The sequence below is a fragment of the Taudactylus pleione genome, unplaced genomic scaffold (genome assembly GCF_031769625.1).
Source record: "Taudactylus pleione unplaced genomic scaffold, aTauple2 ptg001314l, whole genome shotgun sequence".
NCBI classification, from domain to species: Eukaryota; Metazoa; Chordata; class Amphibia; order Anura; family Myobatrachidae; genus Taudactylus; species Taudactylus pleione.
The window spans coordinates 1,067,993-1,212,171 of record NW_028285714.1 but is presented as its reverse complement, the minus strand read 5'-3'; the positions used below and the strand labels follow the sequence as shown (position 1 = coordinate 1,212,171).

General features: G+C 43.2%; 1 protein-coding gene, 2 long non-coding RNA genes and 1 pseudogene across 3 annotated transcripts in view; 2 read left to right on the top strand and 2 right to left on the bottom strand.

Moving 5' to 3' along the window:
• The window catches only part of LOC148443193 (uncharacterized), a 4,102-nt gene extending 1,866 nt beyond the window's left edge, over nucleotides 1–2,236 (top strand). The window contains exons 2-3 of the long non-coding RNA XR_015875722.1: nucleotides 753–818; nucleotides 2,050–2,236. This is a non-coding gene — a long non-coding RNA (uncharacterized LOC148443193). The remainder of the gene's footprint in view (nucleotides 1–752; nucleotides 819–2,049) is intronic.
• A 68,676-nt stretch (nucleotides 2,237–70,912) lies between these two features.
• Nucleotides 70,913–75,318, top strand: LOC148443192 (uncharacterized). The gene is made up of 3 exons (XR_015875720.1): nucleotides 70,913–71,047; nucleotides 73,866–73,931; nucleotides 75,156–75,318. It is a non-coding gene; the product is annotated as an uncharacterized LOC148443192 (long non-coding RNA).
• A 10,294-nt stretch (nucleotides 75,319–85,612) lies between these two features.
• LOC148443191 (uncharacterized) lies at nucleotides 85,613–92,646 on the bottom strand (annotated as a pseudogene).
• Nucleotides 92,647–101,531: 8,885 nt separating this feature from the next.
• Nucleotides 101,532–123,368, bottom strand: SNCG (synuclein gamma). Its single transcript, XM_088463044.1, has 5 exons — nucleotides 123,087–123,368; nucleotides 117,026–117,067; nucleotides 115,887–116,014; nucleotides 109,813–109,884; nucleotides 101,532–102,177 (listed from the first exon to the last, which is right to left on the bottom strand). Exons 1-5 carry the CDS (start codon nucleotides 123,205–123,207, stop codon nucleotides 102,157–102,159), a joined length of 384 nt encoding a protein of 127 aa, XP_088319170.1. The 5' UTR covers nucleotides 123,208–123,368; the 3' UTR covers nucleotides 101,532–102,156.
• Nucleotides 123,369–144,179: the final 20,811 nt, after the last annotated feature.

Genomic DNA, 144,179 nt, shown 5'->3' with positions numbered 1-144,179 from the left:
CAACTATAGACTGTCTGCCATGCTCATTGGACACAGATCTGTGATGTCACTACATGATGCATTTGCCTCACCAGAAATGCTGTTCACTATATTGGACACTATATTGGACATCAATAAAAGTTAGAAAAGAGATGAGTAACTAAAGTCTGAAAGGTTTCCTAGTATACTATCCTCCGAGTGGGATGTAGTTATCAGACCAGCAGACACTGGAAGTCCGACATGGGACTTAAGATAGGTGTCGAAATACCGACGCCTATCTTAATACCGATGTAGCAACACAGACAGACGCCAGCCCGAACAAAGTATGTCCGGGGCATCTAAGCCGCTAGCCACAGGGGGGGGGGGGGTAGATTTAAGTAGCATAATGGGTTAGCGTTAGGTTTTGAGGAGGGAGGTTAAGGATAGGCATCCCTAGGGGGAGGGTTAGGGTTAGGCACCACTGGGGGGGTTAGGGATAGGCACCAAGGGGGGAGGGTTAGGTTTAGGCCCAAAGGGGGGAGACTTAGGGGATAGTTAGGGTAAGGCTACAAGAAGGGAGGGTTAGGGGGAGAAGGGGGAGGGTTAGTATACTTACCCAACCCCTACCGGGATACCAACCATCGGGATGCCGCTGTCTATATTTTGACAAGAGGCATCCCGACAGTCGGCATTACATACCGATTCCCTCCGAGTAAGAGCAGCCTGGATTTCTCTTTGATTACAAGCATAATCCATTCCAGAGCATGAAATGATATTTGCTGTTTTTGTTTCAGCTTGCAAGCCAGAGCCAGTGTGTCCTCAACCAAAATGTCCTCCTCAGAAATGTCTTCCTCCACAAGGTAAAACAGGATCTAACATTTTCAAAATACTATTTATATTTTATTTTAAAAATATATATATATTTTTTTATAGAAATTAATTTCACCCCAGTTAAGTGTATGTTTATTATGCAATACAGCATTTTCCTTTTTATGCTCCTATGCTTTTTAAAACTTGTTGGTTTAATTTGCACATTACTAGAAATAGTTAAGATATAATTACAGCACCTATTGGGGAACATTTTATAAAGCTGGTGTATATAAAATGTAATATTTGTGCTTTAACCCATATGTAGAACTTAGCATATGATGGTTGCTTCAGATACAATACCTATTTATATAGTTTCCTGTGCACCATCTTTACAGTCGGACACATACATATATATAAATACATATACACAAGATAGATAGACATCCACACTGGCACACATGCTATTGTATTTTAGTTTGTAATTGCACACAGTTATAAGACTTTAATTCCGGTTAAGTTAATTTTTATTCTGCATTTTGTTTAGGACAACATTTAGTACATAGGGATTTCCCACCAGTGGTAACCATCAAGTTGCATGTGCAGTGCGTATTGGACACATGCTCAGGTTGAAAACATTGGGTGTTTGCAACTGATGTTTTAATTCTGCCCACCTCTAAATCATGCCCAGTAACATGTATCATTGTAATGGTGGCCATGTTTACTACATAAATAAGTAGTATGGTTGATTAAAAAAAAAATTGCAATGAGGAAAGCAAATAAAAATATTACCAGTGTGTGATTTGTAGTTTTACAATTATAGTTATTATTTCTTGTACGGAAGCCATCCAATATATTTTTATAATCTGTTGGTGAATTTGAAATTACCAACTCTTGGGGTAAGGAATTTCACAGCTTTACCGTCCTTGTTCCATTAGCAAATGATGACCCCTTGTCTTTTGCATGGGCCTTCTTACAAGACTTTAGTTAGACAAATCTGTGTATTGACCTGGAATTTATTTATACATTATTAATAAGGTTGCCTCTGAGGTACTCATTTTCTAATGTAGACAAACCTATGTTTTCTAACCTCTTATGGTCAAATTAATGACGTATACAACTCTAATACTACTTATGCATTGTTGCATAACAACCATTGATGGCCACACTGACCTGGCTTACAATTTTCTGCTGCAACTTCAGTAGACTGGCACATTATATATCTGCCAATGCCACAAATGTTCTGGCTTGTCCCTTACAATGTGTTTCTTTTATTTCCTGTAGAGCCGTGTAAGCCAGCTCCACAATGTCAGCAGAAGCATCACCAAAAATGAGTGAAGATAATAATAATGGAAAGCCTCAAGCCAACTTTACAAGGATCATTATGGAAGTTGTTATACTATTTACCAATTGTACTTAGTGAATGAATTATTGGTTAAACAAGGTGATGGAGTAAATGTAAAAAAATAAAATTGAGAAAAAAAAACATAATTTTCTGGTTTATTGTTTTAAAGCCAATGACCATATCTACACCATGATACACAATAAACATTTTTTTTTCTGAATACAGCAAAACTACATGTAACAAACATTAGGTAACATCAGGCAGCTATAATCTCATTAGGTTACATAGGAAAAGTATCTAATCAATGCAGGGAAGAAAATCTTAATTGAAATCACTGGATAAAATGACTTCCATGGTGTGAATGGGCCATGATTGGCTTCTAATAAGAATAAATAAGCCTTCACATTGCTCAGGGAACAGTAATGACTAGGACAACCTCCATCTGAAATGGTGTGAGAAGACACATTTCTAATTACGGAATGTAGTTACCATCTCAGCGACCGGGTTGCTGGAGCTCAGAACACAGGTGCTGGAATCCCGACAGCAGTCGGAATCCTGGGTTCAGTATTCAGACCGCTGGCATCCCGATGGTAAGTATAGGGTTAGGGGGTGGGTTAGGTTTAGGGTTAGGGTTTAGGGATAGATATGAAGGGGAGAGTTAGGGTTAGGTTGTGGGAAAAGTGGGTTAGGGTACTTATGTTCAGGCACCGGGATTCTGACTGTCGGGATGCAGTTTGTCGATATTCTGACTGCCGACTGCCGGGATCCCGTACCCAACCCCTAATTCCTACTGCTGTCCTAAATACAGGGAGAAACCATAAACTCAAATCCTAAATTGATGATCATTATCAGGGGCTTCACAAGTGGGCCATGACCCTGTAGATGACTTTTGCCAAGAATCCTTTTTATTATATTATGAGATGTGAATACAACAGTTGTTCAAGCAATGCAAACAGCAAGTCATTCTATGATAAAGGGAAAATATGTATGACACTAAGGGGTCTATGTACTAATCCCTGGAAAGAGATAAGATAGATGGAGATAAAGTAATAATCAGTAATAATAACTAATCAGCTCCTAACTGTCAAGTTATAGGCTTTGTTTGAAAAATTAAAGTTAGGAGCTGAGAAGTTGGTACTGGTTCTCTCTCCACCTTATATCTCTCCAAGTCTTAATACATAGACCACTCTGGGGTCTATTCACTAAGCCTGGGAGAGAGATGAAATGGAGAAAGATAAGTCCCAGCCAATCAGCTCCTGTCAGTTTACAGGCTGTGTTTGAAAAATGACAGTTGGGAGCTGATTGGCTGGGGTTTATCTTTCTCCTTTTTATCTTTCTCCAAGGCTTACTGAATAGACCCCTAAGTGCTGTTATCTACTCTTATTTAAAAGGAATATTAGTTAAAATTCAGTTGTATGGAGTAGTCTTTGTGGAGTAGTGTTCAGAAAAAATATACATAAAAAATGTATTATAATATAGTAGGGAACATGCAGTAACACTATTATCTTTCACCAAACACCAGCAGAGTATTAGGGGTATATTTACTAAGGTGCAGGTTTTTAGAAGTGGAGTTGTTGCCCATAGCAACCAATCAGATTCTATCTATTATCTTCTAGAATAGAGGTGGGCAATAAGCGCCCCCCCCACCCCCCAGATGTTGTAAAACTACACATCCCAGCATGCCTTGCCACAGTTTTGCTATATGGCCATGCTAAAAATGTTGCAATGCATACAGGAATTTGCAGTTCAACAACAGCTGGAGGCTGCTTATTGCCCACTCCTGTTCTAGAAGGTGCTAGATAAATGTTAAGTAGAATCTGATTGGTTGCTATGGGCAACATCTCCATTTTTAAAAACAGGGGTTATGCTACAGGGGCATAACTATGGGGGCACTGCTACAGGGGCATAACTATGGGGGCACTGCTACAGGGGCATAACTATGGGGGCACTGCTACAGGGGCATAACTATGGAGGCACTACTACAGGGGCGTAACTATGAGGGCACTACTACAGGGGCATAACTATGGGGGCATTGCTACAGGGGCATAACTATGGGGGCACTACTACAGGGGCATAACTATGGGGGCACTGCTACAGGGGCATAACTTAGGGGGCACTACTACAGGGGCATAACTATGAGGGCACTACTACAGGAGCATAACTATGAGGGCACTACAGGGGCATAACTATGGCCCTGCTACAGGGGCATAACTATGGGAGCACTGCTACAGGGACATAACTATGAGGGCACTACTACAGGGGCATAACTATGGGGGCACTACAGGGGCATAACTATGGCCCTGCTACAGGGACATAACTATGGGGGCACTACTTCAGGGACATAACTATGGGGGTACTACTTCAGGGGCATAACTATGATGGCACTGCTACAGGAGCATAGCTATGGGGGCACTGCTACAGGGGCATAACTATGGCGCTGCTACAGGGGCATAACTATGAGGGCACTGCTACAGGGGCATAACTTAGGGGGGCACTGCTACAGGGACATAACTATGGGGGCACTGCTACAGGGGCATAACTATGAGGGCACTACTACAGGGGCATAACTATGGGGGCACTGCTACAGGGGTATAACTATGGGGGCACTGCTGCAGGGGCATAACTATGTGGGCACTACTACAGGGGCATTATATGGGGGCACTACTATAGGATTTCCTTCCTTGCAAATCAAGGGGGTAACGTCGACATATGTAAATATATTTTTGGGTAAAAGGTAAAAAAGTTTCCTGACCCCTGAACTAGATGGAACAACTCACATGTGTTAAAATATTCTATTCCTCATATAAGTGAAGCATAAGGTTGACTTGCATTCCTGAGATTACTTTCAACTACCCCCGGCCTATAAGAAATAAGTGATTGACACTTGTAGGTGGTCATGTTCCTTTTTCATAGTGATAAGGGAGCCTATGGTGTGTGAGAGGCGGAGTTTTGTAAGTGTTTTTATGGATTAACAAATTGCATCAATCTTCTGGTCTTCTGCAAATTCTCTCCCTCACTATAATGTAATGTAATGATTTTCATTATGTTGTAATGTTGTTTATGGTGGTAGAAAGAACTTATTTTTATTTGTGACTATGGTATTTTATATTAGCTAGGTGCGCTCACCCTACAAATTATGATGCATTAGGCCTTTATTGCTCCGACTGAAAAATTGGACTCTGGCCCTGATTCAGAGCCGGACGCTCTGACAGAGCACTCGCTCTGAATCAGGGCCGTCCCTGCTCCTTTTTGGAGCGGCCTCCTGGCCGCTCGCATAGCTGTGGGTGACCACCCACAGCTATAACGAGCGGGCAAAATGATGGTCGCTATGGTCAAGACCATCGCGACCATCGGGCTTGCGACGAGACCCTGCGGTAGAGTCTCGCTGCCGCAAGCCCAGGAGCGCTTTTGGCTCTATCAGAGCCAAAAGCACTCCCACTGACATCACTAGTGATGTCAGTGGGGCCGGACCCAGACGGTAGGCGTTCCCATGGGAATGCCTCCGTCTGGGCAGCCACGCCCCAGGGACGCCCACCAAAGGGGGCGTGCTGTCAATCCCCATCGACAGCACGCCCCCTTTGGCCGTCGTTATTCGGGCCTCACGCATGCGCATGACGGAGGTGCCTCTTGGGCACCATCGACCCGCTTGCGAGCGCTCAGCGCTCGCGAGCGGGTCTGAATCAGGCCCTCTGTCAGTCCGAGTGCACTTTGTGGATTCTGGAAGAGTTGAACACCAATGATTGAGTCGTTGTATGCAAGTAATGGTCTTGTTTGTTTTTCTTTTTTTTTGCCCATCATCATACTGTACTAACATTTTAATATTAAATTCAATAAAAAAATTAATTTTATACATTTTAAATGCCAATTCAAGTTGTTTTGAGTTGTTATTTATTAAATTAATATTTTTTATTTGTTAGATATTTATTAAAGAGGGCCGAACGCGTTGGTTGCTGGAGCTCAGAACACATGTGCTGGAATCCCGACAGCAGTCGGAATCCTGGGTTCAGTATTCAGACCGCTGGCATCCCAATGGTAAGTATAGGGTTAGGGGGTGGGTTAGGTTTAGGGTTTAGGGATAGATATGAAGGGGAGGGTTAGGGTTAGGTTGTGGGAAAAGTGGGTTAGGGTACTTATGTTCAGGCACCGGGATTCTGACTGTCGGGATGCAGTTTGTCGATATTCTGACTGCCGACTGCCGGGATCCCGTACCCAACCCCTAATTACTACTGCTGTCCTAAATACAGGGAGAAACCATAAACTCAAATCCTAAATTGATGATCATTATCAGGGGCTTCACAAGTGGGCAATGACCCCGTAGATGACTTTTGCCAAGAATCCTTTTATTATATTATGAGATGTGAATACAACAGTTGTTCAAGCAATGCAAACAGCAAGTCATTCTATGATAAAGGGAAAATATGTATGACACTAAGGGGTGAATGTACTAATCGCTGGAAAAAGATAAGATAGATGGAGATAAAGTAATAATCAGTAATAATAACTAATCAGCTCCTAACTGTCAAGTTATAGGCTTTGTTTGAAAAATTAAAGTTAGGAGCTGAGAAGTTGGTACTGGTTCTCTCTCCACCTTATATCTCTCCAAGTCTTAATACATAGACCACTCTGGGGTCTATTCACTAAGCCTGGGAGAGAGATGAAATGGAGAAAGATAAGTCCCAGCCAATCAGCTCCTGTCAGTTTACAGGCTGTGTTTGAAAAATGACAGTTGGGAGCTGATTGGCTGGGGTTTATCTTTCTCCTTTTTATCTTTCTCCAAGGCTTACTGAATAGACCCCTAAGTGCTGTTATCTACTCTTATTTAAAAGGAATATTAGTTAAAATTCAGTTGTATGGAGTAGTCTTAGTGGAGTAGTGTTCAGAAAAAATATACATAAAAAATGTATTATAATATAGTAGGGAACATGCAGTAACACTATTATCTTTCACCAAACACCTGCAGAGTATTAGGGGTATATTTACTAAGGTGCAGGTTTTTAGAAGTGGAGTTGTTGCCCATAGCAACCAATCAGATTCTATCTATTATCTTCTAGAATAGAGGTGGGCAATAAGCGCCCCCCCCCACCCCCCCAGATGTTGTAAAACTACACATCCCAGCATGCCTTGCCACAGTTTTGCTATATGGCCATGCTAAAAATGTTGCAATGCATACAGGAATTTGCAGTTCAACAACAGCTGGAGTCTGCTTATTGCCCACTCCTGTTCTAGAAGGTGCTAGATAAATGTTAAGTAGAATCTGATTGGTTGCTATGGGCAACATCTCCACTTTTAAAAACAGGGGTTATGCTACAGGGGCATAACTATGGGGGCACTGCTACAGGGGCATAACTATGGGGGCACTGCTACAGGGGCATAACTATGGAGGCACTACTACAGGGGCGTAACTATGAGGGCACTACTACAGGGGCATAACTATGGGGGCATTGCTACAGGGGCATAACTATGGGGGCACTACTACAGGGGCATAACTATGGGGGCACTGCTACAGGGGCATAACTATGGGGGCACTACTACAGGGGCATAACTATGAAGGCACTACTACAGGAGCATAACTATGAGGGCACTACAGGGGCATAACTATGGCCCTGCTACAGGGGCGTAACTATGGGAGCACTGCTACAGGGACATAACTATGAGGGCACTACTACAGGGGCATAACTATGGGGGCACTACAGGGGCATAACTATGGCCCTGCTACAGGGACATAACTATGGGAGCACTACTTCAGGGACAAAACTATGGGGGTACTACTACAGGGGCATAACTATGATGGCACTGCTACAGGAGCATAGCTATGGGGGCACGGCTACAGGGGCATAACTATGGCGCTGCTACAGGGGCATAACTATGAGGGCACTACCACAGGGGCATAACTTAGGGGGGCACTGCTACAGGGACATAACTATGGGGGCACTGCTACAGGGGCATAACTATAAGGGCACTACTACAGGTGCATAACTATGGGGGCACTGCTACAGGGGCATAACTATGGGGGCACTGCTACAGGGGCATAACTATGAGGGCACTGCTACAGGGGTATAACTATGGGGGCACTGCTGCAGCGGCATAACTATGTGGGCACTACTACAGGGGCATTATATGGGGGCACTACTATAGGATTTCCTTCCTTGCAAATCAAGGGGGTAACGTCGACGTATGTAAATATATTTTTGGGTAAAAGGTAAAAAAGTTTCCTGACCCCTGACCTTGATGGAACAACTCACATGTGTTAAAATGTTCTTTTCCTCATATAAGTGAAGCATAAGTTGACTTGCATTCCTGAGATTACTTTCAACTACCCCCGGCCTATAAGAAATAAGTGATTGACACTTGTAGGTGGTCATGTTCCTTTTTCATAGTGATAAGGGAGCCTATGGTGTGTGAGAGGCGGAGTTTTGTAAGTGTTTTTATGGATTAACAAATTGCATCAATCTTCTGGTCTTCTGCAAATTCTCTCCCTCACTATAATGTAATGTAATGATTTTCATTATGTTGTTTATGGTGGTGGAAAGAACTTATTTTTATTTGTGACTATGGTATTTTATATTAGCTAGGTGTGCTCACCCCACAAATTATGATGCATTAGGCCTTTATTGCTCCGACTGAAAAATTGGACTCTGGCCCTGTTTCAGAGCCGGACGCTCTGACAGAGCACTCGCTCTGAATCAGGGCCGTCCCTGCTCCTGCTCCTCCTCCTGGCCGCTCGCATAGCTGTGGGTGACCACCCACAGCTATAGCGAGCGGGCAAAATGATGGTCGCTATGGTCAAGACCATCGCGACCATCAGGCTTGCGACGAGACCCTGCGGTAGGGTCTCGCTGCCGCAAGCCCAGGGGCGCTTTTGGCTCTATCAGAGCCAAAAGCACTCCCACTGACATCACTAGTGATGTCAGTGGGACCGGACCCAGACGGTAGGCGTTCCCATGGGAATGCGTCCGTCTGGGCAGCCACGCCCCCGGGACGCCCACCAAAGAGGGCGTGCTGTCAATCACCATCGACAGCACGCCCCCTTTGGCCGTCGTTATTCGGGCCTCGCGCATGCGCATGACGGAGGCGCCTCTTGGGCACCATCGACCCGCTTGCGAGCGCTCAGCGCTCGCGAGCGGGGTTGAATCAGGCCCTCTGTCCGTCCGAGTGTACTTTGTGGATTCTGGAAGAGTTGAACACCAATGATTGAGTTGTTGTATGCAAGTAATGGTCTTGTTTGTTTTTCTTTTTTTTTGCCCATCATCATACTGTACTAACATTTTAATATTCAATTCAATAAAAAAATAAATTTTATATATTTTAAATGCCAATTCAAGTTGTTTTGAGTTGTTATTTATTAAATTAATATTTTTTATTTGTTAGATATTTATTAAAGAGGGCCGAACGCGTTGGTTGTTCAGGATATGAATGCTCCTGTTATCAAATCTCTACGCATACACTAGGAGCCTTTGTAATATGAGTGGATCACAGCACTTAGGGCCTGATTCAGAGCCGGACGCTCTGAAAGAGCGCTCGCTCTAAATCAGTCGTTTGTTTTTTTTGGAGCGGCCTCCTGGCCGCTCGCATAGCTGTAAGTAACCACCCACAGCTATAGCGAGCGGCCATGATGATGGTCGCAATGGTCAAGACCATTGCGACCATCGGGCTTGCGACGAGACCCTTGTGTTAGGGTGTCATTCATCGCAAGCCCCAGAGAGCTTTCGGCTCTAACAGAGCCGGAAGCTCTCCACTGATATCACTCGTGATGTCAGTGGGGCCTCCCCCAAATGGCAAGCGTTCCCTCGGGAACGCCTCCGTTTGGGTAGTCACCCCCCCGGCCTGCCCACCAAACGGGGCGAGCTGTCACTCAACATCGACAGCTCGCCCCCTTTGGTGCGAGACCCGGAGCGATGGATTGACTGCCGCTAGCCGGGTCTTGCGCATGCACACGACGACCCGGTTGCGAGCGCTCAGCGCTTGCGACCGGGTCTGAATCAGGCCCTTAGTGTCTTGTATATTTTTTCTTTATCATTGTATAGTGAAGGGTGACCTGTTACATAGATTGTGTGAATTCACTGTGCACGTGATGTGACTCAGAAACACCAAAAAGGGGAAAGGCGACAAGATCACTGCAAGCCCTGCCCTGGACTTCTCATTGCACATTACTGCATCATTTTTAATGAGTACTAAGCCAATGGGACTGACGTAGACATAAGCCAGTTGTAGAAAATGGTGTTGCAAGCTACACTCTAACATTGTAGATTGATAGAAATCTAGACAAATAATTACTTTTTTATATTTTGACAGCTTATTACTATTTTATATTTTGTCAGCACTGTCAGAACAGTCTTTGCATGTGAATGCATTGCCAGGAGACATACATTTTTTTCTGCTGTGCGATTAATATCACTATAATTATAACTATGTGTTTATATAGCACAGTGTACTCTGCAAAGTTTTAGAACTAGGACCCTGCTCGCAGGATTGCAATCTATGGGAAAATAGGAGTGTGCTGCATGAGATTTAGGGGAGAATTTACGAATCCACTGCTTCCTGGTGGGTTGCAAGTACATATTTAAAACGGCATCCAGAGTCAGAGTAAAGCCTGGCATGCTTTACACTGACTCTGGGTGCCGTTTTAAATATGTACCTGCAACCCACCGGGAAGCAGCGACTGCTTTGTAAATTTTCCCCTTAGTGTCACAGATGCATTGTAGTGCAACTAAATTGCATTAGGAAAATATGCTTAGTGGGTCTGTTTGAGCTAATCACAAAACATTTTTGACTAAACAAGGATTGTTGCAGTGGCGCTTAGAGCATCATATAATACACATGGAAATTGATAATTTTTATCTGAATTTTTTAAAAAATATATAAAAATAAATATAAGCCTCAACTATAAGCTCCCGGGACCAAAGTATAAATGATCACATTTCAAACAGTATCAGTTATCAGTTCAGAGCAAATAGTGCACTTCAATTTAAAGTATAAGGAAATACAATCTTAATACTTGACACAGTGTCTCTGTCAGGATGTGGTCTGGGATCGGCCGCTACTCACCTCCGCACTGGCGTCCTTGGGCTTAGGTGTTCAGTCGCTGGGAGTGGAGGTGAGTGGTGGCTGAGTATTCCCCAAGGGGTCTGCTAGGACTTCAGTGCATGCGTCCTGGTTCCCGGGGTGCCGAGCATATACGCAGACATTTTGGCCCATATCACCTGACTAATCTCTCTCAATGGTAGTCCTGCGGTCACTCAGCTGATCCTCTGATCCAATGATCAGATACCAAGGGGTATTTAGTCTGACTCCAGGAACAGGATATTGCTGTTTTATTATTATTTATTTATTTATTACCATTTATTTATATAGTGCACACATATTCCGCAGCGCTTAACAGAGAATAGTTGGCCATTCACATCAGTCCCTGCCCCAGTGGAGCTTACAATCTATGTTCCCTATCACATGCTCACACACATACACACTAGGGTTAATTTTTTATGCTTGGAGCCAATTAACCTACCAGTATATTTTTGGAGTGTGGGAGGAAACCGGAGTACCCGGAGGAAACCCACGCAAGCACAGAGAGAATATACAAACTCCGCACAGTTAGGGCCGAGGTGGGAATCGAACCCACGACCTCAGTGCTGTGAGGCAGTAACGCTAACCATTACACCATCTGTGCTGTTCAACATCACTGTTCTAGTGACTGTGATACTCACCAGTATTTCTCCATGTAAAATCCTCAGTGTGTTGCTTCAGCCTTTTCGCTATCCTCCAGTGTTATTTGTATCAGCTTCCATACTGTCTCCCAGTGTGTCACTTCAGTTCCCTCACTGAACTACAGTTCTTCATGTAATAGCTCTTGTGTTGTGCTGTTCGGTTCCCCAGCTGCCTCCCTGTGTTACAGGTGTCAGCTTTCATGCTGATTACTAGATAGCTCTCAATTGAATTCCTGTGTTAAACTTTCCTGTGTTCTTCAGAACAAATCTGCGACTGGATCCATAACAATTCTCAGTTCATTCCTGTGTAAGCCTTTCCTGTATTCTTCAAAGCAAACCTGCGACTAGAGCCTTAACAAATTCTCAGTGCATTCCTGTGTCTACCTTTACATGTGTTTCTTAGAGCAAGCCTGTGACTGGATCTCTTACAATCCTCAGTATGCCCCTGTGTCTACATTCATTGTGTTTCTCTATGCAAGTCTGTGACTGGATCTTTACAATCCTCCATACACCCCTGTGTCTACATCCCCAGTGCTCCTTGGAGCAAGGCTGCAGCTGGATTATCTCCAGTAACCATCTGATTTCCTAGTGTTAATACATTTCAGTGGTAACTCTCTTACATAAAGTTTCCGGTCTTCCTGTTACTCCCAGGTACCTGTCCAGGGGGCTGCGACCTGCTCACTTGGTGCAGCAAAACCCATATCCCAACTGGAGGGGTCACTGGTGAAGACTACCAGTGAGTTAGACGCCTCTGGGCAGGTCTAGCCAAACCTGGGTTTGGCCACAATAGGGAGACCTAGTCACTGTCACTCACCTAGGGTTCCCTGGCCACCCTAACCCCCTGGCTTTTGTCCCCACCTGAGGAACCTCCTGTATGGATCATGACAGTCTCTATGTCTCTAAGTATAGTCGAGAGAATAACCAATAATGAGCACAACATATAGCCACAATCTAAAGTGGAAATCTAAAGCTCAGGCCTCCTATTGAACCAGAAATAAAAGATAAATAGTCACCAGCAATTGTGAACGTGTAAGGTAACAATTCAGCTGAACAGCCGAACAAATGTCCATAAAATAGCTCAATTTATAGGCACGAAATACTTGCAGGAGAATTCCTTTATAAATACTAACTAACGATGTCCTCCTTAATTAGCCCCGGATTGGTGGTCAGCAAGAGCTCCAATGCTCTAATGATTTCGGTGATGAACACCGGGCTATGTGCAGCTGGAGGACAAGGGGGGCAAATCTGAAGCAGTCACTCCAGTATAAGGCGGCTGTTATCCCAAGTGGGTGCAGCCACACTGGTCCCTCGTTAAAGAACCCACCATGCGATAATAAAAGCTCCTGCAGGCTTGCACTGAAGGACCACTCAGGAAAAGGTCTTCGCGCAGCTATGTTGGTATAGCTATGGCGTGACTTGAATTGCTGGGCCGCTCAGAACAGGAGGCAGCTTCAATAATATACAATGCTCCGAATGAAGAAACACCTGTGAACTTCAACGTGTTTCTCCGTATTTAACGTCTTTCTCAAGAAGCATACACCTGCAGATAAAAATGTCTCAATTTCCATTTGTATGATATGATGCTCTAAGCACCACTGCAACAATCCTTGTTTAGTTGTTTTTTTGCGTGGAGACTGACAATCCCCACTTTTTTTCTTAAAGAGTGGCGGCTGGAACATCATCATTTTAATTAACACAGATTCAAAGTAGGCGCCAGGGTATTTTTCTGAGCAAAACATTTTTTGTTTGGGGGTTATAAGGTTGTTATAAGCTAATAATAATGGATGAGGAAGAGTAGCACAGATCTTGAGCACATAGTAGAGATAAAGATTTGGGGAATATTTTGACACAAATAAAGAGATTTATGTTGGAGCAATTTTGTTAATCGCTTTGCATGCAGGGCCATAACTAGGGGTGTGCAAGCGGTGGCATCACCCAGAGAGCAGGCAGGGTCGGCAACAGAAATCATGGGGCCTGGTACATCCATTTTTTAGGGACCCCTGAAGAAATGTTTCCTCCCTAGACAGATGGTGACTTCAGTCAGTATTCACACTATTAATGTAAGAGATCCTAGGCAAAATTTTGCAGGGCAAAATGTGAACTGATCAAACAACTTTTATATTATTAAACTGTATTTGATAACTTGGTACCATTTCAATCGGTAATATTTCTTTAGAATGAAGATTACTGTCCGTGAGTCTTTTCCTCTTAATCCTGCAGGTTGTAGGTAATCTCCAACCATTCCCCCCGCCTAGTTCTCTTCAGCCTTATCCCACCTTGTGTCTCTCCAGTCCCACTGTGTCTCTCCAGCCTCATTCCCCTGTGTCTCTCTAGCTCACTTCTATCTTTCCAGCCCTAGCCCCCTTCTGTCTCTCCGAGACACTCTCCTGTTCCTCCAGCCTCAGAGTGTCCCTGAAGCCATCACATTTACCTTCTTCCATATCTTCTGGTGCCCACTGTGGCTCCTCTGCACGGTCTTTCAGAGGTGTGGTGCACGTGACGTCATGATGTCACTTGCGCTGTGCCGCAATACACAAAAATTTCTATTACAAACTACAGTGGCTCCCTGGATAAACCCTGAGCTGTTGCTTGTGCTGCTGCTGCAGTGATCAGCAGGGCACAGGCATGTACTGGGTTTGTACATGCCTGCACCCTGCTGATCACTGCAGTAGCAGCGCAGGCAGCGGTTACAGCTAGGTTTGTCTGTGGGACCTTCTGGGACCCCATAGAACCTCGGAACCTGGTACAGATGTGTCCCTAGTCTTCCCCTGTTGTTGTGCCTGGGCGCAGGGTCCTGTGGGCAGTACCATTGCATCCCTGTGGCACCTTAATTTGGCTTGCAGAGCCGACCATAGCCTCCCTTGGAGGGGCTCCGGACATGCTCCCTGCAGTCTGTAGTGCTTTCCAGGAGCATGCTTAGGCAGTGCTCTACTTTCTAGTGCCAGTGGTCCCTTCCCCTCATGATGTCACAGGTTAGGGAGTAGGTCAGCACATTTCGGCATAAAGCCCTGCTACCGCCCTGTTTGTATATTAGTAGAAGTATTTGATTTTGGATTCTGTAAAGTAAGGCAACCAATCTAAGGACTGGCAGAGCTGAGTAGCAGTAGGCTATTTGGTTAAAAAATTTATCTACACTCTGGAAGTAATTGAATTAGCCGTGGGACTTATTGAAGGGTTTTAGCTCCTGAGTCAAGTGCCCAGAGCTACTGTGTTCATTTCTATCCTGCGGCTAACATGTGGTGATGCATAGATTCTGATTTAAGTGTCCTGATCTATGCAACTACAGTGCACAGTAAGCCCAGAGTTCTTACGAGGGTTAACATACCCCACTGTACTAGCCATGCATGGGGATACCCTTTCCCTCCCCAATCCTGATCTCTGTGTAAGATTCAAGCAAGTCTACATAAATACAAATGCATGCAGTTTATTTTCTGGGTATATGTTCAACCAATTTCGATATTTTACCTAACACAACTTAGTGTAAATTTAACTAAAGATCAATTCCTATGTCACTGCAATATCAGTCTCCAGGCAAAACGTACAGTGTAGCGCCATACTTCTTATCTTAAAAATGTGGTTAAGGGATCTTTAAAAAGCAGAGCAATATGTAATCTTGGTAGCAGATGTGACAATTTAATCAACTTTCCATCATTTAGACCAAACAATTGTGTTAATGCAGACAAAGCAATGCTTATTAATCCATAATCAATTTCCTCCAACAGGTCTAAAAATCTGGTTGGTGAATGATTTACATGGGGTCATTTGCCGAGTGGACTACATGCGGCTCCTTTTATTTGGTCCAAGTATCTGGTTGTGCCAAATATTTCTAACTATGTGTATAGTAAATTGGTCATAGATCTGGTCAATGGCTAATCTGAAAAATAATGCTTGTTGGTAACTTAAAAAAGATTGTGCACAAAGTAAACTAGAAACATAAATGAATCAATCTAAATATTCCACTCATCTCTGTAGCAGAATGATAGTTTAACGTTGCCCTATAATTCCCACAACAAAATGACTGTGGGCAATACCCTTTTTTCCTCTTTGTGTTCCCCAGTCTCCCCATGTTCAATGTGTCATGGGCTTATTCATATAAAGCTAAAAATGCCGTAAGGTCCAAAGTTGATACCCTATCATTGGCTATAAGGTGACCAGTATTGTATTGTATTGTATTGTGTTCCCTGTGTGTTATGTTACAACTGTTACAGTTTGATTGTTTTAACCCCTTTAAATAAAAGCACTACAACTATGTGGGTTGTATTTTAGAAACTTTAATTGATTCACTTAAATACAATCAATAAACTGATATTTGAACAATCACATAATCAAGGATCTCTCTCTGTGGACGTGGGTTCTCGATCTCTCTATTTCTTCACACATTTCTGGTCTTGGTGTTGTTGACATGTCTCTAAAGAAAATAAAAGACACACATTGTAATTTGTCGGCCTGAATCCTCAGACTGTGCTGGTATAACAAGGTGTTTGGTTGTTCAATTTGACCATCATTAATAATGATTATACTATATGTGGCCATCAAACAATGATTATACCTTATCAAAACCAGATCCTGTTTGTCCCTTATGTAACAAGACAATCATAATTTGACTACATACTGGTGTAACTGCTCACTGATTGTGCTGGTCACTTGCTGTACCACACTGAGGGGGTCATTCAGACCCGGTCATTAGCGCCAATGCGCTCGGACCGGGTCCATGGCCCCCCACAGAGCATGCGCACGATGGCACCGGCGCCGTCGTGCGCATGCGTGAGACCCGCTACGACCGACAGCGCCGGTCGTAGCGGGTCTCGATCCAAAGGGGGCGAGCTGTCAATGTTGATTGACAGCTCGCCCCGTTTGGAAGGCGGGCCGGGGGGGTGGCAGCCCAAACGGAGGCGTTCCCATGGGAACGCCTACCGTTTGGTGGCGGCCCCACTGACATCACTAGTGATGTCGGGGCTCTCGGGGCTTACGACAAGGAAGACCCTACCCTGGGGTCTCGTCGTAAGCCCCGATGGATCATCACCGGAGCGGTCGTTAGAGCTGTGGGTGTTAACCCACAGCCTAACGACCGCAACAGAGGCGGACGGTCAGGATGCAAGTGGCCGCCCAGTTTCTGAGCGACCGCTTGCATCCTCCGACCGCCTCTGAATGAGGCCCTGAGTGCAGAGAGGTGAGCACATACCAATATTATGCATCTCTTATGTCTGTATTTTTTTGTGTATTGTTGACTTACTCCTGGTCAGGTGGAATGGGGACAGAGAGGGAGGGGGCGAGCATAGGCCAAGTACATTAAGGGCAAGTTTACTAAGTGCTTCTTAATTAGACATGGATGCATCCGCAGGTATAACTATTAGGAAGCATATCTGTTGTGAGCACTATAGGGCTGGTGAAATAATATACCAGGGTGATACCGACAATCAGTAGCACTATCTAGCCGCACGGCACTCCCAGCCAGTGCCAGATTAAGGTTCACATGGGCCTGGAGCTGAAATCTATGAAGGGCCTATTGCGTGATGTGCAGGGGGTGTGACTAGTGATGTGAGGAGATATAGGTTGAAAAAGCACAAATCTTAAATTCTAAATATATACATTGTTGATTATGGTGTAAAATGAATAAATCCATGTTTTCACCATAATTGACATTGTATATATTTAGAATTTATATATTTAGAATTATTTTATTTACATTGTTGTGAGGGTATTTTGTGACCTAGCAAATTTACGCTATGTGCGCTCTGCGAACCTTGTTTCATGAAAATAATTAAACTAATAATCATACGACCAAAATATGGCATATTAATAATAACAAGGGTCTCATTATGTCATCTTTCATACTATGGGCCTGATTCAGATGTGGACGCTATTGCTCAGCTGCAAGGAAGCGCCTGTGCAATATGTCCAACTAGAATGCAAATACAGCAGGAGGTGTCTGTAGGATATAGACACCTCCTGCCTGCATCTGAGATCCCACTGCAGCATCCATAGATACTGCCTCAGATCACCATTGCGACCATCTGCCCCCAAACAGCAGACTGCGGCTCAGGGAGTACTGCGACTGTGATCAGAGGGCCCATTGTGCACATGCACGCCACCATCAGATATGTACGTATACCATTGGGTTTATCTACATATCTTATTCAGGCCCTGTGGTCATATACTATGTGTTTGTATTAGGGGTGAGCGGGTTCGGATTTCTGAAATCCGAACCCCCCCGAGCCCCCCCGATCCGAGTCCGATCCGAGTCAGGCTCGACTTTTACCGCCTGACTCGGATCTGAAATCGAGGCAAAACGTCATCATCCCGCCATCCGAGTCTCGCGGGTTTTGGATCCTATATAAGGTACCCGCGTCGGCGCCATTTTCTCACTCGGCTGTGGACAGTGAAGAGGGAGGGTGGGAGTTAGGGCTGGCTGGGCTGTGTAGTGTAGTGTAGTGTAGTGCTGCTGTTGTCCACTACTTCAAAGTCCATAGGGGCTGGCTGTGTTGTGCTGTGCTGCTGTTGTTAATAGGGGCTGTGTCCACTACTTCAAAGTCCATAGGGGCTGGCTGGACTGTGTTGTGCAGTCAGTTCTCCATAGGGGCTGTGTCCACTCCAAAGTCCTGTGCAGTGTCCCAGTCCTAAAGTGGTGCTGTAGTGTTGTCCAGGGGGTGCTCTGTCCATCAGAGGTGCTCCCCCCAAGTACTAAAAAAATAATATATTTTCTGTGTTTGTGAATTGTGTGCGCAGTAGCCGCACGTGAATCAACAAAGTAGTGCCAAGCGTGCGCCTGTGTCATAAGTAAAGGGCCGGCTGGCTTGACCGTTAAAGGGTGCTGTAACCCCCAAAGTACACTCCTGTCCAAACCAAAAAAAAAAATATTTTCTGTGTTTGTGAATTGTGTGCGCAGTAGCCGCACGTGCATCAACAAAGTAGTGCCAAGCGTGCGCCTGTGTCATAAGTAAAGGGCCGGCTGGCTTGACCGTTAAAGGGTGCTGTAACCCCCAAAGTACACTCCAGTCCAAACCAAAAAAATATATATTTTCTGTGTTTGTGAATTGTGTGCGCAGTAGCCGCACGTGCATCAACAAAGTAGTGCCAAGCGTGCGCCTGTGTCATAAGTAAAGGGCCGGCTGGCTTGACCGTTAAAGGGTGCTGTAACCCCCAAAGTACACTCCAGTCCAAACCAAAAAAAAATTAGTTTCTGTGTTTGTGAATTGTGTGCGCAGTAGCCGCACGTGCATAAACAAAGTAGTGCCAAGCGTGCGCCTGTGTCATAAGTAAAGGGCCGGCTGGCTTGACCGTTAAAGGGTGCTGTAACCCCCAAAGTACACTCCAGTCCAAACCAAAAAAAATATAATTTTCTGTGTTTGTGAATTGTGTGCGCAGTAGCCGCACGTGCATCAACAAAGTAGTGCCAAGCGTGCGCCTGTGTCATAAGTAAAGGGCCTGCTGGCTTGACCGTTAAAGGGTGCTGTAACCCCCAAAGTACACTCCAGTCCAAACCAAAAAAATATATATTTTCTGTGTTTGTGAATTGTGTGCGCAGTAGCCGCACGTGCATCAACAAAGTAGTGCCAAGCGTGCGCCTGTGTCATAAGTAAAGGGCCGGCTGGCTTGACCGTTAAATGGTGCTGTAACCCCCAAAGTACACTCCAAACCAAAAAAATATATATTTTCTGTGTTTGTGACTTGTGTGCACTGTGGCTGCACGTGCATCAACAAAGGAGCAGCGCGAAGCGTGCGCCTGTGTCCCATAAGTAAAGAGCCGGCTGGCTCATTTCTTAAAGGGTGGTGTAACCCACAAAGTGCACTACTCTCCAGCAAAAATAAAAAAATATTTTCTGTGTTTGTGTGCGCTTTAGCCGCACGTATATATCAATATAACATAAATGGAGGACCAAACTTTCTCCGATAAAAATAAAATAGGGAAAGATCAAGAACCACTTCCTCCTAATGCTGTTGCTGCTGCTGGGAGTTGTTCATCATCCCAGAGAGGAAGTAGGAACATCACTACTTTTACTAAACAATTGACCTTCCAACAGTCCCTAGCGATGAGGATGAAGTACGACAGCAGTCATCCTGAAGCAAAATGTATAACTGAGGCCTTGACTGCTATGTTGGTGTTAGACGTGCATCCGGTAATCGCCATTAGTGCAGTTGGATTTAGACAATTGATGGAAGTAGTGTGTCCCTGGTTCCAAATCCCGTCTAGATTCCACCTGCATCCTCAAAGCAGCAGCGACAAGCGTGCGTCTGTCTGTTAAAGGGTGGTGTAACCCTCAAAGTGCGCTCCACAAACAATAAAAATATTGTTCTTTTTTTTTCTGTCTTTGTGAAATGTGTGGGCTGTAGCCGCACCTGCATCCTTAAAGCAGCAGCGACAAGCATGCGTCTGTCTGTTAAAGGGTGGTGACACCCTCAAAGTGTGCTACACAAACAATAAAAATATTGTTCTTTTTTTTTCTGTCTTTGTGAAATGTGTGGGCTGTAGCCGCACCTGCATCCTTAAAGCAGCAGCGACAAGCGTGTGTCTGTCTGTTAATGGGTGGTGACACCCTCAAAGTGTGCTACACAAACAATAAAAATATTGTTCTTTTTTTTCTGTCTTTGTGAAATGTGTGGGCTGTAGCCGCACCTGCATCCTTAAAGCAGCAGCGTCAAGCGTGCGTCTGTCTGTTAAAGGGTGGTGACACCCTCAAAGTGTGCTACACAAACAATAAAAATATTGTTCTTTTTTTTTCTGTCTTTGTGAATTGTGTGGGCTGTAGCCGCACTTGCATCCTCAAAGCAGCAGCGACAAGCGTGCGTCTGTCTGTTAAAGGATGGTGACACCCTCAAAGTGTGCTACACAAACAATAAAAATATTGTTCTTTTTTTTTTCTGTCTTTGTGAATTGTGTGGGCTGTAGCCGCACTTGCATCCTCAAAGCAGCAGCGACAAGCGTGCGTCTGTCTGTTAAAGGGTGGTGACACCCTCAAAGTGTGCTACACAAACAATAAAAATATTCTTCTTTTTTCTGTCTTTGTGAATTGTGTGGGCTGTAGCCGCACTTGCATCCTCAAAGCAGCAGCGACAAGCGTGCGTCTTTCTGTTAAAGGTTGGTGTAACCCTCAAAGTGCTCCAAAAAATAAAAAACTATTTTTTTAATGTGTTTGTGACTTGTGTGCGATGTAGCCGCACGTGCATCAACATAGTAGCAGCGCCAAGCGTGTGCCTGTGTCATAATTCAAGGGCTGGTTTGGTCATCTGGTCCAGACTGAAGGACGTGCCAACAATTTCTGACAAGTCTACTGTCACTGCATATGATACTGTCCTCAAAGCAGCAGCGACAAGCGTGCGTCTGTCTGTTAAAGGGTGGTGACACCCTCAAAGTGTGCTACACAAACAATAAAAATATTGTTCTTTTTTTTCTGTATTTGTGAATTGTGTGGGCTGTAGCCGCACTTGCATCCTCAAAGCAGCAGCGACAAGCGTGCGTCTGTCTGTTAAAGGGTGGTGTAACTCTCAAAGTGCTCCAAAAAATAAAAAACTATTTTTTTAATGTGTTTGTGACTTGTGTGCGATGTAGCCGCACATGCATCAACATAGTAGCAGCGCCAAGCGTGCGCCTGTGTCATAAGTCAAGGGCTGGTTTAGACATCTGGTCCGGACTGAAGGACGTGCCAACAATTTCTGACAAGTCTACTGTCACTGCATATGATACTGTCCTCAAAGCAGCAGTGACAAGAGTGCGTCTGTCTGTTAAAGGGTGGTGACACCCTCAAAGTGTGCTACACAAACAATAAAAATATTGTTCTTTTTTTTCTGTCTTTGTGAATTGTGTGGGCTGTAGCCGCACTTGCATCCTCAAAGCAGCAGCGACAAGCGTGTGTCTGTTTGTTAAAGGGTGGTGTAACTCTCGAAGTGCTCCAAAAAATAAAAAACTATTTTTTTAAATGTGTTTGTGACTTGTGTGCGATGTAGCCGCACTTGCATCTTCAAAGCAGCAGCGACAAGCGTGCGTCTGTCTGTTAAAGGGTGGTGACACCCTCAAAGTGTGCTACACAAACAATAAAAATATTGTTCTTTTTTTTCTGTCTTTGTGAATTGTGTGGGCTGTAGCCGCACTTGCATCCTCAAAGCAGCAGAGACAAGCGTGCGTCTGTCTGTTAAAGGGTGGTGTAACTCTCAAAGTGCTCCAAAAAAAAACAAACTATTTTTTTAATGTGTTTGTGACTTGTGTGCGATGTAGCCGCGCTTGCATCTTCAAAGCAGCAGCGACAAGCGTGCGTCTGTCTGTTAAAGGGTGGTGACACCCTCAAAGTGTGCTACACAAACAATAAAAATATTCTTCTTCTTTTTTCTGTCTTTGTGAATTGTGTGGGCTGTAGCCACACTTGCATCCTCAAAGCAGCAGCGACAAGCATGCGTCTGTCTGTTAAAGGGTGGTGTAACCCTCAAAGTGTGCTCCACAAACAATAAATATATTCTTCTTTTTTTTTCTGTCTTTGTGAATTGTGTGGGCTGTAGCCGCACTTGCATCCTCAAAGCAGCAGCGACAAGCGTGCGTCTGTCTGTTATAGGATTACATCAGTGACAGCATCCAAGTAGGCATGTCAGACAGTCCGTACCTGTACTGGCAGGAAAAAGAAGCAATTTGGAGGTCCCTGTACAAACTGGCTCTATTTTACCTGAGTTGCCCCCCCTCCAGTGTGTACTCCGAAAGAGTGTTTAGTGCAGCCGGGAACCTTGTCAGCAAAAGGCGTAGGAGGTTGCTTCCACAAAATGTGGAGAAGATGATGTTCATAAAATGAATTATCAACTCTTCCAGGGAGACCAGCCTCCAGAACGTACAGAGGGACCTGTGGTTGTGGATTCCAGCGGGGACTAATTAATACTCTGTGAGGATGAGGATGTACACACTGAAGAGGGTGAGGAATCGGTGGATGAGGAGGATGAGGATGACATCTTGCCTCCGTAGAGCCAGTTTGTGCAGGGACAGATTAATTGTCAGCTTGTTTTGTGGGGGCCCAAACGAACCAATCATTTCAGCCACAGTTGTGTGGCAGACCCTGGCGCTGAAATGATTGGTTTGCTAAAGTGTGCATGTCCTGTTTATACAACATAAGGGTGGGTGGGAGGGCCCAAGGACAATTCCATCTTGCACCTCTTTTTTTTCTTTGCATTATGTACAGTTTGGGGCCTAGTTTTTCAAACTGCCATCCTGTCTGCCACTGCAGTTTCACGCCTAGATGGGTCACGTGTTTGTGCCGCCCACTCGTGTTGCTTAGCATAGTCATCCAGCTACCTCGGTGCAACCTTTTGGACATAAAAACACTATTGTGAGGTGTGAGGTGTTCAGAATAGACTGGAAATGAGTGGAAATTAAGGTTATTGAGGTTAATAATAGCATAGGAGCAGAAAAACCTACAAATTCTGTGATTTTAGCTGTTTTTATGCTTTTTTTAAAAAAAATACAGATCCAAAACACAAAACCCAGAACCCAAAACACGGAAGGGTGGTTTTGGCAAAACCAATCCAGATCCAAAACACGAAGAAAGATCCAGATCCAAAACCAAAACACAAAACACGAAAAGTGGCCGGTGCACACCCCTAGTTTGTATATACATACACAAATGTATAGAATACATATATACACAGATTCTGTCATTGCACACAAGCATACCTTGCAGTACAGCGCTACAGCAGGCTTTTGGAACTACTGGGTCAGCAGGACTGGGTCACGAAGAGGAGGAGAAGGCAGGGGCCGTCTTTATGGAGCTAAACTGCTCTATCTATTCAGCCACGGTAGTGGGGTGGCATGACATCACACATCTGAGGAGGTTCTGAGATAATAGGTGGGACCTGTGAAGCCTTCCCCTGTGCCGCCTTTTGTATTATGGTGGCCAAGTGTACAGCATGATTCCTTGGGGGAAACACTCTCTGCCCATTGGGGAGGCTGCTGTACACTTAACCCTGAGCACCCACCAGGCAAAATAGGGGGGTGGGGGACACATTTGGGGAAATGTTACATTAATTGTCTTAGTGTGATGCAGCTGCTGGGGTACTTAGTGGTGCATGAGTGCAAGCTCATTAACCCAGCTAGTGACAGAGAGCTTGCAGTAGAGACTGCTGAGCGACCCTGGGGTCATCTCAATAGTTACCTGGAAGAAAGCATTAGCTCTCCATTAGAGGCAGCAGGATCTCTAGGTGCCATGCATCTTCCCCTTGTCATGGATCTAGCTCCAGTCCCCGACAGCCGCCTATGTGCTGGCTGTATGACTATAGATTCGGGCAGCTGGACATCCCGGCTATCACTGCCATACTCGTCCCCTATACCTCTCCATTCAACTTCAAGCCACACATATTACACACATACTGTACATTCAGGTTACTTACATTCAAGGATGTTCTGCGCAGGCATCGTAGCAACGCCCACTGCTGCTCTATGGGAAGTGTAGTTCTCATGGCCATAGATGTCCATTAGTTACTGCACTCATTGCCGTGCAGGAACACTACAGCTCCCATCGGGCATTGCACGGGTTGGAAGTGACTGATGGAGCTTGAGCTCTAGATGCTGAAAGTTAAATGCAGTGGCAGGAACTGTCCGAGACTTGATGCCCTGAACTCAACTCAATCTCCAGGCAGGCAGAGCGGCCAGGGAGGTGTGTGGTGTCAGATCTCAGTTAGCCGCTGACAGCTTTTAGCAGGATTTTTTTTTCCTATTTACAGGGGATCTGCAATGCTGTGGGCCTATTTTCACTGGGGGCCTGGAGCTGTAGCTCCATCCGCCCCATTGTTAATCCGGCCCTGCTCCCAGCCAAAAGCTGTTAATTCTGCTTATAGCAATTGACATTGACTAGGTATACACCCTTTATAAGGTGATACTATACTCCTACTAGGAATTTATATCTCAGTAAGGGGCCTATTCATTATCACTTCTTTTCTACAAAAGCAGGTGAAAAGAAACATTTTCAGCTGCAATTGTGGAAATGAAGTTATCGGGCCATTCATCAAGAAGGTAAAGCAGGAAATATCACAGATATCTCCTACTTACCTTTCTCTTGCGGAATGACCCGCTGTCCCTATACACTAGATCCCTTCTCCCCTGTCCAGCTCATTCCGACCGGATGTCGGGGCTCTTGTGAGCCTGCGTGACCTGTAGGAGGAGTCCGAAAGGACCAGTGAAGCCGCTCGTAGAGAGAATGATGAATTGCTCCAGCGCTCACAGCGAGTTAGTATGATAATTATCGGATTCCGTTCAGTCCCCGATAATTAACATAATGATTAGACCCCTTACTAACATTGTGAAGAAGACATGAAAATTACATTTTGCTTTTCATGACAGTAGCATTACAAAACTAGAGAACACCATGATTTGCTGAGAATCACGTCATAACGTCCCTGTACTGCCCATTTCGCTAGGGTGTGATGCTGGAGCATGACCCTCTCTCCCTGGAGTCCGGGGAACTTCCCAAAAATCTGTAGTCTCCGGACACTCCAGGAGAGTGGACAAGTATGGAGAAAACTGCCAGTAATTTAACACCCACCCCCAGTTCTGTGAACACAATTATCAGCTCATGGTGACAGTTTATGTAAAAAATTAAATTCCCACAAATCTGCCCAATGTTTTAAAGTGGCAATCATTTAAAAGGCAAAACCAGGCTGGATGTGCCTTTTAAATGATTGCCACTTTAAAGCAATGGGCAGACTCATCGGGCTCTCGACGATGCCCAAAACTTGGAAGCTACAGTGTTACATTTACATCTATGTCTAAATTCTGCACAGAGAGTATTAACAACAGTACCAAATGCAGGTAATAAGAACTTACACAGAGCAGAACATAATAACAGGACAACTACAGAGAACTATCATAGGGGCATTGGATGCAGCTGCTGTTGGGTGCCTGCCACTCCTGTACCAGCTCCATGTATATAATACAGTATATATGGTGTTCACCACTGGGTAGTAGTACATAGGGATCCATACAAAATTTTGCTATGGTACACTCCTGGGAATAGCTCATTAAAAATATCTAACAGCAGAAAGTATTTATTTTTTATTCAATTAACTACATTTTAAAATATATACTTGAATAACAGGTCAAATAGTACAAAATTAGCAGCACTGTGCAGACATACTCAACCTGTAATCAAAATATTGAACAACATACACGTATGGAAATAAAAGACTACAATGAAAAGCTAATGAACCCTGAGGTGAAGTATCTTCATATACAGACACAATGCCACATGCCAGATAAAATGCAAACAGTACAATATAGAGGATTCCATGTTGGATTTTACCTTGTGGCGGAGGACATTTTGGTTCAGGGCACACACGCTCTGGTTTGCAAGCTGACACAAAGTAAACATAAAAACATTATTACAGGAATATAGGCTGGTACCACTTTAGCAATAAAACAAATGAGAGAGTACTGTAAAGCTTTCAATGATTTACATCATACTTCCACTCGCTATCACTTATGTTGTACTGTCGCAACTATGGGATGTAGTTAGGAGACCGGACAGTATGTTGCCGGTCGAAATCCTGACATTAGAGTGTCCTTTGGGTGTCCGGGCAGCTCCAGGTCTGTAGAGAGCTGGCCACACCTCCGTTAGAAAAAAGTCCAGGGGGGGGGATCAGTGTGATCACAGGCAGAGGAAACAGCAGCCTCCCTGGCTCCACTGCAGCTCAGCACACGGCAGCATGTGCTGAGCTGAGGAGAGAGCCTGCTGCTGCTGATAGGTAAGAGGTGGGGGGTTGGCAGTAGACCTGGGACCCCGCCGGGCCCCAACAACAAGCCAGGTACCATGTAATTAGTGCCCGCCTACCACTCCTCTCAGCGACCCTGGGCAGCTCCACACTTCCTACTGCTGACAGTCCTGCCCTTCATGTGATGTTATGTGATTGGTGGGCAGGGCCAGCACAGGGTGCTAGGGAACCCTGCTTTGGTGTATATAGTGCTTTTCTGATGCATGTAATACACAACTATAGACTGTCTGCCATGCTCATTGGACACAGATCTGTGATGTCACTACATGATATATTTGCCTCACCAGAAATGCTGTTCACTATATTGGACACTATATTGGACATCAATAAAAGTTAGAAAAGAGATGAGTAACTAAAGCCTGAAAGTTTTCCTAGTATACTATCCTCCGAGTGGGATGTAGTTATCAGACCAGCAGACACTGGAAGTCCGAGACGGGACTAAAGATAGGCGTCGAAATACAGACACCTATCTTAATCACGACGCCGGAATCTAGACAGACGTCATCCCGAACGAAGGCAACCTGGGCGTCTTAGCTGTTAGCCGCGAGGGGGATTGTTAGGTTTAGGCAGCATAGCGAGGTTAGGGTTAGGTTTTGGGGGGGGGTTAGGGTTAGGCACTAAGGGGAGACAGTTAGGTTTAGGCACGAACGGGGAAGACTTAGGTTTAGGCACTAACGGGGAGAGCTAGGGTTAGGGTACGGGGTGGGGAGGGTTAGGGTTAGGCTACAAGAAGGGAGAATTAGGGGGAGAAAGGGGGAAGGTTAGTATACTTACCCAACCCCTGTCAGAATACTGACCATCGGGATGCTGCTGTCGGTATTTTGACAGAAGGCATCCCAACTGCCGGTATTAAAAGTCCTATTAAAAGTCCTACAGTATGTCAATATCTGGCAAAACGTTTAATAATTGAGTGACATGGCTCAGAAGCTCTATAACGCATTTGGTATAACTGCACATAGTGGCAACAATGGATGAGATACGTCAACTCTTATTTGACTTCTTGGAACAGCACATATTGGTGCAGGATATTATAGGGGGTTTATGCAATCAGAATAAGGTCTATAGTGCTACAAGGTATAATATATTATATGGCTTTTATTAATAATAGTCTGTGCCAAATAAGCTAAATGGCCACCGTTTTGTTTCCATAAAGTGTACTTTTAATACAATCATTATAGGATTGGCAGCATATCTACCTTCACATTTTCATCTGTGAACAAGAAGATTAAGCAAACATTTACAATCCTGGCACTGTTGTTGGGGTGGTGGTGGGCAAGTCTCTGGGCAAGGCTCTGGGCATTTCTTCTGTTGTCCCTTCACTCCAGACATTGTTCTCAGGAAGAGTTTAGTAGCTGGAATGTGACAATAATTGGATACAAGAGATCTCTATACTGTGCTTGGTTTCTATTAGTGCTGTGGGCTTTTATACACTTGAACTACAACCAGAGGCAGTTATGAAGCAAGATGACTGCATATTCCATCAACTTACTCAGAGACCCTGTGTTGGGAAATATTATATTTGCATATAATGATTTGTTGTTTTCCCAAATGCAAGGGTGGTGCCTGTTATATGACAGTCTTACATGCCTGTGGTATTGAAATTTCATATTATTTCTTATGAGTTATCATATAAGGCAATTTATTACACAAGGAACATAATTTTAATGACAATTACAATAATAAGTCATCTTCGTTTATGTGTTATGCGTTTCTGGGTTTCATTGTGTTATAAATCTGTAATACAGACAAAACAAACTTCTGACTTACAGTAAGCATGAATGATAATGTTACAATAAGAAAACATAATGCATTGTGCCACTGTAAGACATGGGCATGATCTTTACAGGTTATATTAACGATGATTCTGTTCTTCAATAATATAACGCATTGCAGACTCTTTCTCTTTCTACTATGTAAAGTAGATTCCCCATTCTGATGGTTGAACTCATTTTTGGTATTCAGGACACAAATTAGACCCCATGCCTGTAGGTCAATTTTTAAAGCAGCTCCTGGTGACTAGTACACAAGTATTACCCCAATACCTGGTGATTAGAGTACACAGCAGATCTTATTACTTATCACAGTTTTAAAACAACTTTAACTTCAGAATACCCCAAACCTTATTAACCATTTTATTAAAATTTAATTTAAATTAAACTTTTGTTGTTGTTCAGACTGACTGTGAAGTACAAACTTGTTTTCTTCTCTATTGATCTGTCATATAAAGAACAGAGCCTCCGAAGCCACATCAGCTGTCTTTTTTGTTGTTGTCTCCTCTGCTTATTAATGGACACCTCCAAAATTGAACTCACCATCACTGCCCTTTGCTACTTATTGCAGGGATGTGAGTTTAGTTAGACACCCCCCTGAGCGATTGCAGCCATGCCTTAAAATTTACATGGCAATCTTACATTGTTCATGGAGCCACCACAGCTGGGCAGTTTTCAGTAGCTAAAACTAAAAAGCATGAAAACCAATTAATGTGGTGCCTGTCTAATAAACTGAATATTAATGCATGTCTGAGTGTTATGATTCTTTGGCTCTGTCACCTATATCATCAGTGTCGGATGCTTTTGGCAGTTACTACATGTGATATCCTCCCTTGAGCTATACATATATAGCAGCAGTCGGAATCCCGACTCCAGTATTCTGACCGCCGGCATCCCAATGATAAGTATAGGGTTAGGGGGTGGGTTAGGTTTAGGGTTAGGGTTTAGGGATAGATATGAAGGGGAGGGTTAGGGTTAGGTTGTGGGAAAAGTGGGTTAGGGTTAGGGTACTTATGTTCAGGCACCGGGATTCTGACTGTCGGGATGCAGCTTGTCGATATTCTGACTGCCGACTGCCGGGATCCCGTACCCAACCCCTAATTACTACTGATGTCCTAAATACAGGGAGAAATCATAAACTCAAATACTAAATTGATGATCATTTTCAGGGGCTTCACAAGTGGGCCATGTCCCAGTAGATGACTTTTGCCAAGAATCCTTTTATTATATTATGAGATGTGAATACAACAGTTGATCAAGCAATGCAAACAGCAAGTAATTCTATGATAAAGCGAAAATATATAGGACACTAAGGGGTCTATGTATTAATCCTTGGAAGGAGATAAAGAAGTACCAACTAATCAGCTCCTGTCACATTACAGGATGTGTTTGAAAAATTAAAGTTAGGAGCTGATTGGTTGGTACTTTATCTCTCTGCACTTTATATCTCTCCTAGGCTTAGAACATAGACCACTCTGGGGTCTATTCACTAAGCCTGGCAGAGAGATGAAATGGAGGAAGATAAGTCCCAGCCAATCAGCTCCTGTCAGTTTACAGGCTGTGTTTGAAAAATGACAGTTAGGAGCTGATTGGCTGGGGCTTATCTTACTCCATTTTATCTTTCTCCAAGGCTTAGTGAATAGACCCCTAAGTGCTGTTATCCACTCTTATTTAAAAGGAATAGGAGTTCCAATTCAGTTGTATGGAGTAGTCCTCAACATTGTGGAGTACTGTTCAGAAAACAATATACTTAAAAAATGTATTATAATATAGCAGGGAACTTTCACCAAACACCTGTAGAGTATTAAGGGTATATTTACTAAGGTGCAGGTTTTTAGAAGTGGAGTTGTTGCCCATAGCAACCAATCAGATTTTATATATTATCTTCTAGAATAGAGGTGGGCAATAAGCGCACCCCCCAGATGTTGTAAAACTACACATCCCAGCATGCCCTGCCACAGTTTTGCTATATGGCCATGCTAAAAATGTTGCAATGCATACTGGGATTTGTAGTTCAACAACAGCTGGAGGCCGCTTATTGCCAACTTCTGTTCTAGAAGGTGCTAGATAAATGTTAAGTAGAATCTGATTGGTTGCTATGGGCAACATCTCCACTTTTACAAACCCTCACTTTAGTAAATATACCCCTTATAATAAATAAAACCACATGCTTATTGATGAGAACCCACCACCTAGATGGAACAACTCACATGTGTTAAAATGTTCTATTCCTCATATAAGTGAAGCATAAGTTTGACTTGTATGCCTGAGATTACTTTCATACCACCCCCACCCCCCCCCCCCGGCCTGTAAGAAATAAGTGATTGACACTTGTAAATGGTCATGTTTCTGTTTCCTAGTGATAAGGGAGCCTTGTAAGTGTTTTTATGGATTGACAAAGTGCATCAATCTTCAGGTCTTCTGCAAATTCTCTCCCTCACTATAATGTAATGATTTTCATTATGTTGTAATGTTGTTTGTTGGTGGTGGAAAGAACATATTTTTAGTTGGGACTAGGGTATTTTATATTAGCTAGGTGCGTTCACCCCACAAATTATGATGCATGAGGCCTTTATTGCTCCGACTGAAAAATTGGACTCTGTCCGTCCGAGTGTACTTTGTGGATTGGAGAAGAGTTGAACACCAATGATTGAGTCGTTGTATGCAAGTAATGGTCTTGTTTGTTTTTCTTTCTTTTTGCCCATCATCATACTGTACTAACATTTTAATATTCAATTCGATTAAAAAATAAATTTGATACATTTTAAATGCCAACTCAAGTTGTTTTGAGTTGTTATTGATTAAATTACTGTTTTTTATTTGTTAGATATTTATTAAAGGGGGCCGAACGGCAGACTTCAACCGTTAGGGAGTTTAATAGAGAGTGCACGTACAAACACCTTGATAAAGAAGTCTGATCTTCAAAACGCGTTGGTGGTTCAGGATAAGAACCCTCCTGTTATCACATCTCTACGCATACACTAGCAGCCTTTGTAATATGAGTGGATTACAGCACTTAGTGTCTTGTATATTTTTCCTTTATCATTGTATAGTGAGGGGTGAGGTGACCTCTTTATATAGGTTCTAGCTGCAGTCATCTCCTGAGTACATGTCATAGATTTGTTTTTATTAGCAAGTTATTCCATACCAGTTAGTAAGGTTAGACTAACCTGTTACATAAATTGTGTGAATTCTCTGTGCACGTGATGTGACTCAGATCCACCAAAAAGGGGAAAGGGGACAGGATGGCTGCAAGCCCTGCCCTGGACTTCTCATTGCACATTACTGCATCATTATTAATGAGTACTAAGCCAATGGGGCTGATGTAGACATTAGCCAGTTGTAGAAAAGGGTGTTGCAAGCTACACTCTAATATTGTAGATGGACAGAAATCTAGACAAATTATTACTTTTTTATATTTTGTCAGCACTGTCAGAACAGTCTTTGAATGTGAATGCATTGCCAGGGGTCATAAATGTTTCCTGCTGTACAATTATTATCACTATAAATATAAGTATACAGCACAGTGTACTCTGCAAAGCTTTAGAACTCGGACCTTGCTCGCAGGATTGCAATCTATGGGAAAATAGGAGTGTGATGTACATATGTAAAACAGCACCCGGAGTCAGAGTAAAGCCTGGCGTGCCTTACACTGACTCTGGGTGCCGTTTTAAATATGTACCTGCAACCCACTGGGAAGCAGCGGCTGCTTCGTAAAATTTCCCCTTAGTGTCACAGATGCATTGTAGTGCAACTAAATTCCATTAGGAAAATATGCTTAGTGGGTCTGTTTGAGCTAATCACAAAACATTTTTGACTAAACAAGGATTGTTGCAGTGGTGCTTAGAGCATCATATAATACACATGGAAATTGATACATTTTTATCTGAATTTATTACAAAATATATAAAAATAAATATAAGCATAAACTATAAGCTCCCGGGAACAAAGTATAAACGATCACATTTCAAACAATATCAGTTCAGAGCAAATAGTGCACTTCAATTCAAAGTATAAGGTAATACAATCTTAATACTTGACACAGTGTCTCTGTCATGATGTGGTCTGTGATCGGCCGCTGCTCACCTCCGCACCAGCATCCTTGGGCTTAGGTGTTCAGTCACTGGGAGTGGAGGTGAGTGGTGGCTGAGTATTCTCCCAGGGGTCTGCTAGGACTTCCGTGCATGCGTCCTGGTTCCCGGGGTGCCGGGCATGGGCGCAGCCATTTTGGACCATATCACCTGACTAGTCTCTCCCAATGGTAGTCCTGCGGTCACTCAGCTGAACCTCTGGTCCAATGACCAGCTACCCAGGGGTATTTAGTCTGACTACAGGAACATGAAATTGATGTTCAACTTCGCTGTTCCAGTGACTGTGATACTCACCAGCATTTCTCCACATAATATCCTCAGTGTGTTGCTTCAGCCTTCTCGCTGTCCTCCAGTGTTATTTATTTCAGCTTCCATGCTGTCTCCCAGTGTGTAACTTCAGTTGTCTCACTGAACTCCAGTTCTCCATGTAATAGCTCTTGTGTTGTTTATTATTATGCTGTTCAGTTCCCCAGCTTCCTCCCTGTGTTACATGTGTCAGCTTTCATGCTGATTACTAGTTAGCTCTCATTTGAATTCCTGTGTTAAACTTTCCTGTGTTCTTCAGAGCAAATATGTGACTGGATCCATAACAATTCTCAGTGCATTCCTATGTAACACTTTCCTGTGTTTCTTAGAGCAAGCCTGTGACTGGATCTCTTACAATCCTCAGTACACCCCTGTGTCTACATTCCTTGTGTTTCTCTGTGCAAGTCTGTGACTGGATATTTACAATCCTCAGTACACCCCTGTGTCTACATTCCTAGTGCTCCTTGGAGCAAGTACTGCAGCTGAATTATACAGTAACCATCTAATTTCCTAGTGTTAATACATTTCAGTGGTAACTCTCTTAAATATAGTTTCCGGTCTTCCTGTTACTCCCAGGTACCTGTCCAGGGGTGCTACGAAACCCATATCCCAACTGGAGGGGTCACTTGTGAAGACCACCAAGTGAGTTAGGTTCACTTGGGCAGGTCTAGCCAAACCTGGGTTTGGCCGCAATATAGAGACCTAGTCACTGTCACTCACCTAGGGTTCCCTGGCCATCCTAACCCCCTGGCTTTTGTTCTCACCTGAGGAACCTCCTGTATAGATTGTGACAGTCTCTATGTCTCTAAATATAATAGAGAGATTAACCAATAATCAGCACAAAATATAGCCACGATCTAAAGTGGCAAGCTAAAGCTCAGGCCTCCTATTGAACCAGAAATAAAAGGTAAATAGTCACTAGCAATTATGAACGTGTAAGGTAACAATTCAGCCTAACAAATGTTCATAAAATAGCTCAATTTAAAGGCAGTAAATACTTGCAGGAGAATTCCTTTATAAAAACTCACTAACAATGTCCTTCTTAATTATCCCGGATTGGTGGTCAGCGGGAGCTCCAAAGCTCTAATGCTTTCGGTGATGAACAAACAACGGCCTATGTGCAGCTGGAGGACACGGGGATCAAATCTCAAGTGGTCACTTCGGTATAAGGCGGCTGTTATCCCCAGTGGGTGCGGCCACTGGTCCCTTGTTAAAGAGCCCTCCTCCTTGTGGCTATGATAATAAAAGCTCCGGCAGGCTTGGAGTGATGGACCGCTCAGGAAAAGGTCTCCATGCAGCTATGTTGGTATAGCTATGGTGTGACTTGAATTGCCGGGCCACTCAGAACAGGAGGCAACTTCAATAATACACAATTCTCCGAATAAGGAAACATCTGTGAACTTCAACGTGTTTCTTCGTATTGAATGGCTTTCTCAAGAAGCATACACCTGCAGATACAGTAGAAATGTCTCAATATCCATGTGTATTATATGATGCTCTAAGCACCACTGCAAACCCCACTTTTTTACTTAAAGAGTGGCAGCTGGAACATCATCATTTTAATTAAAACAGATTCAAAGCATTTTTGGTTTGGGGGTTATAAGGTTGTTATAAGCTAATAATAATGGATGAGGAACAGTAGCACAAATCTTGAGCACATAGTAACGATTTGGGGAATATTTATGTTGGAGCAATTTTGTTAATTGCTTTGCATGCAAGGATATAACTAGGGGTGTGCAAGCAGTGGCATCGCCCAGAGAGCAGGCAGGGTCAGCAACAGAAATCATGGGGCCTGGTACACCCATTTTTTAGGGACCCCTGATCTCCAGATCCGTGGCAGGTACAGGCCAGTCACTTGAGAGTTTGCCTTTCATATATCTGGTTTCTCTGCAATGGGGAAACTCTAAAGAAATGTTTCCTCCCTAGACAGATGGTGACTTAAGTCAGTATTCACTATTCATGTAAGAGATCACATAGTTTGGAAGAAGCCTATCAGCCTGTTTCCGCAGGTATATAACCAATGTCATCATCATTCAACCAGGTGAGACATAGTACCAGAGGTTTTGGTGCAGGGCAAAATGTGAACTGATCAAACAACTTTTATATTATTAAACTGTATTTGATAACTTGGTACCATTTCAATCGGTAATTTTTCTTTAGAATGAAGATTACTGTCCGTGAGTCTTTTCCTAATAATCCTGCAGGTTGCAGATAATCTCCAACCATTCCCTCCATCCATTTCTCTTCAGCCTCATCCCACCTTGTGTCTCTCCAGTCCCACTGTGTCTCTCCAGCCTCATTCTCCTGTGTCTCTGCAGCTCGCTTCTGTCTCTCCAGCCCTAGCCCCCTTCTATCTCTCCATCCCGAGACACTTACCTTTTCCTCCAGCCCCAGAGTGCCCCTCCAGCCATCACACTTACCTTCTTCTATGTCTTCTGGTGCCCACTGTGGCTCCTCTGCTCGGTCTTTCAGAGGCGCGGTGCATGTGACGTCATGATATTACTTGCGCTGTTCCACGATACACAAAAAAACTTTATTACAAGCTACAGTGGCTCCCCGGATAAACCCTGAGCTGTTGCTTGTGCTGCCGCTGCAGTGATCAGCAGGGCACAGGCATGTACGGGGTTTGTACATGCCTGCACCCTGCTGATCACTGTAGTAGCAGCACAGGCAGCGGTTACATCTAGGTTTGTCTGTGGGACCTTCTGGGGCCCCCTAGAACCTCAGGACCTGGTACAGATGTGCCCCTAGACCCCCCCTGTTGTTGGACCTGGGCGCATAGTTCTGTGGGCAGTACCACTGCATCCCTGTGGCACATGCATTTGGCTTGCAGAGCCGACCATAGCGTCCCCTGGAGGGGCTCCGGACATGCACCCTGCAGTCTGTAGTGCTTTCCAGGAGCATACTTAGGCAGTGCTCTACTCTCTAGTCCCAGTGGTCCCTTCCCCTCATGATGTCACTGGTTAGGGAGTAGGTCAGCACATTTCGGCATAAAGCCCTGCTCCCGCCCTGTTTGTATATTAGTAGAAGTATTTGATTTTGGATTCTGTAAAGTAAGGCAACCAATCTAAGGACTGGCAGAGCTGAGTAGCAGTAGGCTATTTGGTTAAAAAAAAATTATCTACACTCTGGAAGTAATTGAATTAGCCGTGGGACTTATTGAAGGGTTTTACCTCCTGAGTCAAGTGCCCGGCGTTACTGTGTTCAATTCTATCCTGCGGCTAACATGTGGTGATGCATAGATTCTGATTTAAGTGTCCTGATCTATGCAACTACAGCGCACAGTAAGCCCAGAGTAATTACGAGGGTGAACATACCCCACTGTACTAGCCATGCATGGGGATACCCTTTCCCTCCCCAATCCTGCGCTCTGATCGCAAGTGTCAGATTCAAGCAAATCTACATAAATACAAATGCATGCAGCTTATTTTCTGGACATATGTACAACCAATTTGGATATTTTACCTAACACAACTTTTAGTGTAAATTTAACTAAAGATCAATTCCTATGTCACTGCAATATCAGTCTCCAGGCAAAACGTACAGTGTAGCGCCATACTTCTTATCTTAAAAATGTGCTTAAGGGATCTTTAAAAAGCAGAGCAATATGTTATCTTGGTAGCAGATGTGACAATTTAATCAACTTTCCATCATTTAGACCAAACAATTGTGTTAATGCAGACAAAGCAATGCTTATTAATCCATAATCAATTTCCTCCAACAGGTCTAAAAATCTGGTTGGTGAATGATTTACATGGGGTCATTTGCCGAGTGGACTACATGCGGCTCCTTTTATTTGGTCCAAGTATCTGGTTGTGCCAAATATTTCTACATATGAGTATAGTAAATTGGTCATATATCTGGTCAATGGCTAATCTGAAAAATCATGCTTGTTGGTAACTTAAAAAAGATTGTGCACAAAGTAGGAGTGAGCGGGTTCAGATTTCTGAAATCCGAACCCCCCGAGCCCCCCCGATCCGAGTCCGATCCGAGTCAGGCTCGACTTTTCCCGCCTGACTCGGATCTGAAATCGAGGCAAAACGTCATCATCCCGCCTTCTGAGTCTCGCGGGTTTTGGATCCTATATAAGGTACCCGCGTCGGCGCCATTTTCTCACTCGGCTGTGGACAGTGAAGAGTGAGGGTGGGAGTTAGGGCTGGCTGGGCTGTGTAGTGTAGTGTAGTGCTGCTGTTGTCCACTACTTCAAAGTCCATAGGGGCTGGCTGTGTTGTGCTGTGCTGCTGTTGTTAATAGGGGCTGTGTCCACTACTTCAAAGTCCATAGGGCCTGTCTGGACTGTGTTGTGCAGTCAGTTCTCCGTAGGGGCTGTGTCCACTCCAAAGTCCTGTGCAGTGTCCCAGTCCTAAAGGGGTGCTGTAGTGTTGTCCAGGGGGTGCTCTGTCCATCAGGGGTGCTCCCCCCAAGTGCTAAAAAAATAATATATTTTCTGTGTTTGTGAATTGTGTGCGCAGTAGCCGCACGTGCATCAACAAAGTAGTGCCAAGCGTGCGCCTGTGTCATAAGTAAAGGGCTGGCTGGCTTGACCGTTAAAGGGTGCTGTAACCCCCAAAGTACACTCCAGTCCAAACCAAAAAAAAAATTATTTTCTGTGTTTGTGAATTGTGTGCGCAGTAGCCGCACGTGCATCAACAAAGTAGTGCCAAACGTGCGCCTGTGTCATAAGTAAAGGGCCGGCTGGCTTGACCGTTAAAGGGTGCTGTAACCCCCAAAGTACACTCCAGTCCAAACCAAAAAAAAAATTATTTTCTGTGTTTGTGAATTGTGTGCGCAGTAGCCGCACGTGCATCAACAAAGTAGTGCCAAGCTTGCGCCTGTGTCATAAGTAAAGGGCCGGCTGGCTTGACCGTTAAAGGGTGCTGTAACCCCCAAAGTACACTCCAGTCCAAACCAAAAAAAAAATTGTTTTCTGTGTTTGTGAATTGTGTGCGCAGTAGCCGCACGTGCATCAACAAAGTAGTGCCAAGTGTGCGCCTGTGTCATAAGTAAAGGGCCGGCTGGCTTGACCGTTAAAGGGTGCTGTAACCCCCAAAGTACACTCCAGTCCAAACCAAAAAAAAAATTATTTTCTGTGTTTGTGAATTGTGTGCGCAGTAGCCGCACGTGCATCAACAAAGTAGTGGCAAGCGTGCGCCTGTGTCATAAGTAAAGGGCCGGCTGGCTTGCCCGTTAAAGGGTGCTGTAACCCCCAAAGTACACTCCAGTCCAAACCAAAAAAAAAATTATTTTCTGTGTTTGTGAATTGTGTGCGCAGTAGCCGCACGTGCATCAACAAAGTAGTGCCAAGCTTGCGCCTGTGTCATAAGTAAAGGGCCGGCTGGCTTGACCGTTAAAGGGTGCTGTAACCCCCAAAGTACACTCCAGTCCAAACCAAAAAAAAAATTGTTTTCTGTGTTTGTGAATTGTGTGCGCAGTAGCCGCACGTGCATCAACAAAGTAGTGCCAAGTGTGCGCCTGTGTCATAAGTAAAGGGCCGGCTGGCTTGACCGTTAAAGGGTGCTGTAACCCCCAAAGTACACTCCAGTCCAAACCAAAAAAAAAATTATTTTCTGTGTTTGTGAATTGTGTGCGCAGTAGCCGCACGTGCATCAACAAAGTAGTGCCAAGCGTGCGCCTGTGTCATAAGTAAAGGGCCGGCTGGCTTGACCGTTAAAGGGTGCTGTAACCCCCAAAGTACACTCCAAACCAAAAAAATATATATTTTCTGTGTTTGTGAATTGTGTGCGCAGTAGCCGCACGTGCATCAACAAAGGAGCAGCGCCAAGCGTGCGCCTGTGTCCCATAAGTAAAGAGCCGGCTGGCTCATTTCTTAAAGGCTGGTGTAACCCACAAAGTGCACTACACTCCAGCAAAAATAAAAAAATATTTTCTGTGTTTAGCTGCACGTATATATCAAATCGATATAACATAAATGGAGGACCAAACTTTCTCCGATAAAAATAAAATAGAGAAAGATCAAGAACCACTTCCTCCTAGTGCTGAAGCTGCTGCCACTAGTCATGACACAGACGATAACATGCCATCAACGTGGTCTGCCAAGGGCGATGTCCAATGTCATAATAGAGGGCACATAGAATCCCAAATGACAAAGTTCAGGAAAATGACCTTGAAAAAAACATTTAAATCAGCTGAAGAGAAACGTAAACTTGCCAATATGCCATTTACGACACGGAGTGGCAAGGAACGGCTAAGGTCGATCCCTAGTATGTTCATGACTAGTGGTTCAGCTTCACATGACGATGGAAGCCCTCCTCCCACTAAAAAAATCAAAAGAGTTAAGCTGGCAAAAGCACAGCGAAGAACTGTGCTTTCTAAGAAGATATCACAAATCCCCAAGGAGAGTCCAAGTGTGGTGGTGGTTGCAATGCCTGACCTTCCCAGCACTGGACGGGAAGAGGTGGCTCTTTCCACCATTTGCACGCCCTCTGCAAGTGCTGAAAGGAGCACCCACAGTCCACTTGCTGATATGCAAATTGAAGATGTCACTGTTGAAGTACAACAGGATGAGGATACTGGTGTAGCTGGTGCTGAGGAGGAAGTTGGCGAGGAGGATTCTGATGGTGATGTGGTTTGTTTAAATCAGGCTCCGGGGGAGACAGTTGTTGTCCGTGGGATGAAAAAGCCCATCACGGTCATGCCTGGGCAGAAGACCAAACATTCCACCTCTTTGGTCTGGCAATATTTCTATCCAAATCCGGACAACTGTCTTGCCATATGTACCTTATGTAAAGGTGGAATAAGTAGGGGTAGGGACGTTAACCACCTAGGAACATCCTCCCTTATACGGTACCTGCAGTGCGTTCATAATAAGTTACTGTCAAGTTCAGAAACTTTGGCTAAGACCGTAAGCAGTCCAGGGACACCTAAATCCCGTTGTCCTGTTGTATCCAAGCGCCTGCAAACCACACCGTCAACTCCCTCCTCGTCAATTTCCTCCTTAGTCAGGATCGGAAGTAGTCCTGCAGGCCATGTCACTGGCATGACTGACTCTCCTATCCCGGATTCCTCCGGAGGATCCTGCATTGCTACGCCTACTGCTGCCGCTGCTGCTGTTGCTGCTGCTGGGAATCGTTCATCATCCCAGAGAGGAAGTAGGAACACCACTACTTTTACTAAACAATTGACCCTCCAACAGTCCTTAGCGAGGAGGATGAAGTACGACAGTAGTCATCCTGAAGCAAAACGTATAACTGAGGCCTTGACTGCTATGTTGGTGTTAGACGTGCGTCCGGTATCCGCCATTAGTGCAGTGGGATTTAGACAATTGCTGGAGGTAGTGTGTCCCCGGTTCCAAATCCCGTCTAGATTCCACTTCACTAGGCAGGCGATACCGAGACTGTACAGAAACGTCAGAAAAAGTGTCCTCAGTGTCCTGAAAAATGCCGTTGTACCCAATGTCCACTTAACCACGGACATGTGGACAAGTGGAACAGGGCAGACTAAGGACTATATGACTGTGACAGCCCACTGGGTAGATGTATCACCTTACGCAGCAACAGCAGCAGCGTCACCAGTCACAGCATCTCAGAAACGCCAGCTCGTTCCAAGGCAGGCTACGCTGTGTATCACCGGTTTCAGTAAGAGGCACACCGCCGACAACCTCTTAAAGAAACTGAGGGAAATCATCGCCCAGTGGCTTACCCCACTTAGACTCTCCTGGGGATTTGTGATATCTGACAACGCCACCAATATTGTGCGGGCATTACATCTGGGCAAATTCCAGCACGTTCCATGTTTTGCTCACACAATAAACTTGGTGGTGCAGAATTTTCTGAAAAGCGACAGGGGCGTGCAGGAGACGCTTTGGGTGGCCCGAAAAATTTCTGCCCACTTTCGCCATTCAGCGACTGCATGCCGAAGACTGGAGCACCAGCAAACACTCTTGAACCTGCCCCGCCATCACCTGAAGCAAGAGGTTGTGACGAGGTGGAACTCAACCCTCTATATGCTTCAGAGGATGGAGGAGCAGCAAAAGGCCATTCAAGCCTATACATCCACCTATGACATAGGCAAAGGAGGGGGTATGCACCTGACTCAAGCGCAGTGGAGAATGATTTCCATGTTGTGCAAGGTTCTCCAGCCCTTCGAACTTGCCACACGTGAAGTCAGTTAAGACACTGCCAGCTTGAGTCAGGTCATTCCCCTTATCAGGCTTTTGCAGAAGCAGCTGGAGAAAGTGAAGGAGGAGCTAAAACGGAGCGATTCCGCTCGGCATGTGGGACTTGTGGATGAAGCCCTTCATTCGCTTTGCCAGGATTCCAGGGTGGTCAATCTGTTGAAATCAGACCTCTACATTTTGGCCACCGTGCTCGTTCCTAGGTTTAAAGCCTATGTGGTGTCTCTCTTTCCGGCCGACACCAGCCTGCAGAGGTGCAAAGACCTGCTGGTGAATACACTGTCAGCTGAGGCGGAACGTGACACGTCAATAGCTCCTTCTTCATTTTCTCCTGCAACTGGGGCTGCCAGGAAAAAACGTAGGTATCCAAAGCAACCCGCTGGCGGTGATGCAGGGCAGGCAGGACCAAGTTTGGACATCTGGTCCGGACTGAAGGACCTGGCAACAATTTCTGACATGTCTACTGTCACTGCATATGATACTGTCACCATTGACAGAATGGTGGAGGATTCCATCGGTGACAGCATCCAAGTAGGCACGTCAGACAGTCCATACCTGTACTGGCAGGAAAAAGAGGCAATTTGGAGGCCCCTGTACAAACTGGCTCTATTTTACCTGAGTTGCCCCCCCTCCAGTGTGTACTCCGAAAGAGTGTTTAGTGCAGCCGGGAACCTTGTCAGCGAAAGGCGTAGGAGGTTGCTTCCACAGAATGTGGAGAAGATGATGTTCATCAAAATGAATTATCAGCTCTTCCAGGGAGACCAGCCTCCAGAACGTACAGAGGGACCTGTGGTGGTGGATTCAAGTGGGGACGAGTTAATACTTTGTGAGGATGAGGATGTACACACTGAAGAGGGTGAGGAATCGGTGGATGAGGAGGATGAGGATGACATCTTGCCTCCGTAGAGCCAGTTTGTGCAGGGACACATTAATTGCCAGCTTGTTTTGTGGGGGCCCAAACGAACCAATCATTTCAGCCACAGTTGTGTGGCAGACCCTGGCGCTGAAATGATTGGTTTGCTAAAGTGTGCATGTCCTGTTTATACAACATAAGGGTGGGTGGGAGGGCCCAAGGACAATTCCATCTTGCACCACTTTATTTTCTTTGCATTATGTACAGTTTGGGGCCTAGTTTTTCAAACTGCCATCCTGTCTGCCACTGCAGTATCACGCCTAGATGGGTCACGTGTTTGTGCTGCCCACTCGTGTCGCTTAGCATAGTCATCCAGCTACCTCGGTGCAACCTTTTGGACATAAAAACACTATTGTGAGGTGTGAGGTGTTCAGAATAGACTGGAAATGAGTGGAAATTAAGGTTATTGAGGTTAATAATAGCATAGGAGCAGAAAAACCTACAAATTCTGTGATTTTAGCTGTTTTTATGCTTTTTTTAAAAAAAATACAGATCCAAAACACAAAACCCAGAACCCAAAACACGGAAGGGTGGTTTTGGCAAAACCAATCCAGATCCAAAACACGAAGAAAGATCCAGATCCAAAACCAAAACACAAAACACGAAAAGTGGCCGGTGCACACCCCTAGCACAAAGTAATATAAACATAAATGAATCCATCGAAATATTCCACTTCTCTCTGTACCGCACTGTTAGTTTAACGTTGCCCTATCATTCCCACAGCAAAATGACTGTGAGCAATACACTTTTTACCTCTTTGCGTTCCCCGGTCTTGCCATGTTCAATGTGTCATGAGCTTAATCATATAAAGCTAAAAATGCTGTAAGGTCCAAAATTGATACCCCAGGATTGGCTATAAGGTGACCAGTATTGTATTTTATTGTGTTCCCTGTGTGTTATGTTACAACTGTTACAGTTTGATTGTTTTAACCCCTTTAAATAAAAGCACTAAAACTATGGGCGTTGTATTTTAGAAACTTTAATTGATTCACTTAAATACAATCAATAAACAGATATTTTGAGCAATCACATAATCATGGACCTCTCCGTAAAGTGGACGTGGGTTCTCGATCTCTCTATTTCTTCACACATTTCTGGTCTTGGTGTTGTTGACATGTCTCTAAAGAAAATAATAGACACACATTGTAATTTGCCGGCCTGAATCCTCAGACTGTGCTGGTATAACAAGGTGCTTGTCACACGTTGCAGTTTTGGTTGTTCAATTTGACCATCATTAATAATGATTATACTATATGTGGCCACCAAACAATGATTATACCTTATCAAAATCAGATCCTGTTTGTCCCCATGTAACAAGGCAATCATCATTTGACTACATACAGGTGTAACTGCTCACTGATTGTGCTGGTCACTTGCTGTACCACACTGAGTGCAGTGAGGTGAGCACATACCAATATTATGCATCTCTTATGTCTGTATTTTTTGTGTATTGTTGACTTACTCCTGGTCAGGAGGAATGGGGATAGACAGGGAGGGGGCGAGCATAGGCCAAGTACATTAGGGGCAAGTTTACTAAGTGTTGCTTAATTAGACATGGATGCATCTGCAGGTATACCTATTAGGAAGCATATCTATTGCGAGTGCTATAGGGCTGGTGAAATAATATGCCATGATGATGCCGACTATCAGTAGCACTAAGTTGTTAATTCTGCTTACAGCAATTGACATTAACTAGGTATACATACTCTATACGATGACACAATACTCTTACTGGGAATTTATATCTCAGTAAGGGGCCTATTCATTATCACTTCATTTCTACAAAAGCAGGTGAAAATGAACATTTTCAGCTGCAATTGTGGAAATTAAGTTATCTGGCCATTCATCAAGAAGGTAAAGCAGGAAATATCACAGATATCTCCTACTTACAGTACCTTCCTTGCAGAATGGCCCGCTGTCCTCATACACTAGTATCACAGATATCTCCTGCTTACCTTTTTCTTGCGGAATGGCCCGCTGTCCCTATACACTAGTATCACAGATATCTCCTGCTTACCTTTTTCTTGCGGAATGGCCCACTGTCCCCATACACTAGTGTGGGGACAGACTCCATCAAGCTCCGAAAATACAATTTTTTCGGAGCTTGATTGAGGGAGCAGTCACCATTTTCAGATGGCGAGTGCTCCCACTACCAGTTCCTTCCCTATGGGAGGAGTCCCGGGTCGCGAAAAGGGATCCTTTCACATCCCTATCCCCTGTCCAGCTCCTTCCAACTGGATGTTGGGGCTCGTGTGAGCATGCGTGACCTGTAGGAGGAGTCCGAAAGGACCAGTGAAGCTGCTCGAAGAGAGAATGATGAATTGCTCCAGTGCTCACGGTGAGTTAGTATGTTAGTTATCGGTGTCCGTTCAGACCCCGATAATTAACATAATGATTAGACCCCTTACTTACAATGTGAAGAAGACATGGAAATTACATTTTGCTTTTCATGACAGTAACATTACAAAACTAGAGAACACCATGATTTGCTGAGAATCACGTCATAACGTCCCTGTACTGCCCATTTCAATAGGGTGTGATGCTGGAGCATGACCCTCTCTCCCTGGTCTCCGGACACTCCAGGAGAGTGGACAAGTATGGAGAACACTGCCAGTAATTTAACCCCCACCCCCAGTTCTGTGAACACAATTATCAGCTCATGGTGACAGTGTATGTAAAAAATGAAATTCCCACAAATCTGCCCAATGATTTAAAGTGGCAATAATTTAAAAGGCAAAACCAGTTGGATGTGCCTTTTAAATGATTGCCACTTTAAAGCAATGGGCAGACTCATCGGGCTCTCGACGATGCCCAAAACTTGGAAGCTACAGTGTTACATTTACCTCTATGTCTAAATTCTGCACAGAGAGTATTAACAACAGTACCAAATGCAGGTAATAAGAACTTACACAGAGCAGAACATAATAACAGGACAACTACAGAGAACTATCATAGGGGCATTGGATGCAGCTGCTGTTGGGTGCCTGCCACTCCTGTACCAGCTCCATGTATATAATACAGTATATATGGTGTTCACCACTGGGTAGTAGTACATAGGGATCCATACAAAAGTTTGCTATGGTACACTCCTGGGAATAGCTCAATTAAAAATATCTAACAGCAAAAAGTATTTATTTTTCATTAAATTAACTACATTTTAAAATATATACTTGAATAACAGGTCAAATAGTACAAAATTAGCAGCACTGTGCAGACATACCCAACCTGTAATCAAAATATTGAACAACATACACATATAGAAATAAAAGACTACAATGAAAAGCTAATGAACACTGAGGTGAACTATCTTCATATACAGACACAATGCTACATGCCAGATAAAATGCAAACAGTACAATATAGAGGATTCCATGTTAGATTTTACCTTGTGGCGGAGAACATTTTGGTTCAGGACACACCCGCTCTGGTTTGCAAGCTGACACAAAGTTAACATAAAAACATTATTACAGGAATATAGGCTGGTACCACTTTAGCAATAAAACAAATGAGAGAGTACTGTAAAGCTTTCAATGATTTATATCATACTTACACTTGCTATCACTTATGTTGTACTGTCGCCACTATGGGATGTAGTTAGGAGACCGGCGGACAGGATGCCGCCAGTCGAAATTTTGACGGCGTAAGCCCGACACGGGACTAAAGATAGGCGTCGAAATACCGACGCCTATCTTAATCCCAACGCCTGAATCTAGACAGACGCCATCCCGAACGAAGGTAAGCCGGGACGTTTTAGCTGTTAGTCACAAGGGGGAGTGTTAGGTTTAGGTAGCATAGCGGGGTTAGGGTTAGGATTTCGGGGGGAGTGGTTAGGGTAGGGTTAGGCACCCCTGGGGGGTTAGGATTAGACACTAAAAGGGCAATTCAATTTGGAGCGAAAAGTCAGTTTTTGCGATAATTTTGCACTGATGACGTCATTTTCGTTGGTTTTGGTTTTACACCGTATTCAATTTCAAAGACTTTTCAAAGGTTCGAAAAGTCTTTGAAAAAAAACAGGGGTAACTTTTCACCACTGAATAGGTAGCGAAAAAAAGTGCAGAATTGGGGTTTAAGGGTGCAGGCTTAAAAAAAATAGCCTGCATCCTTGGGAATGTCATTTTAAAATAAACTGTGTCAAAATAAGTTTAAAAAAAAAATAGGGACACCCCAAAAAAATTATTTAAAATTTGGGGTGACAAAAAAAAAAATGGGAACATTTTTAAAAAAAAATAGGGAAATAGTTTGAGGGCTATTCTGCAAATATGCGGCAGGTGTATTCTAGAATAGTTTATTAGCGCTCATGTGCATATTTGCAGAATTTTTAAATAAAGACTTTAGGGACTTAAAAATATGCTAGTATCCATTTTCATGTACCCCAAATTTGATGGGACCACTTAAAAAACGAAAAAAAAAAACCTAAGTGCTCTTCTGCATCACTTCTTCAATGTCGGGAAAAAAACACTTGCAGCCGCTATTTGAAACCCCGACTTGCCCATAGTGATCCCCCATGTTTTTACAGTTTTAGGGAGGTCCTACAATTTATTTCAGGTAAATTTCATTTTTTTTCGCCGCTCCTGCTTTGCCGGGTCCCGTTTTCGTAGCTTTCAAATTGAATACGGGGTTAAAGCGGGCGCGCGCCCGATACTTTATCCCAGTAAAATCTCCGATGTGGAGCGCAAAAGTACAGCACGGACTTTTCACTCCCATATTGAATACCCCAGTAAGAGTGGACAGTTAGGTTTAGGCACGAAGTGGGGAGACTTAGGTTTAGGCACTATCGGGGAGGGCTAGGGTTAGGGTGCAGGGTGGGAAGGGTTAGGGTTAGGCTACAAGAAGTGTGTGTTAGGGGGAGAAGGGGAGATGGTTAGTATAATTACTCAGCCCCTGTCGGTATACTGACCATCGGGATGGTGCTGTCGGCAGGGGCTGGCTGGCAACTTTTAGCCTGGGGGGCAAATGCATGCTGGCGGCCCTGGCAGAGGAGTAGCGTGTAGCCACGGTGCCCGAAGAACGTGCGTGCTACGGCGCCGCCCCCCCTCAAGTGTTTCAGGGAGGAGGCGGGTCCATATGGGATTAATGTAAGGTAAAAATAAAGATTAAGGGCAGCCCCCTGTCGTAGTGCCCATATGCAGTGCCCCCGTGTGCCACAGGAGATAACACCCTTATGCAGGCCTCCAGTAGTGCCCCCAGTAGTGATCCCCCCCTATGCAGTGCCCCTTGTGCCCCCAGTAGTGGTCCCCCCTGTTCAGTGCCCCTTGTGCCCCCAGTAGTAGGCCCCTTATATAGTGCCCCCAATAGTGGTACCCCCTATGCAGTGCCCCCAGTAGCAGTCCACCCCCCCATGCAGTGCCCCCAATAGTGGTAACCCTTATGCAATGTCCCTTAAATAGTGGCCCCAGGTGTAGTCTCCCCCCTATGCAGTACCCCCAGTATTGCCCTTTATATAGAGCCCCCAGCAGTGGTCCCTCGCAGTGCCCCCAGTGGTAGTCCCCTCCCCCTATGTAGTGCCCCTAGTAGTAGTCCCCGCCCCCTATGCAGTGCCCCTAGTAGTAGTCCCCTCCCCTTGTAGTGCCCCCAGTAGTAGTCCCCCCTTGTAGTTCCCCCAGTAGTAGTAGTCCCCCCCCTTGTAGTGCCCCCATAGTAATCCACCCCCCTGGTAGTACCCCCCAGTAGTAATCCCCCCCTGGTAGTGCCACCATAGAAATCCCCCCCTGGTAGTGCCCCCATAGTAATCCCCCCCCTGGTAGTGCCCCCATAGTAATCCCCCCCTTGGTAGTGCCCCCATAGTAATCCCCCCCTTGGTAGTGCCCCCATAGTAATCCCCCCCCTTGGTAGTGCCCCCATAGTAAACCCCCCTTGGTTGTGCCCCCATAGTAATCCCCCCCTTGGTAGTTCCCCCATAGTAATCCCCCCCTTGGTAGTGCCCCCATAGTAACCCCCCCCTTGGTAGTGCCCCCATAGTAATCCCCCCCTTGGTAGTGCCCCCATAGTAATCCCCCCCTTGGTAGTGCCCCCATAGCAATCCCCCCCATTGGTAGTGCCCCCATAGTAATCCCCCCCCTTGGTAGTGCCCCCATAGTAATCCCCCCCCTGGTAGAGAGAGACTTAATAAAAAAATAAAAAGAAAACACTTACCTGAAACTCCCGCTCCTGGTCCCGACGCTTCCACCGGCTCCTCTGGCCGCTTTGCATTATGGGAGAGACGTCGTCATGACGACGGCTCTCCCATTACCCACTGCGGGAGCCGGAAGATGGCTCCCGCAGCGGGAGCAGCGGCAGCCGCTGAGAGTCTGACAGACTCTCAGCGACTGCTGATTACAGCAAACACAAAGCTGCCGGCTTTGGCGGCTATGTGTTTGTGCTGTGTAGCGCTGACCGGACTCTGTGTCACAGTGACACAGACTGCAACGGCCCGCGGCCCGCCTGACGCTGCGGCACCCTGCCCCCCGGCCCAGCCCGCCACTGGCTGTCGGTATTTTGACAGGAGGCACCCTGACTGCCGGTATTAAAAGTCCTACAGTATGTCAATATCTGGCAAAATGTTTAATAACTGAGTGACATTGCTCTGAAGTTCTATAGCGCATCTGGTATAACTGCACAAAGTGGCAACAATGGACGAGATACGTCAACTCCTATTTTACTTCTTGGAACAGCATTGGTGCAGGATATTATAGGGGGATTTATGCAATCAAAAAAGGTCTATAGTAGGGGTGTGCACCGGCCACTTTTCGTGTTTTGTGTTTTGGTTTTGGATCTGGATCTTTCTTCGTGTTTTGGATCTGGATTGGTTTTGCCAAAACCACCCTTCCGTGTTTTGGATCTGTATTTTTTTTAAAAAAGCATAAAAACAGCTAAAATCACAGAATTTGTGGGTTTTTCTGCTCCTATGCTATTATTAGCCTCAATAACCTTAATTTCCACTCATTTCCAGTCTATTCTGAACACCTCACACCTCACAATAGTGTTTTTATGTCCAAAAGGTTGCACCAAGGTAGCTGGATGACTATGCTAAGCGACACGAGTGGGCAGCACAAACACGTGGCCCATCTAGGAGTGACACTGCAGTGGCAGACAGGATGGCAGTTTGAAAAACTAGGCCCCAAACAGTACATAATGCAAAGAAAAAAAGAGGTGCAAGATGGAATTGTCCTTGAGAATATGTTGTATAAACAGGACATGCACACTTTAGCAAACCAATCATTTCAGCGTCAGGGTCTGCCACACGACTGCGGCTGAAATGATTGGTTCATTTTGGGCCCCCACAAAACAAGCTGGCAATTAATCTGTCCCTGCATAAACTGGCTCTACGGAGAAAAGATGTCGTCCTCATCCTCCTCATCCACCGATTCCTCACCCTCTTCAGTGTTGTGTACATCCTCATCCTCGCAGAGTATTAATTCGTCCCCGCTGGAATCCACCACCACAGGTCCCTCTGTACGTTCTGAGCCTGGTCTCCCTGGAAGAGTTGATAATTCATGTTTATGAACATCATTTTCTCAACATTTTGTGGAAGCAACCTCCTACGCCTTTCGCTGACAAGGTTCCCGGCTGCACTAAACACTCTTTCGGAGTACACACTGGAGGGGGGGCAACTCAGGTAAAATAGAGCCAGTTTGTACAGGGGCCTCCAAATTGCCTCTTTTTCCTGCCAGTACAGGTACGGACTGTCTGACATACCTACTTGGATGCTGTCACCGATGTAATCCTCCACCATTCTGTCAATGGTGACAGTATCATATGCAGTGACAGTAGACATGTCAGAAATTGTTGCCAGGTCCTTCAGTCTGGACCAGATGTCCAAACTTGGTCCTGCCTGCCCTGCATCACCGCCAGCGGGTTGCTTAGGATACCTAAGTTTTTTCCTGGCAGCCCCAGTTGCGGGAGAAAATGCAGGCTTGTGTCAGCTGGAAAGAGAGACACCACATAGGCTTTAAACCTAGGATCGAGCACGGTGGCCAAAATGTAGTGGTCTGATTGCAACAGATTGACCACCCTGGAATCCTGGCAAAGCAAATGAAGGGCTTCATCCACAAGTCCCATATGCCAAGCGGAATCACTCCGTCTTAGTTCCTCCATCACTTTCTCCAGCTGCTTCTGCAAAAGCCTGATGAGGGGAATGACCTGACTCAAGCTGGCAGTGTCTGAACTGACTTCACGTGTGGCAAGTTCGAAGGGCTGGAGAACCTTGCACAACACGGAAATCATTCTCCACTGCGCTTGAGTCAGGTGCATAACACCTCCTTTGCCTATGTCATAGGTGGATGTATAGGCTTGAATGGCCTTTTGCTGCTCCTCCATCCTCTGAAGCATATAGAGGGTTGAGTTCCACCGCGTCACAACCTTTTGCTTCAGGTGATGGCGGGGCAGGTTCAAGAGTGTTTGCTGGTGCTCCAGTCTTCGGCATGCAGTCGCTGAATGGCGAAAGTGGCCAGAAATTTTTCGGGCCACCCAAAGCATCTCCTGCACGCCCCTGTCGCTTTTCAGAAAATTCTGCACCACCAAGTTTATTGTGTGAGCAAAACATGGGAGGTGCTGGAATTTGCCCAGATGTAGTGCCCGCACAATATTGGTGGCGTTGTCAGATATCAAAAATCCCCAGGAGAGTCTAAGTGGGGTAAGCCACTGGGCGATGATTTCCCTCAGTTTCTCTAAGAGGTTGTCGGCGGTGTGCCTCTTACTGAAACCGGTGATACACAGCGTAGCCTGCCTTGGAACGAGCTGGCGTTTCTGAGATGCTGCTACTGGTGACGCTGCTATTGTTGCTGCATAAGGTGATACATCTACCCAGTGGGCTGTCACAGTCATATAGTCCTTAGTCTGCCCTGTTCCACTTGTCCACATGTCCGTGGTTAAGTGGACATTGGGTACAATGGCATTTTTCAGGACACTGAGGACACTTTTTCTGACGTTTCTGTACAGTCTCGGTATCGCCTGCCTAGTGAAGTGGAATCTAGACGGGATTTGGAACCGGGGACACACTACCTCCATCAATTGTCTAAATCCCACTGCACTAATGGCGGATACCGGACGAATGTCTAAAACCAACATAGCAGTCAAGGCCTCAGTTATACGTTTTGCTTCAGGATGACTGCTATCGTACTTCATCCTCCTGGCTAATGACTGTTGGAGGGTCAATTGTTTAGTAAAAGTAGTGGTGTTCCTATTTCCTCTCTGGGATGATGAACAACTCCCAGCAGCTGCAACAGCAGCAGCGGCAGCAGTGGTTTTTTTATTTGGTTTGGAGTCCACTTTGGGGGTTACAGCACCCTTTAATGGTCAAGCCAGCCGGCCCTTTACTTATGACACAGGCGCTCGCTTGGCGCTACTTTGTTGATGCACGTGCGGCTACTGCGCACACAATTCACAAACACAAAAAAATATATTTTATTTTTTTTGGAGTGCACTTTGGGGGTTACAGCACCCTTTAACGGACAAGCAAGCCGGCCCTCTACTTATGGGACACAGGTGCACGCTTGGCGCTGCTCCTTTGTTGATGCACGTGCAGCCACAGTGCACACAATTCACAAACACAGAAAATATTTTTTTATTTGGTTTGGAGTGCACTTTGGGGGTTACAGAACCCTTTAACGGTCAAGCCAGCCGGCACTATACTTATGACACAGGCGCACGCTTGGCGCTACTTTGTTGATGCACGTGCGGCTACTGGGCACACAATTCACAAACACAAAAAAAAAAAAAATTTTAGTTTTTTTGTAGTGCACTTTGAGGGTTACAGCACCCTTTAACGGACAAGCCAGCCGGCCCTTTACTTATGACACAGGCGCACGCTTGGCGCTACTTTGTTGATGCACGTGCGGCTACTGCGCACACAATTCACAAACACAGAAAAAATATATTTTTCTCTTTTTTATGGAGTGCACTTTGGGGGTTACAGCACCCTTTAATGGACAAGCCAGCCGACCCTTTACTTATGGGACACAGGCGCACGCTTGGCGTTGCTTCTTAGTTGATGCACGTGCAGCCACAGTGCACACAATTCACAAACACATAAAATATTTTTTTATTTGGTTTGAAGTGCACTTTGGGGGTTACAGCACCCTTTAACGGTCAAGCCAGCCGGTCCTTTACTTATGACACAGGCGCACGCTTGGCACTACTTTGTTGATGCACGTGCGGCTACTGCGCACACAATTCACAAACACAAAAAAATAGATTTTTTTATTTTTTTTGGAGTGCACTTTGGGGGTTACAGCACCCTTTAATGGACAAGCCAGCCGGCCCTTTACTTATGACACAGGCGCACGCTTGGCGCTACTTTGTTGATGCACGTGCGGCTACTGCGCACACAATTCACAAACACAGAAAAAATATTTATTTCTTTGCACTCTGGGGGAGCACCCCTGATGGACAGAGCACCCCCTGGACAACACTACTGCACCCCTGTAGGACTGGGACACTGCACCGGACTTTGGAGTGGACACAGCCCCTATGGCAACTGACTGCACAACACAGTACAGCCAGCCCCTATGGACTTTGGAGGAGTGGACACAGCCCCTATGGATAACAGCAGCACAGCACAACACAGCCAGCCCCTATGGACTTTGGAGGAGTGGACACAGCCGATATGGACAACAGCAGCACAGCACAACACAGCCAGTCCCTATGGACTTTGGAGGAGTGGACACAGCCCCTATGGACAACAGCAGCACAGCGCAGCACAGCTCAGCATAACACTACACTGCACTACACTACACTACACAGCCCAACCAGCCCTATCTCCCACCTTCCCTCTTCACTGTCCACAGCCGAGTGAGAAAATGGCGCAGACGCGGGTACCTTATATAGAATCCAAAGCCCTCGAGACCCGGAAGGTGGGATGATGATGTTTTGCCTCGATTTCAGATCCGAGTCAGGCGGGAAAAGTCGAGCCTGACTCGGATCGGCCTCGGATCGGGGGGGCTCGGGGGGTTTGGATTTCAGAAATCCGAACCCGCTCACCCTTAGTCTATAGTGCTACAAGGTATAATATATTATATGGCTTTTATTAATAATAGTCTGTGCTAAATAAGCTAAATGGCTAGCGTTTTGTTTGCATAAACTGTATTTTTAATTCAATCATTATAGGCTTGGCATGGATGAAAACTCACAGAGGGGTGGCTATTGGTCTGGGATGCCTAATGGAGTGGTTGGGGTCCTGGTAGGACTTTACGGCGGAGTGCCCCGGGCAGAACTTTGACCCAGGGAGTCTGTTCTGGGCCTTCCACTCAATGGATTTGAATGACAATAGATGATAAAACTTAATAGCTTGAAGATATAAACCCGGGCAAATCTGGGTACTTCAGCTAGTTATTAAGAATAACCTAGTGCTTTTTTTTAATCACTTTTCTATTATTGTTTGTTGTTATGTCTATAGTTTATTTGTGATTATATTTCGATGTTATAAGGAATACAGAAATTATCCCCTCTTTTCCTAATTAACACACTCTTGCACTTTAAAGCTGGGAACAAATTAGACAATTTTTTCAATAATTTGGCCAATTCAGACGGATCAGAATGATAATTTGTTAAATATTGTATAGTGTGTAGTCACTATGACGGCTGTTGTACGCTCCCATTTGGTCGTTAGCCACATGTCCTTACATGCAGCTCAACCTAACGAAGTGGCTGACGACCCCAGTGAGCGGGATGTGGCAGGGGGCGACATAACGGGTGCTCGGGCACCGGATCATCTAGTGTATACTGGCCGCCCAATATATATGTTGGCCCATCGTCGCGTGGTCGCCAGTTGCTTCGCTGGGTACACACATCATCTAATGTGTATCCAGCTTTAGTTTTGCACATGTGCTTTGTACGTCAGTTTTAATGAGACCTTTTCATCTAATAAAAGTTATGTTTTTTTAAAAATCCTATTGCTATGTTGTTCTCAAGAGAGCCCTCCCTATAGATTCCCTTTTTCTTCTTACAAGTGAATACTAGAGTAATTTATCCTACATTCTTTAGCTATACTAATATAATAAGAATGTTGTATCTGTCTGTTTGTTCCAAGTTGGTGCCAAAACTACTGAACCGATTTTCACACACTATAGGACAAAGATAAAGACCAACATAACTATCATGATGGGGGTAAGATCCCATTGTTATAGAGGTTTGGTGGTGCTCCCCTGGAATAATAAGACTTAAATTAGGCAGGGTTCAATCTTATATAGTAAGATAGAGAAGAAAACTCCTTGTTGGGGGCGCTCTTGTTATATATATATATATATATATATATATATATATAGATAGATATATATATATATATATATATATATATATATATACAATGCATCCGGAAAGTATTCACAATGCTTCACTTTTTCCACATTTTGTTATGTTACAGCCTTATTCCAAAATGAAATATATTTATTTTTGTCCTCAAAATTCTACACACAATACCCCATAATGACAAGGTGTAAAAAGTTTTTTTGAGATTTTTGCAAATTTAATTAAAAAAACAACACTAAGAAGTCACATGTACATAAGTATTCCCGGCCTTTGCCATGAAGCTCAAAATTAAGCTCAGGTACATCCTGTTTCCACTCATCATCCTTGAGATGTTCCAACGGCTTAATTGGAGTCCACCTGTGGTAAATTCAGTTGATTGGACATGATTTTCAAAGGCATACACCTGTCTTTATAAGGTCCCACACTTGACAGTGCATGTCAGAGCACAAACCAAGCATGAAGTCCAAGGAATTGTCTGTAGACCTCCAAGACAGGATTGTCCCGAAGCACAAATCTGGGGATGGGTACAGAAAAATATCTGCTGCTTTGAAGGTCCCAATGAGCACAGTGGCCTCCATCATCCGTAAATGGAAGAAGTTCGGAACCACCAGAACTCTTCCTAGAGTTGGCCGGCCGTCTAAACTGAGCGAGCGGGGGAGAAGGGCCCTAGTCAGTGAGGTGACCAAGAACCCGATGTTCACTTTGTCAGAGCTACAGCAGTCCTCTGTGAAGAGAGGAAAACCTTCCAGAAGGACAGCAATCCACCAATCAGGCCTGTATGGTAGAGTGGCCAGAAGGAAGCCACTCCTTAGTAAAAAGCACATGACACCCTACCTGGAGTTTGCCAAAATGCACCTGAAGGACTCTCAGACCTGAGAGACAAAGATTGAACTCTCTGGCGTGAATGCCAGCCGTTATGTTTGGAGGAAACCAGTCACCGCTCATCACAAGGCCAATACCATCCCTACAGTGAAGCATGCTGGTGGCAGCAACATGCTGTGGGGATGTTTTTCAGCTGCAGGAACTGGGAGACTAGTCAGGATAGAGGGAAAGATGAATGCAGCAATGTACACAGACATCCTGGATGAAAACCTGCTCCAGAGCCCAATTGACCTCAGAGTGGGGCGACGGATCATATTTTCAGCAGGACAAGGACCCTAAGCACATAGCGAAGATATCAAAGGAGTGGCTTCAGGACAACTCTGTGAATGTCCTTGAGTGGCCCAACCATAGCCCAGACTTGAATCCAATTGAACATGTCTGGAGAGATCTGAAAATGGCTGTGCACTGACGCTTCTCATCCAACTTGATGTAGCTTGAGAGGTGCTGCAAAGAGGAATGGGCGAAACTGCCTTGAGATAGGTGTGACAAGCTTGTGGCATCATATTCAAAAAGACTTGAGGCTGTAATTGCTGCCAAAGGTGCATCAACAAAGTATTGAGCAAAGGTTGTGAATACTTATGTACAATTGATTTCTTAGTGGGGTTTTTTTAATTACATTTTCAAAAATCACAAAAAAACTTTTTACACATTGTCATTATGAGGTATTGTGTGTAGAAGTTTGAGGACAATAATGTATTTATTCCATTTTGAAATAAGGCTGTAACATAAAATGTGGAAAAAGTGAAGCGTTGTGAATACTTTCCGGATGCACTGTACTAATTTACAACATTAAAATTTAAAACATAACTTTTGTTTATATACACATAAAAATGGAAAGAAAAAAAAGATATTGTCTTGAACTATTCAATTTGTTTTTTTCACTCATGTCTGGTGATGCTGATGCTGACATTGTGGCTTACATGACTTTACAGAAAATAAAAGACACATTATAAGTGATTGGCTGATTTGCAGATGTACAGTAGGGAATGTACGGTTTGTCACCTGGCACAGGTCTAGCATCTGAAACGCCTCATTAGTATTATTTGGTTATCCACAGATGAGACTAACTAGCTCACTGACCTTGTTGTGGCAAACATATGTCATACCCCTAACTGATAATACGTAAGAATGGGGTTTCTAGATTCTTTCGCGGGTACAGAGAGGTAAAGAGGTAACTATAAAACGGGTTGGGAGAAAAGTACGAGGTATTTTATTGCAACAATGAAATTAACTATTATTACATCACATTCATGTAGCATAAATCACAGGTTCACTTTAAATGGTAATTACTATTTGCTCTTACAATGTCAATTAACCGAAACAATGACACGGGTTTTTATTATGCAGGAACTTAGCCTCCTGGCTACGATCAGCCTAACGCTGCACCTATGGATTTAAAAGGTTATTGCATGCAAAACGATCAAAATGCAGTTTATTTTGTTTACTATGACCAACTAACAACAACAGCGAATAACAGTCTATTAATCAATCTCTATGTATGTTACTACTCTAATGCTTACTGGCCAGAAGCTACCCATTTACCAATTAACAATATATCAAGTCCTCCTAAGTGTACACTGCGTTGCCCGGGATATTGGTTGGTAAGTTTGTCCTTAACCAGCTGTAACAGAAGAAGTTCCACGTAAATGGAATATAATATTGAGTTGTTCCTAGCTGCCCTAGGTTCCTTTTGTTAAATCCTGGCCGTATGCCTGACCTTTGTGCAATGTTACTGTCTTTGCAATACAAAACAGTCCTAGGGGGAAGATTGCTGCAAATGTCAATGGGACTGCAACCTTGTTGCTATACTCAGTCTGTTGTAGTAGCCTGTAAGCTAGCTCTGTTCCTCCTATGGCTACTGAAAAGCGTCTACTGCTGATTTCCCCAAGGGTCTACCTTTCTGGGGGTTTATTTGAAACGGTGTCTTTCAAATGTAGCGGGACTCTTTTTGTGTACCCTTCTGATGGGTAAGTATTATGCTTGGGACGGCTGTATCTGGCTATGAACTTGCACCCAGTAGGCGTTCTTATATATCGCCCTTACAGTCTCTCCTACACTGGTGGCTGGGGGCTGGTGTCTGACACTGAGTGTTGCAGTTGGGAGCTGTCTGTTAGTGGGGGACCAACTGTGAGTGGGTACTGATTGCGGGAACTTTTAGGCGATCAATCCTCTTACCCCTGCTGCATCAGGCTCCAGTCCTCTCTCTCCGCATTTATAGATTCCGCATACTGGCTCTAAAGGATCCCAGCTCACTCTGCCTCCCGTGGGTGTCTGACTCCGAGTCCCCGCCTGGACCACGCCTCCGTCTCCTGACCGGACTTCCCCTTCAACTCCAGCTGCTGACTCTCACAAACCGGCCACCTCCCAGATGCCGCGAAAGCCTCCTCTCGCCTTCCGACTGCCAGTGAGCACCTCCCGGACGCCTCCGGTCTCCTGCAGGTACGCCCGCTCTGCCGCGTAACTATCAGCTCTCCACACTCTGGAACAACTGCGCCACAGTCCCGCGCCCCCGGCTTTTTATGTCGCCCTCTCTCCTCCTCGTGCACTTGCTAACGGGCTCTCTTTTGTACCCGCGCTACCTCTCCCCACTTCCCGATGTTCGCCCAGGGCAGTTTCCTCCCTACTGACTGCCCTTGGTAGCATCCTTTCCTCGCGCTCCCCCATAGTTCACAGGGCAGTCTGACTGGACAGCACCAAGTTTTTCCCCCATGTGGGGGTAGTCCAGGCAGGCATATCTCAGTCACTAGTGTCTTCAACCAGTTTTCCTTACACCAATAGGCCACACAATACCTTCCCATTCAGGCACAGTTCTTTGTTCCCCCATAGTGGGGTTCCCTAACTTTCGGGGTACCACATTCCTCCTCACTTTAATCATGTGTGTCCTCACGCATTTCACTATTTTAACAAGTTAAGTAAACATTACTTTATAACATTCTACTGTACAGTTTGTTCAATCAATGACAGTTACAACAATTAACTGTTATTCACGATATCTAAGTGGTAACAGTCCTTTTGTGCTTCTCTCGGAACGTCTTAGCTGACCTAATCCTTCTTCTGTTTCTCTTGGGAGGGCTGTGGCATTCTCTTCCAATGTCACTGTTCTGAAAAGATTGGAGGACAACAGCACCGGCCAGTATGTAGTCATCACTATGTCCATAAATTCATCGGAATTCTGAGTATCTGGTCCCACTGGCTTTCTGCTAGTATGTTCCCCCCTCTCTTGAACAGTTTTTGATTGGTTAGGGTGCACTTTCAATTGGTTTCTATGGACCACTAAAGTACGACTCCCATCTTCTTTTTGTATTTTGTATATGTCTAACTCGGTTTGTGACGATTCCAGGATAACATAAGGTGTTGTTTCCCACCAAGGGTCAAGTTTACTATGTCTCTGGTTATTTTTCTTCAGAACTCGATCCCTTATGTTTAAGGGTTTGGCACAAGCTGTCAGATCGTAATTCTCTTTCTGTCTCTTATGGGTAACTTCGACATGTCGTTTCACAATTTCTTGCGTTGTTTGCAATCTTTGTTGGTGCTCTGTCACCCAATTAGTTGTTGGATCAGATTTTTGCCATCCAGTAAGTGGTACTTGCAGTCGAATATCCTCAGGTAACTGTCCGGCTCTTCCGAATAGCAAGTAGTACGGTGTGTATCCAGTTGCGCTGTGTGTGGTATTGTTGTAAATATAACTTAATTCTGCTACCATCACAGGCCATTCCTGTCGCTCTTGTATGGATAACGCCCTAAGCATATGTATTAGTGTTTGGTTGGTACGTTCACAAAGACCATTCCCTTGTGGGTGGTAGGCGGTCGTCTGAAGTTTTTGACACCCATACAGGGCACACAGTTCTTGGAAAAGTTTAGCAGTAAACGCTGGTCCTTGGTCGGTTCACATTTTCATCGGATAACCATAAGGACGTACGAAGGCTCTCCAGAATACTTCAGCGGTAGTTTTTGCTGACAAGTTCTTTACTGGTAATACCACCGCAAATTTAGTATAATGGTCTACGATGGTAAGTGCGTGTTCGTATCCAGTGTGACTTTTCTCTAATTTCACATGATCCAACGTTACTAACTCTAGTGGACCTGACCTGCCAATGGGATGGAGTGGGGCTTTCTGAGTGCTCAACGAAGGTTTCCTCAAACTAAACCTGACGCAGTTCTGGCACCACTTTTCCACTTCTGCTCGTAGACCGACCCAATAGAAACGTTGTCTAAGAGTAGCTTCGGTTTTCTGATGGCCAAAATGGCCCGAACGATCATGATAGGCTCGTAGCAACTCTTCTGCTCTTTCCTTTGGAATCAGAATTTGACTCTGGGGCAAATGAGTTTTTGGATTGACACTGTCTCATTATCATTCCTTCTTGTATGCTCAGTTTGTCTCTCTGTCTCCAAAGTTTGTTTAATTCTTCAGGTAGCATTTCCTTTTTCCGTCTCCCTCCCATTCGTACCATAGTCCTCAGTTGTTGAAGCAGAGGGGATTCTTCCTGCCACCTTTGCCACTCCCCGGTACGTCCTGTACCTATGGCTTCATAATTGAGATAAGTGCCGGAAGAAACGACTAATTTTTTTTCTGGGACAACATCTTGGATGAATTCAGGAATTTCAATTGTCTCCCATTGATCCTCCTGCTCCGGTTCCTCTTTGTTGGGTAGTCGGTACAATGCATCTGCGTTGCCATTGCTCCTTCCAGTAGGTGATTGTGAATTGGAAATTGGCCAGGCGGGCATACCAGCGTTGTTCCAATGCTCCCAATTGGGCAGTTTGCAAGTGGGCCAGTGGATTGCAATCTGTGTAGGTGGTGAAAGGTGTCATCAACAAATAGTCCTTACATTTTTCTGTTACCGCCCACACCAATGCTAAAAATTTGAGTTTGAAGGCACTATAGTTGGTATCGTTCCTTTCAGTCTTTTTCAATCCTCGACTGGCGTAAGCAATAACTCGATCCACACCATCCTGCTTTTGTGCAAGCACTGCACCTAACCCTTGCCTACTAGCATCAGTGTAGAAGGAGAACGGGCGACCATAATCGGGATAGGCCAGGATGGGGGCTTGCATCAGTTCTTGTCTCAACTTTTCGAAGGCCTCTTGCTGCCGATCAGTCCACTCTACTCCAGCATTCATATTCCTTCCTGCCTTCGGTAATCCCCTGAGAAGTTTGTGCAAAGGACAGGCTATTTTAGCAAAATTTCTGATGAATCGGCGATAATAGCCCACGAATCCCAAAAACCGCCTCAGATCTTTAATAGTGCGTGGGACTGGCCATTCTTGAATCACTTGAATTTTGTCGGTATCAGGAGTCACCCCTTTGGAACTCACTATGTGCCCCAGGTATTTAACCTCTGGTTTCAGAAGGTGACACTTCGAGGGGTTGAGCTTGAGTCCATATTTGACAAGGCGTTGGAACACCACTTGTATATGTGTTAAATGTTCCTCGTAGGTTCGGGAGAAAATGATAATGTCATCGAGATACAAGAGTACTAGCTCGAAATTGAGGTGTCCCAAGCAATGCTCCATAACCCGCTGAAAGGTAGCAGGAGCATTGCACAACCCGAATGGCATCCGGTTGAATTCGTGTAAGCCCATTGGGGTTGTGAAGGCAGTCTTTTCCTGATCCTCGGGGGACATCTGAATTTGCCAGTATCCACTGGTTAGGTCCAATGTGGAGAAATACTGCGCTGACTTCAGAGCCGCTAGGGACTCCTCTATGCGGGGTAACGGATAAGCATCTTGGTGGATGATGTGATTTAGTTTCCGGTAGTCAACACAAAGTCTCAGTTGACTGTTCTTTTCCTTCACTAGCACCATGGGTGCTGCCCAAGGGCTATGACTCTCCTGGATCACTCCTGCGACTTTCATTTCTTCCAGCATCTGTTGCACGGATTGGTACAGCGCTGGCGCCAAGGGACGATGTCTCTCTTTGATGGGCAGCTCATCACCAGTCACAATTCGATGCTGTATATTAGTTATGGTTTCCGAAGTCTGCCGGATGTTTACTAAAGGCTTCACCATTCTCCTTCACTACCTTCAAAGCTCCTTCTCTCGGAGCTTGTGATGTATCCTCTCCCCCAATATGGACCTCTTTCACCATGACAGTGTCTCGGGCGCTGCATCTTCTGACTTTTCTGGGACCTTTCAGGTGTTGATTCCTAGACTATAGACATCCTGAAAGGTAGTCCATACCAGTCTGGCCACAGGCTGATGTCGGTATAGTTTCACTGTTCGATTATGTGGATTTAAAATTCTGATGGGCACTCGTCCTTGATCCACTGTAACAACAGCATGAGCGACCACTACTTCCCCCTTGTTCATCGTCAAACAGGGTACTATTATGGCTTCATATTTTCCTCCTCCAAGTCCGCTAGGTCCTTTTCTCCTAAGGAGAATTTCTGAGTTTGGGGGCACTTTTATGGGCTTGCAATCAGTGATCCGGATCCACCCTAGCTCACCTTCTGCATTCACCACACGTTGATGTCCCTGAAGCGCCTTGATAGTCTTCCTCAATACCCGCTGTTCTGTCATAACAGCTTGGGTCAAGTCTTTCCTTAGAGCAGTGATCCATTCTTCCGGGCACCTCTGCAGAATGTTCATGCCCAAAATAATAGGAGCTGCCTTTGGGTCTTCAGTATGGGTAATCAAGCATCCTTGACGGGGTAACGAACTCTTCCCAATTTTAATATCCGCCTCCCAATATCCGAGGCAATTAATCCCTAAGCCGTTACAGGCTATTAATTGTAGCCAGGTGGGCAGGGGCAAGACTATTTGATCTTTGGCCCAATGTTGCTGGAATAATGTAGATTGTATGGTCGTAATTTGAGATCCAGTGTCGATCATAGCAATTGTCTGAATTCCGTTAATATCAATGGTGAGCATGGGGCATTTTCCCACATAGCGCGGCCACCATTCTTCCAGGATTGGATCTGCCATTACTGTTCCCCCCAAGGTTCACTCTCTCTCCTCGGGGCCTGGGAGTTTAAATCTTCCTCCTGGGGACAATTTCTCTCAATATGACCTGGCCTTTGGCAACGACGGCAAATAGGACGTCCTTGAGCATCAAATTGATCTGTAGCTCACCGGCCCGTTCTCCTAGGAGGAGTCCACCAATCATCTGAATTTTGTTCCCGGTCGTTCCTCCCTCTCGACATTTGGGGATTAAAATATTTATTTCTCTTTAGAGTCCGAACTTCTTGGCGCATTTTGGCCATCCCTACTGTTAGTTCTTTCAATTGGTTCTGTAACATTTCAAAAGGGTTGGCAGATGGTGCACCATTCTGTTTGGCAGAATCTTTTCTGTTCAACGCATTTCCTTCCCCCACATATCTTGTTCTTGTTATATTTTGGCTTCCCTGATACTCCAGCATCTCTGGAAGTTTAATTCCGGTCCACTTTGAGACCCCACTACTTTTATGGCTGTTTCTTTGAAATCTAGGAGAGAGTGTTCTGGCATTTGCATTCTTAATAATTTCAATTAGGTCTTTACGCCGCCTCCATTAGAGCCCTCGATGAATCAGGCTATGAGTACGTCATCAGTATCTCCCACTTCTTCATTTCCAATAATTCGGATATCTCGAAGTGCTTCTTGTAGACTTAGGGCGTAATCTCTTAACGTCTCCCCCGGGAACTGTTTACGTCCATAGAACAACGTTTTAAGTTCTGAAACTGTCCGGGTTTCAAAAGTGGCGGCCAGTCGCTGGAAGATCTGGTCTGCGTTACGTCTTTCCTCTGCTGGCCATGATGTCACTTCCCGTAAAGCCGCCCCTTTTAGCTGGCCAATAAGGATTTCCACTTGTTGACGTTCATTTAACGGGTATAACCTAAACATTGATCTTTTTTTATTTCGAAACTCCATTAGGTTACTCCCTTCTCCTCCATACTTGTCTCCACTAAAAGTAGGCAGCCAGGGAGCACCGCGAAGTAATAGGGAAGGATTATGGGGTTGATTTGCGGTATGCCACTTCCACTTGCCCCCGCCGAATCCCCCATTGCTCTTTGCTCTTGTGACATTGTAATCTTTCTAGTGACCCTCCACTTACACTCATCACTTTGGGCTCTGTATCCTGTTCTTAGTGACGCCAAATGTCATACCCCTAACTGATAATACGTAAGAATGGGGTTTCTAGATTCTTTCTTGGGTACAGAGAGGTAAAGAGGTAACTATAAAACATGTTGGAAGAAAAGTACGAGGTATTTTATTGCAACAAAGAAGTTAACTATTATTACATCACATTCATGTAGCATAAATCACAGGTTCACTTTAAATGGTAATTACTATAACAATTGCTCTTACAATGTCAATTAACCGAAACAATGACACAGGTTTTTATTATGCAGGAACTTAGCCTCCTGGCTACAATCAGCCTAACGCTGCACCTATGGATTTAAAAGGTTATTGCATGCAAAACGATCAAAATGCAGTTTATTTTGTTTACTATGACCAACTAACAACAACAGCGAATAACAGTCTATTAATCAATCTCTATGTATGTTACTACTCTAATGCTTACTGGCCAGAAGCTACCCATTTACCAATTAACAATATATCAAGTCCTCCTAAGTGTACACTGCGTTGCCCGGGATATTGGTTGGTAAGTTTGTCCTTAACCAGCTGTAACAGAAGAAGTTCCACGGGAATGGAAAATAATATTGAGTTGTTCCTAGCTGCCCTAGGTTCCTTTTGTTAAATCCTGGCCGTATGCCTGACCTTTGTGCAAAGTTACTGTCTTTGCAATACAAAACAGTCCTAGGGGGAAGATTGCTGCAAATGTCAATGGGACTGCAACCTTGTTGCTATACTCAGTCTGTTGTAGTAGCCTGTAAGCTAGCTCTGTTCCTCCTATGGCTACTGAAAAGCGTCTACTGCTGATTTCCCCAAGGGTCTACCTTTCTGGGGGTTTATTTGAAACGGTGTCTTTCAAATGTAGCGGGACTCTTTTTGTGTACCCTTCTGACGGGTAAGTAATATGCTTGGGGCGGCTGTATCTGGCTATGAACTTCCACCCTGTAGGCGTTCTTACATATCGCCCTTACAGTCTCTCCTACATTGGTGGCTGGGGGCTGGTGTCTGACACTGAGTGTTGCAGTTGGGAGCTGTCTGTTAGTGGGGGACCAACTGTGAGTGGGTACTGATTGCGGGAACTTTTAGCCGATCAATCCTCTTACCCCCGCTGCATCAGGCTCCGATCCTCTCTCTCCACATTAAAAGGGTCCGCATACTGGCTCTAAAGGATCCCAGCTCACTCCACCTCCCGTGGGCATCTGCCTCCGAGTCCCCGCCTGGACCACGCCTCCGTCTCCTGACCGGACTTCCCCTTCAACTCCGGCTGCTGACTCTCACAACCCGGCCACCTCCCAATTGCCGCAAAAGCCTCCTCTCGCCTTCCGACTGCCAGTGAGCACCTCCCGGATGCCTCCGGTCCCCTGCAGGTACTCCCACTCTGCCGCGTAACTATCAGCTCTCCACACTCTGGAACAACTGCGCCACAGTCCCGCGCCCCCGGCTTTTTATATCGCCCTCTCTCCTCCTCGTGCACTTGCTAATGGGCTCCCTTTTGTACCCGCGCTACCTCTCCACACTTCCCGATGTTCGCCCAGGGCAGTTTCCTCCCTACTGACTGCCCTTGGTAGCATCCTTTCCTCGCGCTCCCCCATAGTTCACAGGGCAGTCTGACTGGACAGAACCAAGTTTTTCCCCCATGTGGGGGTAGTCCAGGCAGGCATATCTCAGTCACTAGTGTCTACAACCTGTTTTCCTTACACCAATAGGCCACACAATACCTTCCCATTCGGGCACAGTTCTTTGTTCCCCCATAGTGGGGTTCCCTAACTTTTCGGGGTACCACACATATACCATAGCTTTGTCTGACAAACATTTAAAACAAAAGCCCATGCAAAGAATAATGTATCATCAATTACAAAAGGAGCAAGGATGGTTTGACAAAATTACAGTATCTATAGAATGTCTGTGATTGTGAACCTAATGTCAAAACTTATGCACCCAAATAGATATTTTCTTTTACTTTAATCAAATATATATATAGTATTTATATATAGTATTTAGAAAGGAAGGCACTCAAATCAAACTTCTCTTACGGAAAATACATGTAGGTCCAGGACAAATACAGGAATGCCCATCCTGATTATGACATAGTTAACGAGAGGTTCAGAAACAACGATTCTGCTTGGTCCTGCAGAAAAATAGAACTTATAATAGGCATTTTGAATACCTCACTATAGTCCTATTAAGTTTTGATTTAAAATAGGGGTGAGCGGGTTCGGATTTCTGAAATCCGAACCCCCCCGAGCCCCCCCGATCCGAGGCCGATCCGAGTCAGGCTCGACTTTTCCCGCCTGACTCGGATCTGAAATCGAGGCAAAACGTCATCATCCCGCCTTCCGGGTCTCGCGGGTTTTGGATCCTATATAAGGTACCCGCGATTTTCTCACTCGGCTGTGGACAGTGAAGAGGGAGGGTGGGAGTTAGGGCTGGCTGGGCTGTGTAGTGTAGTGTAGTGCAGAGTAGTGTTGTGTTGTGCTGTGCTGTGCTGCTGTTGTCCACTACTTCAAAGTCCATAGGGGCTTGCTGTGTTGTGCTGTGCTGCTGTTGTTAATAGAGGCTGTGTCCACTACTTCAAAGTCCATAGGGGCTGGGTGGACTGTGTTGTGCAGTCAGTTCTCCATAGGGGCTGTGTCCACTCCAAAGTCCTGTGCAGTGTTCCAGTCCTAAAGGGGTGCTGTAGTGTTGTCCAGGGGGTGCTCTGTCCATCAGGGGTGCTCCCCCCAAGTGCTAAAAAAATAATATTTTTTCTGTGTTTGTGAATTGTATGCTCAGTAGCCGCACGTGCATCAACAAAGTAGTGCCAAGCGTGCGCCTGTGTCATAAGTAAAGGGCCAGCTGGCTTGACCGTTAAAGGGTGCTGTAACCCCCAAAGTACACTCCAGTCCAAACCCCCCAAAAAAATATTTTCTGTGTTTGTGAATTGTGTGCACAGTAGCCACACGTGCATCAACAAAGTAGTGTCAAGCGTGCGCCTGTGTCATAAGTAAAGGGCCGGCTGGCTTGACCGTTAAAGGGTGCTGTAAACCCCAAAGAACACTCCAGTCCAAACCAAAAAAATATATATTTTCTGTGTTTGTGAATTGTGTGCGCAGTAGCCGCACGTGCATCAAAAAATTAGTGCCAAGCGTGCGCCTGTGTCATAAGTAAAGGGCCGGCTGGCTTGACCGTTAAAGGCTGCTGTAACCCCCAAAGTACACTCCAAACCAAATAACAAAATATTTTTTCTGTGTTTGTGAATTGTGTGCGCAGTAGCCGCACGTGCATCAACAAAGTAGTGCCAAGCGTGCGCCTGTGTCATAAGTAAAGGGCCAGCTGGCTTGACCGTTAAAGGGTGCTGTAACCCCCAAAGTGCACTCCAAACCAAATAACAAAATATTTTCTGTGTTTGTGAATTGTGTGCGCAGTAGCCGCTCGTGCATCAACAAAGTAGTGCCAAGTGTGCGCCTGTGTCATAAGTAAAGGGCCAGCTAGCTTGACCGTTAAAGGGTGCTGTAACCCCCAAAGTACACTCCAGTCCAAACCAAATAAAAAAATATTTTCTGTGTTTGTGAATTGTGTGCGCAGTAGCCGCACGTGCATCAACAAAGTAGTGCCAAGCGTGCGCCTGTGTCATAAGTAAAGGGCCGGCTGGCTTGACCGTTAAAGGGTGCTGTAACCCCCAAAGTACACTCCAGTCCAAACCCCAAAAAAAAATATTTTCTGTGTTTGTGAATTGTGTGCGCAGTATCCGCACGTGCATCAACAAAGTAGTGCCAAGCGTGCGCCTTTGTCATAAGTAAAGGGCCGGCTGGCTTGACCGTTAAAGGGTGCTGTAACCCCCAAAGTACACTCCAGTCCAAACCCCCCAAAAAAATATTTTCTGTGTTTGTGAATTGTGTGCACAGTAGCCGCACGTGCATCAACAAAGTAGTGCCAAGCGTGCGCCTGTGTCATAAGTAAAGGACCGGCTGGCTTGACCGTTAAAGGGTGCTGTAACCCCCAAAGTACACTCCAGTCCAAACCAAAAAAAAAAATATTTTCTGTGTTTGTGTGCGCTTTAGCCGCACGTATATATCAATAAAACATAAATGGAGGACCAAACTTTCTCTGATAAAAATAAAATAGGGAAAGAACCACTTCCTCCTAGTGCTGTTGCTGCTGCTGGGAGTTGTTCATCATCCCAGAGAGGAAGTAGGAACATCACTACTTTTAATAAACAATTGACCCTCCAACAGTCCCTAGCGATGAGGATGAAGTATGACAGCAGTCATCCTGAAGCAAAACGTATAACTGAGGCCTTGACTGCTATGTTGGTGTTAGACGTGCGTCCGGTAGCCGCACTTGCATCCTCAAAGCAGCAGCGACAAGCGTGCGTCTGTCTGTTAAAGGGTGGTGTAACCCTCAAAGTGTGCTCCAGAAACAATAAAAATATTCTTCTTTTTTTTCTGTCTTTGTGAAATGTGTGGGCTGTAGCCGCACCTGCATCCTTAAAGCAGCAGCGACAAGCGTGCGTCTGTCTGTTAAAGGGTGGTGTAACCCTCAAAGTGCGCTCCACAAACAATAAAAATATTCTTCTTTTTTTTCTGTCTTTGTGAATTGTGTGGGCTGTAGCCGCACTTGCATCCTCAAAGCAGCAGCGACAAGCGTGCGTCTGTCTGTTAAAGGGTGGTGTAACCCTCAAAGTGCTCCAAAAAATAAAAAATATTTTTTTTATGTGTTTGTGACTTGAGTGCAATGTAGCCGCACGTGCAGTAACACAGTAGCAGCGCCAAGCGTGCGCCTGTGTCATAAGTCAAGGGCCGGTTTGGACATCTCGTCCGGACTGAAGGACATGCCAAAAATTTCTGACAAGTCTACTGTCACTGCATATGATACTGTCCTCAAAGCAGCAGCGACAAGCGTGCATCTGTCTGTTAAAGGGTGGTGTAACCCTCAAAGTGCGCTCCACAAACAATTAAAAAATTCTTATTTTATTTCTGTCTTTGTGAAATGTGTGGGCTGTAGCCGCACCTGCAACCTTAAAGCAGCAGTGACAAGCGTGCGTCTGTCTGTTAAAGGGTGGTGTAACCCTCAAAGTGCGCTCCACAAACAATTAAAAAATTCTTATTTTTTTTCTGTCTTTGTGAAATGTGTGGGCTGTAGCCGCACCTGCATCCTTAAAGCAGCAGCGACAAGCATGCATCTGTCTGTTAAAGGGTGGTGTAACCCTCAAAGTGCGCTCCACAAACAATAAAAAAATTCTTATTATTTTTTCTGTCTTTGTGAAATGTGTGGGCTGTAGCCGCACCTGCATCCTTAAAGCAGCAGCGACAAGCGTGCGTCTGTCTGTTAAAGGGTGGTGACACCCTCAAAGTGCGCTCCACAAACAATAAAAATATTCTTCTTTTTTTTTCTGTCTTTGTGAAATGTGTGGGCTGTAGCCGCACCTGCATCCTTAAAGCAGCAGCGACAAGCGTGCGTCTGTCTGTTAAAGGATTACATCAGTGACAGCATCCAAGTAGGAATGTCAGACAGTCCGTACCTGTACTGGCTGGAAAAAGAAGCAATTTGGAGGTCCCTGTACAAACTGGCTCTATTTTACCCGAGTTGCCCCCCCTCCAGTGTGTACTCCGAAAGAGTGTTTAGTGCAGCCGGGAACCTTGTCAGCAAAAGGCGTAGGAGGTTGCTTCCACAAAATGTGGAGAAGATGATGTTCATAAAATGAATTATCAACTCTTCCAGGGAGACCAGCCTCCAGAACGTACAGAGGGACCTGTGGTTGTGGATACCAGCGGGGACGAATTAATACTCTGTGAGGATGAGGATGTACACAACACTGAAGAGGGTGAGGAATTGGAGGATGAGGACGACATATTGCCTCCGTAGAGCCAGTTTGTGCAGGGACAGATTAATTGCCAGCTTGTTTTATGGGGGCCCAAACGAACCAATCATTTCAGCCACAGTCGTGTGGCAGACCCTGGCGCTGAAATGATTGATTTGTTAAAGTGTGCATGTCCTATTTATACAACATAAGGGTGGGTGGGAGGGCCCAAGGACAATTCCATCTTGCACCTCTTTTTTTTCTTTGCATTATGTTCTGTTTGGTGTCTAGTTTTTCAAACTGTCATCCTGTCTGCCACTGCAGTGTCACTGCTAGATGGGCCATGTGTTTGTGCCGCCCACTCGTGTCGCTTAGCATAGTCATCCATCTACCTCGGTGCAACCTTTTGGACATAAAAACACTATTGTGAGGTGTGAGGTGTTCAGAATAGACTGGAAATGAATAGAAATTAAGGTTTTTGAGGTTAATAATAGCATAGGAGCAGAAAAATCAACACATTCTGTGATTTTAGCTGTTTTTATGCTTTTTTAAAAAAAAATACAGATCCAAAACACAAAACCCAGAACCCAAAACACCGAAGGGTGGTTTTGGCAAAACCAATCCAGATCCAAAACCAAAACACAAAACACGAAAAGTGGCCGATGCACACCCCTAATTTAAAATAACAAATACACCCTAATGCTTGCAAGACCTTTCTTTTAAATTAACTGAACAATGTTTGCCAAATTTTCAATAACCTATACAAATGCAAAGAACAGAAACTTAAAGTTACAGTCATAGTGCAGGACAAAACTTAACTAGGGTCCCATGCCTTGTCAGTGTTCTCTTCAATGCATAGTCTCCCAAAGACAGTAGTAATATTGGCTTTCTACAGGGTTGGGTACGGAATGCCATTGCTCACTATCCCGGTGGTCCGAAACCAGATGCCGGTATCCCAACAGGGTTAGGATACCGACACCTGTAAGCAGGGCCGCCATCAGTGGGGGACTGCCAGGCTTATAGTCCCGGGCCCGGAGAGAGAGGGGCCCAGATGTCAGCGGTGTGGATTAATTATTAATATACTGGCAGCCAGGGAGAAGAAAGCCTAAACCCATAGGCAAACGCAGGGGGGGTTTCCTTCAGCCTGGAAACCATCCTCCCCAGCTCACACAATGACCTCAACAGAAATAGTAATGTAATAGAATTTTACTAGTGCTGCATGTTCTTCACAGTATCACAAATTAAATAATTAGCACCACCTGTGGATCTTTTAACATGTATCAGTCAGTACTAAATAACTTGTGCACCAACTAGGAGATCTGGAAAACATTCACTGTTAGGGATGTGATGCTATAGAGCCCAATATGTACATTTATGTCCCGGGCAGTGCTAGGTTACTCTGCTGCTCCCCCACACTCCCGGACTTGCTGTAATACTCTGGAATGGTGCCCACATCTAAAATAAAAACATTCAGCTCTGGCAGGATGGCCCTATGGCTGCATATAATGGGTTACAGTGATTGCTGGTCCTCTATATGTTGGAATTATGACACACAATATACTTTGTATGACGCATATTAAAGCTGGTTAAGTGCTAATTCTGCCCTCTTCATGGACTGGCCACACTCACTCTAAAATCAGGCATTTGGAAACCCCCCTCTAGAAATCCTGCGTTTACCACTGATATCTAAACTCTCCACTTAGTGCCTAACCCGAACCCTCTCCCTAATCCCAGTACATATCGTTGGGATGCTGGCATCGGGATTTTGACTGGTGTTGGGATACTGATGCCGGCATTCTGAGTGCTGGCATTCCTACAGCCGGGATTTAAACTACATCCCTTTAGACCTAGTAAAATCCACTCTCACATAAATCATAAAAGTCAGTGAAGTGACTTAAATAGATATTGTTGTCATTTATTGGTAATTCCCCTAGAATTTTATATATAGAGTAATTAAGATTCTTTAGACAATAACTCATTAAGGTAGGGAAGATATATTTTCAACACTCTAGGTGTGAAACATTGAAGTGTAAGAGCAGCCTCCCTACGTTTCAGGAAATCAGACAAATCATTATATGCAAATATTATATTTCCTAACACATCATCTCCCCGACTAAATGTAGTAAATAGGGAATAATAATGTTTCACAACTGGTGAAACTGTCTTTCAAACATATAAAAGCCCTCAGTACTGAATGAGACCAAGCACAGTCCAGAGATCCTTTGCATCTAATTGTATTCAGTCTGCTAAATTTTTCCAGACAACAATGTCAGGAGTGAAGGGACAACAGAAGAAATGCCCAGAGCCTTGCCCAGAGCCATGCCCACCACCACCCCAACAACAATGCCAGGATCGTAAGTGTCTCATCTGTTGGTCTTTTCCTTAGAAACTACACATATTATACTATAGCAGAGAGTAATGTTTTTTAAAAAGTGTCATATGTCTAGGTTATGCAACCAATATAGAGTAGAGATGAGCGGTTGGTTTACTCAGTTATGTACAGGTCTCAAAAACAGCATCATATCAGCTATCTGGCTCTCACATATCAGCATCACATCGGCTATCTGGCTCTCACATATCAGCATCATATTGGCTATCTGGCTCTCACATATCAGCATCATATCGGCTATCTGGCTCTCACATATCAGCATCATATTGGCTATCTGGCTCTCACATATCAGCATCATATCGGCTATCTGGCTCACACATATCAGCATCATATCGGCTATCTGGCTCTCACATATCAGCATCATATCGGCTATCTGGCTCTCACATATCAGCATCATATCGGCTATCTGGCTCTCACATATCAGCATCATATCGGCTATCTGGCTCTCACATATCAGCATCATATCGGCTATCTGGCTCTCACATATCAGCATCATATCGGCTATCTGGCTCTCACATATCAGCATCATATCGGCTATCTGGCTCTCACGTTTTTTGAATGGCCAATAAGATAAATCCAAACTAATCCGAACAAGCGCAAATTTGGCAAAACCGAGCCACTCATCTCAAATATATAGAGTATTATTCCAGACTTCTTACAATGAGAATGGTAGGTTTGCTTCTGTGCTACCATAGGCTGTAATTTGTGTAATTATATACTGCTTTTGTCAAGTCATACAGTACTTGATGTAGCCCAATTGAAAATATGTAAAAAGTAATAATGGATGAAAGAGCAAAGTACTTTAGCAGATAAAAATAACCTAGGTTATTGTAAGGCTACGGTTCATTTAAAAATAGTGGCTTAGATATAGCAAATTTACAAGTATACACATATGGAAATATACAACATGGTACCGTGAGATTTAGTTTAGAAAATACAGCGCTGTCCGGCACCCAGTGAAGTAGAGCTGTTTTGTCTTTTAGGGTTACATTTGCTGCTATGTTGCTTTTGGACTGTCTTGTCTATGGCATCCAACTTAAAACTCCATCATGTGTTACATTCTCTATAGGCCTTAGCTCTGTGAGTGCAGGGACAAACCATTAGCTACAGATGTGTGTCCTCATACACTATTGCAGCAGTCGCGTCAAACAGTCCTTCCCGGCGCCAGGTCCCGTGCGACTCGGCTTTTGCCAATTGCCTTTTTCACTCAACGATGCATCTTACATGCAATGAGATGGGACAAGACTGTCTTGATTAATTTGATATGTGACACGTGTGCAACTAAATACGTTTTGGGGGAAGGAGTTGCCAAAAAGACACTACAGCACTCGGCACAGCTTACTAGCGCCAAGTGACTTGTGCAGCATGGTATATTGAGTCTATGTGTAGACATCTGTAGTTCAGCAGGCTACAGGTAACTATGTGATGAATGTGGAGAGACATATAGTGTTCAGCAGGGCCATAGTGAAGAGTGTGTGAGTGGTGCTGTCGTCCCGGAGCGTTGCTGCCCCATGGCCCCAGCATCAGACCAGCAAGGTGCCATGGCCATTAGCACTGCTGCAGAGCTGCTCAGAGCGTCCTTTGGGTGTCCGGGCAGCTCCAGGTCTGTAGAGAGCTGGCCACACCTCCGTTAGAAAAAAGATAGAAGAAAGTATTTACGGCACTGCACGCTGTACAGGGGGGTGCCGTGATCCTCTCAGTCAGGGGTAAATCAGTGTGATCACAGGCAGAGGAGACAGCAGCCTCCCGGCCCCACTGCAGCTCAGCACACAGCAGCGTGTGCTGAGCTGGGGAGAGAGCCTGCTGCTGCTGATAGGTAAGAGGTGGGGGGTTGGCAGTAGACCTGGGACCCCGCAGGGCCCCAACAACAAGCCAGGGACCATGTAATTAGTGCCCACCTACCCCTCCTCTCGGTGGCCCTGGGCAGCTCCACACTTCCTACTGCTGACAGTCCTGCCCTTCATGTGATGACATGTGTTTGGTGGGCGGGGCCAGTACAGGGTGCTAGGGAGCCCTGCTTTGGTGTATATAGTGCTTTTCTGATGAATGTAATACACAACTATAGACTGTCTGCCATGCTCATTGGACACAGATCTGTGATGTCACTACATGATGCATTTGCCTCACTAGAAATGCTGTTCACTATTTTGGACACAATATTGGACATCAATAAAAGTTAGAAACGTGATGAGTAACTAAAGCCTGAAAGTTACCATAGTATACTATCCTCCGAGTGGGATGTAGTTATCAGACCAGCAGATACTGGAAGTCCGACACAGGACTTAAGATAGGTGTCGAAATACTGACGCCTATCTTAATACCGATGCTGGATCAAAGACAGAAGCCAGCACGAACAAAGTATGTCTGGGGCATCTTAGTTGTTAGCCGCAGGGGGGGGGGGGTTAGATTTAGGTAGCATAACGGGTTAGCGTTAGGTTTGGAGGAGGGAGGTTAAAGATAGGCACCCCTAGGGAGGAGAGTTAGGTTTAGGCACCACTGAGGGGGTTAGGTTTAGGCACAAATGGGGGAGATTTAGGGTTTAGGGGAGTGTTAGGCTACAAGAAGGGAGGGTTAGGGGGAGAAGGGGGAGGGTAAGTATACTTACCCGACCCCTATCGGGATACCAACCATTGGGATGCCGCTGTCGGTATTTTGACAGGAGGCGTCTCGACTGCTGGCTTTACATACCCATTCCCTCTGAGTAAGAACAGCCTAGATTTCTCATTTATTACAAGCATAATCCACTCCAGAGCATGAAATGATATTTGCTGTTTTTGTTTCAGCTTGCAAGCCAGAGCCAGTGTGTCCTCAGCCAAAAAGTCCTCCTCAGAAATGTCTTCCTCCACAAGGTAAAACAGGATCTAACATTTTCAAAATGCTTTTTATATTTTATTTTAAAAAATATATTTTTTTTTATAGAAATTAATTTCACCCCAGTTAAGTGTATGTTTATTACGCATTACAGCATTTTCCTTTTTATACTCCTATGCTTTTTAAAACTTGTCGATTTAATTTGCACATTACTAGAAATAGTTAAGATATAATTACAGCACCAATTGGGGAACATTTTATAAAGCTGGTGTATATAAAATGTAATATTGGTGCTTTAACCCATATGTAGAACTTAGCATATGATGGTTGCTTCAGATGCAATACCTATTTATATAGTTTCCTGTGCACCATGTTTACAGTCGGATACATATATATATACATATATATATACAAGATAGATAGACAGGCATCCACACTGGCACACATGCTATTGTATTTTAGTTTGTAATTGCACACAGTTATAAGACTTTAATTCCGGTTAAGTTAATTTTTATTTTGCATTTTGTTTAGGACAACATTTAGTATATAGGGATTTCCCACCAGTGGTAACCATCAAGATGCATGTATTGGACACATGCTCAGATTGAAAACATTGGGCGTTTGCAACTGATGTTTTAATTCCGTCCACCTCTGAATCATGCCCAGTAACATGTACAGTATCATTGTAATGGTAGCCATGTTTACCACATAAATAAGTAGTATGGTTGATTAAAAAAAATTGCAATGAGGAAAGCAAATAAAAATATTACCAGTGTGTGATTTGTAGTTTTACAACTATAGATATTATTTTTTGTACGGAAGCCATCTGATATATTTTTATAATCTGTTGGTGAATTTGTCATTACCAACTCTAGGGGTAAGGAATTTCACAGCTTTACCGTCCTTGTTCCATTAGCAAATGATGACCCCTTGTCTTTTGCATGGGCCTTCTTACAAGAATTTAGTTAGACAAATCTGTGTATTGACCTGGAATTTATTTATACATTATTAATAAGGTTGCCTCTGAGGTACTAATTTTCTAATGTAGACAAACCTATATTTTCTAACCTCTTATGGTCAAATTAATGACGTATACAACTCTAATACTACTTATGCATTGTTGCATAACAACCATTGATGGCCACACTGACCTGGCTTACAATTTTCTGCTGCAACTACAGTAGACTGGCACATTATATATCTGCCAATGCCACAAATGTTCTGGCTTGTCCCTTACAATGTGTTTCTTTTATTTCCTGTAGAGCAGTGTAAGCCAGCTCCACAATGTCAGCAGAAGCATCACCAAAAATGAGTGAAGAAAATAATAATGGAAAGCCTCAAGACAACTTTACAAGGATCATTATGGAAGTTGTTATACTATTTACCAATTGTACTTAGTGAATTAACTATTGGTTAAACAAGGTGATGGAGTAAATATAAAAAATAAAATTGAGAAAAATAAACATAGTTTTCTGGCTTATTGTTTTAAAGCCAATGACCATATCTACACCATGATACACAATAAACATGCTTTTCTCTGAATACAGAAAAACTACATGTAACAAACATTAGGTAACATCAGGCAGCTATAATCTCATTAGGTTACATAGGAAAAGTATCTAATCAATACAGGGAAGAAAATCTTAACTGAAATCACTGGATAAAATGACTTCCATGGTGTGAATGGGCCATGATTGGCTTCTAATAAGAATAAATAAGCCTTCACATTGCTCAGGGAACAGTAATGACTAGGACAACCTCCATCTGTAATGGTGTGAGAAGACACATTTCTAATTACGGAATGTAGTTACCATCTCAGCGACCGGGTTGCTGGAGCTCAGAACACCGGTGCTGGAATCCCGACAGCAGTCGGAATCCTGGCTCCAGTATTCTGATCGCCGGCATCCCGATTGTAAGTAAAGTGTTAGGGGGTGGGTTAGGTTTAGGGTTAGGGTTTAGGGATAGATATGAAGGGGAGGGTTAGGGTTAGGTTGTTGGAAAAGTTGGTTAGGGTACTTATGTTCAGGCACCAGGATTTTGACTGTCAGGATGCAGCTAGTTGATATTCTGACTGCCGTGTTCCCGTACCCAACCCCTAATTACTACTGCTGTTCTAAATACAGGGAGAAACCATAAACTCAAATCTTAAATTGATGATCATTTTCAGGGGCTTCACAAGTGGGCCATGTCTCCGTAGATTACTTTTGCCAAGAATCCTTTTATTATATTATGAGATGTGAATACAACAGTTGTTCAAGCAATGCAAACAGCAAGTCATTCTATTATAAAGGGAAAATATATAGGACACTAAGGGGTCTATGTACTAATCCTTGGAAAGAGATAAGATTGACAGAGATAAAGTACCAACTAATCAGCTCCTATCTGTCACGTTATAGGCTATGTTTGAAAGATTTAAGTTAGTAGCTGATTGGTTGGTACTTTATCTCTCTCCACTTTATATCTCTCCAAGGCTTAGTACATAGACCCCTCTGGGGTCTATTCACTAAGCCTGGGAGAGAGAAGAAATGGAGAAAGATAAGTCCCAGCCAATCAGATCCTGTCAGTTTACAAGCTGTGCTAGAAAAATGACATTCAGGAGCTGATTGGCTGGGGTTATCTTTCTCCATTTTATCTTTTTCCAAGGCTTGATGTTGTAAAACTACATATCCCAGCATGCCCTGCCACAGTTTTGCTATTTGGCCATGCTAAAAATGTTGCAATGCATACTGGGATTTGTAGTTCAACAACAGCTGCAGGGCCGCCTATTGCCCACTCCTGTCCTAAAAGGTACTAGATAAATGTTAAGTAGAATGTGATTGGTTGCTATGGGCAACATCTCCACTTCTAAAAATCCGCACTTTAGTAAATATACCCATTATAATAAATAAAACCACATTCAAATTGATGAGAACCCACCACCTAGATGGAACAACTCACATGTGTTAAAATGTTCAATTCCTCATATTAGCGAAGCATAAGGCTGACTTGTATGCCTGAGATTACTTTCAAACCCCCAAGTGATTGACACTTGTAAATGGTCATGTTTCTGTTTCCTAGTGATAAGGTAGCCTATGGTGTGTGAGAGGCAGAGTTTTGTAGTGTTTTTGTGGATTGACAAATTGCATCAATCTTCTGGCCTTCTGGAAATTCCCTCCCTCACTATAATGTAATGTAATGATTTTCATTGTGTTGTAATGTTTTTGGGAGTGGAAAGAACATATTTTTATTTGTGACTAGGGTATTTTATATTAGCTATGTGCACTCACCCCACAAATTATGATGCATGAGGCCTTTATTGCTCCGACTGAAAAATTGGACTCCGTCCGTCCAAGAGTACTTTGTGGATTGGGGAAGAGTTGGACACCAATGATTGAGTCGTTGTATGCAAGTAATGGACTTGTTTGTTGTTCTTTCTTTTTGCCCACCATCATACTGTACTAACATTTTAATATTCAATTCGATTAAAAAATTAATTTGATAAATTTTAAATGCCAACTCAAGTTGTATTGAGTTGTTATTTATTAAATTAATGTTTATTATTTGTTAGATATTTATTAAAGGGGGCCGAACGGCAGACTTCAACCGTTAGGGAGTTTAATAGAGAGTGCACGTACAAACACCTTGATAAAGAAATTGATCTTCAAAACGCGTTGGTGGTTCAGGATAAGAACCCTCCTGTTATCACATCTCTACGCATACACTAGGAGCCTTTGTAATATGAGCGGATGACAGCACTTAGTACCTCATTCAGAGTCAGTCGAAGCGGCCGCACGGTCATACGGGAAAAGAGGCCGGATATGCAAATTATGCACTCGCATGTTGCGTCCCTAAGGTCATATCGTTAGCTGGCCGACCAAGGGGAGGAAGCGGTCGGATCACAAAAAAACGCCCCGATCTCGTACGCATTACACGTCATCTCCGGCCATATAAGGATTAATCGCGACCATCGGGAACCATCGGAACTGGTCGTAGAGCTTAAGGTTGACCATACCCTCTCTTAAGCTCTACGATCATGTCAGTGTAAAACCTCCCATATCACGTGCCATGACACTACTTTGTAATTTATGCACTCCCATAAAACGCCGTTCGCATAATTAGGCACGCCTGCGTTCGGATCTCCACTCCCCCGTTTTCAAGCACCTTCCCCTGTTACCACCCACAAACGCCTCATTCTGTCACTCAAACTACCGATCTGGCTGTGTTCAAGGAGAGAGAAATTTCTGATTGTAGCGGCTAGTTAGTACACGCACACTGCGAACTTTACGCATGTGCAGTTCAGCGAACATCGGTGGCGTACGACCGTGCGGCAGCTTCGACCGACTCTGAATGAGGTCCTTAGTGTCTTGTATATTTTTCCTTTATCATTGTATAGTGAGGGGTGAGGTGACCTCTTTATATAGGTTCTAGCTGCAGTCATCTCTTTCTGAGTACATGTCATAGATTTGTTTTTATTAGCAAGTCATTCCATACCAGTTAGTAAGGTTAGACTAACCTGTTACATAAATTGTGTGAATTCACTGTGCACGTGATGTGACTCAGATCCACCAAAAAAGGGGAAAGGGGACAGGATGGCTGCAAGCCCTGCCCTGGACTTCTCATTGCACATTACTGCATCATTATTAATGAGTACTAAGCCAATGGGGCTGATGTAGACATTAGCCAGTTGTAGAAAAGGGTGTTGCAAGCTATACTCTAATATTGTAGATTGACAGAGATCTAGACAAATTATTACTTTTTTTATTTTGTCAGCACTCTCAGAACAGTCTTTGAATGTGAATGCATTGCCAGGGGTCATAAATGTTTCCTGTTGTACAATTATTATCACTATAATTATAAGTATGTGTTTATATAGCACAGTGTACTCTGCAAAGCTTTAGAACTAGGACTCTGCTCGCAGGATTTGCTCTCATAGGTAAGTTATGCATACAGTTCAAGTCTCATATACTGTACATATACTGTTTCAAATGCTATTGACACAGATTCCCATTTGTATGTAATTAATTTAGTTACGTACTGACAAGTATCCTAAGCAGTCAATCACTCAACGGCTAAGGTGGGCTAGTGTTTGTGCACAGTTAATCACACCTGTGTCAATAATGAACCGATTTTCAAAAAAACATTTTGTAGTGGAAACTCCTAGAAATAACCTGCACTTTGTTTCATCTCAATCCATCAAGTTAAAGCTGAGCTTTGGGCCCATGTTCACTTGAATAGGATAGGCTACATAGCAGTCTGTGCGCCGGGCACACAGTGACATTGGTATTAGTGGTGGGTGAAGGCGCTGCTGCCATTAGCATTGCTGGTCACTGTTAGGATCTACGGTTAGCAGATCATCTTGTTGCAGTTCCCAGTCTTAGCTGCTACTAGAACTTTGCATTTAATCCTGTCTGTCTGTGTGCTGATCACATGTATTCAGTAATTAACTGTCTGCCTGTGTGCAGTAACAGCTGCACACTAGTTAATTATCTTGTCAGTGTGCACAGGCCAGCTGCACTCTGGTCTGTCATTAGGGAGGCTTGCAAGGCTTCTTTTGATTGGACCCTCTATCTGTTAAATTACAGCCAGCCCTTCACTCCATGCCGGTGATTTAGTATTCGTGTTTCCAGTTCTGGCTTACTCTCCTTTCACCCAGTTGAGCTCCAGTTCTCCTATCTTTTGTATTGTGTTATTCTGCCATTTGTGTCATCCAGGCGGCACTGTTTGCTTATCATCTACCTGCCGTTAGTGTCATCTTGGCGGCATGGTTCACATATCTGTCCTCTGCCATTTGTGTCATCCAGGTAGCACGGACAGTACTCTGTGTCCAGAGTATGCAGCTCAGCGTGTGCTGCTTGTGTCACCCCGGCAGCACAGGCTGCATTACAGCATCAGCTGCTTGTGTCAACCCGGCGGCACAGGCCACACTCCAGCATCAGCTGCTTGTGTCAAGCAGGTGGCACAGGCCACACTCCAGCGTGTTCAGTGCGCCATCTGGCGTACCAACACCAGTGACTTTATTATTGCACAGATCTTCATCTGCCACATCTTGCCAAGCCTATTCAGCCCTCAAGGTTGCTGCACGGCCCAAAGGCCGCACCATATCCTACGGCCCAAAGGCCACTACTGGCCAAGTCTTCCAGCCCTCAAGGCTGCTACACAGCCCAGAGGCTGCTACTTAGCCCACAGGCTGCTACACGGCCCAAGGGCTGCAACCTGCCAAGTTACTACTGCCCTCAAGGCTGCTACACAGCCCAGAGGCTGCTTCCCAGCCCATAGATTGCTATGTGGCCCAAAGGCCGCTACTGGCCAAGTTTACCAGCCCTCAAGGCTGCTACACAGCCCAGAGGCTGCTACATGTTCCAAAGGCCACAACATGCCAAGTTATTCCAGCCCTCAAGGCTGCTGCACAGCCCAAAGGCCGCTTCATCACCTACAGCCTTCAGGCCCAACTAGCCAAGTTGTCTGCCAGCTCTCAAAGCTGTCGTACAGCCACATCTAGCCAAGAATTCCAGCCCTCAAGGCTGTTGCAGGACTAATACTCATAAAAGTCACGTACATGCCTAACAGTCATGTGAATCACTTCTGTGGCAGAGCCCCTATGCAAAGCAATACAACTAGAACACCTCAAACTAAAAAAAGTTGACAGAAGCAATGTCATTGTGGGTGAAGCCGCCGGCAGCAGCAAGTATGGAATAAAAGCACCTACTCACTTTTTTAGACCAAATTTACAGCATTAATCTATCCAAATAGTAACTATAAATTTGCATGTCATATCATATCTGCTTTACTTAAGAGGAAATTAGGTTTAAGGCACCATCATAAAATTGTATACTTTTGACTACAAGATGCACTGAGAAAAATCACGTAATTAGTTATTACACATAAAAAGCATGAAAAAATAATTATGGTCAATTATGTGATATGAGACTCAACAAAGACAGATGAGACTATAATCATTCACTTTATTATTAGGGGAAAGTGACTGCGAATAAGACAAAGCAGCGGGAGGAACTGTGTGGATACAATATATCGCAAACATACTGTAGCTACAGAGATGTATTATTATCTTTCATTTGTTAAGTGCCACAAGTTATATGCATCGCTGTAGGCAACATAATAACTAAAACAGTACACATTATAAATACATTGCACAACAGTGAACAATACAAAGCATAAATACAAATATTGCAATATAATCATAAATTAGGAGCGACAAGAACAGGGGAAGGGTATGGCAACTCACTGTAGCTAGGGTCAGCAGGTAGTGAGGAGTTGCAGGGAAAGACACAACAGCTCCCAATGATGAGGGGGAAAAGATAGGGAGAATTTGTGGTAAAGAAGTGCAAGAGAAGGAACAAGAGGGAATATGGCCCTGCATACATGTTAAAGGGGGATAAACAGTTGGTGGGTGAACTGGTATGGAGAATAGGAGGGTAGGCGGAGGGAGTGAGAGAGGAGTTAAGGGGAGGGCTGGTAGGCTTTTTCGAAAAGTTGTATCTTCAGGGAATGTTTAAAATTAGTGAGAGTGTTAGAAAGTCAGACTTGGTGAGGGAGAGCGTTCCACTGGGACACAGCGGGCAAAATCTTGCACGCTGGCATGAGATTAATATGAGACACTATATGGTAACATTTTGTTTTCAATTATTCACACATTCACACATTTCTAATCTTTATCATCACAGACTATTGGTTGCTATGTGCAACTTCTCCACTGGTCCACTCCTCATCTCTTATTACATGAACCCCTTAATTCTGCAACCTTCTTCCTCAGGGGAAAGCCCGATTTGTTGTGACTACCTGCTGTGAGTTACTGTCATGGCCTTTTTTTTAACACGCCTAACATGTAAGTCTCATCTGGAGGCAGGAGTGTAAAAAAAAAAATAATAATCTAAAATGAATTTCACACTATCCAAATCTTGATAGCTTCTGTGGGCTGAGCATTGTAAACTTTATGGGACGTGCTGGGTATTGGTAATGCTAAGAGAAGGTTGTATGTCCTTGTGACATCTCGATTAGTTGGAGTCTGCTGTTAGAACAAGTTTACACAAGTGGCTGGAATAGGGATAGCCCATTACCAAATATCTGCTTTCACTTATGCTGTACGCTACTTTTTGCTTAAGATTTCTAAGTTTAGAAATGATATCTCTAAGACTCTCTCCCCATTCTCCCAGTTTACAGAAATCTCTATGTGCTGTGTCCTTAGAGGTGCAGGCCTCTAGATTCTCTAGCATAGAACAAAATATAATTATAATAGTATTTTCAATAGCTTCTCAATGCGCCTTCTTTTTGTATACCTTTAATTCTTAAGTTGTTACATCTATTTGGATTCTCTAAATCATATATCTGTAATTCAGTTAGTTTTATCTGCTGTGTTCTAGACAGAGTAGCGTGGAACCATGGAACCCGGAGAAAGTGCATGTCATAGCACCCCCCCAAAAAGAACTGACCTTTGCCAGTGGGGTATGGCCAGCCTGTGGGGGAATACTGAGGTGAAGAGAAAACAGCAAGCAGTGGCAGTATTATGCTGGGCACTGAGGTCCCATTGGGGGAATGGAATGCTTTAGTGATGCACTATCTGACATTAAGGGGTGAGCTCCTTTGTCACTGCTTTATTTATATATAGCACCTAGGATCTGACTTTTATCTCCCTAGAATCATTGTTATTAGTCAATAGAAGAGATTGTATTATATATTCTGATCATTTAACTTAAACTGACAGAATACATGTGCTAGAGTGAGATATCACAGGGTGCACAGCAAATTACTGCAATTACTGCCCCAAGCAGCTATCACTGGAGTGGGAACACCTATGGGAAGCTCCATTCTCAGCTATGCTCCTACTTAGTAAATTTACATTGCACCTATATTAATATGAGTACTACTAACCATGTCATGTTCTGTCTACCACCATTATTATTATTTCAGTGACTCTTTTTGATCTCATACCTTATAATTGAAGTTTAGGATTTTACCTCAGATGTGTAACTATTAATTCAATTGAAGCACAATGAATGAATGAATGAATGAATGAATGAATGAATGAATGAATGAAGGAGGGAGGGAGGGAGGGAGAGAATCAAAGAGGAGAGAGGTTGAAAAAAGGAGATATGAGGGGCAAAGAGCCGATCACAGAGTAGAGAGGAGAGGGAATTAAAGAGGTGAGAAGTGAATGTAAACAATCTGACAGGAAAGGGGAGGTGATAGAAAATGATCACAGAGGAGGGGGGGGGGCGGAGGGGATGCAATCTGTGCAGTTTGAGAGAGCACGAAATGTAGAAACAGATCTCAGATCTGTAATGTATTTAGAACATAGAGCAAACAAACCGAGATAAAACAACAGGTGGCCGTCATACTGTGCAGCGCCCCATGAATTCTAGAACCCTGGATGGCGTCCTCTGTTCATTTTGCCATCCAGAGCTCATGCTCCCTGGAACCAACCTCGCTACACCCCTGGTTCTAGAGTACTGTTTTGTATACGCAAGCAGCATTCAGTGTTTCCTTCAGTTGTCTACAGTACATCTAAGACGCCGCTGAACAAATCAGCCCTCATCCAGAGGTGTATGCAGTTGCAGCCGCAGGTGCATATGTTTGCGGAGTCGCGGCGGTGATAATATGCAAATGCTAGTTTCAGCCTGACCCTCAAGTACTAGCGTGCACCTGAGTGTGCAAGCACTGAAATGCGAACTTTCAGCATCGATGCAGTGTTTCTATCTTAAAATTACCTCTGTAATTCTGCATTTGAGAATGCAGTCGCTGTCACTGACGCGCACACTCCCATAACTTGTCCAGGCAATAGAATTTTTGCATTCACTTCAGGTCACCTCCCAGTCAACACTCAGGAACGCCCACGGTTTTCCCTTACCATTTATGATACCATCACTCCTGGTACTCAGACGGCCGATGTTTTCACCGATGGTCCTTGGACACAGCAGCAGATCACAGAAGCTTACAAGAGGTGTCTATTTACACAAGACGTCTCCTGCAGAATTATCATATTTACACAGAGCAGCTACGTCCAAAGACGTTGCTGCTGTATACACAGCATACACATCCGAATAAGGCCCTTTGAGTACTGAAGATTAAGTCACTTTTGGGGATGGGGGCCATGTCACTTTCTAATGTCTTTCATGATCAAGTTGATAATGATGGATAGTTTCACTGCTATGCCATCTTGATTTAAAAATACATACATGCAGTGGCGGCTCCAGGCACGGGCAAGGCGGTCTGTCGTCCAGAGCGCCATTGTACGCCATTGTCGTCCGGTGGGCGCATATACGCTCAGGGGGAGGGAGCGGAGGAGGGAAGGGGCAGCAACACAGGGCAGCACTGGGCACAGCAAAACCTTGCTCCGGCCCTGCCTACATGCTGACCCATTTACCTGTTACTATTTAATTACTTTATTGTAAGATATGTGCAACTCAAAATAAACCCGTATTTGCTCTTTTGCAGCACAAATTTTATGTCTGCATATTTTACATGAACCTGTTCATTTTCAATGCCTCTAAATTGCTCACATACAGTACATGGCCACATAACACTGGAGTTTTGCTTAAACACACTATCAGTGCATAGAATAATCTATCTTTACTTGTCAATAAGACATTGCAAATTCATGCTAGCACATACTGTACAATTGTAATTATACAAGAGGAACACCCTCTACCCCCTTGTGCTTCTCCTTACTCTACCTTCATCTACATCTTACTCTCTACCAGGGCACCTAACACTTGGTTGCTTTGCCTTGTTGCTTATCTGGGTGTTATGGTCGCGAATGTAGCAATGTATATTATCCATGTCCTGTAATGTATTGTATTGTATTGTACTGTAAGTCACTGTAAATAAATCTATTTGTTTATGTACTTTGTAAGGCACTGCGGAACACTTGTGGCGCCATATAAATAAACACTAATAATAATTATTTATTTATTACCAGTTATTTATATAGCGCTCACATATTCCGCAGCGCTTTACAGAGAGAATATTTGGCCATTCACATCAGTCCCTGCCCCAGAAGAGCTTACAATCTATATTCCCTATCACATACACACACACGTACGCACTAGGGTTAATTTTGTAGGGAGCCAATTAACCTACAAGTATTTTTTGGAGTGTGGGAGGAAACCGGAGCACACGGAGGAAACCCACGCAAACACAGGGAGAATATACTAACTCCACACAGTTAGAGCCGTGGTGGGAATCGAACCCACGACCTCAGTGCTGTGAGGCAGTAATGCTAACCATTACACCGTCTGTGCTGCCCATAATAAGAAGAATAATAATAATAATAATAATACATAACCACCACTACACTTGGCAATGCAAACTTTTTGTTATTTATGTTTAAACTGTAAACTATAGTTGGTTCATCTACCGTACAAAATATACAGTATTGGGATAGTCTTTGTACTTTAAATTTTGTACAGATAATTTCAGCTTAACAAAAAATCCAGCCGTCTATAATTGCTAAAATGAATAAATAAGTATATAACAAAGTGACTAAATTACCTTAAACATGAATGATCATAAGATCATGCATTTAATAATGTATATTTAAAAAGAAATCAGGAAAGAGGGCCAGCTCACATAAGCTAAGACCACATTGGGAGATATACAGTAAAGCAAAAAAGGCAGGTGAAAAAATATTAAAAGATACATTACAAAAGTGTTAATAGATACGGAGGATGTAGTTAGCAGGATTACTTGTACAATACTAAGAATTAAATTATTCATATTTAGGACGTCACTTTTTTTCATCTTTCACATGTGCTGGGTGACTGGCTACAGATGAGGGAACCTTGTGGGAATCTGTAGACAAAATTAGTCACATTATATACATTACATATGTGTATGCTAGTGCAGAAGCAGCTGCTCAATTCATTTTGCTTTAAGCTGAAGTTACAGTATATAAACAGTTATCAGCATGGCTTTTAGATTATCAGTGTATAAATGGAGATAATGGAAGCTATGGTGATTTGACCTCTGCATCTCATATTGTGCTGCCAAGAAAATGTGTATAATTATTGAATCCTAAGGAGTCTGTAGTAGGTCACCCAGCACTTTTCACTCTGTTAGGAGACAGAGTGAAAAGTGATAAGTCTGTGATAAGGTGCCAGCCAATCAGCTCCCAACTGTCATCTCACAGGCTGTGTTTGAAAAATGACTGTTGGGAGCTGATTGGCTGGCACCTTATCACAGACATCACTTTTCACTCTGTCTCCTAACACTACTTAGTAAATAGACCCCTATTAGTCTAAAAATAAAAATTGGCCCTTGAAATGCTACCAAAAAATAAGGCTCAGTTAACAGATATGAGACAGAGGGTAGAGGGGGTCCTGCATGTGAGAGCTTGTAAGTTAGAGGCATAGGGTGATGCTTAGACAATAGATTGTGTCTGGTAGTGCACAGACTGATTAGTATCAGGATGGGATGAAATAGGGGAAACAGTGGATTTTGAGAGAGAATTTGAAAGTTCAAGGTTGGGGTAGGGTCTGGTCAGGAGGTGTAAGACTGCACAGAAGAAGTCTTGGAGGTTTGTAGGGAGTAGTGTAGGGGGTAATCAGAGAGGAGGCAAGGCACACACAGGGTAGCACTGATTTTGCATGTTTTAAGAGAAAATGGAGGCTTATTCTGCAAAGACGAGTTTTCAGGATGTATAATTTGATGTATAATTTGATTCTAGCATTCAGCATAGCTAGATTTGTTCAATGAGATTAGCACAACACTATCATAGTGAGTGATTTGACACAGTATAACTACTGTAGCTTTCTAAAACTATCACACTTGTTACTATATAATATGTAATACCTTTAATAGCGTCCAGGGGTTTATGTTCGCTCACTGAATGAGACTTGGAAGAATCAGCTTGGTGGTTTGAAGGTTCCCCATGGTGATGTTTTGGAGGTTCCACTTGGTGAGGTTTAGAAGGTTCCACTTGGTGAAGCTGGAAAGGTTCTATTTGGTGAGGCACGGAAGTATCAACATGAGGAGACAAGGAAGGTTCCACGTGGTGAGGCTTAGAAGGTTCTACTTGGAATGGTATAGAAGGCTCCCTTTGGTGTGCCTTGGAAGGTTCCTCTTGATTTTGATATGTAGGTTCTACTTGGCGAGGTTTTGAAGGGCATTCTTGTTGAGACTTGGGAAGTTCCCCATGTTGGTGTTTTGAATGTTCCACTTGACTGTAATTGTGAGATTGTACCTGGTGATCTTTGGAAGGGTCTTCTTGGTGTTTGGAATTTTCATATTTTTGATGCTTGTGTGGTTCTACCTGGTGATGCTTATGAGGCTTTACTTGATGGTGTTTGGCATGGTCCAATAGTTTGTGCTTGGGAGTTTCCTCTTGTTGTTTAGCAGCTTCATCCTGTATGTGCTGTGCAGGTTCCACATGATATTTAGAAGTTTCTTTCTGTTGGTGCTTTGAAGGTTTCTCATGGTGTTTAGAAGTTTCATACTGTAGAAGGTTGGTAGGTTCCTCATGATATTTAGAAGCTTCATCCTTTTGGTGCTTGGCAGGTTTTTTATGGTGTATAGAAACTTCATCCTGTAGAGGCTTGGAAAGTTCCTCATAATATTTAGAAATTTCATCCTGTTGGTGCTTGGAAGGTTCCTCATGGTGTTTAGTAGTTTCTTCCGTTTGGTGCTTGGAAAGTTTTTCATGGTGTATAGAAGCTTCATCCTGTAGAGGCTTGGTAGGTTCCTCATGGTGTTTAGAAGTTTCATCCTGTTGGTGCTTGGAAGGTTTTTCATGGTGTATAGAAACTTCATCCTGTAGAGGCTTGGAAAGTTCCTCATTATATTTAGAAGTTTCATCTTGTTGGTGCTTGGCAGGTTCTTTATGGTGTTTAGAAGATTCATCCTGTTGGTGCTTGGAAGGTTCCTCATGGTGTTTAGAAGTTTCATCCCGTTGGTGCTTGGCAGGTTTTTCATGGTGTATAGAAGCTTCATCCTGTAGAGGCTTGGAAGGTTCCTCATGATATTTAGAAGTTTCATCCTGTTGGTGCTTGGCAGGTTCTTTATGGTGTTTAGAAGTTTCATCCTGTTGGTGCTTGGAAGGTTCCTCATGGTGTTTAGAAGTATCATCCTGTTGGTGCTTGGAAGGTTTCTCACTGTGTTTAGAAGTTGCATCCTGTAGAGGCTTGGTAGGTTCCTCATGATATTTAGAAGTTTCATCCTGTTGGTGCTTGGCAGGTTCTTTATGGTGTTTAGAAGTTTCATCCCATTGGTGCTTGGAAGGTTTTTCATGGTGTATAGAAGCTTCATCCTGTAGAGGCTTGGTAGGTTACTCATGATATTTAGAAGTTTCATCCTGTTGGTGCTTGGCAGGTTCTTTATGGTGTTTAGAAGTTTCATCCTGTTGGTGCTTGGAAGGGTCCTCATGGTGTTTAGAAGTTTCATCCTGTTGGTGCCTGGCAGGTTCTTTATGGTGTTTACAAGATTCATCCTGTAGATACTTGGAATATTCCTCTTGGTGTTTTGGAGTTTCATCCTGTTGGTGCTTGGAAGGTTCTTCTTGATGGTGCTTAGCAGGTTCTATTTCATGGTGTTTGGTGGATTCTTTTTGGATTTTAGCAGGTTCATCCAGGTGAAGGTTGAAAGGTTGTTTTTTCCTGGCTGGCAGTTTTTTTAGTGTAGTTTGCATAATTAATTTTCATTGTGTTTGGGCGCTTCTTCTTGACTTCTCTGAGATTGGCGTTTAAGGAATTCTTCTTGAGATTTGGATGTTTCACCATGTTCTTGTTCACACTTTGCATTGTCCTTAGAAATTTCTTGGTAGACTTTGGGTACATAACAGTGAATGGATTCTTTTGGTGTGTGCTCTCCTATGTGAAATTAAATAATGTGTTTACAAAGCATATTGGATAGATTTTGCCTGCCATTAATAGTTTAAGGAACAGTGCAGCCCTTTTATAAGTAAAAGGATATATGTATTAGTAACCTAGAAGTCTCTAAGTGTTATATAAGTATTCAATCACAATTATCATTGTTTAATTATATAGGGCCAATCATAGTAGATAACACTGTTTAGAGTACACAGTATCTATAACACGCACCACACATGCACACACACATGGTCTTTCTCACCCTGAAAACCACTAAAACTCTCATCCTTATAATCTCTGGCCTTGACTAAAGTTAAATATTCCTCTTTGGCCTACTGAACTCCAGCCTCTCCCCTCTTCAGTCTTTCCTTAATTCAGCTACCCATCTAATTTTACTCTATTACCACTTAAACTCCCCATTAGTTCCCTGTGCAGCAAATAATCAAATTCATGAACCTCTCAACTGTTCTTCTCCTCTCTACATCTCCAGTCTCATTACCAAATACATTGCCTCCACCCACTTCACTCAGCTTATGACTACTGACATCCCACACTCAATCCTCAGTCCTCAAGACTTTAAATGGGCCTTTAAAACTTACCACTTCATTCAAACTTACCCCCTCCTTAACTCTCCCACAGCTCTGCCCCCTGTCCATCATTGTGACTGCCTTTCTTTAGTAAGTAAGTTCTTACAAATAGGAGCCTCTGCTCATTGCTTTTATAGTGTAATTATGTAAATTATTTACTATAATTATTTATCTATGTTTGTAATGGGATGTAGCTATAATACCGATGGCCGGGAAACTGTCTGTTTAAATCCCGGCATCAGAATCCCGACCCGAAACTAAACATAGGCAGCTAAATCCCAGTGCCAGCTTACATACTGACGCCAGAATCCCGACAGATGGCATCCTGACCAAAGGTTAGGTGCAGGGGGGGGGAGGTTAGGTTTAGGCACCCCGGGGGGTTAGGGTTAGGCTTTGGGGGGGAAGGTTAGGGTTTGGAACCACTGTGGGGGTTAGGCACTAAGGGGGGGACATTTAGGTATAGGCACCAAAGGGACAGGGTTAGGATTAGGAACTACCAGGGAGCGTTAGGGTGCGGGGTGGGAAGGGTTAGGTTTAGGCACCAAGAATGGAGGGTTAGGGGGAGAAGGGGGGAGGGATGCTGCTGTCAGAATTTTGACACAAGGCATCTCGACTGCCGGTATTTCAAACCCAACCCGTTTTTAACAATTTGTACAATCTAATATGTTCTATGACTTTTAAAATGTATTTTAGTTATCAACAATTTAAAAGTAACTATGGTTTTTGTTTAATATTATCCAACTTCAAGATTTGGGGCCCCATTTTGCAACAAGAGATAACCCCTTTACCGCTCTGTAAATGGTGTTTGTCTTCCTTTCAGTATTTAACAAACATCAGTAAGCTTAGCCTTTCTGGTCTCAGCAAAGTCTTCCAGGCATTGCTGAATCACTACTGGGTGATAGACTGCCAGCAACAGTGTAGAGAATGCCGCCAAGGAGGGGGACATTGCTGGACCTCGCCAGGGAGGTAAGTAATGTTACATACCAATAGCATATGCATTAGTATTTCTGTGATACTAAACAAAATATTATGTTGCACGTAATAAGGATCATTGTTACATGGGGCCTTAATGCTTGCAAAAAATGCCATTACAATTATAATAATGTTGGCATGGGAATTTAAACATTTTGTAAGCAACAAGACCAAGTAAGTTATGCATATTATTTCCTGCATTGCTTAGGTGACCTACTTTTTAGTTTTAATGAGAAGTCCAAAGTTAATCACAAATCCCTTTGAAAAATGATTATGTACAAAGAGGGGTGGTAAATAAGATGGTACCACACCACTACAATCTTTTTAAAAGTCATGGACTGGGACTTTTTTGAGGTTTTGTTTAGCCTGCCAGAGAGGTCCTGTGACAACCCCTCTTCTCCATTCTGTATCAGTATGAGGCTGATGTGATAAGCTAGTCAGCTCTTTATCTGTACTGCATATGAACATAAATCTAAAATAAATCAATACAAACCCGTGTGACAAGGTGCTGTTAAATAAAATCTAAGTTTTTATTATATCCAGGATCAGCACATTTTCACCATCTCATCATGTTCTTTATCTAAATAAGTTTGATAATAATAGGAAAAAAAACTGTCATCACTGAATTAATGTAATGCATTAATAATTTCCTATAAGCTCCTCTTATACTATTCATGTTAATGGACAACTTAAAACACTTTTCTATAGAAAGAACAGTTGGTACAGTAGCAGTTGGTAAACACATCACATTATATTATATACAATTCTAGAATTAAAACTACAGTGGTATGTCGGCAATAATTGAGTGATTGTAAGTAATGCTTATGGTTTTAGCACCACAAAGTAGTTAGTGACCGATAACAGGGCCGAAACTAGGATATTTGTCACCCAGGACAAACTCATAATTTGGCAACCCCAAAAAAAATACAACAAAGAGGACGAAAAGGGTGTGTGGTTTTGTGGCACATTATGCCACACAGTGATGTCCCTTATAACACATTATGCCACTGTAATGTCCCTTGCAATACATTATACAACACAGTAAAGCCCCTTATAACACATTGTGCCACAAAAATGCCCCTTACAACACATTATGCAACATTAATGCCCCTTATACATTATGCCACAGTATTGCCCCATATACATTTATGCCACAGTAATGCTCCATAGAAATATGCCACAGTAATGCCCCTTTTAGATTATGCCACAGTAAGGCCCCTTACACATTGTGCCACAGTAAGGCCCCTTACACATTATGCCACAGTAAGGCTCCTTACACATTAAGCCACAGTAAGGCCCCATCTCCCTTCTCTTACCTGCCGTGACCACGTGGTGGGTGAGCTCGGGGTGGCGCGGGACGGGACAGGGCTGCCACATGCTGGGGAACTCTCAGTACTGTCATTGTAATGTGGCGCCGCTCGCGAACCAATTGAAGCTCACAGACCAGTAGCCTCTGCTGATTGGCTGCCTGACCCACAAGAGCAACAACCTAGCCTCCCAGCAGCCTCTCCCCTTAGCCCCCTCAAGTCCGGCACCTGGATTACGTGCCCCCTTAGCCCCCCCTAGTTGCGGCCCTGCCTATAATAGATAACATTTTATGGCTTCAACATCAACAATAAGTTAGAAAATTGCCAGAATATATCAAAATATAAAATATATAGTAATTTGAAATGTAAATAAAGGGTAAATAAATAGCTGTAAATAAATAGGACATATTGATGTTGCAAATGTATTTAAAACTAAGTATTGGGTCACCATTGTGCTCATCTCACTTGCTATAACAGTGTGCTTTACAGGTTGAGTCTCCCATATCCTAAATGCTTGGGACCAGGGGTATTTTGGATAACGGAATATTCCGTATTTTGGAATAATTGCATACCATAATTAAATATCTAGGGAATAGGGCCAAAATATACACACAGAATGCATTTATGTGTTATATACACATTATAAACACAGCCTGCAGGTAATTTTATACAATATTTTCAATAATTTTGTGGCTCAAGCAAAGTTTGTGTACAGAAATGAAATTCATTTATGTTTCATATACACCTTATACAAAGCCTGAAGGTAATTTTATACAATATTTTATTAATTTGTGCCTTAGACAAAGTTTGTGTACAGTGAACCATCAAAAATCAAAGGTTTCATTATCTCAGTCATGCCAAAACAATTGTGTGTTTCGGAATATTCCATTTTTTGGAATATTTGGATATGAGAGACTCAACCTGTATAACACCAATTTATCCTCCTGAAGCTAAACTGAAAGAATTAATCTTTCCATGGAAACCTGTAGCTGAATACAGAAATGATTGCCCTATGGGTAAGGAGTGCTTATGCTCTTTGCCAGCCTTGTTATCCTCTTGACAATGATTCTGGTTGTCTTTTGAATCCGACATGGCAAATTCTGCTGATGTACTGTACCAAGAAAGGTATATGGAGGAGAAATATGACTGATACTCCAATTGTTTTAAACCCTTATATAGTCTTATATATACCTTCAGTCGTGCTTCCCAGGTATAATGAGGGACATCAAAGTGTTGATCAAGGGTAAAACTTTTAGTAAACAAAATGACTGACAACAGTTGTCAGAAGTCTAATATAACAGTTTTTATAAAAGCATGGACTATCACTGTGCTCCTGTTATAGATTATATGGTCTGTTGAAACCAGAGGGTTTAATATGTCAAAATAAAGATGAACATGGCAAATAATAATTCTTTGATGTTACTGTACAGATGCTTATTAAACAAATAAGTCATGAATTATAGTACTTACTCAGCTGCAGCTCACTGAAGCACTGTAGCTGATGTCAACTATTTAACTATCTAGGACTTTTGTACTGCTTAAAGAAGACTGGTCACTTCAGAAACAGGTGCTTTTGTGTTACCTTGAGGTTATTCAGAGCTTCAAAACTTAAGGGGGGGAAAGTCCCCATCTCATTAGATATGACTGTTAAATCAGGTATTTGCATGCTAATCAGATTGTTTTGTGTGCTACAGTACTTATCCCTGCTAGGAGCAGCCAATGGCTAATCCCTCCCATTGCTTTCCCCCTCCCACCCCATACTCCATGGCAGGACCTTCTAACTAGTCATGGAGTAGGGACAGGGCTCTACCCATACCTAATTGGCTATAAGAATACAATATAATCTCTATTTAGCTGTCCCTCTTCCAGGCTAACTGGGAATAGGGTGGTGCAGGCAGTTTTAATTCATTAATATCAATTTAACAAAATAGAACCTGTCTCTGCTTTTACAGATTATTTTGAACATATAACTATGCTCTATATAATCTCATTACATGAAAAGGTTGTGATTTTTTGTACAGATAGTCTACTGTAAAACTAAACATCAGAACTTGTTAATGTAGTGTTTCCCAAACTGTCTTGAGTCACGACGTCCTATTGTATCATCATTATTTTCACAGCACCCCTGGGCCAAAAGTTTCTTATTGTGAAATTCAGAAAAAAAATATTAAATTAAGTAAATTGTGCTGATATTTCATCCTTAGGTTTAGTTATGTGGTGGAGGACACGGTGGCGCTTCCGGTTCTCCATGTAATTTGTATGTCCAGAGCTGGTTTTGCCTATCACATTGACCATAGATAGTTTGATTGGTCCTTGGCACCCAACCCATGACACCCCAGCAAGTGCCACTGCACTCAGTTTGTATCATTGACACACACTTTTATCTTACAGTATAAACTGTAACCTTCAAAGCAGTATATCTGTGGTCTGCCATGGTATTTGTGTCATCTAGCAATGGACATTGAAGAACGATTTAATGAAAACACTAATATTTAAGAGGAAATGTATTAAACTTTCGATGTGGAGAACTTGCCCATAGCAACCAATCAGCTTCAGGCTATCCTGAAGCTGATTGGTTGCTATGGGCAATCAAGTGCATTCTGTAAAATGATAGGCAGAAGATGATTGGTTGATATGGGCAATTTCTCCACTTGTCTACTTATCCACTCTACAGAAGCATTGATACATTTTCCTCATAGTGTATTTTGGAGACTTCAATCACTACAGACATTTGTAATATATCTGTTGGATTGATATTGTCTCGCAATAAAGGCATTGATATTATTTCCCAGTGCTCTTTTAATTGTAAGCTGCCCTGCCAAATTGCAACGCCTTTATGGTATGTTACATTAAGTTACCACTATAAATGTAAGAAAAAGGAGAATATATTTAACAATATATTTCTCAAGGTGAACTACTTGATTGCATAGTGATAGAGTATAATAATGGAAATTGTATTATTCCTTTATGGTAACCATGGCTGGAAGACTGAATCCAGGGCTACATAAAATACAGGGCTGACTGACTCAGAACTATATGAAGTGAAAGTTGTAAACAACTTTTACACACCTTTCATTGAAGTTGGTGTACTAGTTGGGCAAGTGATCTGGGGTTGGGTACAGGATCCGGCGGTCAGAATCCCGATAGTCACAATGCCGCCTCCAGAATCCCGATGGTGAAAATCCAGATGCATGTTAGTGAGTATTCTAACACATTCCCTATAACTCTGCCTAATCCTAACCCACTCCTCCCACAGCCTAACCATAACCATCCCCTTTGGCATCCTAGACCTAACTGTCCCTTCCAATACCCTGACCGTAACCCTCCCCTCCTGCAGCCAAACCCTAACCATCCCCCTATTGCCTAACCCTAAAACTAACCCCTAACTAAAACCCCAGTTGCCGACAATAGCACCCACTCAAGTGAAGATGTGAATGAAAGCTGTACAAATCGGAGTTGCCACAATTGCTTTAAGTTACGTATGCAGGCTCTGATGCATGTACAGTTTTCTAACAATCGCAAGATCCTTATGCACATGGAATTACGAGCAACTCAAAATCAGGTCCTATATGAGCAAATATGTATTGTATTATGTAATGTATGATGAATAGCCTTGATCCATTATTTGTTGTTTATAGGTTTGCCTCAATATGTTTTCCATACTAAGAGGGTCCAGGTAAAGGTTTTCAATTAGTAGTTTTAAATGGCGGAGAAAATGTATTTTGGATATAACAAGATGCATAAAGTTTCAAAAAAGGTTTGGAACGCTAAAGAAAGGGGAATCCAATACCCTATGTGGTCGGATAATACAAAAGATAATCATCATATGATAAGTCTGAGAAGGAAAATAGACCTCTAGAAGTGACCAATTGGCTGATTCGCCACTTACCTTTGTGGTGATTCTTGTCAGTGTAATAGCGGAATGGATGGAGAATATGTGTTTCAGTTCTCTCAGTCCGTCCCAAAAAACTATAAATTCCAGCAGATCCATTGCTAACAGAGGGCCTGATTCAGCTTAGGATGGAATTGCAAAGCTGCACGCAAGCAGCTTTGCAATTCCGTCCTTGCAATTATGGTAATGCAGCAGAAGGCATCATGCCTCCTGCATGTATTACTTATCCGAGTAACAGCGCCACCGCCACTCCCTCCCGCCCACAAACGTTATCAGACTGTCAATCACTAACAGTCTGCTGCCACTCTGCGTGCGGTCACACAGGACCTATACTGCACATGTGCAGTACGGGTCAGGTGCCTACAAAGATTTCCGACCCCATGCGCAGCCTAAACAAATCAGCCGCATGCTTCTGACATTGACACTACTTCCACCTCTGAATCTTGCCCGGTATGCACACTGTATCTTCTGAGTGGCAAAGCATTGCAGAATTCTGTATTTATAAGCTGACAATCATGCACTAGTCTCTAGAACCCTGTAGTCCTTGAGAAAAAAATCCACATACCCTGAAGTTATAACATTATCCAACAGATCATTATAAGTGAAAACCTCCCTATATGTGGCACAGTCCCAGTTTTATGTTTAAGGATCTTAATCTGTGTTGATAATGCTAATTATTACACATCCTAAATAGGAACATAAATAATTTGTAACATATGAGATGTTTAAGTAATTTGTTCTTGTCATTGTTATTTCATTTTCCATCTACACCTACCCAGGAACCTTTTACGTCTGCCAAGAGTCACACACAGTCATATTTTACTGCTTCCAGTATGAGAGAACAGCATCAGATTACTGTCAAAAGCTAAGGTGACAGCAACTATTATTGATATGAATTTAGAAATGGATATATTAGCATTTTATGTAAGTTAGGGTGCAGGTCATTTGAATGAATTTGAATAGTGACCAAGAAAGGAAAACATTTCTGCTATTCATTTTAATGATTGGTGAATGTGTCCCACCGTCATACAGCTGTGTTTTGCAGATTGCAGGGAACATCATAGCCATATATGTGGAGGACTGAGTACCACTATGATTATGGGCCAGTTGCAGACATGGATGTAAATCCCAAGTACATCACTGAAAAGATACCTGCATGGATAAATGCATACTGTAAATTCGCTCATGCAGGCTGAACGCATCTTGATGTGCCCACATCTGTGTCTGTGGCATTGTAGCATATGTGCCTGGTATGCTACTAGTTAACATCATCAGTATGCACTTGCATTTGCTCTATTCTATGTGCAAAAGATATGTCAGCAAAAACAACTATTATCGTTTACGTATAGGACTGTATAGGGAGCATTTACATGAACATGTCCTCATTGAAATTTGCCTGTGTGAGCTCAACATGTCACAACCCAGTTCCTCCTCTTTGATTTTACATTACTCAAACAGGTGTATGTTCAACTCTGCATTAGTTCATTTGTGTTCAATATATGCTCTTTATGAGTTCTATCTTGTACATGCCTGTACCCTATATGGGGATTTGATGGTTGCTCCTTTGTAGGAAATAATACAGATGCATTCTGGTTCTTCTTTTTTTTTTATCTTGGAAAGTGGTTTCATACTGACTGACATTTCTAAGCAACCATATCTAGTATGGTTTTGGTCAAATTTCATGCACTGTTTCAGGTCAGAATATAGGTATGTTATTATTGTCAGGTAACATTGAGTAACACTGAGTAACATTGAGTTATAGGTACAGGATAGTAAAAATGTAGATTGCAGAGACAGATAATGTTTCCACGTCATAGATGCTGTCTTATAAACCAAACCCATGAAGGACCGTGCTACTGATTTCTCTATGGTATATTATTAGCAAAGATAGAAACATAATAACTTTTAAACATGTTAACTTCCCTTCTTTAGATCTACACAGTGCTAGCATTAGTGAGGTTCGGTCTGATAGAGAAACAGGGGAGCATTGTCTTCATCTCACCTGTCTCCCTTATACATTGGGGGAGATTACTCACCGTCCAAACATCTAACACTCCCCAAGTCCTCTCCAGTCCAACACACTTTTTGCTGTAATCACCTAAGTGACAGTATCACCTGTTTATTGTAGTTCAGAAGTCTACTGGATGTCCTTGAGAGGCTGAAGAAGCTGTCACAGGTATGGTGAAAACTGGATATGGCTTAATGTGAACGTGGCTCCCTTATACTGTATACATTTATCTTTATCTTACTTTACTTCCAGACATTCCAGACGCATTACCTAGCAACCCATCGCCAGTAGCAGTTCAGTAGGCTGCCGGAAACTCTGCAGTATGAAACTTTTGAGGCAGTGGAAACCACAGGACCTTATCGGACAGGTAAATGATGTTAAATACTTTGCGCATATTTACTAGTATCACTAGTAATAAGTAGTTAAATGGAGCTTCAAGTCTCTTTTCTCCTTCTAAAACTTCCTTTTTCCCCAGATCTTTATGTCCCTTACTATTTTTGTAATAGTAAGGTGGTAACGGGGTATCAGCATGTATGGTATGCTCAATGAGGGAGTGTTGAGGGTGTGTTGATTGACAGTGCACATTGAGATGGAGGGTGTGTTGATGGAGAGAAAACATGGAGATGGAGGGTGTGTTGATTGAGAGCAAACATGGAGATGGAGGGTGTGTTGAAGGAGAGTACATATGGATATTTAGGAATGTGTTGATGGGGAGTACACATGGAGATGGAGGGTGTGTTGCTAGAAAGTAAAAATGGAGATGGAGGGTGTGTTGAAGGAGAGTACACATGGAGATGAGGGTGTGTTGATGGAATGAATACATGGAGATGGAGAGTGTGTTGATGGAGAGCAAACATGGAGATGGAGAGTGTGTTGATGGAGAGTACACATGGAGGTGGAGGGTGTATTGATGCAAAGTACACACGGAGATGTAGGATGTGTTGATGGAGAGCATACATGGAAAAGGAGGGTGTGTTGATGGAGAATACACATCGAGATGTAGCATGTGTTGATGGAGAGCATACATGGAAAAGGAGGGTGTGTTGATGGAGAATACACATCGAGATGTAGCATGTGTTTATGGAGAGCATACATGGAGAAGGAGGGTGTGTTGATGGAGAATACACATGGAGAAGGAGGGTGTGTTGATGGAGAATACACATGGAGAAGGAGGGTGTGTTGATGGAGAGTACACATGGAACTGGAGGGTGTGTTGATGGAGAGTAAACATGGAGATGGAGAGTGTCTTGATGGAGAGTACACATGGAGATGAATAGTGTGTTGATGGAGAGTACACATGGAGATGCAGAGTGTGTTGATGAAGAGTACACAGAGATGAATAGTGTATTGATGGAGAGTACACATGGAGAAGGAGGGTGTGTTGATGGAGAGTACAAACGGAGATGGAGAGTGTGTTGATGGAGAGTAACGTGTATACTGTAAATAATTATACCTTTTTTTCAAATGAATCTTTTGCACCAGTGATATTAAGGTAGTGATAATGATGACAGCTGTGAAACCAGGTGTACAGGTTGGTTGGGCCACAATGCAGGAGCAATCATGGCTAACTCTTCATCAGCCCCTTGCTGTATATTTTTCTATACCTAACTTCTACTGCCCTTTTTTACGTTCTTTCAATTTTTTTCTATATCTCTTACTCTATTTGTATTTCTTTTTCTCTATTCTCTTGTAAATTTATATATTTCCTTCCCTCTTTTCTTCTTTTCTATACTTTTTTTAGTTTCTTTTGTGTTTATTTACTTTCATTTTCTATAACTTTTTCTCTATTTTTTGTTTCTTTATATTTCTGCTATCTTTCTTTTCTAGTTTTTTTTATCTATTTCTGCATTTTTGAACCATTCATGGGGAGCACTTTTTGATAACTTCCCTTTATACCTGCATGTACTGACTAGACTGGTTGCAGTTCTTCTGCAAAGTGGGAGTTATCATGCCTGTGAATGTTGTTGATGTCTGTAAATGTATGCTAGGGAATGTAGTTTGAATATGCACAATAGTCCCCATTGCCAACTCCTATACTGCACTTGTCGGTCCTGCTTGGAAATATCATCATCTATTCCTGACTACCAGGATAAATATCTTGTGTCACCTGAGAAATGATGCATCACAAGGCAATCGATCCATCAATGCAAGAGCCAGGAGGACAGAAGCTAAAGTCTGGTCGGGGAGCAGGTAGGGAGGGATGCAGAATGGGAGGTGGGAGGAGGGCCCCAAAAGCTTCACCAGTACAGTGAAAAGGTAAAATAATAATTTGTGTAGCAGTATATAATCTGAGTGCAGGGTGGGTAGCATTGGATGCCCTTGACTCATGGGCCTATATAAATTAATATTACACACAGGATGACTCATTTCTTAAAAAGCCCCTGATTGGCACAGGTGAGAAATATATACTGAGTGATGGACTATATGGGTGCTTCTATTGGCTTTACTGAAAATAAGTTGAAGAGATCTTTTCATGACAGCAAAATTGCAGGAACCAATCATGAACTTGTAGTGAAGTGTGACTCTACATTCGACTATTGCCATTCAGTGTCACATAAGTATATTTGCAGGAATGTAGTTTGTTTGGTGTGTCAGAATTAAAGTTAATGGTTTACAACAACATCACTGTCACTATTTGGTGAGTTACAGCCTTGATGCATTGCAACTATTCCTAAATGCCTGTGTCGGGTGTCTACAAATCTATACTGAAATTAGCAGTTCATTTTGTATGTACTTGGGTTTTTTGCCCTGTAATAAGGCTACAAAGCGCAGTTTACTATACTTATGCAGGAGAGAGCCCATCATAAAGAACTGCCAAACACAATCTGTCAAACTGTCAGTGATGCCATTGTGCTATATATTGATGGGCTGGCTCCTCTGCGCTAGACTGATTCTCACTCATCCTTATAATTAAAAAATCCTAAACTGCAGCCACTGCACTGCTCTGTGTTTAGCTCCCACTACAGTACTTGGTCAGCAGAAACACTTGCAAGCCCCGCAGAGAATGATTAACCTCTTTGTAACATTATTAGGCTAAAACATTGTAACTCATTTTTGTATGGGTTTTTTATTGAGTGTGTTTGTCGAGTTTTTTTATTATTTATACAACCTATTCTATGGATCCTTCATATTTTATTGTAATATATATATATATATATATATATATATATATATATATATGTATATATATATTTGTAGTACTGTGTGTATGCCACATGGATGGGATCTGGAAGGCAGGAGTCAGAGGCAGTTATTATAGAGGACACACGCCGCAGATCAGAGGCATATGGAATCTTTTATAGCATATTTTTTATAGGGGAAAATAGATACAGTAATTTCAAATTAAATGGGATGTTGCAGAGTCAGGAAAAGTCACTTTTTATACAGTATAGCCCTCCATCCTAATCAATGTAACGGCACTAGATCCTGTTTTATTAGCGTACAATAGGATGCTAGCTCATGCATGCTTTGCTCTGGATCATGAAACTTGTTTAATACAATGTTTTGTGCATTATCTTTTATTACCCATTATGACATTGATCACCTAATTTAGGGGCACATTTATCACTTTCTGAAATTCCTATGCTGTTGTGATGTGATAATATCTGCCAAAATTGCAAAGCAGACATGAATATCATTACCGTTATCACTCTGCTTTCAGGTACATACCCGACAAGTCTAAGGCGCTCGCTGAAAATAAAAGGCGGTGTGGAAGCCTGAAGATGACATTAACTACCGGAGCTTAGTAAATATGACACTATAGAGACCTCCTATATCTGCTGCAAAGCTTTCCTCCGTACATCCTGGGAATGTGTAATTTTTGCAGGTATTTCCCCAAAACTTCTGTTTTGGGGGGATTTCACAAAACATTTAATTGCTAAAATATACCCCCGATGTCTTATAGTTCCTGCAGACAAAATGAGCCCACATCAGCTACAGAGTGTTCAAAAAGTAGAGTGGAAATTGCCTGTTTAGTAGAACTGAGAATCGTACATGTGATATATTACATTTTGTTACGGTATGGAAAACTTTACAAATAAATATTTAGTTATCATTCTATTGTGGAAGCAAACTCTCTTCGAGCTACAGATTTTATTTTTATTGTTTTGTGAATGCAGCAAAGAATTACACACTAAACGCAAACTGTTTTAGTTGTGTAATTAAGAACGATCATTTCTGATATGGGAGTTAAAGTGCAGATATGCTAACAATTGAAAAATCAGTAAACAAAACAGAATTAAGAGTGGTACAGGACAGTACTGGGTTCAATGGTCGACATCAAGTTTACAGATAGAGTTCTTTAGACATACACATGAAATGGAGTAGTAAGATAAAATTAAATATAAAGATGTATAAGTTATGGGGCAGATGACAAATAACAAATTATCCAAATTTTGACAGGTCATTTTCTAAGTACAGTATATGAAAAACCAAAGGATAGCTAGAAAGGATATGTGATTGTAGGAAATGTGGAATGAGACCCACATTACAGAGCATGAAACACAAAATGTAATGAATGATGTATGATGGGTTTACTTTAGCTGAACATACAGTATGAGGACATGGATCCATACACCTACATGATATACTGTACGATGGATAGTGGGTGGATGCCTTTAACTGTTGAATTAATGGCTTCCCTGATGTGGTATTAGCTATACATCTTCTTCAAGGATATTCAGCAGCACGTAATAACAATTGATTAATTTTCTCCATCGCCAGCCTGCAATGAAGCAAAGTTTGTTTGTAACTAGTCTGCAAATGCATAAAAAATTAATACAAAGAGAACACATACTGTAGTAAAAGTTAGGGAGACAATGACATGATTAGTTTATCATCACCATTCTGAGTACAACAGAGCATAAACACTGAGATGCTTAGAACAACATAATATACCTATTTTAGTGGTTCTGAACTCTAAAGCTGGGTATACACTATATGTTATGTATACCCAGTGGCAGTACTATGTGATATAATGATGCATGATTTTATGAGATTTAATGATAAATCATTTTATATGGATGTAGTCAGTTTGACGACAGACGGGGTGCCAGCTGTTGAAATCCAGACTCGGGACTAAACATAGGCGTCGAAATACCAACGCCAGGTTAAATCCTGATGCCGGAATCATGATAGCCGCCATCCTGATCATAAGTACACCGGGCCGTCTCAGCTGTTAGCAGCGGGGGGAGGGTTAGGTTTAGGCACCATGGGAGGGTTAGGGTTAAGCTTTGGGGAGAGGTTAGGGTTAGACACCATTGGGATGGGATGGGTTAGGCACCACTGCGGGGGTTAGGGTTAGGCATTAAGGGGGGATGGTTAGTTTTAGGCACCAAGGGGGGAGTGTTAGGTTTAGGCACTAATGGGGAGGGTTAAGGATAGGGTGCAGGGTGGGGAGGGTTAGGGTGCAAGAAGGGAGGGTTAGGGTTAAGGGGAGAAGAGGGGATGATTACACTTACCTGACCCCTGTCAAGATACCGAGCATGGGGATGCTGCTGTCTACATTTTGACACCAGGGATCCCAACTGCCGGTATTTCATACCCAACCCGATGTGATGAATGACCTTCGCAATTGGGCGTTCACACTATGGACCTCATTCAGAGTCGGTCAAAGCGGCCGCACGGTCATACGCCACCGATGTTCGCTATACTGCACATGCGTAAAGTTCGCAATGCGCGTGCGCAAACTAGCCGCTACAATCAGAAATTTCTCTCTCCTTGAACACAGCCAGGTCGGTAGTTTGAGTGACAGATGGAGGCGTTTGTGGGTGGTAACAGGGGAAGGTGCTTGAAAACGGGGGAGTGGAGATCCGAACGCAGGCGTGCCTCATTATGCGAACAGCATTTTATCGGAGTGCATACGGATTATGGGAGTGCATAATTAACAAAGTAGCGTCATGGCACATGTGACATGGGAGGTTTTTACACAGACATGATCGTAGAGCTTAAGAGAGGGTATGGTCAACCTTAAGCTCTACGACCAGTGCCGATGGTTCCCGATGGTCTCGATTAATCCTTATATGCCCAGAGATGACGTGCAATGCGTACGAGAAGGGGGCATATTTTTTTGTCTTCCGACCGCTTCCTCCCCTTGGTCAGCCAACTACCGATCCGAACTTAGGGACGCAACTTGCGAGGGAATCATTTGAATATCCGGCCCCTTTTTCCGTACGACCGTGCGGCCGCTTCGACCGACTCTGAATGAGGTCCTATATGCTCTGTAAGATGTATCATTCCGCTCCGCATCAGAACAATATATTGTACAATATATCATAGTGTGTACAGCTTAATATTAATGCACAAGTGAGTTAATCTATTTTGCTTGGTCAGTAATTATCCCACCTGATTCCATACACAGAAATATTGAAAACATTTATTCAGTGAACTTGAGGATTGGAATTGAAAACCACTGACCTATTTCAGTTAGAGATGTAAGCAGACCCCCGTATTTTGATTTTGGCAAAACCACAATCAAATGTTATGGTTTTGGCAAAATCACCCTCAAGTGTTTTGGTTTTGCATTTCTTTAAAATTGATAGAAACATCTATAATCAATAATTTTAACATGTTTACATGCAATTCAATACCCAAGCTTCGGTTTTTAAATCCAAGTTCTGAACTTATAGGAAACTCGAGCTCGGAAAGTGATCTGAGTCAGGACTCGATTTGACACGGAACCCAAAAGTTTGGCTGTGTTCGGTTTTTAGAAAAACCCAACCACACATCTCTAATTTCAGTGTCCTATGGCTATATCATAGCCATCCTTTATTATTATTTATTATTATACTTTATATGGTGCCACAAGGGTTCCTTGGCACCTTACAAAGTACATAAACAAATGAGTGAACAAGAAAACAGTTACATACAGTATGAAACAATGCAGGACAAGGACATGGTTTATACACATTGCTGCACTAGCGATCATAACACTCAACAAGCAGCAGGGTGTAAGCAACCAAGTGTTAGGTGCCCTTCTGTGTAGTTAGGGAGTAGATGATGGTATAAGTAAGGGAAGGAGAAGCACATGAGGGAAGAAAGCCCTGCAAGTGAGAGCTTACATTCAAAAATAAGCAAATGCTTAGGCCACCATTGCTCCAATTAGGCATCCAGCAGGCATTGTGGCCAGCCCTCAGAAGATGGCTGAGCTTTTGCAAGCAAGATATACTTCAGCTTGCTTAAAGCTTGAAGGAGCAGACTGTCCTAGAGGGGACACACCGGCCCCTGAGTTCCAATCATAACTGGAAAATGTTTCCTATAAGGTGGGGAGACTGGAAACCCCTGAAGGAGCGGTGTGAAACAGCCTAGCATGACAAAGACCTCATGCGAATGAGAGGATATAGGGTCAACAATGAGCTGGTGTGAGTATGGGCGACATTGAAGCTGGGTTCTAGGCCATTAGGAAAGCTAAGGATGTGGGCACCTTATGACGTGTGACTGGGGAGTTTGGGAAGATTTGTGCATTTGGAAAAGGAGACTAACTGAGATTGTGATGGCGTGTGTAGAATTCTGAATGTGTGTGAGATGCTAATGAGGCTTGGGCAGCTCAAGTGGGCTAGCAGGAATGCAGGGATAATGTAGCTGGTGTGGCAAAAATGCATGGTGAAAACATTAGCTGCAAATGTGGCTGGTGTGGCAGGAAGGGAAGGGCTGTGGTGGTTGCATGTAAGCATGGGCCATTGTGGCTGTTGTGGTGGCAGGAAGGCAGGGTCCAATGTCACCGCAGGGAGGCAACCAAAATATGATTCTTATTTGCATAAATAAAACAACAGGGAGTGACAACACTGCAATGTTAGTGAGTGTACACTGACCACTGAGCTGTGCGACATTTGTACATCTGCGTGCGTCCGTTGGGAGCAGCCACGACATTTCCTCACACCAAGTGCCATTGTACTTTATCTGTGACTTTTTACATTTGTAAAACCAATTAATGTAGGGTTAAAGCCGCAGCATAGTGTCTCTTGTATACTGTAAGCAGGCCCCTTAAAAAGTGGGAGGCACATATAGAAACCATTGTAATTCCTACACCGTTCACCTGATTAGGATGTAATTACCCTCAAATTAATTCTGAAAGTCTGCAGTTAAAGCACATCTTGTTTGTTTCATTTCAAAGCCATTGTGGTGGTGAATAGAGGCCAAAATATGAAAATTCTGTCAATGTCCCAATATTTAAGCACCTGACTGTACAGGTTTTTGTTTGTTTTGTTTCTTTTAATGGGAGGCCCTGTAAAGAATAAATATGGTGTAAGCAATGAGTTTTTACCCAGTGGATTAGGACCCATAAATTATTTCCCAGGTTCTATATTATATGTACCTACTGACGTTTGAGATATGTTTACCACTGTTAAAAATGTACTAAGGGGTTATATTACCATTTACATACATTCCAATGTGTGGAACACACTACAGGAAAGTAAGTATGAATGGATACGGTAACACTAGGATCAACCATTTTCAGTGTCATAACCACTAATGTGGTTTACAAGCATTAACACCGAATGTAACGTGAACTTAAGTGGTACAAATACATTGTTGCCTAGTGCACTAAATTGGTGAGGGCCGGCTCTGACCATTCTCCTGGGCATTTGCCTGTGGCCAGTGTCTCTTTAGTACTCCCCTCAATGCTATATTCATTCTAACTCCCAAGGTAATAAGTTATGTTGCTTCGGGATTCCTTCTCATACCCTTGTTTTTGCGCAACTACTTTATTTACAAAGTGATCAAGAGATTATTAAGACCTCAGAAGAATTAAGAAGAAATTTTCTGGTCCCCTCCACACATAGAAGAGAGTCAGAACGTGTTCACACTAATAGTCTTGTGCATGTTTGCAAGGCTTTATAAAAGGAAAGTCTTATCATAGAGCAGTGGCGGGCTGGGCCGGGGGTCAGGGAGCCATGTGCCCCCCGGGCCGCAGCGTCATGCGGGCCACGGGCCGCGGGCAGTCTGTGTCAATGTGACACAGACTGCACCGCGTGTGTAGCGCTGACCAGACGGAGTTCGGTCAGCGCTACACAAGTGACAAACACACAGCTGCCAGCTCCGGCAGCTGTTTGTTTGTTTGTTTTGATCAGCAGCCAATGAGAGTCAGCAGCCAATGAGAGTCTGCTCCTGCAGTGGGCACTGACTGCCGCTGCACCCACTGCAGGAGCCGCTCCATCTTCCGGCTCCCGCAGTGGGCAATGGGAGAGGCGTCATGACGTCATATGACGTCTCTCCCATAATGCAGAGCGGCCCGGCCCGGGAAGGACTGACGGAGGAGCGGATGGTGACGGCGGGAGCGGGGATTCAGGTAAGTGGGGTTTTTTTTTTTTTTTTTTTACTACGTGTGTCTACTGGGGAGGGGGAGGGGGGAGGGGGCGGGCTGGCACTACAAGGGGGGAGACCACTACTGGGGCCACCACAAGGGGTGAACTACTACTAATGGGGGCAATACAAGGGGGGGACTACTACTACTGGGAGCACTACAAGGGGGGGGACTACTACTGGGGGCACTACAAGAGGGAGACCACTACTGGGGGTACTACATGGGGGAGATCACTACTGGGGGCACTACAGGGGGGCACTACAAGGGGGGACCACTACTGGGGATTATAACTGGGGGCACTTCAAGGGGGTGACTACAACTGGGGGGACTACTACTGGTGGCACTACAAGGGGGGGACTACTACTACAAGGGGGGGACTACTACTACTAAGGGCACTACAAGGGGAGGGGACAACTACTAGGGGCACTGCATAGGGGGGAGGGGACTACTACTAGGGGCACTACATATGGGGAGGGGACTACCACTGGGGGCACTGCATCGTGGGACCACTGCTGGGGGCTTTATAAAAAGGGCAATACTGGGGGTACTGCATAGGGGGGAGATTACAACTGGGGCCACTATTTAAGGGGCACTGCATAAGGGTTACCACTATTGGGGGCACTGCATGGGGTGTGGACTGCTACTGGGGGCACTATATAAGGAGCACTGCATAGGGGGTACCACTACTGGGGGCACTATATAAGGGGCTTACTACTGGGGGCATAAGGGTCACTGCACAGTGGGGACCACTACTGGGGGGCACTGTATAAGGGGCACTGCATAGGGGGGATCACTACTGGGGGCACTACTGCATCCTCTCCTGGGGCACAGGGGGGCACTGCATATGGGCACCACGACGGGGCTGTCCCTAATCTTTATTTTTACTTTACATTAATTCCATATGGCCAGCCTCCTCCCTGGAACACTTGAGAGGGGGGCACCATAGCACGCACATTCTTCGGGCACCCTGGCTACACGCTACTCCTCTGCCAGGGCCACCTGCATGCATTTGCCCCCAGGCTAAAAGTTGCCAGCCAGACCCTGTCATAGAGTCATGCTGTCTATATAAGAGACAGTGCTACTGTATGTTATGCGACACTGCCGCATTATAACCACATCTTATATATAAAATTCATTGGTCTGTTTGTTTGTTTGTTTGTTATGCATTCAGACACCCTTGCACCAACTGGGATGAAACCAACGCAGTGTGGTCCAGTTGGATCCAGGTCAGGTATTAGGGGGGCTAAGCTGGGCAGAAATTTGACCCAGGGCGCCTGTTCTGAGCCTTCCATTGGATGGATTTGGACGAAAACTTCACAGAGTGGTAACACTGGATCCCAGAACACATACTAAGAGATGGGGTCCCGGCCCGGCACTCCCTTGGGTATACTCTGAACAGAACTTTGACTCAAGAGCTTGTTCTGGGCCTTCCACCGGATGGACTTGGACGACAACATAAAAACTTATTAGGAAGATTAAACCTGGGCAATGCTGGGTACTTCAGCTAGTTATATTCAGAAGTATATTAAACTGATATGTACAGTACATGACATGTGACAGGCTACAATCTTACACAACATAAGTATTCTGTCTATTGGGATTGTAGAGACTCTTGAAAAAAAGATACTGTTGTATTGTCAAATACTTCTCACATTTTACAGGAGTGGTTAAATGAAATCTTGTAAACAAAGGACACTCTTCGTCAAACCAAACGGTAAGCATGTTAATTCATCTTTCACCCCACTAAATGTTTTAATTAAAATGTCACCAATAAAGTGTTTCAGGTAATTTTACACATTTAAAAAACTTGTTGGATATCTTGGCTGAGCTGTAATAGGTCACTAAGTATTTAATATTGTGAGCACTCCAAGTGGCCATCATATAAATGACTCTTTGGAAATGTAAAGTTGCAGCTTGATGACAAATCCAGAAAGGTGGGCAGTGTAATAACTGAAGAAATCTGGAACCATACAGTATGATTAGTAGATAGTAATGCTGTTGACAGTCAAAATGTCGACAGCATTATGTTGACAAGAGAATGCAGATTCTACTATAATGTGAGTTAAAACATTATAATCGTGTTGGCATTATAGTTTAAACATGATACTTGAGTATTTTAACAGTTATAATGCTGATATCATTAAAATGCTTTAAATCACATTACAACAGCGTCTGCATGCTCCTGTCAACAAAATGCTGGGAACATTTTGACTGTCAACAGCATTAATGTGGATAAAGTGACTGCTTCACTAAAGCTTAAGTTCAAGAATGAAAAGACTCATATTCTGACCCTTTCATATACTTCACCACCTTAAGCAAGTAATCACCAATGAGTTTTCTTTAATTTAGTGCAACTTAGACAATGAAAACAAAAATCTGTTTGCTAAGCGGTCCTGCATATTAGGGTTTTTGAATTGCTAGTAAGTAGCCTCAAATATCAGCAGTGTCGTCAGGTTTTTTTTATAGCCGATAAAGTTATCACATAAAATAGTATTAAGTTTTTGTTTTTTCTTGCAAAAACAAAAACACGTTACTGCTTCAGCAGAGAATCTTGTAGTTATAGAATGACATTCTCTGTTTATTTAGGAGCTCTCAGCTGCCACCTACAGTGACTGAAACAGCACTGCAGCTGCTAGTTGATGCTCCAGTTGTATTTTCTTATGTAAGCTGTAGTGTTGGGTGATCTATGTGAGCAGGCTTATTGAGCAGCAGTTTGTACAATGGCTATGAACACAATGGTTCCTCTTCAACAATCACACAGAAATCTGCATCTGTCACTGTTACCAAATTATACGTGCTGCAACCATCCACATTGGGTAATATGTGGATGAGACATAATGGGTTAGGGTCACTGAGAGGGGGTAGGCAGGTACATAGTACCAGGGCCTGTATAGGGGGTTGGGCTGGGCTGTCGAGGAGATGTGGCTGCACCACCAAGACAACGTCACCAACATGAACCACACCCCAGTACCTGGACCCGATAGATCTCCCGCCAGCCCTGATTATGGCACCAAGTAATGCAATCAGGGTAGTTTTAGACATTTTTCGTTTTCCTACCTGCTCAGTTTCTTCTGTGGCCTCAACAGCTGGATCCTCTGGAGCAGCTTCGTCTGGATGTGCCAGGTCGTCCTATAGTTTAATAAATATTTAACTTTAATAAAAAAAATACAAATCAATTGCCATATTGTGAAAACTAAGAGACGCTATTATTATGACTAATTGAGAAGCAAACAATTGCATACTAATAAAGGGAATTGAAGCCGGCAAAGGAGGCAAAAGCCTAGGATACATTGAACACACTCACTATATATTCTACTCAAGAAATAGAGCATCCATATTCCCTACCACAAACACTAGGGTCAATTTCATCACAGGGCAATTAACCCGAATGTGTTTTATGTTTGGGAGAAAACTATATAACCTGCAGAAAACACAAGCATGGGTAGAACATACAAACTCAATACAGAAAGGGAATATAACCCATAACCTAAGTGCTGTGAGGTGGCACTGCTAACAACGGTGCCACCATGCTGCCATATGCATGTCCTTTAATACTGTTTAACATAATTTAATAGTAATCACATCTTTGTTCCAAATCAACAGAAGTATTAAATGGATTATGTAAAAATTGTTAATACAGATACAGGGGCTGATCCTGAGGTGAGCACAGGCACAGTAGCAGCAACATCTTCTGCTGCAGCTGCAGCTGCATCTCTTGCCGCATCTGTGTCTTTATGCTAATGCCGCAATGGATTCTGTTCTCACTGGGATGCGCACTTGCAGCAGCGCTAAGCTGTCTCGTTGTATCTTTAGAAGCACGGACGGACTTACCATCGAAGCTTGACCAACCCTATGCAGGTGCCATTTTTCCATTTGAACATGGTGTCTGTCTTGTGTCAGTACTACTGCATTTTTAGACGCAGCAACACGCCCCCTTCTGCCTAAACACCTACTGTTACTTTCCCAGAATGCCCACTGAATCCAAGGCTCTCGTATCCACGTTTGTTCTGCGTCTCCCGGCAGTACATGTAGAGTTGCGTGATTTTGGCACTTATGCCCCCTTAGATCTGGAGAGGCGCAGATGTGTACTGTAAGAGCGTAATTGCATAATTGTCAACAGGCATAGGCTCAGTACAACTCAGACACATTCACTGACTTAAAACATTGGCCAACTGTGTGAGGTATCCACTGTATCCACCTCTGAGCACAGTATCTAAAAATATTGTGGTTTAAGCTAAAATAATGTGAAATCCATGTAACATATGTGATGTTCAGTTATTGGGGCTGAAGCACAGTTATTTGCATAAACAGTGTATTTTCCACCCATATGCTGAGCTGTACACATCCCACTTATATACTTGCTCCCATGTTTTTAACATAACAAAACCTCTTTAATACAGCAGAAATATATCTCTGTCTCGTATATGGAAAGAAAAATGTAACAAACACCTGAGCAATGAAGAAAGCACCTATCAGCTTCAGCTGTGCATCCACAAACAGCCAATCACATGTGGCTCGCTAGTGTGGGTGACCTTCATCACAATACACCTGAGGCTGACCTTCTGCAAATAATCCGGCTTACTCAGGCATGCTGTATATGCATCTGTTCACAATGACGCTCTTACAGTACACAGCCTCTCCAGATCTAAGGGGGCATAAGTGCTAAAATCACACAACTCTACATGTGTCCATGACATGCTACATAAATTGCTATACTGCCCATCCTCCACCTGTCCCATTGTGCTTTATCTGCCTTGCAACTATGATAGTTTCGGACTGGGTGTATTAATCTAGTATGATAAGCAAAGCACACATTCCCATAATCCCCCTTAATATGTACAATAATGGGTACCGGCTGACTTTCAATGTTGCTTATTCATAGTTCATTCTAATCCACCCATTTTAGCATAATACTAGTCTGCACATCCAGATTTCATAGCAGTTTCCCTCCTGTACCTGTTTTTCCAGCACAGACTTGTTTAACTGAAACCTCAAATTCCCACAGCCAGCTCCTAAGGAATAGGGAGTTTTCCTGCAGGATTTAATCATGACCTATTTTATGATCCTTGATCATGAATGCATTGTGCACTTGTTTCCACCCATAGAAACTAAAATAGACTATGCTGAATTGTATGTTTGCTTTTCCTCAAACAATATTTTTATTTGTTAGTCCAAAGATTTAGCCCTCCTGAATTCAGTGTATGGTTTGGAGGACCATATGAATATACTGCCAGTCATAGCAGTCTCTTATGTCCAACGCTGCATATCTGGCATAGACATACTGTATGTTTATTTTTTTTATTGGGATTATTTCATAAAAAGAGGAAAACGTAATAAAAGGGAGTATAAATCACACCATATTCTGTAAAAGTGAGCAATGGTGATTTTTTTTTTTTGCAATGAACAGTAACATTTTTAAAAGTGTAAACTAAATTTCAACTGAATTCTATTCAAAACATTGTTTAATAATTAGTTAATGAAATAAAACATGATGTTCACATCAAAAAACATGTATTAGTTTCTCCATCAAAAATAGAAAGTTCTTCCAAGAATCTTATTGATGAACACCACTTTTATTATGCATCATTGTTTTTTGCATTATTTTTTAAGTTTTGTATCTTTGTAACTGCATTGTATTCCACAAAATTGAGTAATCTATAACAAAACCATTAGTAAACATTATTAATGTATTATTATTACATTTTATCTTAATGCTTACATTGTGCACATTTTTACACTCAAAGTAACTTCTGAAATAATATTCATCGAAAATACTCTTTTAAGCGTTTTTGGCTGTACCAGGTGATCATCAAGTGAACATTTGGTGCTCACAATAAATAAGTGTATTATAAGTTCAGCATGGCCTAGGACATTATATACTGTTACTGTTCCTCAACAAGCTACTGTACTAAAACTGTACTTTATATCAGGAATGTACAACATATTTTGGTCTGATGGCCACATTGGGTGATTTTAGCGAACAAAATGGAATTTCTTCTTCCAACTACTCCCTCGTAACACTTCATCTTTAATAACACATTTACTCCATCACCTCTGAAGAAACATATATCTTCTTCATCCTTTCCCTGTACTAGTACAGTGTCCCAACATCCCTGTATCTGTCTTGAGGTCTTATCCAGCCCTGGACCAAGTTTGTGCATGAATGCATGACTGATCTGGTGTAACTTTATTTAATAGGGACTGCTGCTTAAGTGTGGCAAGGAAAACATCATTGCAACCTTTTATCTGTAGAAAAAAAGTGCAATATACCTGTGTTTCTAACTATATATAATTTATATAGCTTTTTCACATCTAATTTTATGTAAAAAAAAAAAAAAGCTAAGAATTTTGTAGTCTGATGTCATGTAATTGAAGGTTCTATATACATTTTCATTCCTATGTTGTGAGTAGAATTGTATTGAACTTAGAGAGACAATTTCAGTTTTATATATATGAAGCGATTATTCTGTAAACACATTACAAATTGTGTAGCACTGAAATGACTGTCACCCAATGAACTGCTCCAACACTGCTCTCTAGTGACAACACCGAGGATCTTCTCTCTGTTTTAAATGTTGCTCTCAAGAATTACCAGTTATCTTGAAGAGCAGGAAAGAGATTGTTTATCTTGCATATTCTAGTATGTGTTCTCTTTGCAGAGAAATTACTAAAGAAATATTAGAGAAAATACTACTGAATGTTGAGATAGATCGCAATTTCTTAAAATATCTTTTTTTAGTATTATGCTGGCCACACACATGGCGATGCGCACACGATCAGCCGATGTGTACGATCGATTTGTGTACGATTTCCCTTGAAACTCTCCCCGACAGCTCTGCACACGATCTCCACACGATCTGCACACAATTTGGTGTCCAATCTTCATATGATCTCTCTTGCATCCATACTTTCACAGTTCATCGTGTCCTAGATTGTCAGATCTGCCCTACTGCACGGCAGATCTGACGATGCGATGTGCGACCCGCGGGGACGCGCATCGCATCGTGATCGTGAGTGGGGACTCACAATTTACTGATCATTTGGCCATAGTTTACACGATCTGTCGTTCCAAATGTGTTGGAATCGGCCAGATCGGGTAAAATATCGCTATGTGTGTGGCCAGCTTTAGTCATAGTGATAATAAAAATAGTAATACAAATAATAATAGTGATTTTATCTAATCACATGTTCCATAATTGTATAATTTTTCACTATGAAACCTATCCTCATATTGTATGAGGATAGGTTTCATAGATAGGATTATCTAGTACATTTAATATTAGGAACAAAAGTTATTAACTGCAATTCAGTCATTTATCCCAGATCTTTGTTAGTCCCAACCATCCACTTAAGAAGCAGAAAAGTGGCACTTGCAGGACAGGATTTGTCGGAACCATATATAACCCCGCAGGGCCGGATTAAGGTCTGTGGGGGCCCCTGGGCAACAAACATGTGGGGGCCCCTATTAAATGTGACAAACTGGGGGTATGCGCAATGGGGACCATATGCAGAGCCCCCTGTAGAGTCAGTGCCCACAATGGTTGTGCCCCGTATGCAGTGCACCCAGTAGTAGTGCCCCTTATGCAGTGTCCCCTATGTAATACTCCCATTAGTAGTGCCCCCTGTAGTAGTGCCCTCTGTATAAATGCCCCCAGTAGTAATACCCCTGTAGCTATGCCCCAAATAGTAATGCCCCCCAGTAGTAATTGGGCGTGTGCCCAATAGTAATGCCCTAGTAGTAATGCCCCCTGTATAAATCCCTCAGTAGTAATACCTATGTAGTTGTGCCCCCAATAGTAATGCCCCCAGTAGTCATTCCCCCTTTAGTAGAGCCCTCTGTAGAAATGCCCCCAGTAGTAATGCCCCTCTATTAGTGCCCCCAATACTAATGCTCCCTCTCTAGTAGAGCCCCCAATAGTAATGCCCCCTGATTAATGCCCCCAGTAGTAATGCCTCCCCCTCCGAGTAATGCCTCCCCCTCGAGTAATGCCCCCAGTAGCAATTCCCCCCCAGTAATGCCCCCAGTATTAATGCCCCCCCAGTAATGCCTCCCCCCTCCCCGAGTAATGTCCCCCACCAGTAATGCCCCCAGTAGGCTGCTTGCACTAAAAAAATTAAAATAAAGCTCATACTTACCTTAAGCTAAGCCCCGCATCCGCTGCAGTCCGCTCGGCTGCTCCTCTGCACTATGTCATGACGTCTCTGCCATAGTGCACAGCGTGAGCCGGAAGCTGGAGCTCACGTGAGCTCAAGCCTCCGACTCAGGCTGCCGCTGCGGGGAGGGAGCCGGGCGCCCGCTGGTTAGAGCGGGCACCTGGTAAATGGAGCGTCCCTGCGGTGCCGGGATTAGGTTGGCCAGAGGAGGTGGAACTGGCTCCGTCTCCTCCGGTCCACTTTAACCCCGATGGGTGTGGGGGCCCTTAACATATGGGGGCCCAGGGACGATCGTCCCTGTCGCCCCCCCGTTAATCCGGCCCTGTAACCCCGGGACTATGGTGGCACTCTGTCTCTTGTTTTATAATTTTCTACAATGGTGTTGAGCATAAGGGGTTTATTCATAAGTGGGTGTCCTAATGTTAGGCTGTGATTGCAATGTGAATGTAAACATTTACATATCACCGCTGATATTAGCAACTGCACTGCGTGCGTATAAGCATAATAGCAATCCATAGTGAATCAGGCCCTCTGTAACTCCTGCTGCCAGGTAGTACCTAAGATTTCATAGTCCACAAAGGGAACATATCTGTGCCACAATGTACAGTATATACAGTAAGTATGACACAATTTTGCTACTTTCTTGCACTTAGATTTTAGGGGTGTATTAACTAAAGAGTGAGTTTTTAGAAGTGGAGTTGTTGCCCATAGCAACCAATCAGATTCTACTTATCATTTATCTAGCACCTTCTAGAAGATAATAGCTAGAATCTGATTGGTTGCCATGGGTAACATCTCCACTTCTAAAAACCTGCACTTTGTAAATATACCCCTTATAGTCTTGTGTTATTTTTCTAATGACGGACGACATAGAGGATATAAACATATTCATGATAAAGACACTTTGCTTTAATACTATGGACAAGACCTCTATGAACAGTGTACAGTATGTAGAACCAGGTCACAAAATGAAGTACCTTTTTTACAACACCGGCGGAAGTTACCACATTTTCTGCTCCTTCTACAGTCTTTGTAGCTACTTGGTTCACGCCTGTCACCACTGCTCCTCCCACCACGTTGGCCTGCTCTTTGGTTTTCTCAGCCACTACAAATGACAACAAAAGCAATGGCGAGTAAATATTTTAACAATGACTTCCTTTCCACACAGCAGGCTTTTTCCTTTCAAACTGATGTTTTGACTATTGCCGATTTCCCTCACTGCTCCGTGAGTGTCGTCTTAAACAACATCATCTTTAAATAGCATAGTAAGGAGGTAGAAATAGTGACATGACATATATAATACGTAAAGCGTGGTACAATGATTCCATTATTCCAACTGCGCATGGCTGTGAGCGCCAACATATCCAATGCAATAATTGTACATACTAAATTAAGTACATTTATGTATATAATGGTTGTCCAGTTAGCAGGCTACGCATGTGTCATTAATTCTTTTTCTCTACTAATGCTTTAATAGTACACAGGCCATGAATAGACAGTATAATTATAACGTGGGCTATGCCATTAAAAAATCAACAGTTATTTTTAGAAATGGCATTTAGTACAAATTTAAAATATCCTAAGATCATTGGGACACAGAAAGTAAAATGGTGAACAGATATATACTACATCTGCTTCTACAAGATGAAAGGACACATTCAACTAAGAGTATTGTTATTAAGCTGGAAAAATTAAAACATTTAAACAGTCATCATTAATTAACCGTTGTTGCTAAAGTACTGTGGGCCTTATTTATCAATGAGCGTTATCATTCACAACTAGTGATAAACTTGTTGCGTATGATAAATGATGCTCCAGCCAATCAGATCCCAACTGTCATTTTTCAAACAGATGACAGATGGGAGCTGATTGGCTGGAACACCGTTATCACACGCAACATGTTTTATCACTCGTTGTGAATGATGAAACGTGTTGATCAATGAGCCCCTGTATTTGCTGTTTTTAAAATACGTTCTGTAGAATTAGTACTAAGGCCCATCTCTAATAAATAAAAGTCTTTAATTAATAAAACACTTTTTAGGCTCACACAGCTTGCAACAGATCAGCAACACCCGAGGTTAGTGTTGTAAAAGGCCAGGTGATTTGTCTGACTTACCTGTGTTGACACTGTGCACCACACCTTCTTTAGTTTTGGTACCTACGGTAAGAAATGGAGATAATATGTCATATGATAATATGTGTAAGATTACAAAATATTTCAGATTGCATTTAATTGGAGATTCAGTATAAATAGCAAGAGACAGTTACTTAACTTGAAATACCCATTAAGGGATAAATTTACTAAAGTGAGAGTTTTTAGAAGTGAGTTTTAAAAGTGATGTTGCTCATAGCAACCAATCAGATTCTAGCTATTATCATCTAGAAGGTGCTAGTTAAATGTTAAGTAGAATCTGGTTAACACCTATATCCCATCCATTTAAATCAGTGAAATAGTAGATAAAAGCATTGGTCATTTATTGATTTTTTTCCTTATGTTATGTTATTATGCAATGGGTGATTGGTGCAGCCGCACAGAGCGCACTGCTCTGTGGGCATCGCCGTCACCACCCCACGGGCCTTGGTCCTGGCTAGCAGGATGCCCGATGATTATAGGCTAGACATACACATATACGGTATAAGAATTACACAGTGTCCAGGAATTTGTCATCTGTTTTATTTGGGAGATTCAGGTGCAGTTAAATTTGCAAACACTTTTGGCTTTGGTGTCACACAGAATTGACAATTATAGAGTTAAATATAAAGAAAACTAAACATTTAGGCCTTTCCTGCATTCATTGCATACATAATATATATTAGGACCATGCTTCATTTGATGACTTGGTTACTCCTTGCATTTGAACTTCTTAGCAATAATACATATGTTCAGGGATATGGAAATTATTTAGGAGGAATTTGTAACATACCTGCCTCCTTTTCACTACTCCCCTTTCCAATATCCTGGAGATGAGGTCCAGGAGGCAAGTGCAGGGTACTGACATAATATGCATCACCATGTCGCCCACCCTCCCCCTTTCCCACTGCATAATGCTGTTATTAGAAGCATGTACAGCTCAGAACTAGGGAGGCCAATCCTGGGCCATTTTTTCAATCCCAGGATTTGGGATTGAAAAACGCTCAATCCTGTGATTCCCGGGATCCTGGGATTGAACTGGTGGTGGCACTGGCAGGCAGCAGCAGGACTCAGTGGCTTCACTCTCCTCGAATCCCTCAGTCTTTATCTCTCTGCCCCCTCTGTTTCTCAGTCCTTATCTCTCTCTCCCTCTCTGTCCCTCAGTACTTATCTCTCTGCCCCCTCTGTTTCTCATTAGTTATCTCTCCCCCCTTATCCCTCAGTCCTTATCTCTCTGCCCCCTCTGTTTCTCAGTCCTTATCTCTTTCTCCCTCTCTGTCCCTCAGTCCTTATCTCTCTGCCCCCGCTGTTTATCAGTCCTTATCTCTCCCCCCTCATCCCTCAGTCCTTATCTCTCTGCCCTCGCTGTTTATCAGTCCTTATCTCTCTCCCCCTCCCTGTCCCTCAGTCCTTATTTCTCTCCCCCCTCTGTCTCTCAGTCCTTATCTCTCCCCCTCATCCCTCAGTCCCTATCTCTATCTCTCCCCCCAGCCCCGGTCCTTATATCTCTCTTGCCCACCATCCCCACCCCCCAAGTACCGGCCTCCTCTTGTGTGCTCCTCTCTCCATGGCGGAATGGGTTGGCTCCCTCTGTAATGATACATGTGGCTACCCAGCTAAGCAGCAGACAGTCCTCCTATGCCGAGGCTTAAGTGTGGTGCGGGCTGGCACGGCTGGCGTTGGGCTGCGCAGTGTGACCTCTGATGTCATGTCACATTGCACACAGCTCGACAGCCAGGGCAGGGGCAACTGGGCACTGTCTGAGCCATCTGCTGCAGGTGCTCATCACTGCCCGGCAATAAAAAATAAAAAAGCACATCCGCTGACTAATCCTGTAATCCTGGGATTGGAAGCTCCAATCCCGGGATTCAAATCTTGACAATTTTAGGCCAAAATCCCTGGATCCCGCCAATCCCAATCCCAGGATTGGACACCCTACTCAGAACCATGATTACACAATTTGCCATGAGTTGCATAATCACAAATCCCCTGCTCACATCATTGATGAAGTGGGCCGGATCTGGGAGGGTGGTCTACTCACCTGGGAGTCCAGGAGAACTCCCCGAAATTCCAGGAGAGTAGGTAAGTATGATATGTACATACACATACACACACACACACACACACACACACACAAATGGTACAAAACTCAGTGGAACTGGCTCCTGTCTCTTGTCATACTGATCTTGCTGCTAACCTGTGTTCTTGCTGCATTTGCAGTGTAATCCTAGGAAGTTAATGCAGCATCTTCCTCACATTAAGAGGCATCATATTGTACCATTAGTGTATATAGTATTGCTCTATCTGTGTAAATTACATGCGTGTGCGTGCGTGCATATATGTGTGCAAGACATATAGACCTGACAGGGAAGTGCCATGGTGATCTCTCCTTTCTGAAAGCAGTAAAGTGCTGTTTTAAGCTGCAAGCAGATAAAAATCAAGGACCGCTATAACTAAAATGCAAGTTGCATCTTATAAAGAACTAAAAGCAGTCACGTATAGAGATACATGGCACATCCACTATCACTAGATTTTTTAGATCAAACTATACCAGAGATAAAGCATTGATAATGGGGACCTACTACTTTTTTGTGCTGACCACCACAGTGAAATCCAGGTTAAGCCCATGTAGTCAGGTATGCTATGTAGGACACCATTAGCATCTAGGGTGCATACTTTCAATCATGGTGTTTTTATTCAGAGTGTTTAAAGGCAGCCCAAACTAAATGGAAAGCAATAATCTAGATATATCTGTCTACATGTCACAGTAATGTGGGTAATCTATCACTATGTTACATAACACCTGTCCAAAGTAGCAGTGGGTGGTGTCACGGGCGTAACCAATTTCTAGTTTTGGCACACATACTGTGTATGATCTTGTCTGTACTGGATCTGCCCTATATTGCTGTATTTTCCCAGTATAATCAGTGTTTCTGTAGGTGTGGGGATAATTGACTGGAGCAGGGCATGTTAGCCGCACCCAACCTCTGCAGTGCTGTGTTCTGTAGATGGACATCAAGACGGCACAGACAGCTTGTTCCATCGTGTCTTACAGAAACTTTGACACACATTGGTTCTGGCTTTCAGTGAAAATTATATCAGATGAGCACTGAAAAAAATGCATTTTTAGATATCAATATGATGATGAAATCCCCTGATTTATAATGAGGATTACTATATGTAAAATCTAGTAGGAAGCACACCAGAATTCAACATCCAACAATATTTATAACACAGGTTCCACTGACTCTTACTTTGCCAGAAGCATGTATGCTTACAAGTATACTGCATTCTGGAGGCTAAAGACAAGTGGTTTATTTTATATAACAATCTATGCCAGGCCTTTCATTTTTATATTCAGGGCTTGTCCTTGTCATTTATGCTACATATATTTAATAAATAATAATGGGACCGTATAAAGTTGTAGACCTTTGTAGTCTCCCTCACCACATTTGACAAACAGACTTCTTAGAGCATTGAGAATACAGCTGAGAATCATTTTAGTATTTGCACAAACTTCCAAATTTTGAAAAGACTACTTGTAATGTGTTTTCTAATAAACATTAATAATTAATACAATGTGGTTGGATAGCTGGTATTGTCTGTAATGGTGACTTACAGTAATTTAGAATGGATATACTGAGTCATTTCTGCACTGTTGCTTTTTTTTTTTTCTTAATTCTGCAAATAATTCAAGGACTCTTGATATCATCATTCATGTTACATTGTTCTTGGATCCAATGTAGTTGGCTAGCCTGTTGTACTCCTATGCTAGGCCTTTAGGATAACAATAGGACTGTAAAGGCCCAATGCATAACTAACTCTAGTATTGCCATGTCATGCCATAAGGGATAGACTCGGCATCAGCTGCAGGAATGGTAATAATGTAGAATGTTTTGCTGTTTGACCATGATATATAAGAATATGTTTTGTATTTTCCTATGTAACTTTGATCAGCGACATGAATTACATTTTGACCCTTTCACTTGTTTATTTTTGACATAATCATCGGTAGGTGCAAGTAACTACTTGTGAAAGAGACGTGTGTGTCTATTAAATGAAAAATAGGATGACTATGAGCCCACCATGGTATAGCACATAGTATTAGTTTAGAAAAGAGATATTTATATGTCTTGTTTCACATTTATATTTACTACATTACCAAAAGTTTACTTTAGATCAATTTACATTTTATCAGCAAACCAATCAGCAGACATATTTTCAAAGCAGTTGTTTATATTAAAATTCATATAAATTAGCATAATACACATCATATACATAGTATACTTAAATATCCAAATTAAACATGTAATACTTTATCAATATGTTTCCACTTTAAAAAATGGCGGACAGATGAGCAGTAAAAATGCTCTTATGTTTTCTGTTATTCTAAAGACTTCCTGACTTTTGGTGGACGTGACATTACAGGGATTATTATGGAGGCCTGGTATAATTCTGGCAACAGTCTTATTGAAGAACTGGAAATGTCAGGCACAAATTGGTCTGTGGTATATATTTATGTAACCCCCCTTCAGTCACTGACTTTGGTTTAGAGACACTGATAACCTTTGAACATAGAGTGCTCCCGGGTCTGATGGGGTGATTTGTTCTTCTGATGACCATTAAAATGTGTTGAATGTGATCTCATGTGCTCAGATGAGGGTGGTGTATTCGTGTATTCTAAGCCAGCAGTTGAAATAAATCTAATAATAATGTTACTGCAGTGTACCTGACACACCCAGCTTAACTCACAGCAGTCATTGTTTTCTGTCTGCCACTCCCTACAACAGATGGAAACCTGCCTAGGTCCTTAAGTCCTTAGCTACGTGTAGAGCTGTCACAAGGCTTTGTAGCAATATAGTTAATAAATATAATATTGAGAGGTTTGAAAGCGTACTTAGTAATAAACTTAAAGGCAGACATGAGAACTGCATGTGTTTGTTTGTATATGTGTATATGTATATATATATATATATATATATATATATATATATCTCTACAGCACAGAGGTTTTGTATACCTTGTATTGTGCATAAACAATACAAAACTGTATATGTTGGCTATTTATTAATACTAAATTAATCCATTGAATTTTAAAAAATTTTATTTTCCCCTTTGCCTTATTGTATGAAGAATATCCACAGTTATAACATCCAGTCAATGCAATAAAATAACTTTCGTACATGTGTTTTAGTGAAAAATGATCTGGGACGTCCTTGAAAAAGATAATCAGCACTTTGGACAGCTCACAATTGAATTGATTCTAGACCACTCACTTATGGCTTATCCAGTAAGATGTGTGCTTTAACATGAAACGGCTCTCTGATTGATCTGGAGATTTAATCTATTTATTTTTCCTGAGTGTCTGCAATAATCTCCCAACAGCATGACGATGGTAGGAATAGCTGACTAGAGATACCAGCACAGTCATTAACCTTTGTTCACCTACTATACAGTAACACAGTTGGCTAATCAATATGATATCAAGTATATTTATACATCTATTGTGCTTTTATGTACAAAATGTATCATTATACAGAGTGATTGTCTTCCTTTACATACAATACAATGTGTCTCAAACCTTTTTTTTTACATATCCTGAATGCATTGAACATTATTTCAATTCTAATTTACAACAGTGAAGGAATATACATGACTAATAATAAAGTTGTGGAATTATTTCAGCATAGTATTACTTTATGGTACAGTTATTTTATTCTTCTTAGTTTGTTTGTGGTATAGTAGCTTTATTAAAAATGTATGTTTTAAAAGTACAGAAAACCAGAGAAATCCAAGGTCACAATTTGTAATTGAACACTTCACTATGCCAAATACTTAGAACCGAGACAATGTCAATGCAGATTAATAATATCAATGTTGAAATCTACTAGTATTATACAGTATTAAGGATGAACTATGGGTTGGACAGGGCAGGGCAGGTTTCAGCAAGTGTTAACAGGGAATATCCCTAGTGTGGGAAATGTAAATTCTGCACATGTAGTATGTTTTGTTTTGTTCTTCATTATCCAAACTTGTATTCACTCACCTACATACATCACGCCCTCCTTGGTCTTTTCTGCAGCCTCTGTCACACCCTGCTTGGTTTTCTCTGCAGCAGCCACCACGCCTTCCTTTGCTATTGAGAAACCTTTCTTAAAGACATCCATGCTAGCTTTTGATATGCAGTAAAGTTTAAGGGACTCCTTAGCCGATGATCTGCTGATCCTCAGTAGAGTGGTGGTAGTGTGATAGTTTTCAGAGCTTTCCCTAGCTTCTTATCAAATTGCTGCACTGCAGTCTGTCCAATGACCACGAGTATCCTACTCTAAAATATTCATGATGTGTGTTAGAATGGGACAGTTAGGGGGGACGGGGCCTTGAGAGGAGGAGGAAGGGATGGATGAGTGCAAAATGACGGGAGGAGGGAGATCTATAGATGCAAAGGACCACTGGAAAATTTCCAGCTCCATCCAGAGTTAGAGATTTGCTGTGCTGCAGTATGATACTCTCATTCAAGGACAAGCAGCTGATGCAGGGAGAGATGCTGTACAAGCATAAGCTCTGTCCTGGAGATTCAGTCTGCATGTAATCTTATGCAGAAATGATTTCATTTAACCTTTTATATTCATCATTGCGTTAGAATTTAAGAAAAAAGTTCAGCATTAATTTGCTCAATATCTAACGCCAGTGTAATGTTTTATACTATATGTATAAGAGACACTAAGGGACATTAACTGTGGGAAAACTGTTTATTAAATTATAATAAAGTACAGGTAGAAAGACATCTGCTTGTGCCACCTGTTTGAGTTATGCAGCTGCAATGTGAGTGCATTTCAGTCTGACCTGATATTGCAACTGTGACTTATGCAATAGACAATGCTAAAGGAGGACACTGAAAAAGCTGGCAAGGTACATTTCAATATTGTCTGCAAGACACTGGATGGATGAAGGAAGTACAATGCAGCCAGCAAGCTCTGTGTAGAGCTAGTTTTAGTAATGTAGTAAAAATAATACAGGCATATGTGCATTTTTTTCTTTGGTACAAGTTTTAAAAGCAGTGGATACCCTAGCTATTACCTGATACTGCAATTGTGTGTTTTCCAATACTTCTTATAAACAAGGTTTATATCAGCACAGTTATATATAGTTGCGTACAATCCTCACATTAGCTACTGCACTCCAAACGGGGCGTCTTAGAATATAATGGATGGATATACCTTATCAGATGCATGTTTGCTGCATAGTGATGTCATACTTACATGTAGATAGCAGAGCTTTCCCATGGGTCATGAGGCAGCATCTTATATAATGGACACTAAAAGCATGTACCATACAGTAACTATGCCTTGTATTAATCCTCCAATATTCCAAAGTGTCCTACTGTAGTTCTAATTAAACATTTAAAATGAATGCCAGGCAATGCAGTGTAGTTTTTATCTCCTCCCTCTCCCCACCACCTTCCTACTCCGCAGCATAATAGAGTGAGCGATTAAATTGCCATGTATATAGAAGTACACTGGTTTCTAATGTGGAATACTACATGGGCACCATGACTATGTGTTGCTTCCAAAGAATACAGAGGTCATTTTATATGACTGCAGTAACATAAACCTCTAGACTAAGGGTCAGGTCACATTTAGGATCATAAGTAGTTAATCTGTTAGCTAGGTTTTGATGGTGTTCTGATAGCGGTTTTGGACCAATCAAAGTATATTGTGGGTGTGTCCTTCAGTCTACACTATTGTTCAGAGTTAAGGGGAGATCTCTTTCCTGGAATCGATGCCCAACGTCCCGCCCTAGTTTCAGTTTTCTCTGTGTCGACTTTTGCAGGAAAGAAAGGCCTCTTTTTAGCATTTAGTGAATTGTGTTCTGACAAATCCTTACTGATCCACCTTTTCAGGAATAAATGAATGCTAGTCAATGATGACATAGGTTTAGATGTACTAAGCCTTAGAGGGAGATAAATTGGAGAAAGATGAAGTACCAAGCAATCAGCTCCTAATTGTCAGTTTACAGGCTGTGTTTGAAAATGACATTTAGGAGCTGATTGGCTGGTACTTTATATTTCTCCAATTTATCTCTCTCCAAGGCTTAGTACATTTCCACCCCTATAATCTCTAAACAGATTAATATGTACACACAAGTGTGTATTTTATGAGCCCCAAAATGTTTATTTTTATCAGAAAATGAAATACTGGCTTTTACGTAATTTATACAGATTTTTGCCCATATACACTGTTGCTGCAGTCGTGCCAAACATCCCCACTCTGTGTGCCAGGTAATGGGTGACTCGGCAGCGCCAAGCATCATTCTTGCTGAAAATGTGCATCTCATTAGCACAAATAAAAAAGATTACACTGATCAATTTTATGTGCGACATTTGTACATGTGTGTGCGAATGAGTCTTAATCTGGAAAATGAAGAACTATGATGCAGCGATCACAGCTTTTTCTCACGCCAAGTTCTGTTGAGCATCATCTGAGACTTTGTACATGTTTAATACTAAATCCTGGACCAGTAAAGTCACATCCCAGTGTATCTAGTATACTTTGAGTGGTGTTTTACTGCATCTGCGATGCGGATAAGATGCAAACTTTAAATAAAAATGTGGTACGCTGCTTCTCTTGGAGCACCTCAGTCTCGTTGGGTGTCTCGCGATGAATGGCAGATGGACACTAGGGGCCAAGTGTCGGCAAAAAAATGGAGAAAATAGGCAACAGAGTCAGGACAAGCAGGAAATTGCGTCTGTACCCCCAAAAATGGCTGATGTACGTCGGAAAGTAATTTAGAAGTGTATTATTGGCCGTAATAAAACTATTTAGGCTGTGTATATGAAAAATATTTCAAAAATTATACAAAGCCATTGTTTTCCAGGAAATTACTGATCCATGTAAATTTGGGGTACGTTAAAATGGGTGCAAATATATTTTCGTGTTGTAAAAGCACACCCGTTAAAAAAGCACATGCTGCAACTACATGCAATGTTTAAAACACTTGACGCATCCATATTGCTCTCCGAAATACCAGACCCAATACATTAAACCCATTTTCAACGTTTTGGTTTTTTTTCAACAAAAATTTAGCCGGTCCTTTTTCGCCAAATTACGCAACTTTCAAAAACATTTTAGGGTAATTTATCATTATCATTTCTGAAAGAAATCCCCACATTTTGTCAAAAATAGGGATTTTGTATATTTTTTCACCTGGTGAAAACATTTTGCTCGTTTTTATTTCGCCCCTTCCGTTTTCGCCGTTTTTTTTCCAGAAAATCGTCTGATTTTGCAGCAAATTGAATACGGCCCTAAGAGTATATTGGCTAAAGTGCAGGTTTTTAGAAGTGGAGTTGTTGTCCATAGCAACCAATGAGATTCTACTTATCATTTATCTAGCACCTTCTACAAGATAATAGCTAGAATCTGATTGGTTGCTATTGGCAACAACTCCATTTCTAAAAACTTGCACATTAGTAAATATACCTCTACCTCTGTACATTTTATTTGTTTTAAATGTGTAGGTTTTACATCACTGGGTCTCATATTTTGCATTAGCAGTGTTCTAGAATTTCATGTGTTCTTTATATCTGTAATGTACTTTATTTGCAATTACACTCCATAGCTCTCTAAACTCCCTTAAATGTTAATTCTAATATTGGCAAAGACAAATACTGTAGGTACTAAAGAGAATTTGTACTGACTTGTAGCCTTCATTCTAAATCTTACAATAAAGGCCAAGGCATGTATGATTATTGTTGGAAAGATGAACCAGTTAATTACATTAAGTCATCAGTTTACAGCATCTGTAAGAGACTATTGACTTTCTCAAGGTCATATCTTCTAAGCTTTCACATCTACAGATGTTCCTGCAGTATTGATTTCCTACTGATTTAGCAGAAAAAGTCCATATATCTGTTGTGTTTTATCACTTGCACACTGAAGGCTACGTCACCGATTTTGCAGATATACCAAAGTAGAGATATGTAAAAAAAGCCATTCACATATTAATGCTCTGAGGTGTGTTATTACTGTGCGGGGCTGAGAAATAATTAGCTTTGAATTCCAAGCTTGCTAGAGGTTTCAGAGCTCAGGTTGTCAATAGATGATACAGTGCACTGCAGCCTGCAAGATCAGATGTAATGATCACTCTGGTACTTGCTGACCATAACATTTTATAAAGTCCTCCATCCCTCCATTTTATCCAGGCAGGTGAATGTGGTAACAGGGAGTAAGAAGAAATTAGGTCTAGGGATAGCCAAGTCAATACCAGGAATTACAAGGAGAAGTACCAGGGGTTAAGCAGAATCAGTTCAACGGGAATAGCAAGTCAGAACCAGGTAATCACTTCTAAAACTTGCACTGAGCACAAATGCTATAGCCATGTGTGGGGCCTAAAACTCTGGCACTGAATAGTGCTCAGAGACTTCAAATTTGGTGCCAGCATGATGTCACGCTTTTGGCATGCATGTGTCTTTAAATCTCCAGCAGAGCGGCACACATGCCCCTATGGAAGCTGCAGCCACTGGCAACAGCAGCCAGGGAAGGAACCAGAGTCTCTCCCACTGCAGCCAGGAAGCAGGAGCGCTGGTTCGCACAATGGATGCTTATTCATATATTTGCAAATGTATGTAAACCAATACCTCTGAATTTCTATTATCATGTAGGATTCAAGTATTTTTGATTTATCTGCAGTGTGCTGGAGGGCAGCCCAGCGCTTATTCATATATTTGCAAATGTATGTAAACCAATACCTCTGAATTTCTATTATCATGTAGGATTCAAGTATTTTTGATTTATCTGCAGTGTGCTGGAGGACAATTTTCTTTTTTCTGTGTACATTATTTTGGGGTGAGCATTTGGGAGTGGGGCCCCCGGGGTTGTTCTGGCTGGACCTTTCTCATGGCATCACCACTTAATTCACATAGAATATTTTTTCACTCCTCTATTCGTTTGTATATTATTTATGTCATTTTAATTCTTTTACATTTCATTAACACTTATTGATTTATCTTTACACATCCTATCCTTTTACACTTCACTATCACTTTTTTTCCCCTTTTCGTGTGATGCCCTGGGGATGGTCCTTGGCTGGAATTTTTTGGGGTGCCTTGCTTCTCGGACGTGAACCCCTTAATGTTAGGGACGCTGGTATAGAGGAGCCTTGACGTTGGCCCAGCGCTTATTCATATATTTGCAAATGTATGTAAACCAATACCTCTGAATTTCTATTATCATGTAGGATTCAAGTATTTTTGATTTATCTGCAGTGTGCTGGAGGGCAATTTTCTTTTTTCTGTGTTCAGAATATCAGGACCCACCAGCTACAGTACCGCAGGCACCCTCGAACCAGTGGTTCTGGACCTGGTAAGAGAGAGACAGGTTCGGTGCACTGTGACATTACTCCACTCTCTATAGGGGTGGGCACCGAACACTCCACAAAATAATTGTTGATGGAGATGAGTAGCATTGATGTCTGAAGACTTTATCCAGGATCTTTCCTCAGGACCAAAGTACTTCCAGTTCACTAAAGTGAATGGATCCTCAGAAAATTCTGAAGTCGAAGATCTGTCTCACCTCATCTTCCTTGTGGTCAACTGGAATGGTATAGGAAGGATTTATGTATTTGGAGAACCGATTAAAAATCAGTGGTTTAAGGAGAAAGCGTGCGGACAGTTTTAGCCAGGATGGCATCAAGTTGATTGCCTTAAGAATGTGGAAGGTACCAATGTACCTAGGAGCAAGCTGCATGTTGCGAATCTTCAACTGCAGATGCCTAGTTGACAGCCAAACCCTGTCTCCGGGTTTCAGCAAGGGAGTTTTCCTCTTCTTCTTATTGGAGTACTTGTACAGCTCAAAAGCCTTACCCAGATTTTACCTCATTCCAAATTTTTATGAAATGGTTAACAATGTCAGGGACTGCCGGAAACATAACTGACCTGCAGTTCTGGTAAAACAGGATGGAATCCATTCTGAATGTAATATGGATAATGCCCTGAAGCCTCATAAAAAAGGTTAGTATGGGCAAACTCAGCCCATGGCAACAAAGAAACCCAGTCATCCTGGTTGGCAGAGACATAAACTCTCATGAAGTTCTCCAGATCTTCGTTTTACTCATTTCGTTTACCTGTTGTTCTGTGGGTACTAAGCAGAAGAAAAGCTCAAATTGAGATTAAGACACTTGTACACTGCTCTCCAGAATTTGGAGGTAAACAACACCCCACCAGTATCTGGGCTGAAGGTAATCCCTTTAAAGGAACAAAAATTAGCCACCCCGGAGAACCTGTCACCTTCACCCAGATGGTGTTGAAACCCTGACTGGAAGGCAGATCCGAAACAAAGTCCATGGTGAGATGAGTCCACAAATGGTCAGAAAGTAGTAGAGGATGTAAGGAGCTTGAGATGGAACCTTATGCTGGGCACATGTAGAACAGACTGCCACAAAGTCCTTAATATCTTGATGTACACCTGCTGCCAGTAACAGTGGTTTAAGTCCAGAGACTTTTCATCCTTGTATGACTGGAGAAGCGTGATGCATGTGTCAATTGAAGCAACTTGGAACATAATTCTGCAGATATAAATATGTAAAAAGCCATTCACATATTAATGCTCTGAGGTGTTGGATTTTCATGATTTGGGTTACAGAAATAAAACAGTCTGGATTAAGAATTTGTTTGTCATCTCAATGTTCTTCTTCCTCTGTGGTACTGACAAGGCATCAGCCTTAATGTTTTTGTTTACCAGGTGATAAGTAATTAAAAGGTTGATACGGTCCATGAACAATGACCCAATGGCTTGGCATTAGTTCAGACAGTGAGGTGTCTGGAAATACAAAATATTTTTACGGTCTGTGAAGGCCATCACTGGGAACTTTGGGCCTGATTCAGACCCGCTCACGAGCGCTGTGCGCTCACAAGCAGGTCGATGGTGCCCTAGTGCGCATGCGCACGACAGAGGGAGCTCCGTCGTGCGCATGTGCGAGACCCGAATAGCGATGGCCAAGCCGTTGCTATGGGTCTCGCACCAAAGGGGGCGTGCTGTCGATGGTGAATGACAGCACGCCCCCTTTGGTGGGCATGCCGGGGGCGTTGCCGCCCAGACGGAGGCGTTCCCATGGGAACGCCTACCGTCTGGGGCCGGACACACTGACATCACTAGTGATATCAGTGGGAGTGCTTTTGGCTCTGATAGAGCCAAAAGCACTCCTGGGCTTGCAGCAGCGAGACCCTACCGTAGGGTCTCGTCGCAAGGCCAATGGTCGCGATGGTCTTGACCATCGCATCCATCTTTTTGGCCGCTCCAATAATAGGTAGGACGGACTTGATTCAGAGCGAGCGTTCTTGTCAGAGTATCCAGCTCTGAATCAGGCCCTTTGCTCCTTCCAATATGTGCCGCCATTCCTGCAAGGCCAATTTGATTGCTAACATCTCCCATACTCCACTTCATAGTTTCTCTCTGGAGCTGAGAACTTGCAGGAAACGAAGCCTTAGGATTACTACTTTCCAGCAATGCTTGTTTGCAAAAGACTCACCCCAACTCCAACCATAGATTCATCTACTTCCAAGAAAAAATTCTGATTGGCGTTAGGATGTCTAAAGATGGGTGCAGAAGTGAAGCAGTGTTTCAGATGAGAGAAGGCCTCTTTAACTTCAGAAGGTGAAGTTCTGGTATTTTGGCCTTTCCTGGTAAGTGCAGTAATGGGTGCTGAATGTGTCACTGAAGGATTGATAAAGTCCTGGCAGAAGGTCATCTTGAGAAATGGTAGCACTTTGAATGACTCTATGTGGGGAAATGATTGCTGGTAGACATTCCTGATGACAGTATAGTCCCCAGGACAGAATTAGTGGTTAACTCCAATCTAAAATGTGAGCATGTACACATAACCAGGGAATACCCAGACCCAGAGACCCAGTGAATGGAAGCACATAAAAATATATCAGCTGCCTATGGAGAGCACCAACTTCCATGGTCAAATGCTGTGTTCCATAATGGATGGTAGCTGTAGGAATTTTGTTCCCATACATTGCAATTATGCATAGGGAAACCAAAGAGACGTAAATGCAATTCAAAGCTCTTGGCCATGATGAAGTTGGCACCAGAATACAGAGAGGCCATAATTGATTCAGAAGATTTGTTCAGTAATAAGGATACTTCTATACAAAATTGTGATGAAACTTTCTCATTTGGGGTGCAATGAACTGTGCCTAAACTAACCACTCTTTGATCAATTAGGTTTTCTTGTTTGCCGAATGCTTGGGACAACTGGTGATAAAGGACCCTGGGGCCCCACAATACAAGCAAAGCTTATTTCTGTACCTCCTTTTTCATTACTCAAGAGGGAGACGTAATTTCCCAAATTGCATGCTTTCTTGACTGCTCCTTTTCTTGGTCTTTCTATCTATGGCTAAAGTTTACTTTAATACAGAAGGGTTTTAAGTCATCTAACAGCGCTGGCAGCTCCCTAGATGCCAAACTGTCCTTTACTCGGTCTGATAACCCCCTGTCAGAAGGTGGCAATACAGGCTTAGTTGTTCCAATTGAGCACTGAAGAGAGAGTCCTGAAATGTACAGCGTATTGGCCCATGGACTGGGTTCCCTGTTTCAAGTGCAAAATGGCAAAAGCTGCAGATGTTACCCATTCTGGCTTGTTGAAGACCTTTCTAAAGACATCTAAGAGATTCATACTACTGTGTACTAGAGGATTATTCCTTTCCCACAGGGAGAGGCCCATATTTAGGCTATGGAATGTTCAATATTTTATTTTCCTCTAAACATTAGGTTAACACAATGGGGTCAATCCTATTAGTCGCGATGATCCTGCTGGTGCGAGTTATCGCAGAATGGCCGCACTTTATGGCAGCCTGGATTCGCTGAATTTTGCTCGCAGCCCCATAGGGCTGCAAGCAAAATTCTGGAACTTTGGGCTCGGAGCGGGCCGCAAAGGGTGCAAGGTTCTGGTCCGTTGCCGGCGTTTTAACGCTGTTGCAATGGCAACTTGCACCATTCGCACATAATAGGATTGACCCAAATGTTTACAGGTTTTTTTGTTTCATATTTTTATAGAAAGGCAATTCAGATTGGTATAGAGTTGGTAGGGAGAGAGCATATACTTGTGGTTGTTTGACAATATGCAAATAGGATACCCTTTTCCCCATTTGCTATTTATATTTGTTACTTGTACCAATAGTTTATTTTATTGATAATCTGGTTATACCAAATAAAGGACGTTTAAAAAAAAAAAAAAGGAATATACATTTTTAGCTACCTTCAAAACTCTGCCAGTATATAATTGTTATTCTCTACATATAATACACAGCATCATGGAGGCACTGCAGTCAATTAAACTTTAAAGACATATAACTTTTTTTTTAATGGTGGTATAAATTCCTAGCATGTGTGGTAGAATGTTTTTGAGTCAGGAAAGTTTAATTCATTTTTGTGGGGTTACTTTAAAGCTTTTCCCAGGATTAGGCTGCTGTTAATACTAGAAATGGAGTGCGCTACTGCACAGTCTGCAACAATATGCTCATATCCTCAAGGGATACTTAATTTCCCTTACCAAGAGGGCCTACCATACTATAACTGTGCATGTGCGGTGCTTGTTCACAGTATATGAGCGATGCAGTGGAAGACAGCTGACCTTCTCTTAGCTCCTGAGACCTGAGACAACTACTTGCATATAACCGCTGTTCCAACACTATATATATTTTGGACATGCAGCTTATGTACTGATTAGTGTTTTAAACAAACCTTTTCTGATTTGGTCATATAAAAACAAATTGAGATACTCTAAGGAGTTACACTAGCACCGAGGTCATTTGTTCGTGTTTATGTGACCATTTCCGCAATACCTAAGACAGTCACCGACTCATGAGCTGCCTGACCCCGCTCCACATGTAAAGATACAGAGGACTGCAGCAGCAACACAGAGTAACACAAGCAAAGTGCGTTTCAAACAAAGTGTCACAGCAAACACATATTACAACACAAGAGCTGCACAATAATGGCTGTAAGGAGCATAGATACAGGAATTAAACCTAAAACGTAAAGGTGCAGAAAACTACACTACTATACATGGAAATAGGCTATGGAAATGCAACCTAAGTGGGAAAGATTGTGGAAAGTAACATTATATCCTGGTAACGGAATGGGTATGAAATACCGCCGGCTGCATGGCCGGCGGTTCGATTCCCGTCAGCCCGACAGGAGCAGAGTGCGACGCAGCGGAAGCCCGACAGCGCTGGAAATCCCGATCGTAGATAGGTAAGTATCCACTAACCTAACCCCCCTAACCCTAACCCTCCTTAGGGGTGTCTAACCCTAACTTCCCCCCCAAGTGCCTAACCCTAATCCCCCCTCTAAGTGCCTAACCCTAACCACCCCCTTCCCCGCTACCTAAACCTAAGTCCCCCGGGGGGGTGCCTAACCCTAAGTCCCCCCCGGGAGCCATGAAACCTAACCCTCCCCCCCGCGGCTGTCCGCTCGCAGCGCCCAGCATCACTACGATCGTGATGCCGGGCGCCGGTCTCTAGATGTAGACGCCCGGCATTTCACCCTTGCCGGGATAAGACAGTCGGGAAGCCGGCTGCCGGTATATAGGCAGTCGGCTTCCCGATTGCTTCCCCTGGTGACAGACCACACCGAGATGAAGTAAAGAGCGATGGCTCCATAGGCTTGAGTTTGGAGCAACATTTGCACTCCATAAGTCATGGGAAAAGATGTGCATTGTATAATATGAAGTTACATGAATGCAGAAATATGAGCGATTATATACTGTAGACAGAATGATGTCTGTTTCTCAGCAGTAAAGGTCTATTGGTGTACAAATAGATGATGAAGAAATAACAACGGCCATGCTTCAAAATTTAACACCATAGTTTGGCTTCTTGGTTGTGGTATTAGAAGCAAACACTTCAAAGTTAACAACAGACACAGCGAGAGCAAAGCTATTGCAGTTTCAGGAATGTGTACCATGTGAAACTGATGCTGAGAGAACTAACTAGCAATTATAGGACTTGTGGTTTCCTGTTACTCAACAATATATGTTGAATTGAGACAAATATAGTAAGACCTCCAAACCTATTCAGAGAATCCAGTTTAAAAGAACAAACAAGAAGCAATGTTACTGTTAGTGTTTATAAGCTATGGTCATCATTAACAATCAAAATAAAAAGTAAGATATTTACATTAACCCCCTATGCAAAATGTAGTTCTGGTAAATGCCAGATGTTACAACAAGAACAACATATTCAATATTAAACAACAAAAGGGAACTAATAACTAATATATAGACAGGTAAAGGGGAAGTATTAGGTGCTGTGGTAACTCACTTTTTATTATACTGTAAGTGTGCTTTTTTTTGGACCTGACTTTGACATGGTTACAAATAGTCTACTTAATATTAAACAATGTGAAACTCAAATTTATTTGTATAGAGTTGACATATTTGCAGCTTTGTAAAAGGTGTGTAGCTAGCCATAACATATTAAAGAGATGTACGATCTATTAAAGTACATAAGTGCCATTTATTTAATAAAATCCCTATTGGCTGTGCAGTCATGATGACTAAGTAATACTGTAGTAGAGAGACAAAGAACATTCCCAGCAGGCTTCATTGCACTCTCAGCACAGCCCTGAACATGCACATGGCTGCAAGTGACTTCTAAAAGAATGTATTTGTATGTAAAATAAAAGAGAAATCAATTTATTGTGCCTCATCATAACAAAACGGAGATATTTCCTGTAAGCATTTTTTAACATTTTTACAATCCAGAAATCATCAGTCATGTGAAATGAGAATATAGAATAAGGATTATGAAATATCATATGTCAATGGAGATTAATAACTATACAATCTATCGGGCATTCTGGCAATGTCTGCTAAACTATAATATTTGGATCTGGTTTGGATTTTGTTCGTCGGGAGGATTGCCACCTAGCAACAGCTGGTGGGTGGATGAGCAAGCCCCCCGAATACCGATGGGACAAGGTAAAGTGAAAAAATGTCACTTAGCTTGTCCCTACACAGGAGGGCGGGGCCAATCATCTGCTCTCTGACCTAATGGTCATGTGACAGCTTGAGCCTGCCCTTAGGCAGATTTTTGTACAGCGCAGACATGGAAGGAAGCTGGGTCTGTTTCTCTGACAGAATACTTACAGCTGTCCTCCCTTGTCTTGCCATATTGTGACAGGAGAGCCACTAAGCAGTGCTAGCAGTGATTTTCATTTATGCTGTTAATTATGATGAAAAAATATATTTTTCTGTCAAGTTGAATAAATGTATTTATTTTTTTCTACCTCAGAGTGTGAGGTACAAATCACTGCCAGAAGACACCTCTCCCTCCAGGGATTACACAGGGATGCTGGCTCAGTCAGAAATGTAGCAGCCCCTGAAATTGCCAAAGGTGGCAAAATATGTGGTGCAAAAGTTAAAGTGGAGATAAATTCACACAGGGATGCCTGTTCAGGCACAAATTAATCCTTCCCTGAAATTGCCCGGAGGTGGCAAAGCACCAGTGTCCGCACCAGACACATTTCTCCTGCCCATAGCTAACACAGAACCTCTGCCCGAAGCTACCACCATTAGGACACCCATTTAAAACAAAAGGGGTCCCAACCCAATCTTTCACTATTAAATTCTCCTGAGTATGTATGTCCACCATGTCCCTCTTCAGTGGACTGTGAGCCAGAAGAGGTGACTAGGTCCTCAGCCTCTTCAAAGAGGCAAGTCTAGCGACATACAGAAGGCCAACATTACATTAGCAGGTAAAACCTCACACCAAATTATATACCTCGCTCGGGAACCTTAGAGGTATGAGGTATACAAGTTTGCACAGCTAGCCTATACAGGAGCTGTAGGCTGTCCTCCAGTTGCTGTGGGATTGTGCCCTGAATTTGACTCATCTTTATGTTCACATGGGGGTGATAGGTCCCAAAGCGACCCAATGCACCAAATGTTAAGGCAAATTCAGTTTAAAAATAACTGGTGCTGCTGGTCCTTTACATTCTGTTCAAAAAGATTGATTCTGCCATACCTGGGAAGCTAAGCAGTGTGAGCCCTGTAGTGCTCTGGATGGGAGACCAGGAGTTGTAGGCTTTTTCTGCATAATAGAGTCTCTAGTAGCTTTTAACTATGTCTTACTCAAGGCAATTAGTAGAACCACCCTCATTCTTGGCGATAGGCTAGAAGGTTGACCAGAGCTGGACTAATGAGTTTAGCCACAAGGCCACTTGTCATGCCCATTCTGGTAAATGCAGAACTCTTGGCCAGATTTCATAGGTGAGGTCAGGGGTCACATTCAAATCCATTTGGTCTCAGTCTACTGCAACCATTGGAATATTTGCCATTTTCTAATAAAGAGACCACCTGCTTCAGTGGACAGTAATGGTGGTTGTACTCTCAATAGCACCTTACACCTGCACATGTTTGATGAAAGCAGAGGTTCCATACTCACCTTCATCTAAAAGGAGTCCACTGCATAACAGACTGGGACATATTAATCAGTCACCAAGGTCTAACTCTGTCTGCCCTGGCCAAGCTCGGATTATCCATAATTGAGATAAATTCTTTTATGACTCCATCCCGTAGGAAATATCCCTTCTTTATCTCTGGTGTTTCTTCCAGAAAAGTGGCCTGAATTAAGTTCAATGATAGCTCAAAGTAAGAACATACATTTAAAGGAATTAGACAAAGCTATTAGAAAAATGAGGGCCTTACACCTGAGGCTTTTCCATATTCCCTTACACTGTAAACAATTACAAAACCTATTGATATTTGCATTTTTAATGGTTGGGGAGCATTCACTCAGAACCAGGCAGTGAAAGGCAAATGGTACACAATGGAGCAGTAGGCTTATATCAATCTGTTCAAGTTAAGGCCAGCCATGTTAGTCTTTAGAGCTTTAAATCCCAGTCACCTACAGGAATTTGCAGTTTAAATTTGTCTGGATAACAACTGTGGTATCTTACCTGAACAGGATGGCACGCTCTTGTTCTCTGTCACAAAAGTCCTAAGGATTAGGAAAAAGGCCATTCAAAGGTTAATGCACAACAATTGCATTCTATGAAACTAATGAACTGGACAATTCTCCATCGATATCATCTGATTTTGGGCAATGTGGCCTTAAATAGTCCAAACAATAGTTCAGACCTTCAGGGGCTCCTTGAATAGATCAGTTTGCAACCCTTTTCTGAAGCTCCAGTTCCCACCTTTGTGTCCAGAGTGTGGAAACAGGGATCATTCAAGGAGGATGTAATGTCTTAACCATAGTCAGACCTTCTCCTATATGTTCTCCCACCATCTGCTTTTTACTGAAGATACTGTACAAAATGAGAGCAGACCAGGTATGCCATTTAATACTAGTTTATCCTCTCCAATCCAGGGTATTGTTTCCTCTAATCAATTAGTTGTGCAAAGGGCCCAAAATTCATCCTGCTTCCAGGGTTCTTCAGATCTCCTAGACAAGTTGCCACCGTGAATACTGAGAATTACATGAATGGGTTACTTACAAGACTCAAGATTGTCATCTTCTACAGTGACCTTAACATTGTCTCACTGAGGCCATTCAAGGACCAGATATTCTACAATGGTTAGAAAATGTAATGTATGGCATAGTACTGCTAATATAGCTAGTACAGCTCCTCTCTTTCCTGGACTTCTGGTTGCCAAATATGATGCAGGCCTTGCATCAGCCACCATCTGCTATTATGGTTCAGCTCTTGCCTTTTTATCACCAAGGCTAACTGAAGACAATTTACTTACTCAGAGGAGTTCTTTCTTAACCAGCGCTTTTAATCCACAGTGTTCTAGTACTTTGAATATAGAATATAGAACCTGTTCTAACCCTCTAAGCTGCCTTAGACACAAGTTCAGAGAGTGTACTTTTATTTATAACATTTGCTTTATTACTAGATTTAGCCTTAGAGGCCAGGTGTGCTGGGCTAATATTACCAATCCAAAACACCCTCATATAGTTGAGTTTGATATATTCAAAGATGGGACAAATCCAATTATTTGTTTGGTAACTTATCTCATAATTGAAACTTACTAAAAGGTGAAGCTTCAAGGTTATGTATCACTTGTCATTAACCCCTTTAAGGGACACTTCCATCAGGGGAGCTGCCACCTCTAGTGCAGCAGCAAAACTTATGTTCCTACATTCCATAATGCATGCCACTCATTGATTCACTGAGCATACATTTGCCAAGCATTATTGGAGACCAACTGATCTTCCAAGCAACCACCAGGTATGTGGTAGTCTGCCCACCAGCTGTTGCTAGGTGGCAATCCTCCCGACAAACAAACAGTAGTTTGCAGGAGTCTATGACCTGCAAACTATCTTTGTTCTAGGGAATAGGAGTGCCACCTAGCAACAGCACCCACCCTACCCACCCTATACCTTGCTAGGGCTGTTGATTGCTCTGTCCAAAGTTACTCCAGGAGATTGATACCTTTATTATTTTTTCCTGAGTGGGCCAGAGGATCATGACAAGCAACAGGCATCAACTGCTAGAGTCATCAAATACTTCTCTCTGTCTTACCTTTTGGTTGGCCAAATTATGATCAAGTCAGCATCTGTTCTTTCTCCTTCTTGCCATTTGGGCCTATAGTTGTGCCTAGTCTGTGGATGCTCTTCATATTGCTATGTTTGTACTGTATAATTACTTCATTGCATTGATCAAAACTATGCTTTTTGTTACCAGTTCAGTTAACGATTTAACTGGAAAGATTTATGTCAGTGTCATTCCTTGCATTTGAACTGATAAACTTTCCTTCATTATCCAAGTCTAGTCTTGGGATTGCCATCAGTCGGCTGCCGAAAAATCTGCATGAGGGCGGGCTCAAGCGGTCACATGATCACTAGGTCAGAGAGCAGTTGCTTGGCCCCGCCCTCCTGTGTAGGGACAAGCTAAGTAAGCAAAATGTTTTCACTTTACCTTGTCCCAGCACTATTCGGGAGGTTTGCTCATCCACCCATCAGCTGTTGCTAGGTGGCAATCATATTCCCTAGAACAAAGAAAGTTTGCAGGTCATAGATTCCTGCAAACTACTGTTTTGCACATGTGCCCATAAATTGTCCATCATGTGCACTTTGAGGACCCCGACTACTGTACAGTTTTTGGGAGGCTGCCGCCAACCAAAACTGTGCCTAGCTTTGTGAAGAAGCCCCTGAGAAGGCGCAGTGTACAGGAGGTGGGCGTGGGGGTTTGGGGGAAAAGTGGGTTGTTTAAGTGGCCTGGCAGAGGCCCACACCAGCTGTATGGTAAGAAGAATGCAACTTCCACAGTGTGCATAGTAGTTTTCTTTTTTTTTTTTGAAGGGCATTGCCGTGCCCAGGGCCGGATTATAGGGGGGATGACAGGGGCAATAGGGGTCCCCCACACAAGAGAGCAGAGCAGCATATTACTGCCTGCGTTCCAGTTCTCTTTTGCGGTGGCTCAGCTGTTCCAAATACAGTGGCCGCTGCGGAGCTCACTACCCTGCTGTTTCACGAGATAACATCTCACGAGATTGTGTGTGTGTGTCTGAGGCTGTCATGGTACTTGAGACTGGAGAGTACCATAGAGTTGCTGATTGGTCCCTCGGCAGCATATAGTACATAGCCGGGTGTGCTCCCACCTTCATCCTCCCCATCTCCTCCTCCCTCCTCTCCCTGTCTCCCATCCTGTCGGCCTATCTGTGCCTGTCATTGTCACTGTGCATAGATGCCGCCGCCTTTGTGTCTCACTGCAGAGGAGTAAAGCAGCCGGCATGCTCTATTGTCTGCTCACCTGCCGAGGGTGACCACCACCCCGGCAGGCTACTCCCCGCCAGTGCCCAGGATCTGACAGCAGCACCCTGGTTATGCCGCCAGTTGCCCACATTCTCCACCTCACTGCCCCTCGCAGCAGCAGATCAGCCACCTTCCAGGGGAGCTGAATGGTTTCCTCCTCCTCCCTCTCCTGGCCCGGCAGGGATACAATGAAGGAGCTGAAGGGCTATCTGACAGAAGGTCTTCTGCAGGTCACCATCCTCTTGAGCCTGGTTGGGGTAAGGGTGGATATTGACTCTTACATGCCCCCTATCCAGGAGATCATCCTGGGGAGCAGCTCTGCCTATTCTCCGATCCCCCTTCCACAGCTTGTGGGACACAGCACAACGCAACTTATTGGCCACATCACAGTGCAGCTCACTGCTCAGAGCCACCCCGCCACAAGGCGGATTCAAGCCACCCGTCCACCTCCACTCTGGCCCTACACTCCACTGTAGGCCGACCTCTCTCCTTATATTAATATGGGCCGCCACAAGTTTGTTATCCAGGGGCCACCACAACCTTAATCCGGCTCTGGCCATGCTCCCAGTATTTGGCCACACCTCCTCCATCACCCGGGCCCATCATTGCTCTCTACTGCTGTGAAATGTGCAAATGAGTAAATGTCAAATTTATGTCCTATCTGTCTAGAACTACCCCCTTTCAATAAATAAAACATATTTCTCTTAAAATACTGTTCCGTGTAGCCTTATTTATGGCTTCAATTAATTATGAGCATGATGGGATATGAGTATTGTCTATATTACAGTAAATTACCAGTATTAAATGTGCTAAACAGGTTTTCAAAATCCAAAAGATTCCATATGGAGGGTTTGCATGACAAGCTATTTTGTGCTTTTTTTTTTGTAACATTCAAGAAAATATAATTATTGACAACTTTACTATGGATGTACACCATCAGGTTTTATAACCTGCAAGCACAAGGTGCAAGTCATTAAAGATAAACCATCAATTTATAGCATTATATAATTGCACTATTATATTTATTTTGCATACTCAGGAAATATAAATATTTTGGGGATATTTAAAAAATAAAATGTATGTGAACTATAAAGTAATTTTCCAAAGTTTGCTACTCATGTTGCTGGGGTCATTGGAAGTTACATTGGCCGTAAGATTGGTTCTCAAACTGGAATCCTCACTGGAACAATGAACATGATTAGTGAGGTTCCTAATGGGGATTTCCTCTCTAGAATAGTTTTACACACCACCCAGAATACAATATAGGTTGAAGGCCAAGCTGTAGGCCCCACTCCATTTGCACTATAAAGTTACTGTAATGCCTATTAAGTAATTCCCATTTGGGAAAATAAACTTCTGGGAAATATTATTTGCATGGCAGCCCTTTTCCAATGTGTCAGTAAAAGCATGATAGACTCCAAAATAGGAGATTTATGCTAAACAATTAAACACCAAAGAGCGAGGGGGAGGTTTAAGCTACTTCTTAGGCACAACACTGATGTCTAATGCTTTTTGCACTCATTAATGCGATAAGTGCACATGTTTGTAACTATTATACCCATATTCCACATAATAATGGTTTCCAGATAATGGTAGAAAAGATAATCATGTCAATGCCCATTTCACATTTTAATAAACCTTCAGTACTGCTTCTGTGGAGAGACTGCATGGTAACGTTGTTGTGGAGTACATAGTCTTCTGCTAGTAATTTGGACCAAGTCATTATGCTATATTCTCTGAAATCAAATGATGACATGGAATAGCAATGTCCTTATTGCATTAGTTATATTACAAAGTATTTCACATATCCTAGAGTTTGATTGTGTTATTATGTTACTTATTTCAACTATTTGGGGCAGATGACAAATACCCGAGCTTTTTCATATTCAGTTGCTATGAATCAATTTGAATGTCACAAAATGACACAGCATTCCACAGTTAATATGGTATTTATGCGTCATGTAGAACTGACGACATTTAGCAGTTATTTTAATGAGCAGTGTCTGATTACCCATCCCGAGACGTCTTTGTGCTGTTTGCAAATCTGGAATCCATGACAAATTCAGCAGTGCCAGTGGGTAATTGCACACTTCTCTTCTCAGTAGGATAACATTGAAGAAGAGTCAGATATGAATAGTCATTTTGTATCAGATTTGGGTTAATATCACTGTGAATAAACATATAAATGTTAACAGGAGTAAGAAAAATAAACAGCTCTAAGTATGTCATGAAGGCTTTGGTGAAATAAATAAGATGTCTGATGGTATCGTACCCTTTAAAGTATACTGTCCTAAGGAGTAAGCAGAGATATATATTCTAGAATGAGAGAAATACATTTACAAGAGTACAGGAATAAGGCCTCCTGCATACACTATGTACTATGAGATACAGTAATGTGCTTCTAGTGCTTTGTCAAAGCGATGACAAAGTAGAAGGTTTTGTCTATGCTTTACCTAGAGATCATTTTTAACTTTTGTGTGTACAAGAACTAAAGATGCCAATATATTTTGCTGGCTGACTATCATTTACAATGGCCTTGTGTCAGATTAACAGTTTGCCACATGTGAGAAAGGGGTTAATTTCTCCAGAAACACAGTAAAGTTCCACCACCTCCTCAGACTGGGAAGCCTATGCTCTACAGCAAGCACAGCAGGCCCAGAATGCAAAGAAAGGTAATCCACTATGCATCCTAGGCTTCCCAGCCCGTACAGAGGCCTTGATTCAGAGCTGGACGCTCTGAATCAGGGCCGTCCCTGCTCCTTTTCGGAGCGGCCTCCTGGCCGCTCGCATAGCTGTGGGTGACCACCCACAGCTCTAGCGAGCGACCAAAATGATGGTAAGACCATCGCAACCATCGTGCTTGCGACGAGACCCTGCGGTAGGGTCTCGCTGCCGCAAGCCCAGGAGTGCTTTTGGCTCTATCAGAGCCAAAAGCACTCCCACTGACATCACTAGTGATGTCAGTGGGGCCGGACCCAGACGGTAGGCGTTCCCATGGGAACACCTCCGTCTAGGCAGCTACGCCCCCGGCACGCCCACCAAAGGGGGCGTGCTGTCAATCACCATCGACAGCACGCCCACTTTGGTGCGAGACCCTTAACAACGGCTTGGCCGTCGTTATTCGGGTCTCGCTCATGCGCACGACGGAGCCGCCTCCATCGTGCGCATGCGCACTTGGGCACCATCGACCAGCTTGCGAGCGCTCAGCGCTCACGAGCGGGTCAGAATCAGTCCCAGAGGCCCTGATTCAGAGCCGGACGCTCTGACAGAGCGCTTGCTCTGAATCAGGGCCGTCCCTTCTCCTTTTTGGAGCGGCCTCCTGGCCGCTCGCATAGCTGTGGGTGACCATCCACAGCTATAGCGAGCTGTCAAAATGATGGTCGCGATGGTCAAGACCATCGCGACATTCGGGCTTGCGACGAGACCCTGCAGTAGGGTCTCGCTGCCGCAAGCCCTGGAGTGCTTTTGGCTCTATCAGAGCCAAAAGCACTCCCACTGACATCACTAGTGACGCCCCCTCGACAGCATGCCCCCTTTGGTGCGAGACCCATAACGACGGCTTGGCCGTTGTTATTCGGGTCTCACTCATGCGCACAATGGAGCCGCCTCCATCGTGCGCATGCACACTTGGGCAACATCGACCCGCTTGCGAGCGGGTCTGAATCAGGCCCAGAGGCCCTGATTCAGAGTCGGATGCTCTGACAGAGCGCTCGCTCTGAATCAGGGCCGGCCTTCTTGTTTTTTAGAGTGGCCTCCTGGCCACTCGCATAGCTGTGAGTGATCACCCACGGCTATAGTGAACGGCCAGGAAGATGGTCGCGATGGTCAAGACCATCGCGACCATCGGGCTTGCGACGAGATTCTTGTGGTAGGGTCTCGTTGCCGCAAGCCCCAGAGAGTTTTCAGCTCTCACATGGGAACGCCTCCGTTTGGGCAGCCACTCCCCCGGCCCGCACACCAAAGGGGGCGTGCTGTCACTCAACATCGACAGCATGCCCCCTTTGGTACGAGACCCGGAGCGATGGTTTGCCCATCGCTATCTGGGTCTCGCGCATGCGCACGACAGAGCCGGCTCCATTGTGCGCATGCGCACTGGGCCACCATCGTCCCACTTGCGAGTGCTTAGCGCTCGCGAGCGGATCTGAATCAGGCCCAGAGCACACAGAGCACTGATGACAATTTGTTTGATTTGACAAATGGAGGGGGTAAGGTGGTCCAAGTTGGTATGTTAGCAGGGCCCAATGGGGTCTTCACACACTCTTGCCAGAATGGAACAGATTGCTATAAAAAAGATGTGTAGTAGGTTGGCTCACTTGTGCTGTCCTCTGCATAGCTGAGTAAGCCCTGCCAAAGGAGCCCATAGTGCTGCTATGGAGC

Coding starts and splice junctions, on each gene's coding strand:
- SNCG (XM_088463044.1), bottom strand. CDS start 123,207: ATGGATGTCTTTAAGAAAGGTTTCTCAATAGCAAAGGAAGGCGTGGTG. Junction 116,015..117,025: donor GGTGCACAGTGTCAACACAG/GTAAGTCAGACA, acceptor TGTCATTTGTAG/TGGCTGAGAAAACCAAAGAG. Junction 102,178..109,812: donor CCACAGAAGAAACTGAGCAG/GTAGGAAAACGA, acceptor GCTTCATTGCAG/GCTGGCGATGGAGAAAATTA.